This window comes from Dendropsophus ebraccatus, chromosome 2, assembly GCF_027789765.1.
Source record: "Dendropsophus ebraccatus isolate aDenEbr1 chromosome 2, aDenEbr1.pat, whole genome shotgun sequence".
NCBI lineage: Eukaryota > Metazoa > Chordata > Amphibia > Anura > Hylidae > Dendropsophus > Dendropsophus ebraccatus.
In genome coordinates, this window is record NC_091455.1 from 163,649,736 (window position 1) to 163,786,216 (window position 136,481).

The 136,481-nt window shown below is 43.1% G+C and overlaps 2 protein-coding genes across 3 annotated transcripts; one reads left to right on the top strand and one right to left on the bottom strand.

Moving 5' to 3' along the window:
• The first annotated feature begins 13,096 nt into the window (after window positions 1–13,096).
• On the top strand, window positions 13,097–14,400 carry LOC138784194 (uncharacterized). The gene is made up of 2 exons (XM_069959704.1): window positions 13,097–13,372; window positions 13,513–14,400. Exons 1-2 carry the CDS (start codon window positions 13,097–13,099, stop codon window positions 14,398–14,400), a joined length of 1,164 nt encoding a protein of 387 aa, XP_069815805.1.
• An 822-nt stretch (window positions 14,401–15,222) lies between these two features.
• On the bottom strand, window positions 15,223–72,462 carry LOC138784739 (uncharacterized). Of its 2 annotated transcripts, none has more exons than XM_069960409.1 (5): window positions 72,399–72,462; window positions 16,836–17,127; window positions 16,594–16,747; window positions 15,878–16,085; window positions 15,223–15,798 (listed from the first exon to the last, which is right to left on the bottom strand). In XM_069960409.1, the coding sequence occupies exons 2-5, from the start codon at window positions 17,005–17,007 to the stop codon at window positions 15,376–15,378; spliced, it is 957 nt and encodes a 318-aa protein (XP_069816510.1). In that variant the 5' UTR covers window positions 17,008–17,127; window positions 72,399–72,462; the 3' UTR covers window positions 15,223–15,375. The 2 variants fall into 2 exon arrangements, with proteins under 2 accessions (XP_069816510.1, XP_069816511.1); XM_069960410.1 differs by having other exon boundaries at window positions 15,691–15,798; window positions 15,873–16,085.
• Window positions 72,463–136,481: the final 64,019 nt, after the last annotated feature.

Consider the following 136,481-nt stretch of genomic DNA (forward strand, 5'->3'; position numbering starts at 1 on the left):
TTCCTGCATAAAATGGTGATGTCATGACCCGACTCCCAGAGCTGTGCGGGCTGTGGCTGCTGGAGAGGATGATGGCAAAAGGGATTCTCAGTGTCCCTCCAGTGCCCTGTTTTCCTCAGTGTCCCCCTGCCATCATCCTCTTCGGCAGCCACAGCCCGCACAGCTCTGGGAGTCGGGTCGTGACATCACCATTTTATCCAGGAAGAGAAGCCTTGATGCAGTAGTAAGTGCAGAGAAAAACACACTTTAAAAGCATATCCCATAATAAGTGTATATTGGGGATTTGTATAACTTTTGGGGGGCAATATAATGCTTTAATAAAAATTTTTACCGGACTACCGGAATTTTTAATGCACAGCTCATAGCGTAAGGCCCCCTGCCCCTCCCATCCCACCACCTTTGAAACCCAAACACAACAGTGGTGAATTTTAATTTTACAAAGATTCTAAAAATTACTAACGTTCTGCTGGGAATCCTTGGTGCCAGGAATCATGTGGGTGCTGCTTTGACCCATCGTACCATAACTGCAGGCCAAGCACACCCCTTCATGGATATGATATTTCTTAATGATAGTGCCTGCCTATACTTCAGACTTTTTTCAGAAATGGTGTGAGGAGCATGACAAAAAACTAAAGACTGAACTTTAGGCACAAATTTTAGTCTGATCAAACACTGTTCAGATGTTCCTAAAAACAAGTTCAATCCAAAGTCCCAGCTCACAAATTAGGGGAGAAAAAGAATCTACTGCTACTGTCATGGTGTCAGTTATCACATGGCTTCTTCATAGGCATGGAGGAGTCCATGCTTTAGATTAAATTAAATTTAAAAATTTTTTACTTAAAGGGTACCTGTTGTTACAAAAGACTTTCATAAAACGCCATGGTTTTGTTCGATAAACCTATTGATATCGCCTATGGCTGTATCCATATTTTTCAGACAGCCTTAGGGATGCATCCAACTTCTGCAGCCACCGGTAATCAAATGCAGCCGCTCGGGTTCGGATGGATCTGAGCATGCTTGAGTTGCGCTCGTCTCTTGTACTAACTCAAACACATGCCACTAAACCAAAATAATTGTCAAATAATGTGTGTTGTGCTGTATACAACTATTAGTGCGGTCCCAATGCGTTGAAATAGGTTTTTGAAAAGTTGCGACAAATCTAAATGTGGCTAGCAAAAAAGTGTAAAGACATTTACAATATATCCTTTGGAATATGCAAGGTAATATATTGTATACAATATAGAAGCAGAAGGCTAGGCATCTTGAGTAGAAGACACATCCAGAAGAGGTTAAGCCCCTAGCCTAAGGGTTTAGTCCGCGAATAAGTCTAGTACATACAATGATTTTTTTTTTAAATGTATCTTAGATTATATATCAACTATCATCCTTGGAAAATAAGTGGCAATTAAAGGACATGACCCTGAGCAAGTTCACACTTAATATTTTATTTCCTTGTATTTGAAACTTGACAAGATACAGAACACATTCCTGTTCAATGCTACTAGTTCAATTAGCAACCTTTAGGCCATAGATAAGTATGTATGTACCCCTGGTATTCTGTCAGCAATCCTTATTCTTTTACCAGCAACAAAATCCTGTGAATAAAACCAATTTTGTCCCAGTAGCAGAAAGACCTGCTTTCTACTGCTCAGAAAATCAGTCCTATAGGCAAGAAAAATTCATCTATATCACGGTTGCTCAAATGGTAAATGTGATGTGACTGCCAGAATACAAGTTGCTATGTAAAAAAGGACGGGGTAGCTCATTTGACAGAGTTGTTCACACTTATTCTACACAGCTGGAAGACATTAGCTTAATTTCCAAAGAGTAGAAGATTTTCTAGAGTACTGAATTAAGAGAGGAAAAATAAAATGAAAATGCTACAAACTAGAGTAAGTGGGATAAACTGTGTACCAATAATTAGCAATATATGAAATATTGAAGAAAATGTGCTATCAACCTTGTGCCAAGACAGATTTCTGTATGCTGTTTACAACTCATTGGAATCTGTTAGTGTTATATATGCCAATATAAACAGATATAAATATAAAATGATGTATTAAAAAAGTACCAGTTAAGTCATTTCTGATTGACTTATATCAATATACATATGCCTATGTACATAAATACAACTCCTTATGTATGTAGTTATTTATATTGCAATATTGCACTTAAATTTAACTACTTAACGGCTGATGATGGGTATATGAAGCATATTTTATACAGAATATTAAGTGTGTCAAAAATCTGGGTCTGTAATTGAAAAAATGCAAGTCCTACGGCCTTTAAACACAAAGAGAAAAAAGCAGAAGTGCAAAAATGAAATTGGCTCGATCCTTAAAGGGTTAGGGGCTATAGTCAAAGTTTATCAAGCTAGTCTAAGTGCTTTTGACTGTATATGTTAAATTACTATAGGGGCACTCCAGCCAAATGTAAAAATCCTAGGCAAGGGATGGTGGTACCATAATAAAGGTTATACTAACCTGTCCCCGTGCTTCCACAGCACAGCGCCACTGCTCACAAACCACCATCGGTCTCCTGTAGCTCCTGCTCCTGTGACATCATAACCCGGCTCAGAAATGCCTGCTTAGCCAATCAGTAACTGAAGCGGGTCACCTCTGCAGTTACTGATTGGTTGAACAGGTACTTCCTGCTGGATCATAATGACACAGTAATCAACAAGAGACTGGAGATTAGAAGCTAAGAGGGAGCTGGTGGTGCTGCAGCTGAGGTAGCACAGGGATGGGTAAGTATAAGTTCTTTATTATGTCCCCAACTCCCCCTGCCCGTCCTGGATTTTTACATTTGGTAGTGTAGCATTTTTATAGTTTTCACATGCTTGAAAACTGTTTCATCCAGCTCCTCTCTGATGTCATAAGAGGCAGGAGGGTAGGAGGATATGTACAAGAGGTACTAGAACCCTGGCTTGTAGGGCAGGTAACTATCAATAGACACACATCGCAATATGTCACCCGTGTGTGTTCAGTTTGTATCTACCATACAGGGCAGTTTCTAGATCATTTTGGCAACAGGGCGAATCTTGATAAAAGCGCCCCCCCCCCCTGCAACCTCACTCAATTCAGCTCAGGAGGAGGAAGGGGGGCCTTATCAGGATTCGGGTTATTAGGAAGAAGCAGTATGTGTATTATGGCATAGATCGGTGTTGCACCCCTAAGAGATAATGTTCAACCGAATACAAAATCATCATACAGGGACTCACAGGTGACGTTCTCTTGTTCTCTTTGATCTGCGGCACCACTTTCCTTTTCCTCTCCAACCAGACCACCATGACGGTTTCTTGCAGCTACAATTCGTCTCTTCAGAACCTGCGAGACAAACATCTCAGGCTCCGCACTTATCCAGCAACTTCCTTCCCTTTTCCCTCCTATAGGCTCCTAAACTATAGTAATTCTGCTGCTTGGTGCAGTAAAGTCTGCAAGGTGTGACCTCCATCACACTGACATACAGGATACTGGGAGAGCTGGATGACCTCCATCACACTGACATACAGGATACTGAGAGAGCTGGATGACCTCCATCACACTGACATACAGGATACTGGGAGAGCTGGATGACCCCCATCACACTGACATACAGGATACTGGGAGAGCTGGATGACCTCCATCACACTGACATACAGGATACTGGGAGAGCTGGATGACCTCCATCACACTGACATACAGGATACTGGGAAAGCTGTGTGACCTCCATCACACTGACATACAGGATGCTGGGAAAGATGTGTGACCTCCATTACAATGACATACAGGATGCTGGGAAAGCTGTGTGACCTCCATTACACTGACATACAGGATACTGGGAAAGCTGTGTGACCTCCATTACAATGACATACAGGATGCTGGGAGAGCTGTGTGACCTCCATTACAATGACATACAGGATGCTGGGAGAGCTGTGTGACCTTCATTACACTGACATACAGGATGCTGGGAAAGATGTGTGACCTCCATTACAATGACATACAGGATGCTGGGAAAGCTGTGTGACCTCCATTACACTGACATACAGGATACTGGGAAAGCTGTGTGACCTCCATCACACTGACATACAGGATGCTGGGAGAGCTGTGTGACCTCCATTACACTGACATACAGGATACTGGGAAAGCTGGGTGACCTCCATCACACTGACATACAGGATACTGGGAAAGCTGGGTGACCTCCATCACACTGACATACAGGATGCTGGGAAAGCTGGGTGACCTCGATTTTACTGACATACAGGATGCTGGGAAAGCTGTGTGACCTCCATTACACTGCCATACAGGATACTGGGAAAGCTGGGTGACCTCCATTACACTGACATACAGGATGCTGGGAAAGCTGTGTGACCTTCTTTACAGACTGACATACAGGATGCTGGGAAAGCTGGGTGACCTCGATTATACTGACATACAGGATGCTGGGAAAGCTGTGTGACCTCCATTACACTGCCATACAGGATACTGGGAAAGCTGGGTGACCTCCATTACACTGACATACAGGATGCTGGGAAAGCTGTGTGACCTTCATTACACACTGACATACAGGATGCTGGGAAAGCTGTGTGACCTCCATTTTACTGACATACAGGATGCTGGAAAAGCTGGGTGACCACCCCCTGTAATCCCCCCTGTGCTGTCCCCATTGTAATAATCCTCCCTGTGCTGCCCCCCCCATAATAATAATAATCCCCTCTGCTCCCCCTGCATTGCCAAACACACACACACACAAAAAAAAAAACATTATACTCACCTTATTCTGGCATAGAGGTCCCTCTCTCCTCTTCTCCTCCAGCCTACGAGGAGCAGGCCGCTGCCGCCCCTGCACACATCTCTCCAGCAAACGCAGTGAAATGACGTCATTGCGCTGCTGGAGGGAGAAGATGTCTGCAGGTGCAGAGTGCTCGGCTGGGCCGGAGCGGTCCGGGGGCGGAGCTACGGGCGGTCCGGAGGCGGAGGTCCAGGCGGTCCGGGGCAGAGCTAAGGCCGGTCCGGGGGCGGAGCTACGGCCGGTCCGGAGGCGGAGGTCCAGGCGGTCCGTGGGCGGAGCTACGGGCGGTCCGGGGCAGAGGGCAGTCTTGCCAGGTGATGGGGCCAGCGAGCTAGCAGGCGGGCGGGCGGCCGGCCGGGGGGGCGTGCGCAGCTAAGTGGAGTCTGGGGGGTGCCACCAGCGCCCCGTAGCTGTCGGCGCCCCGTGAGGTCGCCCGGCCCGCCCGCCTCTAGAAACTGCCCTGCTACCATATTGATGTTTTAAAATCCCTGAAGTTTCATAATTTCCAGTTAATATATTAATATATTTTTCTTAATAGATATATAGCACAGCTATGGGCACAAAGTCTGACCCCATGTACAGCAATATACATATGCAAGCCTTGAACCTTGCTCCATCAATCTGTGATTCATGCCTTCTACCTTGGTTCAGTGATTTGGAGACTTCAGTCTACAGTATGTTCCATTTGTTCCTTAAGACTTTTCCAGGAGTTGGGACCAGGGGGTTTGTCTGTGAGAAGGTCTGCAAACTCAAGTGGGGGTTAAGGGTGCACAATACTTTAGCTCTAAGATAAATCTGTTGGACACATATCAAAAATACTAGAAAGAAAACTATATAACCAGTGTGGATTTCTTAACTGGATTGTCCTCATCAGAAATCCTTGTAATCAACTGAGCCTAACTCTTAAAATTTCATAGTTACCAGCTCTTCTCAACTATAGGCAGCCAAGTCTACAGGATAAAGAACTAGAAAACTTCTGTATGCATATTAACCCAAGAAAGTTAAATCTATATCTAAACACAGAGACGTAATTGGTTGACCATAATCACAAAGGAGGTCAATGTCAACCACAAAAGTCTTTAGAAACAGCTTTTTCCCATTTGGAACTATTTTAAGGCAGGAAATGACGTTACTAGAACAAGAACTTATTTTGCAGCAGCGTTCTAACTGAATAATGCATTAAGATCTCAAGTCAGAACCCTGTCTATGTTATAAGTGTGCCTTAAAGGGATGCTTACATATGAAATAAGTATTTTAATAAAATGCTAAAATAAGATAATTGTGCTCATTAAGCATTAGACAAATCATTTACTTATAGAGTGTATGATTGATTTCATACAAAGTTAACATTACAGCAGTCACATAAAGCAAGTCTGTGTCTATGGTTTCATAATTTATTTTTCTCAGAAGCAAGTTCATTCACTTTCTTCAGCCTTTAATTCTTCTGTCGATATGGGGGTGAAAAAAGCTCAGACATAATGATTACTTTTAAACCAAGTAAAGTTGATATTTTGCAAAACAATATAAATGACTATTGAGGCTTTAACCCGTTCAGGACTGGTCAAAAATTGTCTTTGAGGACCAGGGCCCATTTTTCAAATCTGACCTACCTCACTTTATGTAGATATAGCTCTGGGATACTTTATCTTATCAAGGTAATTCTGATATTTTTTTCGTGACCTTTACATTTTTTCACAACATATTGTACTTTATGTTCATGATATGCTTACACTTTTCTTGTGACAACTGAGGTCTCCAGTTGTCATAATTACCATCTCAACTCTGCAATCGCTTTGTGGAGTCCAGATGGTGAACAGGGGGATATTTTGCACTAACCGCAGCATCTATAGGGTTAAATATTGGGATCGGAACACAATTCTGGTCAGGACAGTTGCGGCAGTTGCCTGACTATGATTGACAGCTTCTGTGATCTTTTTGACCACAGATGTAGCTGTGCTCCCATTTGTGGTTAATGAAAAATGGCAAAAATTTAAAAACTTAGTATCATAGTGCCAACAGTATAATAGCACTAGATCACCAGAACCACCACCAACAGAAAAATTCTACTGAAAGGGGTACTTTGGCATTAAAAAGTATGACACCATGGAAAAATGGGGAAAAAAATAAAATACTTACCAACCCCTGGTGCCCCACAGGTCCTGTTGTATCTTCTGTTAAACCCCTTTTTGTTCTCTTCCAAAACAAGAACTTGGAGCAGGACCAGCCAGCTTTTCTGTTCATTCTTGTGCTGTAAGAAAACGTAATGGAAATGGACAAACATAGAGACCATATGCTGTAAAACATTGAAACTAGATTCTCGAGATCTGTACAAGTAACAAAAGGTAGTATGTAAACTACCAACACCCAAAAATTAATAATTCTATGAAGGGAAAAACAGGCAATTACAGCACAACTCATCCATAAAAATATGGATATTAAATTGCAAAATTATTAAACATATGTACAGGACCTTATCCATTTGGCTCCAGAAAGTGCCAGAGATTTGTAATTTATTTCTATAAAAAAATCTCAAGTCGTCCAGTACTTATCAGCTGCTGTGTGTCTTTCAGGAAGTGGTATTATTTCTAGTCTGGAGAATAGGAGAGGTTTTCTATGGGAATTTGCCACTGCTCTGGACAGTTCCTAACACGGACAGAGGTGACAGCAGAGAACACTGTGTCAGACTAAAAAGAATACACCACTTCCTGCAGAACATACAGCAGCTGATAGGTACTGGAAGACTTGAGATTTTAAATAGAAGTAAGTTACAAATATCGGGCACTTGCTGGGATCAGTTGATTTGAAAGAATTTTTAGTGAACTGCCTTTTCAATCTTTAGGCTATGTTTATACTGTGTATGAGTCCGGCCGCATTTCGTACGCCGCCTTACATGTGCGGCTGAAACTACGGGCGTGGGAAAAATAGACATGCGGCCGGATGCGTACGAACCAACAACATACGCCCGTAGTATAGTTATGCTTCCCTAGCTTGTTTCGAAGCGATCTGAGGCAGGTCATTTACTTGGAATTCTTTGCCCAGCCCAATAAACCACACAGAACCTTTTGGATCGAAAAATCACGTTTAATTTGGCTGAAATAAGTACTTCGTATGGGACCGCATGGGAATCCATGGCCGTGAGTTTCAACATTTCCGTCCTCAAACAATGGTCGTGTTCATTTGTCACGGCGCCGCATACGATCTGGCCGTAATCTCATACGTAGTGTGCACTGTGCGGGCGTATATCGTATACTTTCAAGCGAACGCATCAGCCTCAAAATTACGTGCGTATATTCGCGGTTCGCACTACGGCCGGAATCATGCGCAGTGTGAACATAGCCTTAAAATGTAAGGATACATGGTCAAAGGGGACAGGGGGACATTCATTAACATATATATGTGTAACAGATATTATTGGTTTGGGGAGGAGCATCTTGGCATTGTTCATTTTCTGACTATGGGAATTTATAAAAATGTCTCTGTCAGGGATCACACAAACCTGTTAATGTCAAGAATGGTGTTAAATTAAATTGCACTGTAGGGGTTAAAGAAAGTCTTTTCAATAGTACCTGTAATTGTGAAGTGGAAGGATTTTTTCTGACAAATTGACGACTTTTATTCTTTCTACCCCTTCCTTGTGGGGTATGGGGAACCTCCTCCTCAGAATGTTCATCTTCAGTGTTAACAAAACTTACATGGCCTGACAAAACAATGATTTTTTCTCTTTAGTATACTGAAGGTGAAAATTCTAATATACCCTCCTTTGATGAATCAGATGACAGTAACATATCCTTGGATCCCCTGCGTCCACTGATGATGAGGGCAGCAAAACAAAAATGATGATGAGGGCAGCAAAACAAAAATGTTTGCAAATCGTCCACGATAAAAATAAAACCCCCTCAAATAATACCATCTCTTTGCACCATCCCATTACCCCACAAGGAAGAGGACAGAACAATAACAGTCATCACTTTGTCAGTAACTATTCTTTTCACGTCAATGATGTAACGGGTGTAAAAAAAAATCACACGTATTTGTGCAACACTTGTGGTAACACTGAAAAGTCACATGTTTGAGCAAAATAAGGTAAGCTCAACATTTTTTACTTTACAGTAGAAGGCTATGTTTCCACAACTTCCAAAAAAGGAAAAAGGCGTCCGCTTTTTGTGTTTAAAAAGACGACCGTTATTGCATCATTTTAATTGGCTTGACTAAAATGCATTGAAGTCTATGGAATAACGGATGTCTTTTCCACACAATGTATTGAATGACAGATGTCTTTTGAGGCGGACGCTTTCAATACAATGTGTGAAAAAGTCGTCCGTTATTCCATAGACTTGAAGCCAATTAAAATTATGCAATAACGGATGTCTTTTTAATCACAAAAAGCAGACGCTTTTTTGTTTTTTTGGACGTTGTGTGAACATAGCCGAAAACTGAAGCTTTGAGAAAATCCCCACACAGTCCTTTTTGGTTAAAATAAAAAAGAAATAAAGTTTGTAACCATGTTAGCCGTCTGAAAACATTGCTAACATTTTGCTTTCGATGAGAAAAACTAAATAACAATCTTGTAGATATGATACCTTTAATTGCTGACAAAGCTAAAAGTTATGTGTTTACACTGTTTGCCCTATGGTAAAACTGATACGTTATACATGTTCCTCAAGTTGGTACGATTACAACAATATGTAACTTGTATATTTTTATTTTATTTGATGGCTTTTACACACAGTTTTTCTTTTGTCACTGTTCTTTCTCCGTTTTTACTATTAAATTCAATGGGCTTTTGAATTAAGCCACACCCAAAGGCCAATTAGTAACCCCAAACTTGAATAATGTGCCTACAGCCGTCATTGCAAGAGAAGGCCAAGCTGCTAAATGACGTCCGTTATTTTAAAATGAAAATGACGGACGTTATTTTAAACAGAGCTAAAAAAACATTGTGTAAACATAGCCTTATAACCTTTCTTTATTCTTTGGTCTATGGGGCTGTGGGAGGTGTCATTTTTTGCACCATGATCTGTACTTTCTATCGGTATCTTATTTGTGTTTTTGGTCACTTTTTATTACTATCTTTTTATTACAATTTTTTTCAGCATTTAATGTAACCAAAAATGCACAATTTTGAACTTTGGGATTTTTTTGTGCTTACGACGTTTACCGTGCAAGATCAGGAATGTGATAATTTAATAGTTCGGGCGATTATGCACACAGCAATACCAAATATGTTTATTTGTTTAATTATTTTTATTTATAAAAGTGGAAAAAGGGGGTGATTCAGACTTTTATTAGGGTAGGGGATTTTTTATTATTGAAAAAAACCCACAATTTTTATATATTTTTTAACAGTATAACTACATTGCTCTATGCGATCTCTATTGAGATCTATGCAGTATAGATATACTTGTTGCAGCCAGAAACAATAGATCACCGAGCCAGGATCAGCCTCATTACGGTGCAGACCCCCAGGCGGTTCAGATGTGGGGACCACCAGGTATGCGTTACAGCAGCCATTTAAATGCAGCTGTCAGTTTTAACAGCTACATTAAAATGGCTAATTAGCGGGCAGGAGATTGGACCATGCCCGCTAATTGCTGTGGTCTCGGACTGCAGATAGCAGCCAGGATCGCTGCGGTTCAAAGCAGGGTCACCGCGTGGCCCCCCTCTGAACTTTTACATCCTGGGTCATCTAGGGGGTTAAAAACCTATCCAAAATTTCTAGATGCTATAGAGTATTTCACTCCAGCTATGGCATGAGTAGTGCCCATGCAGAAAAAACAGTATTACAGTTGATTGCCGATTTTTAAAAAATTCCTATGGGTTTGATCACACCTGTCAGCTTTTTCAGCTCTGGTGTTTTTTGGCTCTGTGCCAATTTTTCCAAAATGCAGCATGGTGGGGATTTGCAGTTTTTGGCTTTGTTCACACAACGCCAAAAATATTAAAAAGGCGGCCGATTTTCATATTTGAAATAATGTCCGTTTTTGCCGAAATTTAACTGACTGCAATGGCAATGCACTGAAGTCAAAGGGAAGACGGACGTCCAATGCGCACAGCGTATTGAATAACGGACGTTTTTGCCGCGGGCGTCAAAATAATGAACATGATCATTATTTTCGGTTGTTTTTTGCAAACAGCAGACGTTTTTATTTGTAGTTCACACACAGTTTTCCTTTTGTCAGCGTTCTGTCTCCGTTTTTACTATTAAATTCAATGGACTTTTTAATTAAGCTGCATCCAAAGGGCAATTAGTAACCAAACTAGTATAATGTACAAACACCCGTCAGTGCACTAAGGGGAGGTCAGGCTGCTAAATAACGTCTATTTTAAATGGAGATTAAAAAACGTTGTGTGAACATAGCCTACCAATGGAATTTCCTTCATCTCAAAAACACTTAAAGAGAACCAATCATGGGCAAAAGTTTAAAAAATGTTATTCCCTAATTAGATGTAAATCATCCGGTACTGCAGTGGCCGGGATGATCTTCAGTAAGCCATATCACAGAACGGCCGGTGTTATACATAGAGGGAATATGGCCTAATAATAAAAAGTTATATTACTAATATACCGCTATTACATAAATGTAAAAAAAAAAGTTTTTTTTCCAGAGTACCACTTTAATTGAGTGAGATTATTGGTTTCATAGGGAAAATCATCCCAAAACTGGACCATTAATTTGTTACTTTTGTCGAGTTGATATAGTTTTTCATGAACTGTACAATTTGCTATATGTATATATTCAAAATGTGTACTAGTCTTTTAGAAACCATTTTGTTCTAAAGTCTAACTGGCTAGTTAGTAGCAAGCGTGGTACAAGCACAAGTATAGATTGATCGATATGGACTGTAAGCTCAGAGCCACAAGTTAAGGGTTTCATATTTACACATAAAAATCCATAAAAGGTTCAGTGATTAAAAACATTTTCATTACATGTTTAATATTGGTCTTAGTTATTAACCATGAAATCAAAGTAAGTTCTGTAACACATAGAGTGACAAAGACAAAGTAATCTTTCCAAATCAATATGGCTGACATTGTGTAGGTCTATATTTCCTATCGACTAAAGCCTAGAGAATATTGACCTGGCTTTGAACCTTGTGCTCTGATAGCTATATGTATCATTTACTGTGAGCACTAATTGGTTTATAGACTAAAGCAGAGAGCCGTGAAACACTTGGTAATGCTCAGTCACAGAAGGATAAGCCACAAAGAGGAATTAACAGTGACAGAAAATACGCTGAGACAAGAAGGAAGTAGCGTATGTCCCACGGGGGCTCCAGTGTCACCAATGGCCAAGACTACAATATTCTCAGAGTAGCTCTGTGAAAATTAGAAGGGCTTTATGGAAGAACATTGAAAATGTTTTAAACAAACATGCAAGTGATTGAGCAGCGCCACTTTAGATAAATGAATCATTTACGGAAATCCGTTAGGTTCAATTAATTTTTCCAATAAAGGTGAGCTATGAAAGTGTAAAGCAAAACCCGAGCATCTTGAACCTGAAACCTTTGTTATATCTGTCACATTGTGATTTTTTTTTTTGATCGTTATAATTATAAAATGTATTCTGTTAGCGCTTAGTAATATTACAAATTCTTAGTAATACAATAAGAATTAAAAAAAACAAAAAAACACCACATTAAAAATGCAAAAATGTTTAAATATAAGATAGAAATACAGGCATAATGACAGTAACTTTATTTATTTATTAGTTTTTTCATTCTAATTCAAAATTACAGCTGTAATTTCGAGATAAAAGTACGGTCTATTTTTTTAATGTAATAATCCTCTTAATTTAAATCAATGGGAAATTGGTCAGGGGTGCACACACTATATAGAATAATGGCCAAAATTGATTATGACTGTTCAAATAATGAGCATGTTTATTATGTACCAACTGTTTTAGAAAAATTCTGCCTTTTTTCATTTGTTCACAAATTTACCGTTAAAAGGGTATTCCACTCAAACATAATGTTTCATATGTTGCTGCCCAAGGTGAGACTAAGGCCTTATGCACACGTTCAGTATTTTTTTCTGGTCCTGAAACAACCCTTGAGAAATTGCGGATTGGACATCCGTATTCCATCCGTATTCCATCCGTATTCCATCCATATTTCCGTAAATCCGTTTTTGCTGCTGACTGCTTTATACAAGTGATTAAAGTTGAGTAGGTTAAAAAAAAAGGTTGCCAAACCCCTAAAATAAGTCACATGATCGCTTGTCAGCCATTTTACTTTGCCATTTCTGGTTTGCTTTGCTGTGAGACAGTTCTGTTATTTACCTCTGCTTGTCTAGCTTTGGTTTTTGACTTTACTTATCACCGTGAAGATGACCGATCAAGTAGCTGATGAAGCACTCCTGACCTGGCTTGTTTCCCGGTGCTTTGGAGAGCAGGACACGCTTAAAGAAGAGCCGAGGAGAAAGCGTCGGAGATACTGGGTACACCCCATTGTCTCTGCGCGCCCGGAAAGGGGACAGTTTTATCAGCTGTACACCGACCTGCGAAGGTATCCTGACAAGTTCCAGAACTATTGCCGGATGACCATTGCGACCTTTGATCGCCTCCTTGCTGACCTGCGTCCAGGACTGCTATACCGGGATACAGTAATGCGAGAGGCAATTTCACCAGAAGAAAGGCTCCTTGTGACCCTCAGGTGCGTTATTTTAATGTTGTGTATTAAAATCCTACTATAGTTTCTTGAAAATTTTTAAATACTAATAATCTTTACTGTCTTTTATTGCAGATTTCTTGCCACTCATTTGCATGCCTGCATTATGAGTTTGCGTTGGGGATTTCCACAATATCCTCTATTGTTGGATTGACCTGCTCAGCCATCTTGGAGCGTCTGAGGGCCCAAGTAATGCCACCCCCCCAGCCTGAAGATTGGACCCGCATCACTGGGGGCTTTGAAGCAACAGCGCAGTTTCCAAACTGCATCGGTGCCCTGGATGGAAAGCATATTCGTGTGCAGAAGCCATCTAATTCAGGGTCCCTGTATTTCAATTACAAACATTATTTCTCGGTGGTCCTGTTGGCATTAGCTGACAGTGACTATCGGTTTGTGGTTGTGGATATAGGGGCCTATGGAAGCGCAGCGGATACTGGTGTTTTTAGGGCTTCCAGAATTGGAGAGATGCTGAAGACCAACCACCTGGGAATCCCGGAATCAAGGCCTCTACCTGGATCATCTGGACCTCCAGCTCCATTTGTGATTGTGGCTGATGAAGGGTTTGGCTTACAGACCCACCTCTTGCGTCCTTTTCCAAGGCGAGGCTTGGATGACCGGAGGCGCATTTTCAATTATCGTCTCACTCGTGCGAGGCGGTATGTGGAGTGCGCCTTTGGAATTCTGAGCTCCAAGTGGCGGGTAATGCAGTCTGCCCTTCAGTTAACTCCTGACAAGGTTAAGAAGGTGATACAGGCTTGTGTTATCCTTCACAACTACGTCAGGATTCATGATGCCACAGTCATCCCGGAGGAACAAATGTCAGCCATGCAGTCTGCCGCCATCCCGTTGGAAGGGAACCTGCAAGGAAGGCCTGGATCGTCAGGATTGGCTGTCCGGGACTTTTACGCAGACTACTTTCTATCACCAGCAGGAGCAGTACCATGGCAGAGGGATATCTGTTAAGAGACTTTGATTCTGGACTGGTGCTTCAAGTTCTATTAGTTAGTTTAGTTTTGGTTCCTGTGTTAGTTAGTTAGGGACTCGCAGTAGATGAGGCCCCTTGACGTGGGCTGCGAGCTTGCGATATTTGTGTCCACATTTTCCAAATAAGTAATGTAGGCACAATTATCAACTAAGACCTCATCATCTGAGGACATATGTCAAAGTCCACGGGCCACCCTGAACTTTTTTGGAAAAGGAAAGGCTGATGTAGCACTATTGAGCCATTCAAATAACAAATGTTGTATGTGGTGTGAAATAAACGGACATACCATGATCGCAAACTATTTTTTTTTAATACTCCAGTAGAAACTCACAGATTTTTTTTACATCACAAATGCTTACATCAAACACAAACTCCAAACTTTGTGAAAGCTATGTTAAATAAAAACGTCCAAAAAATACTGAGAAAATGGAGGGGTAGATGCCTGCTCCACCTGTCGTGTTGACATTTTCACCAGCATGACTAATCCAGGCCAGTTGGTGGGGTATCCCACTCGTGGGTGCAATATATAAAGGTGTACTATGGCTTTTGTAGATTCACTACAAAATAAACTTTTCTAAAACTTTGTAATGTGTGTTATATTAGTGATTGGCCCCTTCCCCGGTTCCCCTCACCCCTACAGCAGACCCGAAAGTGTCATGCACTATACTCACGAGAATCTTGTCAAACCCCTGGACAACATCTGTTAATAATGAAGATGGTGGCCGGGGGTTTGCACGAATCTGGTGAGTGAAGTGCCTCACACTGTCTGGTCTGGCGTAGGGGGGGGGGGAACTTTCACTTACATAACACACACTTTAAAGTTCAAATGTGTTGAGTGAAAAAATTATAAACAACACACTACCCCTTTAAGACACCAGTTGAACAAACTCACAGATTCAACACCAATTATTAACTGAAAATCCAAACTTTAAAAAACTAATGTGAACTAACATTTACACTTCAAACAGATCCTGAGAATAGGGAGTGGAAGACGCCTGCTCTGCCGGTTGTGGTGTATTTTGAGGGCTTTGGCATGCCCAATCCTGGCTGTTAGGAGGGGTATACCACTCATGGGAGTGTTGGGAATGTGGGCGAGGCGGGTATCGCTGTATGGGAGGGTGGTGATTGGGGGAAGGAGTGTATAAGGTTTGGGTAGGGGTGGCGATGGTTGGGGTGCCCCCATACTTAAACATATCTGCAATTTTGGAGAGTTTGTCTGGGTCAAAATGTTTGCTAAAAGTCTCAACCACAGCCAACAGAGTCCCATAGCATCTCTGGCGTTTCTCTTCAGGTACACTGTCCAGTGCAACTGCCAGGCTGTTGCAGAACAGCTGGTTTGGCTTCTGCTCTCCACGTTTCTTCAGTATTTCAAGGACCTAAAAAAAGAAAAATATGAAGTCTCTATGTACATGTCTCTATGACCTGTTGACAGTGCTTAGAAGAGCCTTACCTCACCTCACTGTCAATTTGTGATTTGGTTGACACCACATTACGGTTTTCTCTCCTACGACATGGGTAAACTTGCACTGATTCAGCCGGAGATGTGTCCAAGTTTTCAGCAGCCTCCATGGATTCCTCCTCCCTTGAATCCGGAACTTCTTTCTCCTGATTTCCTTGGGAGCTACCAGAAGCCTCATCTTCTGCTACCAGATTATCAGATGTTCTACAAAGATGTAATAAAAACTTTATAATAAAAAATGGACATTCTAGCCATGCTGTGGGTTGTAGTTTCAGAGGAGGGGCAGTATAGGTATGGTGGGGGTTGTAGTTTCACAGGAGGGGCAGTTTAGGTATGGTGGGGGTTGTAGTTTCACAGGAGGGGCAGTTTAGGTATGGTGGGGGTTGTAGTTTCACAGGAGGGGCAGTTTAGGTATGGTGGGGGTTGTAGTTTGACAGGGGGGCAGTTTAGGTATGGTGGGGGTTGTAGTTTCACAGGAGGGGCAGTTTAGGTATGGTGGGGGTTGTAGTTTCACAGGAGGGGCAGTGTAGGAATGGTGGGGGTTGTAGTTTCAGAGGAGGGGCAGTCTAGGTATGGTGGTGGTTGTAATTTCACAGGAGGGGCAGTGTAGGTATGGTGGTGGTTGTAATTTCACAGGAGGGGCAGTATGGTGGGGGTTGTAGTTTCACAGGAGGGGCATAATAGGCATTATTAATGGTAAAAAAAAACTTACGGGCCAACGTCCAGGACTTGTTTCAGGAACATTAATTGTTCTGTGTACACATATGTTCTCTTGGGCATACGTCCATCTCCACTGCGGCTTCTCATCTGCATCTCCCTCTTGAACTGATCCCTGCATGTCTGCCACCTTGATTTCAGTCTTTCCACTGTTAAACACAGTACACTTATGAAATACCAATAAAATTGTGCACTACATGACTTAAAAAACAAAACATACATACATACTGTACATACCCAATTCCTGTTTCTCTTTCTTGGACCCTGATGCCCATTGCTGGCCATAAATTTCATGGGCAATCTCAGACCATCCCTTGTCCCTTCTTGTTCGGTTCACATAAAATGCATCTCTTTTGTTCCACAAGTAGGGGCGTTCTTCTATGAGGTGAATGAGCTTCCCCACATCCATTTTTTATCTTCTCTTTCACTTTCTCTGTCTGTTTCTGGGTCCCACCACATGTGCTGCTGCTTTCACTTTCAATTCCCACCGGCATGTGATTCTGCACTTCCTTCTTCCGGTCAGTGGATGCTTAGGAGACAGAACCATGTGACCCATGAGTCATCCGTATTTTTTCACGGGAATACGGAAATACAGATGCCAAACATGTTGCAATCCGTAAACAATCCGTACGCAATTGATTTCAATGAGAGGATCCGTAAAAAAATCAGGGTCCGCACTAGGACATGTCCTTTTTTTTTTTACGGATTGATTTTTATCCATTTCTGCTACTGATCGTGTGAATGGCCCAATAGACTTCAATGTGCACTAACTCGGATACGGAAATATGGATCCGTAAATTACGGAACGTGTGAATAAGGCCTAAGGCTATGTTCACACAACGTCTTTTCAGCTCCGTTTAAAATGACGTCCGTCATTTTGAGCCTAAAATGATGGACGCCACTTCGCTGCCTGGCCTCCCCGGCTGCTGGTACATTATTCTAGTTTGCGTTTACTAATTGCCCTTTGGGTGTGTTTTTACTTGAAAAGTCCATTGACGGACGGTGAAAAAAGAAAAATTGCATCTAAACACCAAAAATATAACGTTCGCTGTTTGCAATAGATGTTCAAAAATAATTGACATGATCATTATTTTGACATCCTCACAGAAAACGTTCGTTTTCTACATTGTGTCCATTGGACGTCCGTCATTCCATTGACTTCTATGCATTACATTGAAGTAGAGATGAGCGAATCGGGTTAAGGTTCGAGTCGATCCGAACCCGAACGTTCGGTATTTGATTAGCTGGGGCTGCGGAACTAGGATAAAGCTCTAAAGTTGTCTGGAAAACATGGATACAGCCAATGACTATATCCATGTTTTCCACATAGCCTTAGGGCTTTATCCAACTTTAGCAGCCACCGCTAATCAAATGCCGAAAGTTCGGGTTTGGATCGACTCGAGCATGCTCGAGGTTCGCTCATCTCTACATTGAAGTCAATTAAATCATGGCAAAACTGATGTCTTTTTAAATAGAAAAGCAGGAAGCCTTTTCCCTTTTTTTGACGTTGTGTGTACAAAGCCTACCAATTTATTCCATACTTATTATCTATTTAGTCTCCTTCCCCCAGTTCTGAGCTACTGCTTTCTGCTGAAGACACAAAAAACTGGGTAAGTCTTTCTCCTCTTCTTCCCTATCTGCAACTTTGTAGCAACTTTGTAATGCTGATAAAGCCGGACAGAGACTTGTTTACATCAGCTGTCTCGGAAGAGAGTGTGGAGGAGAAGGAGATGTAGATAAAGGCTTACACACAGCAGCTCAGAACTGGAGGAAGCAAACTGAATGGATAATAACTAATATGGAATGACTTATTAGTCTCACCATGGGCAGCAACATATGAAAATTTATGTTTGAGTGGAATACCCTTATCACACAAAATTTAGTCGTATTTAGCTTTTATTTTACTGTGTGTGAACCCAGCCTAAATTACATAATTAGATTTCAAAACAAAAATCAGCAATAGATCACTAAGGCCTAGTTTACATATATATGTTGCATCCGTTTCCGTTTTTTTTGTAAAAAAAATGACCACAACTGATGTCACAACTGATGCCAAAAAGGTCATCAGGTTTTCTATCCGTTTAAAAAAAAAAAAAAAATATATATATATATATATATATATATATGAGTTTCTATCAGTTCTATCAGTTGCCATACGTTTATTATCAGTTGTCATCAGTTTTTTTCCTATACGGCATTACAGGGGGCCATCGATGTAGGGGGGCAGCAGCACACCAGAGCCCTCTACCTTGGGCAGCAGGACTTGGGGATATCCCCTATAGCAGGGGTAGGGAACCTTGGCTCTCCAGCTGTTGAAAAACTACAACTCCCATGATGCCTGGATATCCCAGACATGATGAGAGTTGTAGTTTTACAACAGCTGGAGAGGCAAGGTTCCCTCCCACTGTCCTATAGTGCTGCACCTGTACAGAGGAGTTGGGGGGCTGCCCACCTGCAAGGGGGCACACTGTTACAGAGCCAGAGTCACAGGGGGGGCAGGGACAGGGACAGGGACCTTTCTATGGAGGGAGCCGGAGGATGCATAATGCATACGTCTGTACACAACATGCCTCCGGCGCTTTAGTGGATGCCGGATGCCGGATAGCTTAGCAGGCCGTACGTCAGAACTCTGCATGTAGCATTCTGACGTACGGTCAGTCCGGCGGCATCAGTTGTAGAACGGATCATCCGAACTGTCCCTTTGAAAACGGGAAAATGGGATCAGTTCAGAGATGCGTTTCCCTTCGGTGCTTCTCTCCTGCACCGGAGGGAAACGCCGTCAGATCGCCGGATATGTGCAAACTAGGCCTAATAGATCAATAGATCAGTTTTATATTCCACCCTTTTTTAGTATTTGTTTTTAAGGAATTTAAAGTAATTTGTCGACACAGATATGCTATATCTATCACCCTAATGGGAGAAAATGGTGGGATCTTGCAAGGGGAGATAGCCTCTGCAAGAGATGGATGGAGACTGGAGGGAGTTACTGTATAAGGGTATTCTAGGTGGGGAACAGGGAGGAGAGGGGTAGTGGGAACATAATAATGAAGTCATACTTACCTGTCCACCACCACCACCACACCACCACTAATTGTCCCCCTTCGGTCTCCTAGATAATTTGTTTTCACAACACCACAGGAACTATCCATTCAGCAAGTGACTGCAGACGTGTCCCACCTAAGTCACTGGCTGAGCTGGCATTTTTGAGCAGGGGCGTGACATCATAGGACTAGGAAATAAAGGATGCCAGTAGGTGGCTGTGAGCAGTGGAGCTGCACAGTGGGCACTGAGACAGGCAAGTATCACTTCATTGTTTTATCAGTCGTGATATACCTTTATTTTAAAAATTGTCCAGCTATTTGCCATCAATATCAATAAAACAACCCATTTAATAAAATTTATATAGCTATAAGAAGATGTTATTACCCCTGAAGTACAGTAGTGCTGACGTTTCATTTATCAACTGCTTCAAGTACAACAGAAAATATGTCCCAACTGCATAATGTAGACATGCTAATAACACTTCAATTAACCTCAGCAAATTTCCACTTTATATAAATAAAACAACAGATGGATTAGTTATTACAAGCAATTGTGAACAATAGTACAATGTATGAAAAGACCAACATTACAAGCATCTGCTGCTGGAATAGGAAATCTGTCTACAGGACAGGCCTGTTTAAGTAACAGCATCTATTCGCTGTTATAAAGGAAATAGATCAGTAAGTTGCTTGGATCACTTAAAGTAAAGGTAACAATTTACCCTCTGAAGACCTATTGCTCTTGTGTTGGTACATGCTATTGTTCACTTTTGTGTTTTTGTTTTTTGCATTTTAAAATTTGTAACTCTTTCACAGAATCATATGAGGCTTATTTTTGCAAAAGTAAATTTACTTTTATTTTACCATAAAATGCATGGTGAGAGGGGGGGAAAAATCTTTGTGAGGTAAAGTTAAAAAAAAAAAAGTGTACTTGTATAACAAGACACAGCACCGTCACAGCAATGTAATCATCCCATATGGTATGCTCTCTACGGAGCTAGTCTTTGCAGGTAGATAAAACAAATGTATACTTTGTGGGGTGCTTAGCTATAGTATACAGTCTCTCAATTGGCAATATAATAAAAACAAAATTAGCGGCACTGTAGCAGTTCCATCGTTTCTTTATTGAAAAAATAGCAAAACATAAATTGCAGGTGAGACGCCAGTCTTAGCCGTGCGGTGTTTGGTAATTTTGGAGGCTTTCATTTTTAAACAAAGCATTTTAGGCTTAAACTGACACATTATCTTCTGGGTTTTCACGGTTACAACTACAGTATATCCAGTTTATATAGGTTTTATTTTACATTCCAACCTAAAAAAAGCTAAAAACTTTTTCAAAAATAAATAGGCATAAAATGCCAGATTCAGATCCTTTTTCCCTTTTAGTTTTGGAGCTATATGAGGGCTCATTCTTTACACTGGTACCACCTTGGTCTGGATTGGACTTTTCTTTTCTTTTTTTTCCCCTCGATTTTGGAATTTGAAATTTATTTTTCGTCCATGCCATTCACCGTATGCTATCCATAATTTATATCCTAATAGGGCAATTATCTATCTAGCTTGTTAAGGTATGAGTTGGGATTGGCTGTTATGGGAAATACTGAAATTTGTCTTCAGACAGATTGACAAATCTGGTCCATTATGTTAAATGTCCTTTTTGGAGGGAATAAGAAGGTATCTTTTGGTGTGAGCAGAACAGGGTAGGGACCTGTCATATGACCATTCCTTTTAGATCTAATAATGATGATGGTTTTGCTGTTGATGGCAGAGATGCAGCTCAGTGCACAAATAAGCATATTTCTGTATACTGCAGGTGTATAAAAGGTATATGCAGGGGCGGGCTGGGCCGGGGGGCAGGGGGGCACATGCCCCCCGGGCCGGTCTTCCCCCAGTTGTCAGGGCCGCATGGCTGCTGACAGCTGGCTGGAGTCCTCAGTGCCTCCCCTGCTTACAGCCCCGGCCCTCTTCTGTCATATTTACCTGTGGCTGTGGTGGATCCGGACTGTGATGGAAGCGGCCGCCGAAGCCCCGCCCCCATGCCGGTAAGCCCCGCCCCCTGTATGGCCACTATGCTTTCTATAAGCCTAAGAGGCTTATGGTAAAAAGCAAACTGCTGTAGGCAGTACCTTCCTCCGGCCACCAGAGGCCGCTCTCTCCTCCCAGCTGGTTCTCCTGTGTCTGGGCTAGAAGAGCCTGAAGACAGAGAAGATGGTGTCTGCAGCAAGCAAGGTACCTACACAGCAGGCCATAGGGCAGGGGGAGGGAACCAAGGCCCTCCAGCTGCTGCAAAACTACAACTCCCATCATAGCTGGAGAGCCATAGGCTGTCCATGGATGATGGGAGTTGTAGTTTTGCAACAGCTGAAGAGCCAAGGTTCCCCCTCCCTGACATAGAGGATACATATATACAGGAGACATACACAGGAGGATACATATATACAGGAGACCTACACAGGAGGATACATATATACAGGAGACCTACACAGGAGGATACATATATACAGGAGACCTACACAGGAGGATACATATATACAGGAGACCTACACAGGAGGATACATATATACAGGAGGAGACATACAGAGGGGTACATAGAGGATACATATATACAGGAGAAGACATATATACAGGGGTACATAGAGGATACATATATACAGGAGACCTACACAGGAGGATACATATATACAGGAGGAGACATACAAAGGGGTACATAGAGCATACATATATACAGGAGGAGGCAAATATACAGGGGTACATAGAGGATACATAAATACAAGAGGAGACATACTGAGGAGTATATAGAGGATACATATATACAGGAGGAGACATACAGAGGATACATATATACAGGAGGAGGCATATATACAGGGGTACATAGAGGATACATATATACAAGAGGAGACATACTGAGGAGTATATAGAGGATACATATATACAGGAGGAGACATACAGAGGGGTACATAGAGGATACATATATACAGGAGGAGACATATATACAGGGGTACATAGAGGATACATATATACAAGAGGAGACATACTGAGGAGTATATAGAGGATACATATATACAGGAGGAGACATACAGAGGGGTACATAGAGGATACATATATACAGGAGGAGACATATATACAGGGGTACATAGAGGATACATATATACAGGAGGATACATATATACAGGAGGAGACATACAAAGGGGTACATAGAGCATACATATATACAGGAGGAAGCATATATACAGGGGTACATAGAGGATACATATATACAGGAGGAGGCATATATACAGGGGTACATAGAGGATACATATATACAAGAGGAAACATACTGAGGAGTATATAGAGGATACATATATACAGGAGGAGACATACAGAGGGGTACATAGAGGATACATATATACAGGAGGAGACATATATACAGGGGTACATAGAGGATACATATATACAGGAGGAGACATATACAGGGGTACATAGAGAAAAAGAAATGGTGTGGAGACAGCATCCATCCAGTGAAAAAATATTTTTACTTTATTTTAAGCCATTGCATATAAAAAGATTAACGACGATTCGGCTCTAACACTTGAGAAAGGCTCAGGAGTGTTAGAGCCGAAACGTCGGTAATCTTTTTATATGCAATGGCTTAAAATAAAGTAAAAATATTTTTTCACTGGATGGATGCTGTCTCCACACCATTTCTTTTTCGCTATTGAGTATCAGGTGTGGGCCCACCTGACGGAGACTGTGCATCCCTGGGAGGTTCCGCTGTTCCAACCTTGGACTTTACCAGGGGTACATAGAGGATACATACATACAGGAGGAGACATATATACAGGAGGAGACATACAGAGGATACATATATACAGGAGGAGACATATATACAGTGGTACATAGAGGATACATACATACAGGAGGAGACTTATATACAGGAGGAGACATACAGAGGATACATATATACAGGAGGAGACATATATACAGGAGGAGACATACAGAGGATACATATATACAGGAGGAGACATATATACAGGGGTGCATAGAGGATACATACATACAGAGGAGTTAGGGCTGGGCGATTAATCAAATTAATTTGCCCAGAAGGTTAGAATCAATTTCGATTAAAACCGTAAATTCAATTTTCACAAAAAATCATTGCAGGTGGAGCAGCGTAGAGTGACGGGTTGGCGGCCGGGCAAGAGGTGCAGGTCAAGCAGGCGGCGCGGAGGTGAGGTGCATGGCGGGCGGCGGTGCGTGGAGTGTCGGGCCGGAGGTGAGGTGCAGGGCGGTCGGCAGTCCGCCTAACAGAGCCGCGACTGACCTACCCCAGCTATACATATCATGTCCTGCTCCCCTCCCGGCCACACGTGCAGGTCCCCGGTCTCTGGAGGAGGCTGCAGGGACTGTAGTGGTGATAACGTTGCTTCGGGTCCTGGAGCTGAACAGCGGGATCTGCATCCCCCGATCCCGCTGTACAGCTCCAGTAATGGCAGTGACGCTATCACCTCTACAGTCCCTGTGGCCTGCTTCAGAGACCGGGGACCTGCACGTGTGGCCGGGAGGGGAACCTGTGTGCCGGGGTGAGAGGAGGAGGGATATGTGCACTCCTGCCCCAATCACCCCCAGCTGCCCAATCCCTCTAGAGTCACCCCCAGTCTGCCTCAGTCCCCCTCTGTCACCCCCAGCTGCCCCAGTCCCCCTAAGAGTCACCCCCAGTCCCCCTCAGTCATCCACAGTCTGCCCAGTCCCCCTCAGTCACCCCAGTCTGCCCCAGTCCCTCTCAGTCATCCACAGTCTGCCCAGTCCCCCCTCAGTCGCCCAAGTCTGCCCCAGTCCCCCTTCAGTCACCCCCAGTCTGCCCTAGTCCTCATTCAGTCAACTCCAACTGCCCCAGTCCCGCTCAAGTCAACCCCAGTTTGCCCCAGTCCCCCTCAGTCACCCCCAGCTGCCCTACTCACCCCCCAGTTTGCCCCGTACACCCCCAGCTCTCCCAGTCATCCCCAGCTGCCCCAGTTTCCCCCAGTATGCCCCTGTCACCTCTCATCTATACCTTCATTCCTACTACACCCCTCATCTTTACCTGTACTACTACAGCCCACATCTATACCTGTACTACTAATCCCCCTCATCAGTATTACTAATACCCCCCATATCTATACCTGTACTACCTCACCCCTCCTCTTTACCTGTACTACTACACCCATTATCCACTATACCTCCACTACTACACTCTACCTAGATGGAGGCACCATGTGTCCCGCTACCCCCCCCCCCTCGCTTATCCCGGAAATGCCCCTGCCTGCATGTGTCCCTGCTACATAGAGAATACATATATACAGGAGGGCATAGAGGATACATATATACAGGAGTACATAGTGGATACATATATACAGCAGTAAATAGAGGATACATGTATACAGCAGTACATAGAGGATACATATATACAGGGGGAGGCATATATACAGCAGTACATAGAGGATACATATATACAGGGGGAGGCATATATACAGTAGTACATAGAGGATACATATATATATATATACAAGAGTACATAGAGTATACATATATATACAGGAGTACATAGAGGAGGCATATATACAGGAGGACATAGAGGATACATATATACAGCAGTACATAGAGGAGACGTATATACAGAAGTATATAGATGATACATATATACAAGAGGAGACCTACACAGGAGTACATAGAGGAGACATATATACAGAAGTACATCGAGTGATATAAACTATTGTAAAAATACAGTAACCCCAGCTTTCCTAGCATCTTGCGTAGTAGTCAGTATAATGAGGGTCAGGCAGCTTTCCCAGCATCTTGTATTTGTAGTCAGTATAATGGAGGTCACCCAGCTTTCCCACCATCTTATCCTCAGTATAATGGAGGTCACCCAGCTTTCCCACCATCTTATCCTCAGTATAATGGAGGTCACCCAGCTTTCCCACCATCTTATACTCAGTATAATGGAGGTCACCCAGCTTTCCCACCATCTTATCCTCAGTATAATGGAGGTCACCCAGCTTTCCCACCATCTTATACTCAGTATGATGGAGGTCACCCAGCTTTCCCACCATCTTATACTCAGTATGATGGAGGTCACCCAGCTTTCCCACCATCTTATACTCCGTATGATGGAGGTCACCCAGCCTTCCAGCATCTTGTACACAGTTTTATGGGGGTCACCAGCTTTTCCACCATCTTATACTTAGTATGATGGAGGTCACCCAGCTTTCCAGCATCTTGTACACAGTATTATGGGGGTCACCAGCTTTTCCACCATCTTATACTCAGTAGGATGGAGGTCACCCAGCTTTCCCAGCATCTTATACAAAATATGATGGAGGTCACACAGCTTTCCCAGTATCTTGTAGTCAGTATGATGGAGGTTACCCAGCTTTCCCACCATCTTATACTCAGTATGACGGGGGTCACCCAGCTTTCCCACCATCCTATACTCAGTATAATGGAGGTCACCCAGCTTTCACAGCATCTTATACTTAGTATCATGGAGGTCACCCAGCTTTCCCAGCATCTTATAATCAGTATGATGGAGGTCACACAGCTTTCCCACCATCTTATACTCAGTATGATAGAGGTCACCCAGCTTTCCCACCATCCTAAACTCAGTATAATGGAGGTCACCCAGCTTTCACAGCATCTTATACTCAGTATCATGGAGGTCACCCAGCTTTCCCAGCATCTTATACTCAGTATGATGGAGGTCACCCAGCTTTCCAGCATCTTGTACTCAGTATGATAGAGGTCACCCAGCTTTCCTAGCATCTGTCTATGGGACCGTTCTGTGTCATCACTGAGCCGCCCCATAGACTTATACAGGAAAGTGAGTTCTGACCCTTTCACAGGGCACAGTAGGATATTTGGTCACAAATGACTGGAAGGACCGAAGATGTTATAGGTAAGAGGTAAGAGGCCAGAGTGGTCCTTTAAGGATGGGCCGCCAGCCTGCTACTCATGGGCCAGTGCTGTGTACTTGCCCCCCGGGCTAAAATTTGCCAGCCAGCCCCTGGGTATATGTGTATGTCATATATGAGTGTATAACATGTGCGTGTGTGTGTGTGCGTGTGTGTGTGCGTGTGTGTGTGTGATATGTGCGATGCAATGGTCTATACTAAAGACCAGAATTACATTTTCCTCTTCATTTTGGTTAAAATAATTATGTAGCTTTATAAATCGATTGTTGTAATCAACTATGAACCTTGTCTCCTATGCCCTTTAGGTCCCCTAAACTAAAGTGACAGATCATAATTGAGACCATTGCAACCCTCTATAGGTACATCACTGGTAGCAAAGCTGAAATATGCAATGCATTGCAACAATATCTATGGTAAGCATAGGGCCCTTTACACAGGCCGATGGGAGCTTACTCCGTCATAGGGAGATAGCTGACCCTTTTACTAAAGCCTATTGGGAATTCCTAGGAACGCTCATTTGCCCCATAATAAGCAGTATAAAGGGGCTTTACTCTACTTTTATTTCTAGTATCTAAATAGCGCCTTGCTCTGTCCCTCATTTTATATATCTTTCTGTACATTAATAAGAGATGAGCTCATCAGGGCAGATGTAAATAATGTACAATGTAGCATATAGCTTCATTGTGCTAACTGAATCATCTACATTCTCAGAACGGATCAAATATATTCATTAAATATCCCTTTTTATATTAAAAGATGCTAGGTGAACGAAACCTGAATATGAATTTCATGCATATGGCTGTTAGGATGTTCTGTGCCCATCTGATGCCGACGTATTTATGAATTGGAGACTAAAAGCCCTTTTATGTCAACTTTCCTTGCTAGCACTTATTGCAACATCCTCATTAGATTTTTCTCCTTTCTTTTTATCAGGTTCCGACCATGTCTCTTTTGTTCATTCTTAAAAGCAATGGCTTTAAAGATATCTAGCTACCAGTTCCAACTTTTTTTTTTGTAATTAGCCCAGTTTCAGGAACAGAAAAGTAGAATGCCAGAAAGAAATACAAAAAAGGGCGAAAAAAAACATTCAACAAAAGAAAAGATGTTCTCTATTCCCACCATATGCTGTTTCGATTATGTACAGCCTCTTTCATTGGGTGCTCATCAGCTTTGTTTCCATTTGACTTACAAGACAGCTGTATGCATGTGAAGCTGGCAGAGAAGTGTGAATAACAAAACATACAAAATACAGTATAGTCACAACAACATCACATAAGATATTTTTGACCAGAATCGAATAAGTAGCCAAATATACTGTATATACTGTGGGAATAATAAAAGTTCTTCAAATTAAAATAACTATATGAATAATTATTCCATTGTTTATAAATCTGCATTGATGTATAGATTTATTTTAAAAGATACCAAGATACATTATTAAAAAATATTTTTTGGCATCATATATATTTTGTTTTCTTCTGGAAATACTTATATGTATCTGTTAGGAATGTGACTTTGCGCTCCTCGGTCTGTGCCAGGCGGCCGAGGAAGCGCTGAATTTTTGTCTGTGTTTGCATATGAATTGTGTCTGAACTGTGTTTGTTTTACTTCAGCCACACCTGCCTTGCCTGTGAGACTTCTGGCAGTGCAGGGGTTACTGCACTGCTAGGTCTGTTCAGCTGAGCTTGGTGCTGGAATCAGGGCTGCTCCAATCAGCTGCTGGACCTAAGCTCTTACCCTGGATAAAAAGCAGTCAGATCCTCAGTTCCCCGCTGGCTATTAGTTGTCACTAGTCCCAGCTCCCCTACTCCTTTCCCAGCAATCCCTGTCCTAATCCCCTTGCTATTGCTCTGCCCGTGTTCTGACCTCTTGCTTGACATTTGACTATCCGCTCTCCTTCTGATTTTGTACTGTGTTGTCTGTTTGGTTTTGACCCTGCTAGTTGACTATCCTCCATTGTGTTTTGTTTGTCTGTCTACGTTTTGTGTATTCACCTACGCAGTGTAGTGACCGACTCCGTGGTTGTCCGCGACCGTTTAGGGTCGACTGAGGCAAGTAGGCAGGTGACAGTGGGTGGGTTCAGATCTAGGGTCACTGTCTCTTGTCTTGTCTACGCCTGCCAGTCCTGACAGTATCGCTTTGAAAGATTTAAAAAGCTGTCTGTTAAATATAGTAACATAGTTAATAAGGTTGAAAAAGACAAGAGTCCATCAGGTTCAACCTAGAAAAACCCTACTTTGTAGATCCAGAGGAAGGCATGTCACCCAGTCAATAAAAAAAAAACACTGGGCTCACCAGGAGTCAAATGCTGAGTGTTCAGGGTTTCGGAAACCCGAACTTACTGTAGTTTCGCTTATCTCTACTAGTAAATAGTAATAGAGATTAGTAGTCTAAGGTGTCTAAGTAGTCTAAGGGGAAGGTTAGACAATCTTAACTTATGAGTACTGCTAGATTCCCTTAAAAAGGAGAACTCTTGCAAAATGTAAAAATCCAGGGTGGGCAGGGGGTGGTAGGAACAAAATAAAGAAGCAATTCTTACCTGTCCAGATGCCCCTGCAGCACAGCGTCACCAGCTCACTGACAGCTGCCAGTCTGCCAGTTCCTGTATCTTCACAGCTGGGCAGGAACTAGCTGCTCAGCCAGTCAGTGACCGCAGAGGTGTCCCACCTCACTTTCTGATTGGTTGAGCAGGAATTTCTGAGCCAGGTTGTGACATTACAGAACCGGATGCTACAGGACACTGCTGGGTGACCATAAGGGGGGGAGCGGGGACAGGTAAGTATAACTTCTTAGTTATGTTTCCAATCTCCCCTGCCCACATTGAATTTTTACATTTTACTTGAGTACCCATTTAGGTAGCAGAATAAGCAGTTTAGCTGTTAGTGACTAGGAGATATAGTTTTGTGAGGAGGATGGGGAACCTGCAGTTGTGAAAGATGTCTATATAAGCATGAAATAGGTATAAGAACTTTGGCTGTTGAACCAATAGTTTTTAGACAGATGAGTTCTGGAGTGGTTAGACATAAAAGAGCTAGTTGTGGGGTGATAGCAATGGCCGGGTCACACATCTTATGGATAGTCTTTACAATCAATTCCCAAAACGATTTAAGCTCTGGACAGGACCAAAAAATGTGTGCTAGAGTGCCTTTGTTCGTACCACAACTCCAGCAGGTATCAGTAGCGGATAGACCCCATCTGTACAGTTTGTGGGGAGTCTTATATCACCGTATCAGGATTTTATATGAATTCTCTTTTGTGATTATTGAAGTGGGGAACCCATGTCAGTGGAAGAGTATTTTTTTTTCACATCTTCAGGGGTTAAGGAGATATTTAGCTAATCTTTTCAGGTGAGGATGAAACTAGGTTTAGTTGTGGGGTTCAAAGTTAAAGGGGTTATCCAGCACTACAAAAACATGGCCACTTTTCCCCCTACTGTTGTCTCCAGTTCAGGTGCGGTTTGCAATTAAGCTCCATTTACTTCAATGGAACAGAGTTTCAAAACCCCACCCAAACTGGAGACAACAGTAGGGGGAAAGTAGCCATGTTTTTGTAGCATTGGATAACCCATTTAGAGTGTGAGACATTACTGAGTGTACTCTGTGACCTTTGAAAAGGACATTTAGAGGGAGCTTCTATTGTCTTTTATTGATGCTGTCTACTGGTGTCACATGTTGCTGCAATGCGGCACAGATCACTTTACAGCAACCTCCTCTTATCACCACCAACGATACAGGAATTCTTTCTATTAAATCTTTCTAATAGTCTCCATTTGATCACTCAATACTTGGTCCACAGACCAAAATATTTAACCCCTTTATGACCGAGGTTATTGGTGTTAGGATGTCCTGGTCAAATCAATGCAATGTTCTTTCCCGCCTTCCAAGAGCCATGGTGCTTTTATTTTTCAACCTACAGGGCTGGTTGGGGTGTAATTTTTTGCACCGTGATCTCTAGTTTCTATTAGTGTCTTATTGGTGTAATAGAAAATTTTGGATTGCTCTTTATTAAATTTTCCTGATATATCATTTTAAAAAATCATCAATCCCAGTGTTTCCCCCCCCCCCCCCCCCATTTACGTCGTTCACCATGTGGGAACAATAATGTTATATTTTAATAGAGCAGACAATTCCTCATGCTACAGTATGTAATATGTTTATTTATTTTTTTTCATATTTTTATTTTTATATTAGTAATTATAAAGGAGGTATCTTAAACTTTTATTGGGGGGTTATAAGGGTTTAATTAATAATTACAGTTTTTTTACACTTAGATTTTACTGTAAAACATGCAATCATTGGATTGAATATACTAATGAATGCTATGCCATAGCATAGATCAGTTTTATCGGCGATCTGTGCATAGAGCCTTACCCCACCCCCCCTTAGTACAAGCGATTAGTCAGTGACAGGTGCTTAACCTGCCACTGACTTCCTTAAACACTGTGATCAATATAGATCGCAGCATTTAAGGGGTTAATAAGGGGTCATTATCTCCGCCCCAGACACACTCGTTTGTGGGACTGCTCACACTGTCACAGTCCCGCATGCATCAAAAGCCCCTCACTGTCAGGAAAGTATATATACACTCCTGCTGCACGGGGAAACAGCAACAGGAAAGTATATATACTTATTGTGGATGTGAAGGGGTTAAATGTACAAGTGGATCTTTAATAGACAGGACAAAACAGGTGAAGAATGGCCCAGGGTAGAAATTAGCAATGCAGCCCATATGGGATTTCTGCTGTTAAAGGACAACTCTCACGAAAAAATTTTTTGGCTTATTTAACACACATTACAAAGTTATATAACTTTGTAATGTGGTTAAATACCCGGTCTGGCCCCCTTCCCCCACTTTCCGACCCCCGACCCCCCCCCCCCGGAAGTTAACCCCTAGGCGACCTAAGAAATAGTTACATAGTTACATAGTTAATACGGTTGAAAAAAGACACATGTCCATCAAGTTCAACCAAGGAGGGGATGGATACAGGGAAGGGGGAGGGGTGATAGGTTCTATACATATGCATTTATATTATTTTGGTCTAAGAACTTGTCTAGGCCGGTTTTGAAGCCCTCTACTGTTTTTGCTGTGACCAGATCCTGTGGTAGACTGTTCCACAGATTCACAGTTCTCATGGTAAAGAAGGCTTGTCGGTACGTCCTGGAAGTCTGTCCCCAGACGACCCTGGACGTACCGGTACGTCCTGAGCTATGAAGCGCGCTCCGGAGCGGAGCGCGCTTCATAGCAGGTGGGGGCCGGCTGCAATCAGCAGGCGGGACCTCACCAGTAATAACACGCTGCAGCGATCGTGCTGCCGCGTGTGATTAACCCCTTAAACGGCCGCGGCGTTTAAGTGTGAGTGACAGGGGGAGTCCCCTGTCACTTACCGATCGGGACCCCCGCAGTGTGACTGCGGGGGTCCCGATCGGTAAAACGCACCGCCGGAGGTCTCTCACCTTCCTCCGTGTGGTCCGATCGGCGATCTGCTGCACTAAGCCTGCACAGGCAGGCTCAATGAGCAGATCACCGATAACACTGATCAATGATCAATCATCAGTGTCTAAAATAAAAGTATTGTATGTAGAAGTCCCCCAAAGAGACTTAAAATGTATATATAAAAAAAAAAGTTAAAAACACCAACACACAACCCCAAAACCCCTCCCCCAATAAAAGTTTAAATCACCCCCCATTTCCCATTATACAAATAAAACATATAAAAATAAATAAATATATAATATACCGTAGCGTGCGTAATTGTCCGATTTATTAACCTATAACAAGCATAACTTCGAACGGCGAACAGCGTACACGAGAAGAGGGAAAAAAGTGCGCGGATTACCGATTTTATGTTACATTATATATAAAAAAAAAAATTATAAAAATTGATCAAAACGTCCAATCTTCACAAATATGGTATTATTAAAAACTAGAGATCATGGCGGAAAAATTGACACCCCATACAGCCCCGTAGGTGAAAAAATAAAACCGTTATAAGCATCAAAATAGGCCCATTTTATTAATATTTAATTGCCAAAAAAAAAGGATTTCATTAAAAAAAATATATAAAACATTAGAAAATCTGTGTAAACCTGCATATGGTTGTGTTCGTACTGACCTATAGGATAATGGTATCATGTCGCTTTTACCATATAGTGCATTACGTAGACACAGGAACCCCCCAAAAGTTACCATATTGCATTCTTTTTTGCGATTTCACCAATTTATATCTTCATAAACAATATATTTGGAATTCCATCATACATGTTATGGTAAAATGAAAGACGCCATTACTCAGTACAACTATTCCTGTAACAAATAAGCCATTACATGGCCTTGTAGATAGAAAACTGAAAGTGCTGGAGCTCTTAGAAGGAGAGGAGGGAAAAACGAAAGCGCAAAGATCAAAATTTGCGCGGTCCACTGGGTCATTTTGGGCCTGGTCCTCAAAGGGTTAAAGAATGTATACATTACCTATTACAGTCGTCACGGTCCTCTTCTCCCGGGCAGCATCTGGTGACGACAACGTCAGAGCCGAGGGGCGGTCCGGGTCTTCTTCCTCCTCGGCGTCTTCATTGAAAGTGAATGGGAGAGAAAAGGCTGCTGGTGCACATGCGCACCAGCAGCCTTTTCATTGGCTGGAGCGCATCACATGGCTTCCAGCTTGCTCAGCCCTGATTGGCTGAGCTTGCTGGAAGCCATGTGATGCGCTCCAGACAATGAAAAGGCTACCGGTGCACAAGCGCACTGGCAGCCTTTTCTCTCCCATGGACCCGGAAGTAAGAGACATCGCTGGACGGCGGACGCAGGTGACGGTGAGGCGGACGGCGGGCAAATGGAGTGGCGATCGTCACGGGAGGGATGGTGAGTATGGTGTCTGTGTGTGTCTGTGGTTTTTTTTTTTTTGGGGGGGGGGGGGTCCCGCGGGAGTTGTCCTTTAAGGCCAAGTCCACTTTTATTGATCTGAAGGGCAGGTAGAGAACAACAGTGTGACAAAAAATCTAATTATAAGTATTAAAGATGTAAGATTATATATGGGATTAGTGTTGCACTATTGTGTTTTGTGTGTCATGTGCCAGCAGTATTGTTTCCAAAATTGTGTCCAAATTGCATAATAAATATGTAATGCTCACTTTTAACTGTTTGGTTCCTTAGTCAATATTTGAGTGATACTGAATTGATTGTATTCTGCTAGCACACTATCTTATAATGCACATGTCTATTTAAAAAAAAACCTTCAAGGCTAAAATATCTTCTGTGTCCGTATCCAGCGTTATGTCATAGTGTTTAGGCTGAAGTGCAGGGGAAAATTGTGAAAAAAGAGAAAGCAACTTTTATTTCCTAACTGCTGCTCATGAATAATATCTTATATATTCAGTGATTGGAAGCAAAGCTCCCTTGACGGAAAGACCCTTTAATATTGTTTTGAATTAAAAGCATTATTTTCACAGAGGAAGTTTTCACAGATGTGTTAAGAAAATATGTGAGAAACAGTTTGCCCAACCATGTGCTGATAAACAGTATGTGCTGCATCCCAAAAGAGAACCCCTCTCCATGAGATTCTTCTGTTCCAGAGAAATGTCTGTATTTTGTTGACATGGATAAATGGTATTACTTTCATTGCTACTATTTAGTGAAGTAGCAGGAACCGCATTGTTCTGATTCTGAGTATGGACAAAAGATGTAGATTATATTTTATGTGATATGAACAGGGAGGATATCAATAATAATGTATAGGACCTTTAAACATAATAAAAGGATCATTTAACCCCTTAATCTTCCACTTTAAGAACTTTTAAGTTACATATTTATTTTGTTGTTACATTTCCTAAAGGGTGTATATAATATATATATATATATATATATATATATATATATATATTTTTTTTATATATATATATATATATATATATATATATATATATATATATATATTTATATATACATACACTACCGTTCAAAAGTTTGGGGTCACATTGAAATGTCCTTATTTTTGAAGGAAAAGCACTGTACTTTTCAATGAAGATAACTTTAAACTAGTCCTAACTTTAAACAAATACACTCTATACATTGCTAATGTGGTAAGTGGTGCAATATCTACATAGGTGTATAGAGGCCAATTTCCAGCAACTATCACTACAGTGTTCTAATGGTACAATGTGTTTGCTCATTGGCTCAGAAGGCTAATTGATGATTAGAAAACCCTTGTGCAATCATGTTCACACATCTGAAAACAGTCTAGCTCGTTACAGAAGCTACAAAACTGACCTTCCTTTGAGCAGATTGTGTTTTTGGAGCATCACATTTGTGGGGTCAATCTCTCTCAAAATGGCCAGAAAAAGAGAACTTTCATCTGAAACTTGACAGTCTATTCTTGTTCTTAGAAATGAAGGCTATTCCATGCGAGAAATTGCTAAGAAATTGAAGATTTCCTACAACGGTGTGTACTACTCCCTTCAGAGGACAGCACAAACAGGCTCTAACCAGAGTAGAAAAAGAAGTGGGAGGCCGTGTTGCACAACTAAGCAAGAAGATAGGCACATTAGAGTCTCTAGTTTGAGAAACAGACGCCTCACAGGTCCCCAACTGGCATCTTCATTAAATAGTACCCGCAAAACACCAGTGTCAACATCTACAGTGAAGAGGCAGCTGCAGGATTTTGGCCTTCAGGGCAGAGTGGCAAAGAAAAAGCCATATCTGAGACTGGCTAATAAAAGAAAAAGATTAAGATGGGCAAAAGAACACGGACATTGGACAGAGGAAGACTGGAAAAAAGTGTTGTGGACGGATGAATCCAAGTTTGAGGTGTTTGGATCACAAAGAAGAACGTTTGTGAGATGCAGAACAAATGAAAAGATGCTGGAAGAATGCCTGACGCCATCTGTTAAGCATGGTGGAGGAAATGTGATGGTCTGGGGTTGCTTTGGTGCTGGTAAGGTGGGAGATTTGTACAGGGTAAAAGGGATTCTGAATAAGGAAGGCTATCACTCAATTTTGCAACGCCATGCCATACCCAGTGGAAAGCGCTTGATTGGAGCCAGTTTCATCCTACAACAGGACAATGACCCTAAACACACCTCCAAATTGTGCAAGAACTATTTACAGCAGAAGCAGGCAGCTGGTATTCTATCGGTAATGGAGTGGCCAGCGCAGTCACCAGATCTGAACCTCATTGAGCTGTTGTGGGAGCAGCTTGACCGTATGGTACGCCAGAAGTGCCCATCCAACCAATCCAACTTGTGGGAGCTGCTTCTAGAAGCGTGGGGTGCAATTTCTCCAGCTTACCTCAACAGGTTAATAGCTAGAATGCCAAAGGTGTGCAATGCTGTAATTGCTGCAAAAGGTGGATTCTTTGACGAAAGCAAAGTTTAATGTAAAAACAATGTTATTTCAAATACAAATCATTATTTTTAACCTTGTCAATGTCTTGACTCTATTTTCTATTCATTTCACAACGTATGGTGGTGAATAAGTGTGACTTTTCATGGAAAGCACAAAATTGTTTGGGTGACCCCAAACTTTTGAACGATAGTGTATATAAATATATATATATATATATATATATATATATATATATATATATACATATTTATATAAAGTCAATATCAGGGCTGTACTGCTTAAAGGGGTTTAACCTCTTAACGAAATCGGGCGTAAATGTACGCCCCGCACACTGGTACTTAAGCGCAAACGGATGTACATTTACACCCGATGTTTCCCCGATCACTGTGTGTTCACACACAGCGATCAGGGAAGATGGCCTGCTATAATGTATAGCAGGCCATCTCTGCTCGTCAGCACGGGGGGGTGGTCGATCGCTGACGATCGCTGCTATAGGCTGATCAATACAGATCAGCCGATAGCAGCTAAATTCAGCACAAATCGCCATTAGTGTGCTCCGGAAAAATGGCGCCGGTGCCACCCCCATGATCGCCGGTACTGGCCGGCCCATCACGGCGATCAAAGTGTTAAAAAACAGTGTCCCCATGTTCTGCACCCCTCAGCTAGGTAGCTGAGGGGTGCAGAACAGGTGTGTGTGTGGTGTAGGTGCACCATATTCACCTGATCCCGGCGTCCGGAGCGAAGATCGGGTCCCTCTGCGCCCGTCGGCTGACTTCCGGGTTCCGACGGCTCTTCGGGCTTCGGCGGGCTTTGGATATCTTTGGCAGTTTTGCTCTACTGCCCCCTAGCGGCTGATTAGTGAATATTATTCACTGATCAGTTGCTTTGGGTTAAAAAGACTGCTTTCTTGGCGTAGGTATATTTTTTCTTACTGTCAAAAAAACGTAAAAAACACTACATTACACCACACTACATGAAATAAAGTTTTACACTACACTACATTACACATTGACATACCCCATATATGAATCCCCATATAACGATGGTCCCCAGGGTGTTTTTGGCGGCGGAGGCATACGCTATTATTGCCTTCGACACTGAAACAGCCAGTGAGGATGAATGGGGTGATCCTTTTTCCTCCATTCATCCTCATCATACAGTGACGTGTCTGGGGGTAGCGTAGTGTGCTTGAAATTCTACAAACTCTGTGAGAGTTCCTCAGGATACACTTACAGATTAAGGGTACGTGCACACTGCGGTTTAGCGAAGGATAACCCTTTGAGCACATGCCAGCGGACTGATGCAGGCGCGCGTCTCCGCCCGTGTCATAAACTCCATCCTACGCACGGGCGGATTACGCCATCTGTCCAAAGAATGAACATGTTCATTCTTTGAACAGAGGGCAGAATCCGCCCTTGCATAGAATGGAGTGTGACACGAGCGGAGACGCGCGCCTGCATCAGTCCACTGGCAGGTGCCAGTTGCGGAAAGCACAAAGGGTTATCCTTCGCCATTCCGCAGTGTGCACGTACCCTTACAGTGTATGAAGGAAGGGACACCCTAATCCAGCCCCCAGATGCGCCCCCATCCTCCAGGTTAGTGGGAAGATCATTTGGGAACTAATCTTCCCACTGCTGGATAAAGGTTACCACCTGTACGGGGATAACTTTTATACCAGCACCCCCTCTTCAGGTCCCTCGCTGCCTGAGCTACTGTAGCTTGCGATCCGAAAATATGAGAAGCAGTAACAGAGCCCTAATATTTAGCAGCCATGGAGCGGACCCAGCACTTCTGGATATAAAGGACCCCATATCGCAACAGGGCAACATTCTCCAGGTGACATCCCCCACAAACGGGAGACCCCAGAAGTGCAGAGAGTAGCGTAACAGGGGCCTCTGCATACTGGATCGCTTCAAGGCGTACCACACGTCATTGGAGTTCTAAATTTTCTAAATTCTGTCCCTTATTCCTATTTCAGGGGTCACAATGATCCAGGGATTATTTTGATTGCCATTATGGAATCGGGAAGGAATTCTTTTCCCTGTGATGAGGCTACTGTCGTCTGCCTAACGAGGGTTTTTTGCCTTCCTCTGGATCAACACAGGTTGAATTTGATGGACACCTGTCATTTTCAACCTTATAGACTAATAATTGGCCTAATACCCCCAAATAAATAAAAATTGTCCCTTTTCCCCAGCTAAATAGGTATGGCTGCCATTCCCATTAGAGACTTGCCATGATGCAATTACAAAGCCTCTGTGCTGCCAGGACAGTAGAAACCCCCCACAAGTGACCCAATTCTGTAAACTACACCCCATAAGGAATCTAACAAGGTGTGCAGCGGGGATATGGCCCCCTGGTCACGCGCACATTTGTGCCGTGAAAATGGGGGAAAAAATGGTATTTTTTTATTTTCACGGCACATGTTCTACATATGTGCCCGTCACCAGTGGGGTCCATATGCTCACTGCACACCTTGTTAGATTCCTTATGGGGTGTGGTTTCCAGAATGGGGTCACTTGTGGAGGGTTTTTACTGTCCTGGTAGCACAGGAGCTTTGTAATTACGACATGGCCTCCATCCTCCATTCCAGCCTCTGAATGGCGCTCTGTCCCTTTGGTGGCTTTCCCTGTGCCCATATGGCACATTATGTCCACATGTGGGGTATTTTCGTACTCAGGGGAAATTACCCTACATGTTTTGCGCTCATTTTATTTTTTAAACCTCTTGTGGAAATGGAAAAAAATCAAGGCTAGACCAACATTTAGTGTAAAAAATGTTTAATTTTTACACTAAATCATTAATCTTGTCTTGATTTTTTCATTTTCACAGGGGTTAAAAGATAACAAAAAACACAAAATGTGTAGAGCAATTTCTCCTGAGTACAGACATACCCCACATGTGGACATAGAGGGTGCAGAGTAAGCCTCCAAAGGGAAGGAGCGCCATTTGGTTTTTGGAGGATGGATTTGGCTGTGTTGCCAAGACAGTTGAAACCCCTCACAAGTGACCCCATTATGGAAACTACACCCCTCATGGAATGTAACAAGGGGTGCAGTGAGCATATGGACCCCACTGGTGATGGGCACAAATGTGGAACAATGTGGGGTGAAAATGAAATATTAAATTTTTTACACTGTAATGTTGAAAATTTTTCATTTTCACAAGGGGTTAAAAGAAAAAAAACACACAAAATGTGTAGAGCAATTTCCTCGAGTCCGTTAATACCACACATATGGACATAAAGCACCATGTGGGCGCAGGGCAAGCCTCCGAAGGGAAGGAGCGCCATTTGGATTTTGGAGGCTGGATTTGGCTAGAATGGATGATGAACAGCATGCTGCATTTACAGAGCCCTCGTGCTGCCAAGCCAGTAAAAAAAAAAAACACAATTGACCCCATTCTGGAAACTACACCCCTCAAGGAACCTAGCAAGGGGTGCAATGAGGATATGGACTCCTTGATGACGGGCACATTTGTGCTGTGAAAGTAAAAAATGAAAATTTTTCACATCACATTGTTCCACATTTGTGCCTGTCACCAGTGGAATCCATATGCTTACTGCACCCCTTGTTAGATTCCTTGAGGGGTGTAGTTTTACAATGGGGGTCACTTGTGGGGGGTTGTACTGTGTCTTGGCAGCACAAGGGCTCTGTAAATGCGACATGGCCCGTGAAATCCATTCCAGTGAAATTCAGCTTCCAAAGGACAATTGGCGCTCCTCCCCTTTGGAGGCTCGTCCTGCGCCCGCTTTGCTTTTTATGTCCACATGTGGGGTATTTCCGTACTCTGGAGAAACTGCGCTACACGTTTGGTGTTTTTTTTCTTTTATCCCCTTGTAAAAATTTAAAATAAAGGCTAGAACAACGTTTTAGTGTAAAAAATTGAATTTTTCCTTTTTTTACGCCACATTGTTCTGAAAATCTGTGAAGCACCTGTGGGGTCCAGATGCTCACCACACCCCTTGTTACATTCCTTGAGGGGTTTAGTTTTCTAAATGATGTCCCTTTAGGGGTGTTTTTTAGGTTTTTGCACCCCAGAGCCTCTGCCAACCTGAAGTGGTACAGTCAAAAATGACCAAATATAACGGAGGCATTGAAATTCACTAGGCGCTCCTTTGTGTCTGAGGCTAGTGGTTGCATTAAATAGCACAAGAGGGCCACATATGGGGTATTTCTATAAACTGCAGAAATGGGGCAATCAATATTGGGGTGCATTTTTCTGGTAATAGGTTGATAATTATGAAAAATATTGGATTACAATAAAATCTCTGCACAGAAAATTTTAATTTTCAAATTTCTTACACACTTAGCTTTTATTTCTGTGACTCCCCTAAAGGGTTAAAAAACTTTCTGATTGTGCTTTTGCAGAGTTTGGGGGGTGCAGTTTCCCAAAACGCGGTGCTTTCTGGGGCTTTCTAACATACAGTCCCTCAAATACACTTTCAACCTGAACTGGTCCCTAAAAAAATTTAATTTTGAAATTTTACTAAAAATTTGGAAAATTGCTGCTAATGTTTTCTATTGTCTAAAAAAAATGAAATATAGTTTAATAAAAGTTGTCAACATAAAGTAGACATGTTGCTAATGCTATTTAAGGCTATGTTCACACTACGTAAATCTACGGCCGTAGTTCTCGCCGCAGAACTACAGCCGTAGATTTGCGGGGTGGAACATAGCATTATTTGCTATGGGATCCCGGCCGGAGCGTACACACATCGTATACGCTCTGGCCGGTTTCCATACGGCGCCGCAAACAACTGACAGGTCCATTATTTGCGGACGGAATTCAATGAATTCCGCCTGCAGAAGGACCTGTCAGTTCACACAGTGAAGCGGGCGGCTCCGGCCGCTTGCTTCACTCTGTGCGATGGGAAGCTCTGATGCGGGCGTGCGCTGATGCACCCGCATCAGAGCTCCACGAAGGAAAGATCATCCGGCCGGTACTTAAGTACCGGCCGTGATGATCCAGGCTGAGACCGGCCATTCCGTGACCCTGCCGCAGTCACGGAACGGCCGGTCTCATACGTAGTGTAAACATAGCCTTATATATAATTTATGTGGCATAACCATTTTCTGTATAGGCAGAAAAGTTTTAAAGTTGGAAAAATGCATTTTTTCACAATTTTTCATGTTATTTTTTTTTTTTTTTCATAAAGATTCGTGATAAGTATCGACTCCAATTTACCAGAAATGTAAAGTAAAATATGTCATGAGGAAACAGTCTCAGAATCAGCCGGATAGGTAAAAGCACTCCCAAGTTATTAATGAATAAAGTGACTCAGGTCATATTCATAAAATTTGTCTCTGTCCTTAAGGCCATTTCAGGCTCTGTCCTTAAGCAGAATTGGGAGAATAGAAGCTGGTCGGGAAAGATAACAGCCGAACAGTTATTGAAGGTGTATGGCTACCTTTAGCAGCAAATCAAATGACCAGTCGATGACAAATGGAAATAGCTGCAGTGTATTATTATTAGTGGCAGGTTTGCCATAAAAAATGCTGGGCAAGGGCATGATTTGGGGGGAATAAACATATCACAAAGTGTGATTTGCTTTTTAGATGTAGAAATTATTATTTGTCAAGACTGTAACCAAGTTTCTGCTTAGTCATTTTATATATGATAATTACCCCTTAGATCCACCTTTAAAGCGAATCTGTTCCCACAATCTGCCCCTCCTAACCGCTTGTACCGTCAGATAGCTGCTTTTAATCCAAAATCTGTCATGGGGTCCGTTTGGCAGGTGATGCAGTTATTGTCTTTAAAAAAAACTTTTAAACTTGCAGCACTGTGTCAAATTGGAATGGTCTAGAGTACCTTCCTTCCTTCCAGCCCTTCCCATCATTAGGAATGCCCCCGGGCAGGAATTTTTCCTATTCATCACCTGTCTGAACACTGCACAGATGCCTTAATGACCCAGCACATGTGTAGTGTTCACACAGGTGATGAATAGGAGAAATTGTTCCAGAGGCATTCCTAATGATGAAGAGGGTGGGGAGGAGGGACGGAAGGGTGTCGCAATCCTAGGGCATGGGTACTCTAGGCCACACCTATTTGACACAGGGCAAGTTTAAAAGTTGTATTTTAGGACAATAACTGCATCAACTGCCAAACGGACCCCAGGACAGATTAAAAGCAGCTATCTGACGGTACAACGATACAACTGGTTTTGGGGGGGGGGGTCATATTGTGGGTACAGAGTGGCCTTAAACTCCATATACTCTGCCTGTTGCTTTTGCACATGTCAACATGTATGAGTTTAAAAAGCACCATAGTGACCAAATCCAGTACACCAAGACCAATTTTACCAATAATACCAGTATATAAGGAACAAATACACAGTTAAGTCACATTGTCAGATTGCCACAAGTAAGTTGCTGGCAAATCCAGTATACCAACACCAGTGTTGCCAATGATACCAGTTTACAAAAATAAAAGTATACAATTACCCCATGACCGCTACCAATAGCACCACATTAGGACTAATACCTTCATACTGTTACTGCTCTGCAGAGCTTATAAATAATGATAATACACTTGCACAATTGTTCATTTTTCTTTCTTTATTTCCATCTGCCCAGGACCATGGTTCTTTGCAGAATCTGCCAGAAAAACACCTTATAGTCCTTGGTCAAGCACATATAGTAGTAGGCCCTTCTGTGTCACCATATAGTATTAGGCTCCTCTGTGCCCCACATAAGAGTTAGGTTCCATCTTTGTCCAATATAGTTGTTAGGCCCCTCTGTGCACCCATTAAGTAGTTAGGCCCCCTTTTGCCCATATACAGTAGTAAGGTACCCTTTGTGTCCCCAAATATCATAATTAGGTCTAAATATATTAGGTTTTTGTGTTCTCAAGTAGAATATCCAGAACAAGATCCTTTATATAGGTTAAAGAAATTGCTTGGACAGAATTTGCCTGTTTAGGGATACAGCTCTACAAGAGACATGAGTGCATGCTGAGACACTACCTCAGCTGAGTGACCAAAGTAACGGAGGCAGCAATGTGAAATAAGCATTGTGCCTCCCTTTTGAAGAGCCTCAGGAGAAGGCTGCTCCACTATGCACATTTCCCTGGTACACCAGTATTGTTTATTATATGTAAGTGAGAACCCATGTATTTCATATTACTTATAACATTGTCCATATCTCCCAGATTCTTTCCTTAAGAAGTTTATTAGTGGACTTTAAAGGAGTTTTCTGAGCTAAAAAGATTGATGCCCTAGCCTGAGGAAAGGCAATCAGTTGCTGATCGGCAGGGTGCTAATACCTGGCACCCCATGCGGATCAGCCATCCTAGAAATGTTGTACTGTACTGCACAGTGAATGGGCGGGAAGTTGTGTGCCATTTATTGTGTAGTGGTGGAGTTGGTTATTGAAGTTCAGCTCCCATTGCAGTAATTGGAAGCTGAACTACAGTAACCGATCACCACCACTACACAATGAACAGCGCATGAATTCTGATGCTGTTCTCTGTGTTGTGTTATGTTGTGTGGACACCCAGCACCCCAAACTTCTCAGTGGATGTGCTGGATGTCCACACAACATAACTTTTATTAACATATTTTCATAAAATGTCAAACGACACCATTAAAGTTTTTCTGCCTGAGTACCAGATCAAGGAGGAGTCACGACATCATGACGTAGGACGCTAACTCTGCTCCTCTCCCTACCTCGCCATGGAGGAATGGATCCTGTGAATAGGACCGTACTGCAGCTGTTCGGCTGCCTGGACGCTGGAGCCGGGAGGAATGAGAGGCCGGTGGAGACTCGGTGCGGTTGGTCCGCGGGAGGATGCTGGTGCAGGCTGCCTTGTAGAGATTTCGGGCCATGTTGGGGACTGTGTCGGATCCCGGGGAGCTGCAGGCGCTCTATGGCCACCTCTGTGGGGATCCTGACTCAGGATGATGGCAGTACATGGAGGGCTGTGACGCTGCGGTCAGGCGCCACCATACAAAAGGACCCCGGAAACACGTGACTCTGCTGCTGCCGAGCGGAGAGTCTGGTGGAGGATGCTGCTATGTGAGTGCCCAGGGGGAATCTGTGGAGCCGGGGACTAAAAGAGGATTCGGCAAGCCGGTATCTTATATGGGGCTGGATGGGAGCGGTGGGGGAGGGTTGAGGTGCCTCCGGTGCTCGTGGCCTGCGGCGGGCGGGACATTGCGGCCGTTGGTGGGGATGCTCCCGCGGCCCTCTCACCCCCCCCCGCCCCGCTCCCTGGCTCCCGCTGGTCGGGGGCGGTGGTGCGGGGGGCTGGGAGTGCTGGGGGGGCACCTGCTGAGGGGGCGGCCGTCTGTTAGCTGGTTGCTGGCTGTGTGACCGGGAGGGCCCCTCCCGCCCCCTGTGCTTGCCGCTCCCCACTTCTATGGCTTGGTCGGGATTCCTTGTGGTGTTATGCCGGATTCATGGAGGTTGGGTAAGAGAGGAGGGATGAGAGAAGGAGGATGAACTGTAGCCCCTTGATGTGTTTTGCAGAAATGACTGGATTGTTGGGAACACAGACTCGGCCCTAATCTGGTAGCAAATGAGCGGACTCACTGAGCTATATCTGTTCTGGACTAAGGTATAATTCCTTGCTGAACTAGGTGCTGAGACTGTCGTATTTGGAACTGTTATAATTTAACCTCTAGCCTGCCTGTTGTTCTATCTGCAGTTGTATGCTTTAAAGAAAGTGGGATTTTGTGACTTTTGTCAGCTTTAAATACTTTGGAAACTAGCTCAAACAATGGGAAATATCCGATGAAGTAATTCCAGCGATTTAAGGAACTAGCGCATCTAATCCTTCTCAGCCTAGAGGTATCTGGAACGAATGCATACCTTGTTGATACATGGATTTTCTTTTTAGGTGTCTTTCGTCCTCTATTAATGTATCTTGGACGGGTCTGATGCCAGATTTTCTCTCCCCCTCTCTCTCCCTAGCTGCCAAAACTTGTTGCAGCGTCTGTGTTGCAATGCCTCCCAAGGTTGAGCAGAGGAAATCAGGAGGCGCTACCTCCCCACGTGAAACGACAAAAACGGCTAAAATAGATAGATATATGAAATCTCCAATAAAAGCGCCTAAGACACGCACCACGCGGCTACCATCACCACAGGGATCTCTGGCCATGGCTGCTGGAGGGTCCCGTTATGCAATTTTGCAAGAAACCCCAGACGAAGAGGGATCAGAAATCACCTTTGACCCGAGTGTACTGCGGACAATCTTAGATGAGGTTAAGAACTGTGGGAAAGCCCTGGTGGACTTGACATCCAACATTGGGACACTTACAACAGACGTCTCTTTTATAAGGGACGATTTAAATAAAATAAGAGATAAAGTGGGGGGACCTTGAGAAAGTTGTACCTAAAATGGAAAGAGAGGTGGGATCCATTAGAGGTAAAAAGGAGAAATTGGAAAAAAAGCTGGAAGCTACGCAAAACAGGTTGACTGACTTAGAAGATAGGTCGAGAAGGTCTAATGTTAGGATAATTGGCCTCCCGGAGGGGTCAGAGGGTAAGGAACCGGTCGACTTTTGTTATAAGTGGATATTAGAAATGTTTGGTAAAGAGTCGCTATCTCAGTTCTTTGGCCTGGAAAGGGCTCATAGGGTCCCTTTTAGACCTCCACCACCGGGGTCCGCCCCAAGGACAATGCTTATCAAGGTTATCTGTTCAGGAGACCGAGATATGATTTTGAAGTTAGCTAGACAGAAAAACCCTATTACATATAATGAGGCTAAAATAGTGCTTTTTCCCGATTTCTCTAAACAAACGCAGCTAAAACGGCTCTCATTCAGAGAAATAAAAAGAAAGCTCCAGCAGGCTAATATATCGTTTTCCCTCATCTTCCCGGCCAAGTTGAGAGTAGTTCATAATGAAAGAGTCCTTTTTTTTTTTTATAATTCCTCAAGACGCTCTTGACTGGCTGGAAAGAGAGGGAATTTGAGTCCTATGAGATACTATTTATATTGTTTTTTCTGTGTGTATTTCCTTATGGTGGGGGGAGGGGGGAAGAGAGTAAAGGTTATGTGGCTAACAGGAAGAGATCAGGGTGTTGGTCAGTTGGAGGGGGTTTGGGTGGGGGGGGACTGGCAGGGGGAGGGAGGACGGCAGCAGTTGTTTTTTTTTTGTGTGAATTATGGAGGCTGGACTTAAGTTGTTTTTCTGGGACGTGAGGGGAATGGGTGAGGCCGCTAAGAGGTGCGCTATATTTGACCTAGTCTCCAGGCATCTTCCCGCAATTGTTTCTTTTGTTGAAACGCATTGCGTAGAAAATACGTCATTACAAATCAAAAGAAGGTGGGCTAATATAGACTTTCACTCCTTTTCATCTGGCTACTCGGCAGAAGTATCAGTCTATATCCACAATAAAATTCTGTTCGCTTTAATAGGGAAAAAAATTGATAAATATGGACATTATATTTTTTTACACTGTAAGATCTACGGTTTTGAGGTGGTTTTGGCGTCCCTCTATATTCCTCCCCCATTGTCCTCGGGGATTTTAATAGAATTTCTGTGCTTCCTAAAAGTAAGGGAAGCGCTTCCAGTGTGGCTGTGTGGGGACCTGAACTGCGTGTTGAACAGTTATATAGATAGAAGAGGAAAATTACAAAAGGAGGATCTATCCCCTACTCCCCTTGCTAGATGGGTTAATGAACTGGGCTGGAGAGATGTCTGGCAGTGTTTATACAGAGACAAAAGCGCCTTTTCGTGTTTTAGTCCTTCACGGAATGCCGCTTCTAGGATAGATCTGGCACTGTGTAATCACTTGGCAATGAAATGGACGTCTAAAATGTCTTATGAGCCCAGGACAATTTCAGATCACTCTCCTATGATTTTGTATATTAAAGGTCCATGGTGTAGTGCTAAACGGATGAGGGGGTTTCGTTTCAATGCACACTGGTTTAACATCATTGACAGGAAAGATTTGATTCGCAAGGAACTCAAGCAATTTTGGGTGGAAAATAGGGGGTCAACCAAAATACAATATGTTTGGGATGCATTAAAAGCTTTTCTAAGAAGCCTGTTGGTAAGAGAAATAAAACATAAGAAAAAAGAGTTTTTTGTACAGGAAAAATCACTCCAGGAAGCAGCTAAGAACGCAGAAAGGATTTTCGCTGGGACACCTACCCCAGATAATGGACAGAAAATGAAGGATTGTCAGGCTTGCCTCGTAGATTTTATGTATCAAAAAGCACAGCAGAAGATTTTTTCCAGGGCCAAAGGTTCTTTGTGGAAGGAGGTAGACCAGGGAAAATGCTTGCGTCAATTGTCAAAGCCCAGGAGGAGAAACATTATATCTCTGACCTCTATAATGAAGAAGGGATATTAGTGGAGGAACCGGCAGATATTAGAGGAAGGGCTTTAGAATACTTTTCTAAATTATATCAGAAGGAAGGGGGAGATCAGGATTTTGACTCCTTTTTTGAAAATGTCTCTCTGCCATGGTTGAATGTCCTCCAGAGAGCGTCCCTGAGCGGACCTCTTACCGTGGCAAAGTTGAAGGGTTCATTGTTTAGTTTTGGGGGTGGATCCCTTTCGAAATCTATAAAGAATTCACTGATACCTTAATGCCCATGCTTCTAGAGATATATAATGAATCCTGCCAGGATGGAGTACTCTCTAGGTCAATGCGAGAAGCCACTATCACCCTAATTGGCAAAAAGAATAAAGATCTCAGGAAGATCGATTCCTTTCGCCCCATATCTTTATTAAATACAGATGGGAAGATTATTACCAAAGCCATGGCCCTTAGACTAGCCTAGGTGGCCCCAAAATTAATAGGAGAGGAGCAGACCAGTTTTATCCCAGGACTGTTGATTTATGATAATTTGGCTAGACTGTTCACTAACTTACAGCTGGGCGAGGGGGGGCCCCGCTCCCCCCCTTCCCTTTGCTTTCTATAGAGAACCATTGGCGGCTAGACTGAGACAAGCAAGGGAAATTATTGGGTTTGGCTTAAAAGGGGAAGATGAAAAATGTTTACTATATGCCGATGATGTGTTGCTTTTTGTTAGGGGCCGGGAGTCCTCCGTCCTGGATTTAATTAATGTAGTGAATAATTATGGGCATTATTCTGGTCTCCGCGTGAACTGGGAGAAGTCGGCTTTGCTCCCACAGAATTGGGCATCCCAGATAGACAAACTCCCAGTCAGAATCATTTCGGAAAATGAATCCTTAGAGTACTTGGGTATCCAGGTAGCATTGGAGGTGAAGAAATATAGAGAACTTAATTTAGATCCATTACTTAACAGACTAAAAGTGAAGGTTGGAACCTGGGTTAAGATGCCAATATCTATGGCCGATAGGATCGGGATTATTAAGATGATTGTTCTTCCCCAGGTCCTATACCTTCTCAATAATGCTCCAATATGGATACCGGACAGTTGGTTCAGGAGATTGATAGTTCTACTTAACTCACTGATCTGGGGGAGGAAGAGGGCAAGGGTGAAATATTCTACTTGGACCCAGATGCTCTACTTTATTGCAATTGGAGCTCAAGGTCTGGCGACGTGGAGAACGTCCCCAGTTATTAATTTTATAGCGATGTCAGTAGTAGGACAGTATGAAGATATATTTGAGGCCCTAGAAGGTGGGTTTTGTACAGAAACAGGTCCAAAGTCGTACGTTGAACTGTATTGTAAAATCTGGAAGTCACTTAAGAAGATATGTAGGGTAAAGGGTAGTTTAGGGGTGACACCTTTATGGGGAAATAAAAATTTAGGAGAATTTCTGAAAATATCAGATACACGTTTTTGGATTAATAGAGGTGTTAGGAAAGTTGCACAGATCACACAAGGAGGGGAATTACTAACATTTGAAGATTGTAAGAGGGAGTTTGGGTTGGTTGGTAGACTCACATAAATTATGGTATTTGCAGATAAGGGAAGCATATAGGACTACTAGAAATGGTGAAGTATGGTCAATTTATAACCACAAAGTTTTTTGTTATTTAATGAACCAAAGTTCGGGTAAAAAGATAATGGCAAGTATCTATAAAAAGTTACTCAGAGAAAGAGATAATGTACACTTGAAACAAATTAAGGTGAAATGGGAAGCACAGATTGGTTCAATGGATGAGGTCACATGGGCTAATGTACTAAATAATATTAACACGTTGACTTTGAATGTGATGCATAAAATCATCCAGATGAAGATTCTATATCAGCTTTATTTCTCCCCACTCAGGCTTTGCCTGATTGGAAGTAGAGAAGGATCAAAATGCCCAAAATGTGAAGCAGATGGGGCAGATTTTTTCCATTTGGTGTGGATGTGTGTTAAAGTACAAAAATTCTGGAATTGAGTGTGAAAAACTATATTGAGGGGACATTGTCCATAGCTACGGGTGAAAGAGCTTATAATATACTACTGGGGGGCCTCTCGGAGGATGGGGGAAAGATTTCATTAATGAACAAACTTTTCTTTATTGGGAAAGTACTTATTTCACGTAGATGGTATAGTGATGTGGCTCCGGCTTTCAGTGAGTGGAAGGCCTTAGTGGATAAGGTTAAGTTCTATGAAAAAGGGCTCACCCAAAGCAATGCGCAGATATTCTAAAATTTGGTCATTTTGGAAATAATTGCCATTGGTGTTTTTTTCCCCCCCCCTCTCTCCTGCTGCCGCCGCATGGGGGTGGGTGAGTGGGAAATATGGAGGGGTTTATGCATGTTAATTAATTGATTTGTTGCTAGTGTGGTATGTTATAGGACTGTGAACTATAATTATGAAGGTTTACCCCTATTTCAATGTATATATGTACTAAATTAAATAAAAATAATTTTAAATTAAAAATATATGGCGCCTTTTTTTCCCCATGTTACTAATTATATTTAACCCTTAGGCGACCCTGGACGTACCCTTACGTCCAGGGCCGCCTTCCCGCGTTCAGAGCGGGGCCGCGCGGCGGCCGCGCTCTGAACCGCCGCGATCCCGGGTGCCTCATGTAGCCCGGGATCACGGCTATTAGCGGGCACGGTCCGATCGCCGTGCCCGCTAATCAGGTAATCGGAGGCAGCTGTCAAAGATGACAGCTGCCTCCGATTACCGGCTGCACATGATCGGTGGTGGTATAGTGGGGAGATCGCTCCTCCGGGACGTTGTCCCGGAGGAGCGATCTCCGATACTGAAGCCGGCCGGGGACCGCTCCAAGATGGCGCCGTCCCCGGCTCGGCACTCGTTTGTTTCCGGCTGCAGCAGCCGAAAGCAAACGAGTGCCGATCTCATGGATCTCTGCAGCATATCTATGCTGCAGAGATCTCAATGAGAGATCACAGTGTATATACTAGAAGTCCCCCAAGGGGGCTTCTAGTATATGTGTAAAAAAAAAAAAAAAAAAGTGTTGTTAATAGTAAAAAGCCCCCTCCCCTAATAAAAGTCAGAATCACCCCCCTTTTCCCAGGTTTTAAATAAAAGTAAACAAATAAATAAATAAACAAACATGTTTGCTATCGCCGCGTGCGTAATCGCCCAAACTATTAATTAATCACATTCCTGATCTCGTACGGTAAACGGCGTAAACGCAAAAAAATTCCAAAGTGCAAAATTGCGCATTTTTGGTCGCATCAAATCCAGAAAAATTGTAATAAAAAGCGATCAAAAAGTTGTATATGCGCAATCAAGGTACCGATAGAAAGAACACATCATGGCGCAAAAAATGACACCTGACACAGCCCCATAGACCAAAGGATAAAAGCGCTATAAGCCTGGGAATGGAGCGATTTTAAGTGACGTATATTTGTTAACAATGGTTTGAATTTTTTACAGGCCATCCGATACAAGAAAAGTTATACATGTTATATATCGTTTTAATTGTAACAACTTGAGGAACATATATAACAAGTCAGTTTTACCCCAAGGCGAATGGTGTAAAAAAACACATACCCCCCCCCCAAATAAAAGAAATTTTTTAATTTCAATTTCACCACACCTTGAATTTTTTTCTGGTTTTGCAGTGTACTTTATGCAAACATTCAGCCTGTTATTGCAAAGTACAATTAGTGACGCAAAAATTAAGGGCTCATGTGGGTTTCTAGGTGGAAAAATGCAAGTGCTATGGCCTTTTAAACACAAGGAGGAAAAAACGAAAATGCAAAAATTGAAATTGGCCGGGTCCTCTAAGGGTTAAAAACAATCCTGAAATCTAGCAGTTTGATGGGTGACTAAGCAGATAACAGAGGTGCACATAATAGCAATAGCTGTTGCACACAATTCAGCACCCCCCTCCCTGTAATTGGACCCTTATGAGGGTCAATGAGCATGCCTAGAAGCATTTCTGATTTGATCATGTCTAAAGAGTGTTAAAAATCAGGCAAGATGGCTGAGAAAATAAAAACAGATTAGAAAAAAACCTATGTTTTACTTGGCTCTGATTAGTTAAAATTATATATATATATATATATATATATATATTTGTGCGTGTGTGTGATACATTCCCTTAAAAATAGAACAAAAAGTAAAAGAAGCACACGTCTACTTTCCTAATCTGAAGAACAATTTTAGTTGAATTATTTAAATCTTTAAAATATTCTAAATCTTAGCTGGTTTTAGTGAGGGGTGAGTGGGTGTGCAGGCGACTTCCTCTTTATCTGGTGTCAATTCATTGCCTGCTTTTTGGCAGCTTAATAGACATTGGCAAATACCTGCAAATGCAAAGGTACCCTTACTTACACAATATAGAAGAACTTTCCTTTGAAACCACAAACCATTGTTATTTAACCACATCTGATGAAATAAACAATATTCTCATAAGAACAAACTCCATCATAGCCAATGAAACAACTACTTTTATTTCACACAGATACACCCCCACCTGTGTTTCAAAGTCACCACAAACCTCAAAAATGCTTGCCCTTAACCTAGTTGGCCTAGTTCAGTGGGCCAATAAAAAGAACAAGTCACAAAAGATCAGTGAGTTGCTACAACTGTCAAGATGTGCTTTATACTATTTAGGAGAATTACTCTGACATTGTGTCACTTATCTCTTCACTTGTCTGACACATAAACCTTTGTATTCTGTAAGTTTGCGTGACCACATACAATACTACTCTTCAGAATTCACATTTTGAACCCCTTGGTAAACCTTCTGCCACCTTCAGGCTATTTTTCATTTTTGTATTTTAGTTTTTTCCTCCATGCCTACTAAGAGGGAACAAGGCCAGATAGGCAATTAAGTTATATAACTTTGTAATTTGTGTTAATTACGGAAAACCCATAAACCGCTAGAGGTGTCCTTAATGTCAAAGTGAAGACCATCTTTACAAAGTAATTTACTTTTTTTGTAATTACATTCATGGAATGCATTTTTTATTACTGACAGGAGGACATTAAAGGGATAAAACTTCTTGGAAGTGGCAGTGGCTGCTGTCAGTGAGGGACCTGGAGACACCGTAGGAGGACAGCACTGTATTAAAAATGTATTTAAAGCAAAAGTACCATCAGATACACTCGCTTTAACATGACCCACTGATAGATCAGCGCTAACGCAGGGAAGCTGGTGCCGCGGTCAATTTTTTCATCTGCGGCCCGGTTCCCGTGTATGGCGCCATTCTATCCTCGGGTATCGGGCCAGGGCTGAAGCATTGGAGGCAGGCTGGGCTGCCCCCAGTGGGAGGAATCCCCCGCCCCTTTATGACGTGGCTCCTTTGATTCTAATCCTCCCTCTGGCCCGGTACCCGTGGATAGAACGGCGCTCTACACGGAAAATGGCCTCGGTTCAAAAAATGGACCGCGGCACTGGCTGAATGGTACATTCGCTTTAAGTGCTGGAGTACCCCTTTAGGCTGGGTTCACACAGCTTAAGACACCAGCCATTCTGGTGGGTCACAGAACGGTTGGTATCAGTAAGGATCAGTACTGCAGTACTGGCCAGATGAAATTTATTTCTGTTGAATTGGGATGCGGGCACATCCATGTGCGCCCGCATCCAAATTCACCATAACACAAAATGGAAAGTGCTGCCGGAGCCATTGTGTGAACTGACAGTTCATGTCAGGTTTTTTTAGAGATGAGCGAACTTTTCAAAAGTTCGGTCCGACCGGACTTTTAGATTTTTTCGGAAAGTTTGGTCCAATTTCGGATTTCTTAGGATTTCATAGTTTAACCCCTTAAGGACCGGGCCTGAAATGGCCTTAAGGACCGGAGCAAATTTTATGAATATGACCTGTGTCACTTTATTCATTAATAACTTCGGGATGCTTTTACCTATCCGGACGATTCTGAGATTGTTTTCTCGTGACATATTGTACTTCACATTTCTAGTAAATTGGAGTCGATACTAATAACAAATCTTTATGAAAAAAAACAAAATAGCGTGAAAAATTGTGAAAAAATGCATTTTTCCAACTTGAAAACTTTTCTGCTTATACAGAAAATGGTTATACCACATAAATTATATATTAAATAGCATTAGCAACATGTCTACTTTATTTTGGCGGCATTTATTAAACTATCTTTCATTTTTTTTAGACAATAGAAAGCATAAAACATTAGCAGCAAATTTCCAAATTTTCAGTAAAATTTCAAAATCAGATATTTTTAGGGACCTGTTCAGGTTCAGGCTAGGTTCAGACGCTGTAACTGTGCGGCTGTATTTTTTATGCGGCTGTAAATGTGCGGGTGAAACTGCGGCCGTGGGAAAAAATAGACATGCGGCTCAAAACATACGGTCATTTACTTGGAAATCTGGTTCAACTAAAAATAACAAATAAAATCTTAAGAAAGTGATGCAAACACCTCTGGATGCATCTGGGAAAGCAGGGAACACAGTTTACATGAATCGCTATTACCGGGGTTTGCGATCCTCTGCACTATAGCCGATGCCTCTCATGGTTAATATATTGATCTAATAAAACACATTTTCTTTGTAATAAAGTCCCTTTCATTGTTCAATAATTAAATGTAAACGATTTCATCATTTTGCAATTAAATATACTGTTAAAATAAATATATATATAAATAAATGTATATTTATATATATATTTATTTTTTGACAGTATATTTAATTGCACAATGATGGATTCGTTAGAATTAAATTATTGAACAAAGAAACTGTATTTATTTCAACGAAAATGTGTTTTATTAATTAAATATTAATTAGTACAGAAAGCTCCATAAGCCGTTAATTCATATTCCCGGCAATAGAGCTTTCTGTACTAATCATCACTTTACTTTAATTAAAACATCAAATGTTTCTTCTAATTATGTTATGAAAATAGCATTATTAGAAGAAACATTTAGAATTATATGTGCGCTCAGCTGATTGGCTGTTCGGCTGAGCGCACATATAATGAGCCGGTCGGCAGTACAGTCACTTCATTGTGCTGCGGACCGGCGAAGAGGACACATCGGGGTGAGTATGGAGCTCTCCCCCCCCCCTCCCCAGCACTGCACCCCTCCCAGCAAGGAAGGGGGGGTCACTTAACCCCTTCCTTGCTGGGATGGGTGCAGTCTGGCATCAGTCTGGCCCCCAAGGGGTTAAGGGGGATGCAATACATCCTCCCTTAACCCTTTGGGGGCCAGACTGTAAGCAGCGATCTGTAAAGATGCTGCATACTGTAAGGAGCACAACACCGCTCACAATGATGGGTGTTGTGCTCCTGTTTGTGTTTTTTTTGTGTGTTTCTCCCTTTTTGTTTTTCAGATATCGGTATCCTGGTGATTACGTCGGATTCCATGGACTACGTCGATGACCAGCGGTTGTTGTTTTAATTTTTTTAATAAAATGGTCAATGAGGGGTGTGGGGGTGTTTTTATTTGAATAAAAAAAAATTTAAACTTGTGTCTTGTCTTTATTTCTTTACTTTATAGACTTAGTAGTGGAAGACGTGTAATAGACGGAATCCATTACTAAGTTGGGGCCTAGTGTTAGCCGGTATAAAATGGCTAACACTAACCCCCCATTATTACCCCAGTACCCAATGCCACCAGGGGTACTGGGAAGAGCCGGGTGCCAGTGGTCCCAGAGCGTCAAAATTGGCGCTCCTGGACTGGGCGGCAGCAGGCTGTTAAGATTTAGGCTGGGGAGGGCCTAAACCAATGGCTCTTCCCACCCTGATGTTACCAGGCTGCTGTCGTTTGGTTTTTAACCCGGCTGGTTATAAAAATAGGGGGGACCCTATGCGTTTTTTTTTTTTAATTATTTGCTGGGAGGGGTGCAGTGCTGGGGAGGGGGTGGGGAGAGCTCTATACTCACCCCGATGTGTCCTCTTCGCTGGTCCGCAGCACAATGAAGTGACTGTACTGCCGACCGGCTCATTATATGTGCGCTCAGCCGAACAGCCAATCAGCTGAGCGCATATATAATTCTAAATGTTTCTTCTAATAATGCTATTGTCATAACATAATTAGAAGAAACATTTGATGTTTTAATTAAAGTTAAGTGATGATTAGTACAGAATGCTCTATTGCCGGGAATATGAATTAACGGCTTATGGAGCTTCCTGTACTAATTAATATTTAATTAATAAAACACATTTTCGTGGAAATAAATTCAGTTTCGGTGTTCAATAATTTAATTCTAACGAATCCATCATTGTGCAATTAAATATACTGTAAAAAAATAAATATATAGATAAATATACATTTATTTATATATCTATTTATTTTAACAGTATATTTAATTGCAAAATGATGGATTCGTTAGAAATAAATTATTGAACAACGAAAGTGTCTTTATTACAAAGAAAATGTGTTTTAGTAATTTAATATATTAACTATTAGAGGCATCGGCATTCGGCATCATTGCCGGCTATTTTTTAAGTACTCCGTACGGACCGCCTGTCAATCCTCGGCCGCATGTCCAGCCGCAAACAATGGTCTTGTTCATTTTTTACGGGTCCGTTTACGATCGGGCCGTAGATTCAGACATAGTGTGCACTGTGCAGCCGCATATCCTATACTTCCAAGCATACACACGAACCACCAAAAATACCGCCGCACAATTACAGCCGCAAATACAGCCGCACAGTTACAGCGTCTGAACCTAGCCTCAAAGTGTATTTGAGGGGACTGTGTGTTAGAAATCCCCACAAAGCACACCATTTCAGAAACTGCACCCCCCAAACTCTGCAAAAGCACATCCAGAAAGTTTTTTAACCCTTTAGGGGAGTCACAAAAATAAAAGCTAAGTGTGTAAGAAATTTGAAAATTTTAATTTTCTGTGCAGAGATTTTATTGTAATCCAATATTTTTCATAATTATGAACTTATTATTAGAGAAATGCACCCCAATATTTATTGCCCCGTTTCTGCAGTTTATATAAATTCCCCATATGTGGCCCTATTGCGCTATTTGACGCAACCACAAGCCTCAGATATAAGGGAGCGCCTAGTGAATTTCAATGGCTCCGTTATATTTGGTCATTTCTGACTGTACCACTTCAGGTTGGCAGAGGCTTTGGGGTGCCAAAACCTAAAAAACACCCCTAAAGGGACACCATTTAGAAAACTACACCCCTCAAGGAATGTAACAAGGGGTGCAGTGAGCATTTGGACCCCACAGGTGCTTCACAGATTTTCCGAACAATGTGGCGTGAAAAAAGACAAGTATTTTTTACACTAAAACGTTGTTCTAGCCTTCAATTTTTCATTTTCACAAAGGGATAAAAGGAAAAAAAACCCAGAAAACATGTAGCGCAGTTTCTCCCGAGTACATAAATACCCCACATGTGGACATAAAGTGCCAAGTGGGCGCAGGATGTGCCTCCAAAGGGAAGGAGCGCCAATTGGCTTTTGGAAGCTGGATTTCACTGGAATGGATTTCAAGGGCCACGTCGCATTTACAGAGCGCTCGTGCTGCCAAAACACTGGAACCCTTCCACAAGGGACCACATTCTGGAAACTACACCCCTCAAGGAATCTAACAAGGGGTGCAATAAGAATATGGACCCCACTGGTGACGGGCACAAATGTGGAACAATGTGACGTGAAATTGAAAATTTTCATTTTTTCGCTTTCACGGCACAAATGTGCCCATCATCAAGGGGTTCATATCCTCATTGCACCCCTTGTTAGGTTCCTTGTGGGGTGTAGTTTCCAGAATGGGGTCACTTGTGGGGGGTTTCCAGTGTTTTGGCAGCACCAGGGCTCTGTAAATGCGACATGACGTTCATCATCCATTCTAGCCAAATCCAACCTCCAAAATCCAAATGGCGCTCCTTCTCTTTGGAGGCCTGCCCTGCGCCCACATGGCGTCCACTGGGTCCACTCCATGGCTGCTAAATATTGGGGCTGGTATTACGGCTTCTGATATTTTCGGATCGTCCTGCAAGCTAAAGTAGCTCAGGCAGCGAGGGACCGAAAGAGGGGGTGCTGGTATAAAAGTTATCCCCGTACAGGTGGTAACCTTTATCCAGCAGTGGGAAGATCAGGTCCCGAATGATCTCCCCACTAACTCCGAGGATGGGGGGGGGCATCTGGGGGCTGGATTCGAGTGTCCCTTCCTTCATACATTCTAAGGGTACGTGCACACTGCGGAATGGCGAAAGATAACCCTTTGTGCATTCCGCAGCTGGCACCCACCGGCGGACTGATGCGGGCGCGCGTCTCCATCCATGTCATAGACTCCATTCTATGCAAGGGCGGATTGCGCTCTCCGTCCAACGTATTCATTCTTTGGACGGACGATGGAATCCTCCCGTGCATAACATGGAGTCTATGACACGGGTGGAGACACGTGCCTGCATCAGTCCGCCGGCGGGTGCCAGCTGCGGAATGCACAAAGGGTTATCTTTCGCCATTCCGCAGTGTGCACGTACCCTATATCTGTAAGTGTACTCTGGGGTACTCTCACAGAGTTAGTAGAATTTCACGCCATACCGTCATCTCTTATTGGGACGGTACTGGCGGAAAAGTCGTGTCTGGGAGGCAGCGTACGCTACGCTACCTTCAGATACGTCATTGGAGGATGAGGATGAGGATGAATGGAGGAACGAAGGATCCCCCCCCATTCATCCTCACTGGCTGTTTCGGTGTCGGAGGCAATAATAGCGTATGCGTCCGATACCGAAAACACACCAGGGGCCACTTTTATATAGGGATTGGTATATGGGGTATGTAGTGGTGTAGTGTCAAACTTTATTCAATGTAGTGTAGTGTGGTGTAATGTAGTGTTTTTTACGTGTTTTTTACAGTAAGTATAAAAAAAAAAAAAAACCTACGACAAAAATGGTGTTGCTGATAAGTGCCGCACTTATGTGCGGCACTTATCAGCAGACCGTGGCAGTAGGATATAGGAAAAAAACACCCTACGCCAAAAAGGAGGAGTTGCTGATTAGCAGCGCACTTTCTTGCGATGCTGATCAACACTCAGCGGCGATAGGGTGCGGAAAATAGGAAAAAAAAATTTGGAAAAAAATAACAAAAAAAACCCCCTTTATTACATACTGAACATCCCTATAGTGGCTGATACGTGTATTACACTTATCAGCCGCTAGGGGGCAGCAGAGCGCAAGATCCAAAAAAAGACGACGCTGGAGCCGAAAATAGCCGAAAAATGCCGAACAGGACGTCACGGCGCCGAAGACCCGACCAGAAGACGAGGACGCCGCGAACCCGGAAGACGCCGATCAGGACCCGGGGACAGGTGAGTAATGTACAAATACCTGCTCTGGACCCCTCAGTTACCTAGCTGAGGGGTCCGGAGCAGGTATTTATAACTTTTGGGGACTTTGATCGCTGTGAACAGCCGGCCGGTATCGGCTGGCCCTTCACGGCGATCGGGCTGGTGGCACTGTGACCACCATTACTTTTTACAGTAATGGTGGTCGGTGCCGTCCTCGGACAGCACCAACCGCCATTTTTTTCCGGGTCATCGGGTCACCGATAGCCCGGAAAGGTTCCGATCGCCGCTATTGGCTGATCTGAACTGATAAGCCAATAGCGGCGATGGTCGCCATGGGGGGGTTAACAACCCCCCATGCCGACAGGGAGAGATGGCCTGCAGTGTATTTCTGCAGGCCGACTCTCCCGATCGCATACGGCCGGTCCACGGCGCCCTCTTAAGGGACCCGCGTACCGGTACGTCATGGGTCCTTAAGAGGTTAAAGTATCTTTATGATACTGGTGTAGTGTATTTGGTTGAATTTAGGGCTCTACATGTCAGTAACATCATTATCTTTTCGATATCTCAAAGTCAATTTTTTTTCTAGACTTCAATATTCACCATTACACGGTCTATGCAGGAAACTCACCATTACAGGGTCTATGCAGGAAATTCACCATTACAAATGCAGTGAAGGAGCAGCAGTAGTCATTGGAGGCCAGTGGAGGTCCAGCAATAGTCATTTGAGGCCAGTACAGGAGCAGCAGTAGCCAACATGGAGGCCAGGCAGGAGCAGCAGTAGCCAACATGGAGGGCAGGCAGGATCAGCAGTAGCCAACATGGAGGCCAGGCAGGAGCTACAGTAGTCAACATGGAGGGCGGGCAGGATTAGCAGTAGCCAACATGGAGACCAGGCAGGAGCAGCAGTAGCCAACATGGAGGGCAGGCAGGAGCAGCAGTAGCCAACATGGAGGCCAGGCAGGAGCAACAGTAGTCAACATGGAGGGCAGGCAGGATCAGCAGTAGCCAACATGGAGGCCAGGCAGGAGCAGCAGTAGCCAACATGGAGGCCAGGCAGGAGCAACAGTAGTCAACATGGAGGCCAGGCAGGAGCAGCAGTAGCCAACATGGAGGCCAGGCAGGAGCAACAGTAGTCAACATGCACTTTTTTAAGATACAATGCTATACACCTGAACCAGGTATTTTAGTCTCTCAGGATAAGACGGATGTGATATACACACTTTCAATCAGAAGGGTCCAAGTATAGAAATTGGGTATATAGCACTCTTTTTAAGATACAATGCTATACACCTGAACCAGGTATTTTAGTCTCTCAGGATAAGAGGGATGTGATATATGCACTTTCAATCAGAAGGGTCCAAGTATGGAAATTGGGTATATATATATATATATATATATATATATATATATATATATATATATAGCACTTTTTAAAGATACAATGCTATACACCTGAACCAGGTATGTATAGAAATTGGGTATATATATATGTGTGTGTGTGTATATGTATATATATATATATAGAGAGAGAGAGAGAGAGAGAGAGAGAGAGCACTTTTTTTTTTAAGATACAATGCTATACACCTGAACCAGGTATTTTTGTCTCTCAGGATAAGACAGATGGGATATACACACTATCAGAAGTATAGGACTTGTACATCTGTACTGCACGTTTTTGTTCTGTGCACCCTTTTCCAATCCAATGCCTATTCTATCTATCTATCTTTTGCCCTCTCTATATTTCTCTCTCAATCACTAGATGTTTCTCCTCTCCGCTTTCCTAATCTTTCCTTTCCTTTCCCACAATATCTTCTCAGTAGTCTGTAGTACACAACAGCAGCTTGCTTCCTCTCTCTCTCTCCCTCTACACACTGCGTGGTGCGGTCATGTGACGGCTCCTTTTAAAGCAATACCGACGCCACACAGGGGGTGGGCTAGTACAAGATCCCTGCTGATTGGATATGTTCCGGGCATCATGGGAAATTGCTTTTCCCGCCCGGAAAACTTCCTGCTTTCTAGAATGGCGGCTGCCATTTCAGAAAGCAAGAAAAAAAAAAAATCGGAGCAGATTTCCAAAAATCCGAATCCGGTCGGACTCAGATTTTTGGGAAAATCCGAACCAGATTCCATACTGGGCGAACCGGTTCGCTCATCCCACAGGAGTGTATACTATGGGGGAGATTTATCAAAGTGAAACTGGCTCAGTTGCCCCTAGCAACTAATCAGATTCCACCTTTCATTTTCCAAAGAGTCTGTGAGGAAAGAAAAGTGGAATCTGATTGGTTGCTAGGGGCAACTGAGCCAGTTTCACTTTACACCATGTTTGATAAATCTCCCCTTATGTGTATACACTCCGGCCAGAATTCCATTGATATGCATATTTTGAATTAATCACGGCTGTTGTTGCAAATCGCAACAAGGGCTGTGATCAATTCACAATATATATACGTTGTGTGAACGTGGCCTTAAAATACAAAATACTTCGCATATTTTGAGCTGGACACTGGTATAATTTAAAAAAAAAAAAAAAAATCTGCATACATTTGTTAGTTTAAGACTCTCTAAGCTATTTCACATTCACTCAATTTTTAGGGTGTGACCAGAGCTGAGCTATTTGCCAGCAAAGCAAACACAGTTATTGTCTTTCTCTTAACTGCTGACCAACCACAGAACAGCACTTACTTCTTTTTAATGAAGTGTTTATTTATAATTTTTCAATTTACATAGAAATAACAGAAATATGGAGATCATTAACTTGAGACAGCATAAAAGTAAAAACAGAACGTGTAACAGTTTGATTGCTGCCTAGGTCAGAACAGTGATCAGCGAATAGCATATAAAGTCAGCATATAAACAAAGAAACGAGAAACATTACCTTCAATAGGACAGTGCCAGGACTCGGGGCAACAGTACCATACAATATCAGTAGTGGGGTACAAAATAGAGGTAACGGGGTCTCTTAATCTAAACAGAAATAACAAGCACGTGTTGTGTCAAAAAGTCACAGAACCATGTATAGAAAACTATAACATAAGAAAAAAGAAGACAACAGAAAGACTAGACAAGACAAAGACAGAGGGGTGTCAGACAAGGGGAAGGATAGGGGAGGTGGAAGGTTGTTTAGAAGCACGAAACATCTCATAATAATTGTCCCATAGGGACCATATTTTGTTAAATTTCTCAACTCCTTGTTAGAGGCAGACAAGTCTTCATTTCGCCTAATCTCTTGCACTCGGTTGACCAGCTCTAGTGCGGAAGGGATCAGTGACTGCTTCCAATACTTAGCAAGTAGGCATTTGGCCGCTGTCAATATGTATAAGAGAAGGCGGGTGTCAGGTCTCCGCAAGGTTCTGGGAGGCACATTCAAAATGTAGGTAAGTGGGTCAAGGGGAATATTTACGTGGAGAACTGCATGTAATAAACCCTGTATCCCTAACCAATAGGGCCGCAAGACAGTGCAATCCCAGTAGATGTGCGGTAGGCTACCTTCCCACTCCTGGCAGCGCCAACATAGTGATGGAGTGGCCGGGTACAACTTGTGCAAGAGGACCGGGGTGTGGTACCAATAAAATAGTATTTTGTATTGGTTTTCTCTGTAGGATACGCAGGTGGATGATTTAGCCGCTTGGGACCGGATTACCTGCTACAGGCCCGGGGTAAGGGATCTGTTTAAGTATCGTTCCCATCTATCCATATAAGAGTGTCGGACCGGAGCACCACCCTGGGGGGCATTAATGAGTGAATAGATTGACGAGATAAGGCCTTCGGTGGAGGAGGAACCCTTCCACAGAAGCTCCAACGCAGTGGGCTTTGGGAACGGCCTGTTGGCAGTCAACTCTGAAGCAAAATAGGACACCATCTCGTGGTATGGCGCAGCCGCCAGTGGTAGGCTAAACCTTTCACTAAGTGTCCGGAAAGGCAGAACTTGTCTCTTAAGGGGGCACACAATGTCCGCAAACTGGAACAACTTTGCAGTCTGCCACGGCAGAATAGTTGCTCGGTCTTAGCTGTCTCCAAGTAAGTTAGTATATAAGAATGGGGTAAGAAGGGATGGCTGGGATTTGAGGGAGAAACTCTGATCGCTTTTCAGCCATACTTCTCTAGTGTGACGCATAGTCCTAGGAGCCAGTCAGTGGTACTAGAACAAGATGGGGACCAAATCAGTTCACTAGGGTGTATAGGGGCCAGCCATAGCTTCTCAATTTCTGTCCACTTGTTATATGCCAACAAGGATGTCCACGAGACAACTCTCCGCAAGTGCACAGCAAGGTAGTAGTGATGGACGAACAGCACTTACTTCTATCTGCTATGATATGACATAATGTTGGTGAACCCTACTGAACAGACTGGCACTGTGCTGGAGACTTTCCATCCTCCTCTCTTAAATCGATATTACGCATCCTGATGTTCCGGGAACAGCAAGCACCGAACTGTCAGCTTAGTGTTCACTTCCCACTCATTTCCTTTTCGCCGTCTGTGCTAGTACACACACAGACAGCAAGCAGGGAGCAGTGGGAGGGGCCGCTGCAACAATCTTAAGGGTAGCTTCACACATACCGGATCCGCAGCGTATTTCACACTGCAAGTTTGCAACGAAATCCACTGTGGATCCTGGTGGTGTGAAGTGAATGGGTCACATACACGCAGTGGAATTTTCATTCCGCTGCCAGTATGTGACCCGGCCCCTTTAACCCCCCGCATGCGGCCGCTCGCAGCCCTCGGCCCGGAGCATACATTACCTGCTCGGCATTGTGGCTGTGTGAGGCTTCCGGCTCCCCTTGCTCCCCATCAGCCAATCAGTGCACGGCAGCCTCACACACATCCGCGGTGCCGAGCAGGTAAAGTATGCTTCGGGCCGGAATCTGAGGGCGGCAGGGGGTTAAAGCAGCCGGGTCACATACTGGCAGTGGAATGAGAACTCACAGCGTGAAATCCTCAGCGGATGCGGTATGTGTGAAGCTAACCTTAGATTGTTCAGGCAGCCCATAATAGTCAGATTGATACACTCCACTCCAGATCATTGGTAAAAGTCGGGCGCAGGTCACACTAGGTATCAAATATAAAAACTATTTATTAAAACATACAAGGCATTTCGAAACCGGACTGGTTTCTTTATCAAGTGGTTTCCTTTTCACACTTGATAAAGAAACCAGTCCGGTTTTGAAGCGCATTGTGTGTTTTAATAAAAAGCTTTTATATTTGATACCTGGTGTGACCTGCACCCGATTTTTACCTATGATCTGGAGTGGAGTGGAGTGTAATAGTTTGTTCCCAGTGATAACTTCATAAAAGAGGCTGTGGTCCAATCACTCATTATATATGCACTGTGGAGAGATGTGCCTTATCTTTGCACAACCATCAAAGGTAAGCGTTCCCATCACACTTTGTGTACCCACCATGCTTTCTGAGGAGTCTGCACCATTGGAGCGCTGTCTTTCTTTTTGTTTCCTACATTATAGTTAGAGATGCCCTGCTGACGCAGATCCTATAACATGGATACGCATCTACATGCTGCCATAAGCAGAGCAGTAAATACACCACAGATGATGGATTCTCCCAATCTATTTATATCTCGCTATTAAAAACAAAAAATCATCCCAGCCTTAAAAAAGGCAGCACACCAAGAGCAATGCAAAAGTTATATGCACCCTAAATGCACTAGTATTTGGTCCACTGAACAGTAACAAATATGGCACTACAACATAATATATTGAAATAGCATACAAAACAAAGTAGGTGTTATACATACTTATTTTTCGTAAGTAGCACCTAAATATAAAAGTACTGACAAGCTAACACCATCTTACATCCAATATACTGCACTATTTAGGAATAACAATTTGACATTATATAAACAAAAGCTAAGGTGACTAAAAGGTAATTATGTAAAGAGAAAAAAAAAATTGCCATACATCCATATGCTATACGCTCATCAGCTATGTTCCCAAACGTTTCTCTTTGCCCATTTTATGGATGCCTTTTTAGACAGCCATCATTTTGGAGCCAAATTACAGTGAATTATTCAAACAACGATTTGATGCCATTAGCATTATTAGAAGAAACATTTTGAATCATATGTGCGCTCAGCTGATCAGCTGATCGGCTCAGCGCACATATAATTAGCGGGTCCGCAGCACAGTGACTTCATTGTGCTGCGGACCAGCGAAGAGGACACATGGGGGTGAGTATACAGCTCTCCCCACCCCCTCCCCAGCACTGCACCCATCCCAGCAAGGAAGGGGGGGGGGGGTCACTTAACCCCTTCCTTGCTGGGATGGGTGCAGTCTGACATCAGTCTGGCCCCCAAGGGGTTAAGGGGGATGCAATGCATCCTCCCTTAACCCCTTGGGGGCCAGACTGTAAGCAGCGATCTGTAAAGATGCTGCATACTGTAAGGAGCACAACACCGCTCACAATGATGGGTGTTGTGCTCCTGTTTGTGTGTTTTTTTGTGTGTTTCTCCCTTTTTGTTTTTCAGATATTGGTATCCTGTGGATTACGTCGGATTCAGTGGACTACGTCGATGACCAGTGGTTTTTTGGATTTTTTTTTTTGTAAATAAAATGGTCAATGAGGGGTGTGGGGGTGTTTTTATTTGAATTTAAAAAAATGTTCACGTGTGTCTTGTCTTTATTTCTTTACTTTATAGACTTAGTAGTGGAAGACGTCTAATAGACTGAATCCATTACTAGGTCGGGGCCTAGTGTTAGCCGGTATAAAATGGCTAACACTAACCCCCCATTATTACCCCAGTACCCAATGCCACCAGGGGTACTCGGAAGAGCTGGGTGTCAATGGTCCCGGAGCGTCAAAATTGGCGCTCCTGGACTAGGGCGGCAGCAGGCTGGTAAGATTTAGGCTGGGGAGGGCCTAAACCAATGGCTTTTCCCACCCTGGTGTTACCAGGCTGCTGTCGCTTGGTTTTTAACCCGGCTGGTTATGAAAATAGGGGGAACCCTTTTTTTAAAAAATAAATAAATAAAAACGCGTAGGGTTCCCCCTATTTTCACAACCAGCCGGGTTAAAAAACAAAATCTGAAAAACAAAAAGGGAGAAACACACAAAAAAAACACAAACAGGAGCACAACACCCATTATTGTGAGCGGTGTTGTGCACCTTACAGTATGCAGCATCTTTACAGTCTGGCCCCCAAGGGGTTAAGGGAGGATGCGTTGCATCCCCCTTAAACCCTTGGGGGCCAGACCGATGTCAGACTACACCCATACCAGCAAGGAAGGGGTTAAGTGACCCCCCTTCCTTGCTGGGATGGGTGCAGTGCTGGGGAGGGGGTGGGGAGAGCTGTATACTCACCCCCATGTGTCCTCTTCGCTGGTCCGCAGCACAATGAAGTCACTGTGCTGCGGACCCGCTAATTATATGTGTGCTGAGCCAATCAGCTGATCAGCTGAGCGCACATATGATTCAAAATGTTTTTCTATTGTGATAACATAATTAGAAGAAACATTTGATGTTTTAATTAAAGTAAAGTATTGATTATTACAGTTTGCTCTATTGCCGGGTATATGAATTAACGGCTTAATAGAGCTTCCTGTAATAATTAATATTTAATTAATAAAACACATTTTCGTTGTAATAAAATTAATTTCGTTGTTCAATAATTAAATTTAAACGAATCCATACTTGTGCAATTAAATATACTGTAAAAAAATAAATATATATATAAATATACATTTATTTATATATATATTTATTTTAACAGTATTTTTAATTGCACAATGATGGAATCGTTTTAATTAAATTATTGAACAACAAAAGTGACTTTATTACAACGAAAATATGTTTTATTAATTAAATATATTAACCATTAGAGGAGTCGGCATTACTGCATAGGATCGCTAACCCCGTAATGCCGATTCCTCTAATACTGTTTCCCTGCTTTCCCAGATGCATTCCAGAGGTGTTTGCATCACTTTTTAAAGATGTATTTGATTTTATTTGTTATTGTTATTTTAACCAGATTCGTTACAAACTTTCTCAAAGTTCGGTTCGGACGAGGACCCCTAAATAATGATGACGAGGAATTAATTACTGGTTTTCAAGAAAAAGCACAGTTACTGAATAGATTCTTCAGCTCTATATATACAAAAGAGCAAGATGGATCTGAGGTGGGTGGGGACAGTGCTGAGGTAGGCAGAGCCAGTGCTGCTAACACGTGTAATGTACTAAGCTGGCTTACTATAGATATGGTCCAAAATAAATTAAAATAAACTGAATGTAAGCCAAGCTCCAGGACCTGATGGATTCTTAGGGATCTCAGTTCGGTTATTTCTTTACCTTTGTACAAAATATTCAGTGATTTTTTGGTGACTGGTATTGTGCTGAGTGACTGGCGTGAGGCAAATGTAGTGCCAATCTTCAAAAAGGGCTCTAGGTCTTCCCTAGGTAACTATAGACCGGTAAGCTTAACATCCATTGTGGGGAAACTATTTGAAGGACTTATAAGGGTCTCCTTGGTCAAATTTGATGTCATGTGTCTATTTCAACCGTACTAACTATGTAACTATAAATTTTTTAGGTAGTTAAACATAAGAAACTATATAAATTCTATATTACCATAATCATTCTGATTTGAAAGATAAATATAATGCCAGTTTGCCTTCAAGTAGAAACCCCTTAAAATATTCCAGGCTCATTTTTTTGTTCAATTTCACCCCACAAATAATTTTTTGAGTTTTGGATCATATTCTATTGTCAAATATGACTCTATTGATATAAAATGTAAATGTAATAGATATTAACTGGCAAGTAAAAGAAAAAAAAAATTGTAATTGTAATATAAGCGTATATGCTTATTTCTTTGTAGAAATACTGTATCAAGCTTACGGCCACCAGGGCGGTCTTTTTTTTTATAAGCGTGCTCAACTTCAGTTACTACTGTGTTTCTCTTAAAATTGAAGGACTGTCTTATTTTCAGGGAAACAGTACAAAGTACCTATACATAGCCATATGTCTTAGATGTATTTATTTCCTATTGTTTATGTAGTGCCAGCATGTTGGGAATACTGCACAGGACCATTCACATCAGCCTTGTACCCAATGGGAACTAAATTCCCCATCTACCTTTATTATATTTGTGGGTGCAGGAGAAAACTGAACAATTGAAAGAAGCCCATGCAGACTCTGGGCAATATACAAAACCATGTGGTCCCTGATCGAATGGAACCTGAGACCCCAGTGCTTCCCCTAATTAGAATATCTCTAAGAAGTCATACATCTGTAACAGAAGAATGAGAATACAAGGCTAAATGGCACTGCTTTAACTTGCAAGGTGTCAAATATTTATTGAAGCCTTCCCTTTGTGTAGGGGCCTATACATTTGCCTTTTTGAATGTTTCAAATGTGTTTTTATATTGATTAAACCTAATTTTCAAGGTAAGCGACCCTTATATTGAACTTTGACTCAGTGAAAGATGGTGTTGTATTATCTTTTTTATTATTTTTCAGGTGGAAGTCTTAAGATCGCTTAGGCCTCTCACACTTTATTGTTAAAAGTGGAAGCTACTCTTCACACATTCCTCTGCATTGTGCATCAGTCAGTGTGACATCTATCATAATCATTTTCTTAATTAATCAGGCATCTGATATGCAGTCAACATGAAGGGAACCCAGTACTCAACAACACAGAGACAACAGAGGGCTGCTACATGTACCCAGCAAATTTTACAAAGTGTAGCAGACAATTGTTTTGGTACTGTGCAGATTAGTTCTTCATTGCATACTAACAACGTGCTAATTGCTTCTTTTGACCAACGGCCCATTTTAGGAGGCTTATGCACAAATGTGCTTTATACTCTAGATTACAAAACTAACGCTGCATTATTTTACACTGCAGCTTGCAAATTCTTGTAGGGCAGTATGTATTAGCATTAATTAGAAATGCAAAAGCAAAATAAAGACTAAACTGGAATGCAAGTGACATATAGGGAACAGACTGTGTTAATTATCTAAATTACAGATATTTCATTGAGTATACAAATAGTCTAAAATGGAAATTGATGCATGAGATGTATTTTTAAATGTACAGGCTAGGAAATAGGGTAAAATCTGATAGTCTATAGTCTTCTTTTTAACTCTGTGAAATAGGTTGGCGCTATAAACGTAATTTTCTAGAACCCCTTAAGGTAGATATATAACATACCAAAAGCAAGGAAAAAAATGGAAAAGCAACACACTACTATTTTAAGCTGTATTATCAGCATATGGGTACTGCCTGGTGCCCCAGTGCGGTACAAAATAAAATCTTGTGATGCTAAATATTCCACTGCATATAAGCCATTGAGGAACAATGGAGGCATCCACCGAGTGATGTACTACAAAGATAAAGGTTTTATAACAATGGCTGCTTTTTGTGAATGTTCTTTAAAAAAATTGTCCTGCTGTCTATTATAGAAGAAGAAAGGGGAGGGGAGACCATCAGGGTTCTTTTGAGACTTGTTAGGGGGTGTTATTATTTTAATATTCTCCCTTTAATTGCATGTGCTGGATGTCATGCTGTTCACATATGTCTTACATATAGGATGTACATTTTGTAATTCAATGCCTTTGTTAGGTAAGATCTAAAATGACTCCCTTCTCCCCCACCTTCCCCCCTAACACACATATCTTTTACATCACTCGCATTTGTTAAGACCATTTTCTGCAGTCTCTAGGCCCTATTCCATGGGCCGACGAGAGGAGCAAACAAGCACTGTCAGCGCTCATTTGCTCCTCGTTTCTTGCTCACTGCCGCTGCTATTCCACGCAGCAACAGCGAGCTGGTGAGTCGGGGGGGGGGTGGTGCGGGAAGCTGTGGGGGGGGGGCAGCCTGGGTGATTGCTAGATTGTCTGGTTATCCTCTTTAAGGAACAGGTACATAGGAAGTTAAAAACCCTCACTATTCCCATGGCCTATCTGGCAGATTCCATAAAAAGAGGAAGATAAAAGGAGGGTGCAATGTCCTGAATGTTTTAACCCATACTTTGAACTTAACATCCTGAGGCCAAGAAAGAGTAGGTAATAAAATCTATGATGAAGTATTCTTCTGCTTTCTCTATAGGTGACTGGGCTTTGTGCCTAGGATTGGGAATGGAGCACCCTATATGATTGACTGATTAAACAATTGAAAAAGCCTATACAAGAGAAATTTTAAACCCTTAGGGCCGATTGGGAATGGGAGAGCGCGCGCCTGTCCGCTCCCTCTCCTCATTCTTTGAGTGGAGAGCGACGGCAGAGGACGAGCGTGTGTTCTCCCATTCACTCAAAGCAGCACACTGAGCACGGCGGAATTGCGCCGTGTTTGCTTAGTGTGAACCGGCCCTTACTCCAGAAGATTTAGAAGAAGCCATGTAACATTCATAGGTCCTTTTAGATTTTTTGAAACATCAAAGGTTCCAACAGACTGTAAGCCTTTTCCACTGTAGTCGCTTGGAAGAAAAATGGGCATATAAATGTGTACTGATTAATGCACTTTAATTAGGCTGGGTTCACACTATGTATATTTCAGGCAGTATTTGGTCCTCATGTCAGGTCCTCATAGCAACCAAAACCAGGAGTGGATTGAAAACACAGAAAGGATCTGTTCACACAATGTTGAAATTGAGTGGATGGCCGCCATATAACAGTAAATAACGGCCATTATTTCAATACCACAGCCGTTGTTTTAAAATAACAGCAAATATTTGCCATTAAATGATGGCCATCCACTCAATTACAACATTATGTGAACAGAGCCTTTCTGTGTTTTCAATCCACTCCTGGTTTTGGTTGCTATACAGCCTCACAAATACAGCCTCAAATATACATAGTGTGAACCCAGTCTTAGGGTGCGTTCACACCTACAGGATCTGCAGCAGATCTGCAGCAGATTTGATGCTGTGTTCAGTTATTTAAATGAAATCTGCTGCAGAAAATCAGCTGCAGATCCTGTAGGTGTGAACGCACCATTAATTGGTAAATGGTCCCCAAAATACACTGATGGCCTACAGGTTAGCTGGCAGGGATGATTCTAGCCTTTCGCTGCCTGAGGAGAAATTGCCCCCACCCCCATTAATTGATTAGTAATCAAATATACCAGCAGTCACTACGTATATATATATATATATATATATATATATATATATATAGATATATATATATACTGAGCACTGGCTGCCCGAAGATGACATTATTGTCCCAAGATGGCGGACGGGGGTCGACACGAATAAGGTGAGTATAGAGCATTACACTTCCGGGTCTAGCATGGGTGGGTGGGAACACTGGAAAGGGGGCCATTCACTAACAAAACATACATTACAAAGTTGTATAACTTTGTAATGTGTGTTATTTAGTGAATGATTGTTTAGCGCCGCAAAACCCCTTTAAATGAACTTGGAAGATGACCCAAGGACATTTAGAAAAGTGATAAAATGATTACTGAAAATATATAGTACAAAGCACAATCTAGACCCACAAATAATTCATAAACTACTCAGTGCATGCGGTATGTTACAGATTAGCCAAAGGATTGCAGATTTCAGATGTATGACAAAAATGAGTGCAACAAAATCTACGAGGACAGAAAACTAAAGTACCATATTTTCCAGTTTTCCAGTTAAAATATAAAGTTTGGGATATACTCACTGTATAAGACTATCCCTCTTCCAACGCACACCAAATAAAATTTAATAAAAAACATCAGACAGCAGCGAGATCTGAGAGGCAGAGAAGGAGGTACAGTAATACCAGTAGGATACAAGGAAGGGGGGGGGGGGGGGGGGGGGGGGGGGGGGGGGGGGGGGGGAAGGGGTAGAAATAGTCAGTATTAAGGGCACCAATTACAACTCTATTATTTTCAGAGTCTCCTGGCGCATTGGTTCTGTACACATTCTGATGGAATACTTGGGTCCCCTGCTCTTAAGATGGCAGGGAGGCCCCATGGTTGGACTTCCCATGATCATATCCTGCAGGTAGGTGTAAAGTATTGTTTAACCTCTCCTAGTTTGAGGATTACGTATTAGCTCTCAGAAAAGAAAGCACGCATTTTGGCAGCACATTTGTGCCATTGCCTCCTTGATAACCCCATAATGATGATAATCCTTTATCATAACCCCTCCACACTAACAATTAATTCTTAACTTAAAACTCTAAACTCCAAAACTTTATGTCAGTAGCAAGCGCCGGCTGGCATGCTGGCTCCTGACAATAAGAGCTTGGGGCACACTGACAGCATTCCTAGACACTCATGCCGTGACTGGGCCTCACTGCCCCCCAGCTGGGCGTCCCAGCTGAAATTAATGTGGTGATGGCTGACTGGCAGGTGCAGCTGCCAGTCAGCCAGGGATTATGTAGGGAGGCTGGAGTCCCTGCCCCAATCAGTCCTAGGGCTGTGACTTCAGCTCCCTTAAAAGTTCTGCCCACCCCCCCTCCCCCCATAGCCTGCTGTAGAGCCTCATTTGTGTGCCCCTAAGCTAGCTGTCCTCATTTTGGTTTGATTTCCCTGTGTACTGATTCCTGGCTTTGACTCCCTGACTATTTTCCTATGTTCTGATCTTGTTCTGCGACAACTGTTAGTGACCAACTCTGCTCGTGGACCCTGCCTTATTGTGTTCGTATTGTCTTGTCTCTATCTTTATGTTGCACCTTATCCAGAGTAGAATCCAGTCTTCAGGTTGGAGCCGGCCTGTTAAGGAGCCAACAACTCCAAAAGGCAGGGACAGTTTGGCGGGTTCAAGTGACAGTTCTTCTCTCTGTCTTGTGTCTCTGAGTCCCATCCTGACACTTTATTGTGAAAAACAGGATTCAAGTTCTTATTTGAATGATGTTTTATTACCACTTATTGACTGCCCATATGTGTTTTTACAGCAGTCAATACCGATCTTTAGAATAGACCCACTATGAATGTGAGATCATAAGAGCTTGGCTACCAGTAACTAACTGCTCCTAGTAAAAATCCTGACTACGGTATGTAACATATCTGGTAGTGTCACTTACCTCATCAGCTGTTTGGTGAGTTCAATGGCTGCAATGCAATAAATGACTAAGAATGGGGTTCCATGACAGCCGAGAGCCTTCCTAAAATAATATAAGAGGGTTGCTGGTGAGATTCCCCTAGTTTAAGGTAAAAAAGTTTAATGCAATATTTACCCCATCCACCTGCCCCCCCCCAAAAAAAAAATTGTTCCTCTTATAAAGTTAATATTTTAAATAAAACAAAGGAAAAAAAAATTATATATATATATATATATATATATATTTGGTATTGCCGCATCAATAACTATAAAACTATAAAACATTTATCCCACAATGTAAACACCACAAAAAAAAAGTTCCCACCCATGTGTACCATGCTGGATTTATTGAGAGACGCAGATTTCTCTTGAATATGGGGTGAATATATATATATATATATATATATATATGATAAATATATGGCTACTGTGTGGAGCTCTTGCCTGGTGTAGATATTCACCATGATTTAATCCTGATTGTAGGCATAAATCATGGTAAATCAGGCCTATAAAAGGGACATCTTGCCGCATGCACCTATGCCCGCAGGCAAACGTTTTTCCCTAACTACACCAGACAGTTTTTGGTCAATCCACTTTTTGATGATAAGGTTAATATTGAGATTAACTTTGAGATTAAGATTAACTTTTCAAAGTGCAGACTAGAAAACAAAAAGTGCAACAGCAACCTACAGGTTCATACTTCCCTCGGTGTACACATTATAAAAACCTGCTCTATAGATATAGTAGGATCATGTCTCTGATGACACCTTAACATGGTGACATGGTACACTCTGTTTGATCAAATAGTTTGCTAAGATTTTTTATCTATAGAGCAGTAACCAATAAAGACAATTTAACTTGTGGAATATATGGCCATAACCTGTTTAACTCTTCTCATATAACTATAAATATCAAAAATATGTAAATATATGAATATTAATTAAAACCAGCCCATTGCAAAAATTGTCCACCCTGACAGGGGTGACATCCCTAAACATGCCGGCTTTAGCTGAGCATCCACAAGCACCTGCAAACCCAAATTGAAAACATCAAGCTCGATGTCCAAAAGATGGACACCATCAGCCCAATAAAGGCCTACCAAAAAGCCTTTGAGATCTCTATGGCGGTAAAACAAACCACAGATGGAACCGAGGAACCTAGCTAACCCTCTATTTAGCTTACACCTGATGTGCTCAAGATAGGAAAAGCCGTGATAAGACCAAATTAATCTGGGAGTCACCTCTGAGAAGACCAGGATGCAATGAGGGAACAAACTTTGTTAAACATTAAAAGTTAGCTTAATATTATGAAATAACAGATTAGTTTGTCTCCTCCCAATGTCATTGCCTCCTGCGGGTAATACAATGACATTCGCAGGAGGCCACACACCACTCTTTTCCTCAACCAGCCCCAACAATTGATTCCAACGTAACCCATGCACTCCACCCCTAACTCAGGAGACAATCCCAGAGAGCCCTCCTATAGGCCCAGTAAATATAAGAGTGCCAGAATACCTAGAAAACAATAGGGGAGCGACCTAAAGAAAACAAAATTATAAACATAAGTGGGGACGAATATCCAACTTAAACCTGGTAGTTTTCCATCTACACAATCTCATAATGTTAGTGGGTGAAAGACCAGACATATAGGCCTCTGTAGCTGCCCCAACCCGAAAGAAATGAGCGCTGAAAGCACTACCATTAATATCCAGCTTCCACAAGCAACACTAAAAGATGGCGGAGAATTGGTATCTGGACAATGATGTACCATCCGCATGAATCAAAAAAGAATCCGAAATGTAAGGCCGCACACTCAAATAATCCTAAACAGGGCATGCTATAGAAACCGCCACCCGATTCAACGCAACAACAAAGCCTTTACCCACACAATCTGTCTTAGAACGCCACACCCAGAAGCTTAATGATGCAGGGGTAGAAGAAACATCAGAAAGAAACAAGGGAGACTGGGACCAGGTATTTACAGCCACCAATTCACCTAAGCCGAAAGCACCAAAAAAGGCTAAAATGTAAGCTGAGCCTCATACGCTGAAAAACAGAGGTCACCACAAACGTATAGCAATGCGAGCAATGGATTAAAGGTAACAGGCCACCTCTTATCCCGAACGACAGGGGTTTTCCAAAAACCCTTCAACAACTGTCAGATCTGAAACCTAGTGGACATTGGGAAATAACCAAACCAACGATAGAAAAAAGAGATACCAGAAACTAACTGGCTTCTCACTGAACAACACAGCTAAAAAAGATACAAAGATAAACAAATCAGAGCAAAAGGCGTGTACCGTACTGCGAGCGCAGAAAGACTCCCAATGCCGCCCCGCCGTGGTATAAAATGACCACAAGGAACTGGACAAAAAATTCTGCATAATCCTACATATCAGTCCCAAATGAGGTCCCACAAATGACATGGGCAAAGCTGACCTTCGGCATCCGCATCTGGAACAAGGCTTCGAAAGCACTAAAACTGCAATCGAGACAAAGAGCCGTCAATTTCCTTAACCCCTTCACGTCAGCAATCTGTATATATACGTTCCTATTGCACATGCCCCGTGCAGTAGGAATGGATATATACGTTCCTGCTCTGACGGGGCTTTATGATGAGAGCGGGATACCTGCAGAGATAGCGATCCCGCTCTCATCTGAGTGAAGCACCGGAGATAATGAGAATCAACTGCGATCCCGCAGCTGACCCCAATTAACCCCTTAGTGACAGCCGAAACGGCGGTCAATAATGGGCCGGTGCCACCGCTGTATTTCATCTCCCCCCACCGTTGATTCACGGTGGGGGGAGATGAAATACAGCGGTGGCACCGGAGATGAAATAAGTCAAATCAGACCCCAGATCAGCCCCCCTAGTGCCCCGGTAACTAACCACCCCCTCCCCGCGGCGGCCATCAGATCCAAGATGGCCGCCTCAATGACTGTGAACAGGCTAATGTCTGTTCACAGTGATATTAAAGTAAAATGAAAGAAACACCCATGCTCTCCGCCACCGGAGGTAGCGGAGAGCATGGGGCAGTGATCGGGGACCCCCCTGTGGGGTCCCGGTACAAGCGATCAGCGGTATATACTATATACCGCTGATCGCTTGTGCCACGTGCTCCCGGCACTTTTTATCCCCTGTCACCATGAATGATTAGTGACAGGGGATAAAAAGTGATGTGCACCCACCCCTCAAGGCGTCCCCCACCCCCCCAGTCACCCCCGTCCCCCAGTCACCCTCCCCTACCCCATATACTCACCTGATCCTGGAGCTCCTTCCTCCTCGACGTCAAGGCTGCTTCTGAAGTGCGCATGCACTCCAGAAGCAGCCAACTCTGAAAATTTAAAGTGACAGAGACCAATTTGGTCTCTGTCACTGAACTATGATTACTGTGATAAAAAATATCACAGTAATCATAGTAATACAGTGAAAATAAATGTGTAAAAGTGAAAAAAGTGAAAAACATATAAAAAAATAAAACACACACTTTTTATTATAGTAATAATTGCAGTTTACTCCCAAATTACCCCTAACCCCTCCAGATTACCTGTAACCACCGCAGGTTGCCCGTAACCACCCCAGGTTGTCCGTAACAACCGCACGTTGCCCGTAACCACCGCAGGTTGCCTGTAACCACCCCAGGTTGTCCGTAATCACGTCAGATTGCACGTAACCCCCCAGATTACACGTAACCACCGCACGTTGCCCATAACCACCGCACGTTGCCAGTGACCCCCTCCAGATTGTCCGTAATCACCCCAGATTGCCTGTAACCACCCCAAATTACATGTACCCACCCCAGATTACCTATAAGCACTTCAGTCTATCCATAACAATTCTAGATTGTCTGTAACCACTCCAGGTTGCCCGTAACCACCGCAGGTTGTGCATAATCACCCCAGGTTGCCCGTAATCATGCCAGATTACATTCAACCCCCCAGATTGCACGCAACCACCGCAGGTTGCCGCTGACCACCGCACGTTGCCTCTGACCACCGCACGTCGCCTCTGACCACCGCACCTTGCCACAGACCACCACACGTTGCCATTGACCACCGAACCTTGCCACTGACCACCGCATGTTGCCACTGACCACCGCACCTTGCCTCTGACCACCGCACCTTGCCTCTGACCATCGCGCCTTGCCTCTGACTACCGCACCTTGCCTCTGACCACTGCACCTTGCCTCTAACCACCCCAAATTTCCAATGACTTCCTCCAAATTGCCCGTAACCACGCCAGATTACAGGTACCCACCTCAGATTACCTATAAGCACTTCAGTTTATCTGTAACCACCCCAGATTGTCTGTAACCACCCCAGATTGTCTGTAACCACCCCAGATTGTCCATAACCATCCCAGATTGTCCGTAACCACCCCAGATTGTCTGTAACCACCCCAGATTGTCTGTAACCACCCCACGTTGCCCGTAACCACAGCAGGTTGCCTGTAACCACCCTAGATTGTCTGTAACCACAGCAGGTTTTCCGCATCTACCCCACGTTGCCCGTAACCACCCCAGGTTGCCTCTAACCACCCCAGGTTGCCTCTAACCACCCCAGGTTGCCGTAACCACAGCAGGTTGCCCGTGATGACCCCATGTTGACCGTATCCACACCAGATTACCCGTAACCACCCCAGATTGCCTGTAACCACCTCCAGATTAACTGGAACCACCTCAGAGTGCCCGTAACCACCTCCAGATTACCCGGAACCACCCCAGACTGTCCGTAACCACCTCCAGATTACCTGTAATCTCATTTTTTTTTTTTTTTTTAGTAACTGCGCTATTCTAATAACTATTACTAGCTGCGTTTTTGCTCCAGCAAATTGGCACTCCTTCCCTTCTGAGCCCTGCTGTGTGCCCATACAGTGGTTTATGCCCACATATGGGGTACCGTTGTACTCAGGAGAACCTGCCTTTCGGATGTTGGGGAACATTTTTTCTCCTGTTCCTTGTGAAATTTAGAAATTTCAAACTAAACCAACATATTATTGGAAAAATTTAAGTTTTTCATTTTTACTGGCCAATTTTGAATACTTTCCTCTAATACCTGTGGGGCCAAAATGCTCATCCTACCCCAAGATGAATTCTTTGAGGGGTGAACTTTCCAAAATGGGGTGACTTTTGGGGGGGTTCTATTCTGTAGACATTACAGGGGCGCTGCAAACGCACCTGGCGCTCAGAAACTTCTTCAGAAAAATCTGCACGGAAAAAGCTAATTGGCGCTCCCTTCCTTCTGAGCCCTGCTGTGTGCCCATACAGTGGATTATACTCACATATGGGGTACCGTTTTACTCAGGAGCACCTGCTTTACAGATTTTGTGGTGAATTTTCTCTCCTGTTCCTTGTGAAATTGAGAAATTTCCAACTAAACGAACATATTATTGGAAAAATTAGAGTTTTTCATTTTTATTGTCTAATTTTGAATACTTTCCTCTAACACCTGTGGGGTCAAAATGCTCATCCTTCCTCAAGATGAATTCTTTGAGGGGTGCACTTTCCAAAATGGGGTGACTTATGGGGTTTTTTCTCTCTGCTGACACTACAGGGGCACTGCAAACGCACCTGGTGCTCAGAAACTTCTTCAGCAAAATCTGCAATGGAAAAGCTAATTGGCGCTCCCTTCCTTCTGAGCCCTGCTGTGTGCCCATACAGTGGTGTACGCCCACATATGGGGTACCGTAGTACTCAAGAAAACCTGCGTTACAAATTTTGTGGTGCTTTTTCTCTCACGTTCCTTTTGAAAATGAGAAACTTTAATCTAAACGTATATATTATTGGAAAATGTAAATTTTTCATTTTTTTACGACCTAATGGTGAATACTTTCCTCCAGCCCCTGTAGGGTTAAAATGCTCATTATACCCCTAGATTAATTCTTTAAGGTGTGTAGTTTCCAAAATGGGGTCACTTATGGGGGTTTCCAGTATACAAACCTCCTAAATCAAATTAAAAAAAGAACTGGTCCCTAAAAAAAAATCAGTATTGGAAACTTTCACGAAAATGTGGTAATTTGCTGATAAATTTCTAAGCACCGTAACACCCTAAAAAAGTAAAATATGTTTATGAAATGAAGCCAGAATAAAGAGGACATATCGGTAATGTGACTTAGTAACTAATTTATGTGATACCACTTTCTTTTTTTAGGAGCAGAGAATTTCAAAGTTCATAAAATGCTAATTTTTTCAATTTTTCATGATATTTTGATGATTTTCACAAAAAACACACAAAGTAGTGACCAAATTTTGCCACTAATATATAGTGTCATATGTGATGAAAAAACATTCTCAGAATCGCTAGCATACATTAAAGCATCACTGAGCTATAAGCGCATAAAGTGAGACAGGTCAGATTTTGAAAAATGAGCCTGGTCTTTTAGGTGCAAATAGGCTTGGTCTTGAAGGGGTTCACAACACCCCTTCAAGTTGGAAGCAAAGGAAAACTAAATGCCTTAAAGGCTTCACAACCAAGTCAGATCTAGAGGAAAGGCAATTCAAAGCCTATTTCAAAAACAAGGACCCTGTACAGTCCGAGACCAGAACATGCTTTCTCATGTACATCCTCCAATGTGGTCTACATGATAAAGTGTACACGATGCCCCACAGGGATTTACATTGGGGAAACAAAACAGAAACTACAAACTAGAATGAACTTACATAGACATACAATAAAAAGAAGTCTCAACACCCCTGTAGCCCAACATTTCTCAGGACTGGACCATAGAATAACAGATTTAAGGGTTATGGTCCTCAAAGGTCACTTCCAGAGTGACAGAGAGAGGAAAGTGTGGGAATTCAAATTGATAAAAACATTCCAATCATTAACACATGGATTAAACCTGGCACCTGGATTTATGACCCACTACATGGACACACTCCACAGATAAGACTGAACTGACCAACAATCTTGGACTTCCAAATAACCTTTAATTTACAAGTCCTTTTTATTGCCCTGGCTTATCTATGTGATGTATATACCCCCTCACCCCCCCCCCCCCCTTTCACAGATGTCTCTCCCTTCTGGCTTGTAACATCCCTAAAATGTTGTGCTGTTTCTGTAAGTCATTCATTTGTGAACTTGTCTGACGAAGGGATCTTGTGAATCCCGAAAGCTAACAGCTCTAACAATTTTTTGTTGGCCAATAAAGGTATCACTCCTAAAATACTTTGATTTCAAGTATTTACCACGATATGGGAAAGGTGAGTAACTACTATGCATAATTATTATTTTACTGTCATACTATGTACTTTGTATGAAATTAAGACACCTGTATCTTGATACCTTGTATTCCACAGCTCATCATTGTTATTGAAAGCACATGTCAAAGTTCTTCTTGATGTTTTCATATTTGCTCCCCGCTGCACCACTTTGCCCTCAGGATTTTGCTGTTTAGAAGCTAAAATCTTCTCAGGGGAGCTCACATGTTATGTGCTTCTCGAGTGTTTCCAGAGACGTTTTCTGATTTTAACACCATAAAGTGCCTTTTTCTGTCATGCACTTTGGGAATGATGCATGATGGCAGGAGATACAAGAGTGAGATGCGGTGGGAAAATCTTTTTTAAACATATTTCTTTTTTCAAATCAGATTGAACAGTGAATGCACTTATTCAACAAATGCAATATATTGTACGTCTTTAACCTATTCATTGATGGTTAAAATTACTCAGATTTGCTGCAAAAAAAGCCATATACAGTTGCAAGAAAACATAAGAGAACCTTTAGAAAGCAACTGGATTTTTGCACTGATTACTAAAAAAAACTTGGACCAATTGTTTTCCAAGAAGTATTATAAATGCAATCTAACTAAACCCATAACCTAGTTTATTTAGATTTTTTAGCACTTTCAGTAAAATCTTTAATTTAAAAGGGAAATTATTAGCAGGTTAGATATTCAAACCAGCTGACATGGGCACATAGGGCATGGTAAACTCCGCCGCCAGCAGCCCCCGGAGCATACATTACCTACACGGCAGCACTAATTGGCTGATGGGGAGTGAGGGGAGCCGGAAGCCTCACAGGTAATGTGTGCTCTTGGCCGGGGGCTGCGGGATGAGGGGGGTTAAAGGGGCCGGATAGCATACTGGCCTCTCTTCAAAATACTAGAACGACTGGAGAGAAGCATATGGCCGAGTATTGTTTTTTCCTGCTCAGTATGTGCAAGAGGATACGGTCCCATACATTTTCTATAGAAGTCCACTTTGTTCACCTAGACACCTGCACACCTCTGCTGGTGATATCTAACAATCGGTGGGGTGTCTCTGCACTGAGACCACCACTAATCAAGTTTTGGCATGTCTCCAGTGGCATCTCCAGTGTTATCGGGGCCGAAAAGGTTGTCACTTTGACCAGTTACATAAATAAACTCTGAAGGTTGATTGTTTATACCTGACCACTAAAATTCAGCTCCAATGTTCAGCAGTATACACTGCAAAAGCACTGACAAGGGCAGAGGTGTCACACAGGATAGCAGTCAGAAATGTAAAGTTATTAAATAGAACAGGCTGCACTGACAGGAGCAGTTTAGGACTCTGGGTGTGTTAACACCTCCCTCTCAATTTGGTATCTGCCTATGCTGTTCCCTGACAAGCGTAAAAAATTAATTACTTTTAAGGTTACAAACCCACTTGCCGGATCTGCAGCGAGTCTCCTTGCTTTTTGCAGGGAGACTCGCTGCAGATCCCGGCCCTATACTTTCAATAGCAGAGAAACTCGCAGCAGGGATGTACATCCCTGCTGCGATTTTGTCTGCAGCCCGCCCCATTAACCCCCCGGCCGCCGGACATTATACATTACCCGGTCCCCGTTCCTGCTTGCTTCGGGGCTCCCGGTGTCTTCACGGGGCAGCGCACTGATTGGCCGGGCGGAACGTCCCGGGAGCCGCTGAAGCAAGCAGGAGCCGGGATCAGGTAATGTATATCCTGCCCGCCCCCCTGCAGCCCCGATCGCCCCCGGCCGCACGATCGCCCCCAGCCCCGCAGCCCCCGGCCGCACGATCGCCCCCAGCCCCGCAGCCCCCGGCCGCACTATCGCCCCCAGCCCCCGGCCGCACGATCGCCTGCAGCCCCGCAGCCCCCGGCCGCATGATCGCCCGCAGCCCCCAGCCCCGCAGCCCCCGGCTGCACGATCGCCCGCTGGGGGCGATCGTGCGGTCGGGGGCTGCAGGGCTGCAGGTGATCGTGCGGCCGGGGGCTGCGGGGCGAGCGTGCGGCCGGGGGCTGGGGGCGATCGTGCGGCCGGGGGCTGCGGGGCTGGGGGCGATCGTGCGGCCGGGGGCTGGGGGCGATCGGGGCTGCAGGGGGGCGGGCAGGATATACATTACCTGATCCCGGCTCCTGCTTGCTTCAGCGGCTCCCGGCACGTTCCGCCCGGCCAATCAGTGCGCTGCCCCGCCGCAGCGCACTGATTGGCCGGGCGGGCCGTGAAGACACCGGGAGCCCCGAAGCAAGCAGGAACGGGGACCGGGTAATGTATAATGTCCGGCGGCCGGGGGGTTAATGGGGCGGGCCGCAGAAAAAATTGCAGCAGGGATATACATCCCTGCTGCGAGTTTCTCTGCTATTGAAAGTATAGGGCCGGGATCTGCAGCGAGTCTCCCTGCAAAAACGCAGCAAGGAGACTCGCTGCAGATCCGGCAAGTGGGTTTGTAACCTAAGGGTAGCTTCACACACAACGGATCCACAGTAGATTTAACGCTGCGAATTTACAGCAAAAATCGGCTGCGGATCCATTGCAATGTATTGTCTGTGAGAAGACATACTCGCAGCAGGATTGACATCCCGCTGCGAGTGTGTAAATTAACCCTTCGCCGGCCACAGTATAAATAACAGTGTCAGAGGCACCCATCCTCCCACCCGCACGGACCACTGAAAGGAGATCTCAAGGCTGAATCAAGCTTCCCTTCCCCAGTGCTGTGAGCTGCTGGGCACAGCTCTCTCCTCCTAGCTAGCAGCTCTGGACGATGCACACACCGCTCCGGCTTGCTTCGGGGGTCCCGGCTGAACGTCCTGTTCAGCCAAAAAGTGTGCTGCCCTGCTGTAGCCACTGATTGGCTGATCGGGACGTGCAGAGGCGGGGAGCACCAAACCCCAAGCCAGAGCGGTGTGTGCATCGTCCAAAGCCGCTAGCTAGGAGAAGAAAGCCGTGCCCGGCAGCAGCAGGACAGCAGCGGATTGCCTGCAAATTCGCAGAGTGAAATCCTCTGCGTTTCTGTAATGTGTGAAGCTACCCTAAGTCTTTTCTATAGATTGGTTTTACTGATTATAGCTATGTCCAGGGTGAGATTATCACTACAGCTCCTAAATCTCCGGATCCGATTCGGATATTCCAAAAAATCCAAGTCCGATCGGATTTGGATTTGTGGAAATCCGCTCTGATTTTTTTTCCCCCTTGCTTTCTAAAATGGCAGCCGCCATTCTAGAAAGCAGGAAGTGTTTCGGGTGGGAAAAGCGCTTTCCCATGATGCCCGGAACACATCCAATCAGTAGGGATCTTGCACTAGCCCACCCCCTGTGTGACATCAGTTAGATTTAAAAGGAGCGGTCACATGACCGCACCACGCAGGGTGTAGAGAGAGAGAGAGAGAGAGAGAGAGAGGAAGCAAGCTGCTGTTGTGTACTACAGACTACTGAAGAGATATTGTGGCAAAGGAAAGGAAAGATTAGGAAAGCGGAGAGGAGAAACATCTAATGATTGAGAAAGAAATAGAGAGAGGGAGAGAGATAGATTAGGCATAGGACAGCAAAGGGGGCACGGAACCAAAACGTGCTGTACAGATATACAAGTCCTATACTTCTGATAGTGTGTATATCACGCCCGTCTTATCCTGAGAGAAAAAAATACCTGGTGCAGGTGTAAGCATTATATCTTTAAAAAGTGCTATATATATATATATATATATATATATATATACACACACACAATTTCTATACTTGGACCCTTCTGATTGATAGTGTGTATATCAAACCCGTCTTATCCTGAGAGACAAAAATAGTAGCAATCAGAATTTGAATATAAAGTCATGGCACAGCGGCAGCAGGAAACCTCACAAAGTGTTTTAGGCAGAGGGCAGGGCAGAGAGTCTGGCTCAAGGGGCAGAAGAGGAAGTAGTGCAGGAAGAGGGTCCAGTGGCAGGCCTGAGCTTCCTTTGTCACACCAGGGTCGTGTCCACATGTCTAATTCCACAGTCCTGGAGTGGCTGGCTCAGACTTCGACGTCCACAAGGATGAGTAGTGAGACAGCCAGCCAGGTATCTGTGGGTACCTCGGGCATGACCCTGACTTCACCCATGTCCTCCATCTGTCATTCTCAGCAACATCCCGCTAACTTTTGACCCGCCGCCTGAAAGGCAACTGTTGGCGTCTACGAGCAGCCAACTGCACTTTGATGACGATGAGCACGTGGGGGAAGAGAGAGGGGACAATCAAGTGCAGGGCATAGCTGTGTCGGAGGCGATATCAGAGCAGGCCAATGTTAGGCCTGGCAGGAGAGCAGTAGGCAGTAGATGAGAGAGGGCTGGGCAGGAGCCTGATGAGGATGATAGCATCATTCTGGAACAGGATGATGCCACATCAGATATTACATGGGATCCATGGCAGGATTTGGCTTATTCGACAGATTCGTCAACCGGGAATCCGTCCGCCAGCAGGCCTGCCACAAATAAAAAGCAGACAGGAAGCAGTAGTCAACTAACAAGTTGGAAGCGTAGCCGGGACAAGCAGGGACCACTGGGGAACCCTCCTCCACTGCAGGTCCTAGTATCGTCAGCGCCTGCCCATCCTCGTACTAGACTCTACACCTCGCCTGTGTGGCAGTTTTTTTTAAAAGTGCCTGGAGGATAGCTATGAGGTCATCTGTCCCCTGTGCGACAGGCGCATTAAAAGAGGCAAGAGTTGCCATCCTGGCATCAGCGCCATGGCTGCCCATTTGAAGCGCCACCACCTTTCTGCCTGGGAGAAATGGGGTGATAGTGAGTCACAGCAGGCCCAGGCAGAGCTGCGGTCCATAGCAGCAGGAAGCAGCAGTAGTCAGACCTCCTCTGTGGAAGGGAGTGTGGCTTCACTCCCTTCTTCGGCTGGTGGCCCCTGTGTTGCTAGCAGTAGGCAGCCTGGCATCATGGAGTCCCTATACGGGAGGCATACATATGCACCCAGCAATCCCGCAGCAGTCAAGCTGAACGCCCACCTGGCCAAGTTGCTGGTGCTCCAGGCTCTGCCGTTTAAAGTTGTTGACTCGGCACTTTTCCGTGAACTGATGTTGTGTGCGGAGCCACGGGGGAAGTTGCCGAGTCGACACTACTTTTCCAACACAGCTATCCCGGCCATGTACAGCTATGTTCGGGAAAAGGTTGCTGACTCGCTGAGCCATTCAGTGAGCAGACATGTACATTTAACCACAGACATCTGGAGCTGTAATTACGGGAAAGGGCAGTGTATGTGCATTACTGCTCAGTGGGTAAATGTAATAGGGCCGGCGGACCCCCAGCAACTTGGCCAGGGAAGGGCGATGACACCACCCCGTTGTTACAGCAGGGTTCCTGTGTCGCTGTCCTCCTCCACTTCCTCCAGTAGGTCCAAAACCTCCTCAACCGCCAGTGTTCCTCTCTTGTACCACTTGGGTGTAGTAGAGAGGTGTCACGCTGTGCTGCATCTAGCCTGCCTGGGTGAAAGGAGACACACAGGGGAAGAGCTGCACTGCCTGCTCGAGACAGAAATCCTCTTGTGGATGACTCCACGCCATCTTAAAGTTGGGAAGGGGGTGAGTGACAAGAGGAAGGCCTTGACTGATTTCCTCTTGATGCAGAAGGACACGGCGACTCCCCTGTGTAACCTGGAGCTCGGGCAGTGACAGCTCATGCGTGACACCTGCCGCTTGCTACGACCCTTTGAGGAAGCCACCTTTCTGGTCAGTGGTCAAGACACAGGACTGAGCGCCATCATACCCATGCTTCATGTACTGAAGCTGATGCGACTCAGTGACGAGGGGGGAACAGGTCTTGCCCAGGGGCGGAACTACCGCCGTAGCAGCCGTAGCGGCTGCTACGGGGCCCCTAACATCAGGGGGCCCGTGGCCTTGGCCCCCCGAAGATGACCGCTTGCAACACCTGGCGGCCGAGCGGGCCTCCCGGGTGTTCAGTGTTCTGACTGACAGCGCGAGAAGCCATAGGCTTCCTGCCCTGTCAATCATTCTTGTGACCGCAAGCAAGCATTCTGCTTGCGATCACAAGAGTGTCCCACCCAATGAGCAGCTCTTTGGTGAAGTCCTGGCAGCGTCATCGCTGAGCACTCAGTGTGCGCCGCCGCGGCTGGGACTTCCGGTACTAAGAACACAAACCGGAAGTCCCAGCCGCCGCGGCGCACACTGAGCGCTCAGCGATGACGCTGCCGGGACTTCACCAGAGGGCTGCTCATCGGGCGGAGGCAGAGAGAAGAGGAGACCGGCGACCGACGGGGGAGCGTGGGGTTAGGTGAGTTATGTGTTTGTTTTTTTAATCAGAGGGGCAACACTGCGGGCTATGTGGGGAAGGGGATGCACAATACTGGGGGCTATGTGGGGGCTGGGGATGCACAATACTGGGGGCTATGTGGGGAAGGGGATGCACAATACTGGGGGCTATGTGAGGAAGGGGATGCACAATACTGGGGGCTATGTGGGGAAGGGGATGCACAACACTGCGGGCTATGTGGGGAAGGGGATGCACAATACTGGGGGCTATGTGGGGGCTGGGGATGCACAATACTGGGGGCTATGTGGGGAAGGGGATGCACAATACTGGGGGCTATGTGGGGAAGGGGATGCACAATACTGGGGGCTATGTGGGGAAGGGGATGCACAATACTGGGGGCTATGTGGGGAAGGGGATGCACAATACTTGGGGCTATGTGGGGAAGGGGATGCACAATACTGGGGGCTATGTGGGGAAGGGGATGCACAATACTGGGGGCTATGTGGGGAAGGGGATGCACAATACTGGGGGCTAAGGATAGACAACACTGGGGGCTAAGGATGGACAACACTGGGGGCTACATGGGGGATGCACAATACTGGGGGCTATATGGGGGATGCACAATACTGGGGGCTATATGGGGGATGCACAATACTGGGGGCTATATGGGGGGATGCACAATACTGGGGGCTATATGGGGGATGCACAATACTGGGGGCTATATGGGGGATTGGAATGCACAACACTGGGGGCTACCTATATGGGGGATGGACAACACTGGGGGCTACCTATATGCGGGACGGGGATGGACAACACTGGGGGCTACCTATATGCGGTACGGGGATGGACAACACTGGGGGCTACTTTTATGGGGAATGTGGGCCATCTAAAAGGGGAACTACACAGAGGGGCCATTTATGAAGGGGACTAGGGGGCATCTATAAGGGGAACTACACTGGGGGGGTTGACACAGAGGGGTCATCTAAGAGGACTACACAGAGGGGACCATATACTGTAGGGCAGGGATAGGGAACCTTGGCTCTCCAGCTATTGCAAAACTACAGCTTTATTTTTGACTGTCCATACATGATGGGAGTTGTAGTTTTGCAGAAGCTGGAGAGCAGAGATTCCCTACCTCTGATATAGGTGATGCACAGAGGGTGTCATCTACTATAAATGGATTACACAGAGGGGGATCTCTACTATAGTAGATGCACATGGGGCCATCTATATGGAGGACTGAACAAGGGGCAATCTATAAGCTGTCTACACAGAGCCTAATTTGTCTGTCTGGCAGATTCTGTGGATTCGTGGCTCGGAGTTCTTATAATGGCCCAGGACAGATGGAGAAGAAAATGAAAAGGAAACAACTCTGAGAGAAGGCGTCCCCTGTGAGTCACTTAATATAACTGCAGTGTAATTTATATGGTGTATAGAACCTGTGTAGAGCTGGGTGTGTTGATGGCATAGTGGTTGGTCGAGGAGGGGGGGGCCCCAATCAAAAGTTTGCTGTGGGGCCCAGCCATTTCTAGTTACGCCCCTGGTCTTGCCACTGTTGCAGCCTGGGTCACTGGAGGAAGGCTTGGCGGAAGAGGAGGGAGAGGAAGTTGAGGAGGATGAGGGGGATGGAGGCAGTACTCCTTCCTACTCCCTGGTGGAAATGGCTAAGCGCATGTTGATATGCTTTTGGGCTGACCCACGCTTGCAAAGGATTCATCAACGAGACGAGTTCTGACTGGCCACACTACTGGACCACGGTATCGCAACAAGCTGTGTGAATTCATTCAACCTTCCCAACGGGAGGAAAAAATTAATTATTATAGAGAGGAGCTGGGTGCACAGTTAGTGGCAGCCTTTGGAACACAGCGCTCTCATTCACGCCATTCCCAACAGAGCCACACCAGCAGTGCTGCCTCCTCCACATCCTCCTCTAACAGCTTGGGTGGCATGAGCAGCGGCACCAGTCTGAGCCTGATGTCTATGATGCACGCTTTCATGCAGCCACAGGCCGGGGTAACAGGAGCACCCGCACAGCAGCAGGACATGGCGGCACAACTCAAACAGCAAGTCCAGGTGTTTTTGGGCTCTAACCTGCCACCTAACGTCCCTGAACCCCTGGACTACTGGGTGGGAAAATTAGATGTCTTGCCACAACTCGCTGAATTTGCTTTGGACATACTCTCCTGTCCGACCAGCAGTGTGTCATCCGAGCGAGTTTTCAGCGCAGCAGGTCATATTGTCAGTCCCAGGAGAACCAGATTGTCCTGTGATTGTGTGGAACGTCTGACTTTCATCAAAATGAACGCCACATGGATAGATAAGGACTTTTTGACACCTGCTCCTGATACCACAGAGTAGGATTTGGTCCTGTTGTCAGCAAGATGTACGACCTTTTCCGCATCTATTATGGCCTATATGTGAACTAGACCTTACTGGTTATTCCACCATTCTTGCTGCCCTGCTACCTCTCGCCTGTCCATGGACCTCATTATTCTGCTGCTCATGTCACCCCATTACAACTCCTGCCCTGGCCTCCATCTTGGCTACTGCTGGGTCTTCACTGGCCCCTATATTGGCTACTGCTGTGCCTTCACTGGCCTCATAATTGGCTACTGCTGGGCCTTAACTGGCATCCATGTTGACTACTGCTGTGCCTGCCCTTGCCTCCTTGTTGACTACTGCTGGGCCTTAACTGGCATCTGGGTTGACTACTGCTGGGCCTGCCCTTGCCTCCATGTTGACTACTGCTTGGCCTTAACTGGCATCTAGGTTGACTACTGCTGTGCCTGCCCTTGCCTCCATGTTGGCTACTGCTGGGCCTTAACTGGCATCTAGGTTGACTACTCGTGTTCCTGCCCTTGCCTCCTTGTTGGCTACTGCTGGGCCTTAACTGGCATCTAGGTTGACTACTGGTGTGCCTGCCCTTGCCTCTTTGTTGGCAACTGCTGGACCTTAACTGGCATCCATGTTGACTACTGATGCTCCTGCCTGGCTTTCCTGTTGGCTACTCCTGCTCCTGCTTGGCCTTCATGATGGCTACTGCTGCTTTTGCCTGGCCTCCATGTTGGCTACTCCTGCTCCTGCCTGGCCTTCATGTTGGCTACTCCTGTTTCTGCCTGGCCTCCATGTTTGCTACTGCTGATCCTGCCTGCCCTCCATATTGACTACTCTTGCTCCTGCCTGGCCTCCATGTTGGCTACTGCTGCTCCTGCCTGGCCTCCATGTTGACTACTATTGCTCCTGCCTGTCCTTTATGATGGCGACTGCTGCTCCTGCCTGGCCTCCATGTTGGCTACTGTTAATCCTGCCTGGCCTCCATGTTGGCTACTGCTGATCCTGCCTGGCCTCCATGTTGACTACTGTTGCTCCTGCCTGGCCTCCATGTTGGCTACTGCTGATCCGGCATGCCCTCCATGTTGACTATCGTTGATCATGCCTGGCCTTCATGTTGGCTACTACTGATCCTGCCTGGCCTCTATGTTGTCTACTGCTGATCCTGCCTGCCCTTGATGTTGACTACTGTTGCTCCTGCCTTGTCTCCATGTATGCTATTGCTGCTCCTGCCTTTCCTCCATGTTGGCTACTGTTGCTCCTGCCTGTCCTCCATGTTGGCTACTGCTGCTCCTGCCTGGCCTCCATGTTGGCTACTGCCGCTCCTGTACTGGCCTCAAATGACTATTGCTGGACCTCCACTGGCCTCCAATGACTACTGCTGCTCCTTCACTGCATTTGTGACCTTTTTCCTGCATAGACCCTGTAATGGTGAATTTCCTGCATAGACCCTGTAATGGTGAATTTTCTGCATAGACCCTGTAATGGTGAATATTGAAGTCTAAAAAAAAAATGACTTTGAAATATTGAAAAGATAATGATGTTACTGACATATAGAGCCCTAAATTCAACCAAATACACTACCCCCGTGTAATATAGATGCTTTAAACTCTGAAATCCGAAGAAATCCGAAATTCTGTCCAACCAAACTTCCCGAAAAAATCCAAAAAACCGGTCGGACCGAACTTTTGAAAAGTTCGCTCGTCTTTACTCTGCAAGTCTCTAAAACATGTCAGCTAAGAGACCAAAAAATAAAAGGATAAGGATCAGGTAGGGATCAGAAATAAGCAACTTTAAAATATATATATATATTTTTAAGATTTTAAGTTTTTTAAAACCACTTAAATAAAATAAAAGCTATATCTATCGTTCTTATTGTAATGACTTGAGGAAAATAGATAACATGACAGTTTTACCACAGGGCAAGCAACATAAACATGAAATCTGAAATAAATTTCACCGCATAAATAATTTTTTCTGGTTTTGCTGAATATTGAATGGAAAAGTTAAGTCTGTCACTTGCAAAGTACAATTGGTGTCGCAAAAAATAAGAGCTCATATAGATCTATAGGTGAATATATCTTATATTTAAGGAGATACATGACCCCTTAGCAGAGCTTCTTATCAACCGTATTTAGATCTTATTTCTCTTCCTCTTATCAGGTGCTAAAATAAACATCTTGTTTCAGACATGTGACCTGTCTTAGGTCTCATCCACACAACCGTGGGCAATACTGTAATGCGGGTGATTGCGGGTGGCCCACTGATGAGACGCTCACAATCATGGACCGTGCACTACTGAAGAGGATTATAGTCTATAGAGCCTGTGTAAGTGCAGGCTCTATCTTTTTGGAGACCGGCCAACCGTCTACATACGGCTCAATTTTCAAGATAGATGTGTGGATAAACCCATTAAAATCATTGGATCCTTTTTCTGTCCATGAATCAGGATTTTGATTTATGAAAAGGAAAAAATAAATGTTTGGATGAGGCTGCATTCACATCAAACTGTACGACTTCATTGCTGGAATATATTGCAAGCCTCTCAAAATGGTATGCTGACCACAGTGTACTGGTTGCAAGCCCATTGAGTTCAGTCTGCTGAACTTAGTCAACTAGGAACTATGTTCAATCCATATACTGCACCTATAAATACAAGTCAGAACATCTTCACAATGTCAATTGTAGAAAACACATTAAGGTACCATATAGCAGCTGATTTCACGCTGCAAGTTCTGCAACAAAATCCGCTGTGATACTCTGGACTGTCAGCCACGGCTTACTTAACTCAGCAGCTGCCGGGCTATTAAGTGAAAACATTATCTGTTTACACTCCAGCTAGCTTCTCCGGCTCCCGGGTCACTGCCCTCCCGCTCAGCCAATCAGCGGCTGCGGCAGAAAAGCACACTGATTGGTTGAGTGGAACATCAGTGACCCAAGAAGCGAGCTGGAGCATGGACAGGTAATGTATTTGCTTGTTAGCCTGGCGGATGCTGAGAAGGCCGCAGCTACATTCTCAATGGAATGAAAATCCGCTGTGAGAATGTAGAGCCCATAGGCCGTAACAACACACAGTTTTACAGCAGACTTTGCTGCAGAACTCACAGCATGAAATCCGCTGCAATACAGTGCGCGTGAAGGCACCCTAAGGCTATAATCACACTACGTATATTTCCGGCTGTAGTTTTTACGCGGTCGGAAATGTGCGGCTGAAACTACGGCCGTGGGAAAAAATAGACATGCGGCTGAAAACATACGGTCATTTACTTGGAAATCTGGTTCAACTAAAAATAACAAGCAAAATCTTAAGAAAGTGATGCAAACACCTCTGGATGCATCTGGGAAAGCAGGGAAACAGTTTACAGGAATCGCTAGTACCGGGGTTAGCGATCCTCTGCAGTAATGCGGATGCCTCTCATGGTTAATATATTTAATTAATAAAACACATTTTCGTTGTAATAAAATCCCTTTCGTTGTTCAATAATTAAATTTAAACAAATCCATCATTGTGCAATTAAATATACTGTTAAAATAAATATATATATATAAATAAATGTATATTTCTATATATATTTATTTTTTGACAGTATATTTAATTGCACAATAATGGATTCGTTTAAATTAAATTATTGAACAACAAAACTGATTTTATTACAACGAAAATGTGTTTTATTAATTAAATATTAATTAGTACAGGAAGCTCCATTAAGCCGTTAATTCATATTCCCGGTAAATAGAGCATTCTGTACTAATCAATACTTGACTTTAATTAAAACATCAAATGTTTCTTCTAATTATGTTGTCACAATAGCATTATTAGAAGAAACATTTTGAATTATATGTGTGCTCAGCTGATTGGCTGATCGGCTCAGCGCACATATAATGAGCCGGTACGCAGCACAGTGACTTCATTGTGCTGCGGACCAGCAAAGAGGACACATCGGGACATCGGATGGTGAGTATAAAGCTCTCCCCACTCCCTCCCTAGCACTGCACCCATCCCAGTAAGGAAGGGGGGGTCACTTAACCCCTTCCTTGCTGGGATGGGTGCAGTCTGACATCAGTCTGGCCCCCAAGGGGTTAAGGGGGATGCAATACATCCTCCCTTAACCCCTTGGGGGCCAGACTGTAAGCAGCGATCTGTAAAGATGCTGCATACTGTAAGGTGCACAACACCGCTCACAATGATGGGTGTTGTGCTCCTGTTTGTGTGTTTTTTGTGTGTTTCTCCCTTTTTGTTTTTCAGATATCGGTATCCTGTGGATTACGTCGGATTCGATGGACTACGATGATGACCAGCGGTTGTTTTTTTTTTTTTTTTTTCATTAAAGGGTCAATGAAGGGTGTGGGGGTGTTTTTATTTGAATAAAAAAAAAATTTCCACTTGTGTCTTGTCTTTATTTCTTTACTTTATAGACTTAGTAGTGGAAGCCGTCTAATAGACGGAATCCATTACTAAGTCGGGGCCTAGTGTTAGCCGGTATAAAATGGCTAACACTAACCCCCCCATTACTACCCCAGTACCCAATGCCACCAGGGGTACTTGGAAGAGCCGGGTGTCAGTGGTCCCGGAGCGTCAAAATTGGCGCTCCCGGACTGGGGTGGCAGCAGGCTGGTAAGATTTAGGCTGTGGAGGGCCTAAACCAATGGCTCTTCCCACCCTGGTGTTACCAGGCTGCTGTCGCTTAGTTTTTAACCCGGCTGGCTATAAAAATAGGGGGGACCCTATGCTTTTTTTTTTTTTTACCCTGATGTTACCAGGCTGCTGTTGCTTGGTTTTTAACCTGGCTGGTTATAAAAATAGGGGGGACCCTATGCGCTTTTTTAAAATAAATAAATAATTTAAAAAAAACGCATAGGGTCCCCCCTATTTTTATAACCAGCCGGGTTAAAAACCAAGCAACAGCAGACTGGTAACATCAGGGTGGGAAGAGCCATTGGTTTAGGCCCTCCCCAGCCTAAATATTACCAGCCTGCTGCCGCCCCAGTCCCAGTCTAGGCCCCGACTTAGTAATGGATTCCGTCTATTAGACGGCTTCCACTACTAAGTCTATAAAGTAAAGAAATAAAGACAAGAAACAAGTGAAAATTTTTTTTTTATTGAAATAAAAACACCCCCACACCCCTCATTGATCATTTTATAAAAAAAAAAAAAAAAACCAAACAACCGCTGGTCATCGTCGTAGTCCATCGAAACCGACGTAATCCACAGGATACCGATATCTGAAAAACAAAAAGGGAGAAACACACAAAAAACACAAACAGGAGCACAACACCCATCATTGTGAGCGGTGTTGTGCACTTTACAGTATGCAGCATCTTTACAGATCGCTGCTTACAGTCTGGCCCCCAAGGGGTTAAGGGAGGATGTATTGCATCCCCCTTAACCCCTTGGGGGCCAGACTGATGTCAGACTGCACCCATCCCAGCAAGAAAGGGGTTACCCCCCTTCCTTACTGGGATGGGTGCAGTGCTGGGGAGAGGGTGGGGAGAGCTTTATACTCACCATCCGATGTCCCGATGTGTCCTCTTCGCTGGTCCACAGTACAATGAAGTCACTGTGCTGCTGATCGGCTCTTTATATGTGCGCTCAGCCGATCAGCCAATCAGCTGAGCGCACATATAATTCAAAATGTTTCTTCTAATGTTGCTATTGTGATAACATAATTAGAAGAAACATTTGATGTTTTAATAAAAGTCAAGTATTGATTAGTACAGAATGCTCTATTTACCGGGAATATGAATTAACGGCTTAATGCAGCTTCCTGTACTAATTAATATTTAATTATTAAAATACATTTTTGTTGTAATAAAATCAGTTTCGTTGTTCAATAATTTAATTTAAACGAATCCATCATTGTGCAATTAAATATACTGTCAAAAAATAAATATATATAGAAATATACATTTATTTATATATATATTTATTTTAACAGTATATTTAATTGCACAATGATGGATTCGTTAGAATTAAATTATTGAACAACAAAAGGGACTTTATTACAAAGAAAATGTGTTTTATTAATTTAATATATTAACTATTAGAGGCATCGGCATTCAGCATTATTGACGGCTATTTTTTAAGTGCTTCATACGGACCGCCTGTCAAGCCACGGCCGTGAATTTGCACAGTTTCGGCTGCAAACAATGGTCTTGTTCATATTTTACGGGTCCGTTTACAATTGAGTTTACTGTCCACCAATACCCTCAGGTCCTTTTCGGAAGTAGTTTTACCCAGTGTTTTATTATTAAGCACATAACTGTATTTATTATTTCTATGGCCCAAGTGCATAACCTTACATTTATCCACATTAAACTTCATTTGCCATTTCACCACCCAAGCCTCTAGCTTCTCCAAATCCCTCTGTAATATGATATTATCATCCTATGTGCTGATTACTTTACCCAGTTTAGTATCATCTGCAAAAATGGAGATTCTACTCTGTAGCCCCTCAACAAGATCATTAATAAAAATATTAAAATATACGAATATTCGCGGCTCGCACTACGGCCGTACACATACTTAGTGTGAACATAGCCTTAACATGTAACCTACCGTATATCATAAAGAGACAAAGTGAGCCGTATTTTTGTTTTACGAATAAACTAAAAAATAGACATCAGCTATTAGACTGAACCCTCGAGTCATCTTCAAACATTGCACAGTTAGTTGTAATATAATAAATTACAACAAATAGATTAAATATTGGTAAAATCCCTTCTTAAAAAAGAACACCCTACATTGGTATTTTTTTACATAGACAGTTGCTGAAAATGTTCTGTATGTCACTATTGTGTGAACAAGTTAAAGTGAAGCTGTAATTGCCAGCGAAGGGGATGAAATATGCATTTAGTCTTTTGCTGTTCAAGTTATTTTGAATTTGTATTTAAAAACATTGAATTCTTAAAAATACATGGGTTTTTCCCATGTATATTGCCTTATGGTGACCACAATATTGATCAACATATCCCCCTTCAACAACCTTGCTCTCAATGCCAGTCACCTTATGTGTACCTCCAGTACGAGAAAATGAGATGCCAGGAAATCTATTAACACATTTGGTAAAGTGTAAAAGGTGGACACTGGAGGCCATTTTGGTGTTAAGCCTGAAAATTGTAGCACTGGGTCTAGAGAGGCTGTGCAAGGTTATGTGGGTAAGTGGGAATCCAAATTTTTAAACGTAAAAATTCATTTTTGTTTCTATATTGTAAATTGTATTGTCAGATTCATCAAAATCATTGTCAGGAAAGGACAGGAAGGCACACAGACAGGTGAGCCCTGAAGCTGGCACCCGCCCACTGGTCCTACCTATTTGCCTCAGATGCCCTAGATTGCAAACGGACAACTGGACGGCAGTTCCTGTACTATCTAAGGTGCAACACGAAACAAAACAAGACAGACACACACAATAAGAAAGAGGTCAGAATTCCGAGTCAATAACAGTCGAGCGGCGAGGTACAAACACAAGTCCAAAGGGGAGTCAGTAATACAAGCAGAAGGTCAGGTAACGAGAATAGCAAGGTCAGGAAAGATTGCGAGGTCAAGAAAACACTAGGGGTACTAGGCTCTATCGCAGGCAAGGACTGAGACACAGGGGAAGGAACTTATACAGCCTGGAGTCTCAGCCCCCTGAACACAATTGGAGCCGAGACTCCAGGCTAACACAGAGAGATGAATTGACTGGAGCAATCAGCTGTCAGTCACCTATCCCTAACGCCGCTCAGCTGGGGGGAATGAGCCCAGCCGTGGCTAGCAGTGTGGGCGTACCCAGCAGGCTGACTGCCAGGGACGCCGCCGACGCGCCCCTAGCAACCAGCCCTGCACTAAGGACGCCGTCGGCGTCTCCTGAGCGTGGCCACGCGCTCCGGCAGAGCCAGGAGCCGAGCGCGTGGCCCAGACCCTGACAATCATAGCCTAAAATATGAATAACTGATGGAATTAAGGATATGTACATTGCACACCACTTCTCAGACCTCTTACCCTCCTACCTGCCCCCACTTTTGTTTCTTTTTTTCCCTAATAAAAAATATTTAATAATAGTAATAGTTGACTGTTGGTCTTCATGATGAACTTCACTGGGATTTTATTTTAATAAGAACATAGGTAGTCAGGTAAGCATCATACTTGATAAGGTACTCAACAGGGACATGGATTTTGACCTGTTAAAACTGGTGATTTTAATAACTTAAAGGGGTATTCCAGGTTATTTTGATATTAATTCTACTGATTTCTCTTGTAATATAATTAATATATCTCATTGGTTTCTATAATAAATTTTGTCTCTTTCTCTCTATTTTTATGTAAGTCACGTGTTTCTGTGACGTCACCGAACCGGAAGTGTGGGGACTTCCCCGACTCGGCCGGCCTCTTGGTGTTTATGTAGTTAGAAAGCTAGCAGAGCTTTACAAACGGCCTCCCTGCACACGGGAGGTCACATGACACCCTGTTCCCGGGCGGCCTGTCAGTGTGAAGGAGGTCGCATCCACCTCCTGTATAATCACTAAAACCCTCCACCCCCTGCCAGTATAATCATCCCGATGTCTCCCCCGGCCCCCTCCATCCTGTGTATACAGTCCTTTTCAAAGATCTCTCACCCCATCCCCCGGTCTCGGCACCTCTTGCACTCAGCTGACAGACTCTCTCTCTCTCGCTGTGTGTGAAGCAGGAGAGATTTCTTTCCTGCTCCGTACACAGTTCCTGGCAGCTGAGTTTTATCGGGGCAATTGACAGGCACTGTGTACGGAGCAGGAAAGAAATCTCTCCTGCTTCACACACAGCGAGAGAGAGAGAGAGCCTGTCAGCTGAGTGCAAGAGGTGCCGAGACCGGGGGATGGGGTGAGAGATCTTTGAAAAGGACTGTATACACAGGATGGAGGGGGCCGGGGGAGACATCGGGATGATTATACTGGCAGGGGGTGGAGGGTTTTAGTGATTATACAGGAGGTGGATGCGACCTCCTTCACACTGACAGGCCGCCCGGGAACAGGGTGTCATGTGACCTCCCGTGTGCAGGGAGGCCGTTTGTAAAGCTCTGCTAGCTTTCTAACTACATAAACACCAAGAGGCCGGCCGAGTCGGGGAAGTCCCCACACTTCCGGTTCGGTGACGTCACAGAAACACGTGACTTACATAAAAATAGAGAGAAAGAGACAAAATTTATTATAGAAACCAATGAGATATATTAATTATATTACAAGAGAAATCAGTAGAATTAATATCAAAATAACCTGGAATACCCCTTTAAGTTGGGGTCCTTATGCGTCAGTATACCTTTTATTGGGATTAAGCTGTGACATATTTATGTCTTGGTATTTTTATACTGAATTGTTGAAATGCTAAACAAGACACCCTACAACTATCACAACAGTGAAGGTCTGTTGCACCCTCATTCCATTGAATATCCACTTAGTAATAATAATAATTATATAATAATAATAATAATTATAATAATTATTGGAAAATTCATTGCAATGTGGTCTATAAAACAAAGCTTGGGTCTCAAAGCAAATCTGTATCGCTGGACATGCCCCCCCCCCCCCCAAATTGCCAGTACCCATCTGCCACCTTCCTCAATCCATGCCTGGTCCCAGTGTCTCTCTGTATTTCTCTTGGGGCCGGTACAGACTATTGACTTTTAGATATGGTCTTTGTACTTCTGTAAATTCGATTTAATGCATTTTAATCTGTTTCCAAATAAAACCTGATATATTTGTTTAACTTTGTCACTTGTTCTCATTTCCATATCTCTGGAGCCTCCTACATGATAACACATGAAATGTTGCATTCTTAATGGTTTAATCTCCTTTCAGTGGCTCATTTTAACACTTCTTTTTATAGGAACAAACCCAACCATAGGATAAAATTTTGTTTTGGCTTTAAACATTAAATACAACTAATAATGAGAATGCTTTTATCTAAAATACTGTTTTAAAAAATGGAAAACAAGGGAGAAAAAGTTAAATCCTGCATCTGTCACATATGCTGTAATGTTTGATGGTGCTCTAGGTGTGCCGAATGTCTGTGGAGGGAATCCAAGAAAACAGCAGACCTTCTACATTGTATGTTTGTGCTCAAAAGCCTACTTTTCTGCTCTTCACTCTGCTAAGCAATCCTACTTTACCACTCTTTTCTTCATCCCATAACTTAAAATGCCTCTTACAAGAAAGTGGCCATGTTTTTGTAGTGCTGGATAACCCCTTTAACTTCTAGCAATATAAAAATGAATCGCTCCATAGTGTAGAAATCAGGCAGAAGGGCATCTGGAAAAAGAGAAAATGTAGATTCTTACCTGATGGTGTTGTGCAAATACAAGGCACAACACTCGACCACAGCAGGCATATGAACCACAGCCACTCCCAGGCAACCACAATGGGATAGTAACAGCAACAGAATCCTCCACTTCAAAACTGGGTCCAATAGGCACAGGTCCAGGTAAAAAAGCAAGGCAAAATAAAGTACTAAAAATGTATTTTAAAATGACACAACGCGTTTCGGGATCGCACCGATCCCTTTCTCAAGTGTCTGACATCAAAGCTTTGTAACAAACAAACTTATATAACAAATTCTAAACATACCAGTCCTCATAGCAAAATCTGATAATATATGTCAATTTATTGTAAAAAAATGTAATTAAAAATAATCTTAAGGCAACAAACCCACTTGGCGGGTCTGCAGCGAGTCCCCTTGCTGTGTATTTGCAGCGAGACTCGCTGCAGATCCCGGCCCTATACTTTTAATGGCAGTCAAACACGCAGTAGGGATGTACATCCCTGCTGCGAGTTTGTCTGCAGCCCACCCCATTAACCCCCCGGCCGCCAGAGCTGATACTTCACCTGATCCCGGCTCCGGCGGTTCCCGATGTCTTCAGCAAGCCGGAGCGGGGACCAGGTGAAGTATATGCTCCAGCCAGCCGCCCGCAGCCCTGACCGCCTGATCGCCCCCCCCCCTGCAGCACTGATCGCACGCCCCCCCCCCCAGTCGCCCCCCCCCCGCAGCACCGATCGCTCGCACGCCCCCCTGCAGCCCTGGCCGCCCGATCGCCCCCCCCACCCATGGGGGCTGCAGGGGGGCGATCGGTGCTGCCGCGGGGCGATCGAGCGGCCGGGGCGATTGGGGGGCGATTGGGGGGGGCGTGCAAGCGATCGGTGCTGTGGGGGGGGCGTGCGATCGGTGCTGTGGGGGGGGGCGATTCGGGCGGCCGGGGCTGCGGGCGGCTGGCTGGAGCATATACTTCACCTGGTCCCCGCTCCGGCTTGCTGAAGACATCGGGAACCGCCGGAGCCGGGATCAGGTGAAGTATCAGCTCCAGCGGCCGGGGGGTTAATGGGGTGGGCTGCAGACAAACTCGCAGCAGGGATGTACATCCCTGCTGCGTGTTTGTCTGCCATTAAAAGTATAGGGCCAGGATCTACAGTGAGTCTCGATGCAAATACGCAGCAAGGGGACTCGCTGCAGACCCGCCAAGTGGGTTTGAAGCTTAAACCTGAGGTGTCTTTCTGTCCATTTATAGACACATTAAAAGCATAGACACATTAAAAGCATAGACCATACAAATGCAAAAGCCCCGGGGCCCTTATAGTGCAATAGATCAACACAGAGGGTTGGGGAATGCTCGAGGTGCACTCATCTCTAGTTCCAAAGTAAATGATCTCCTTATGTGGAGCGTATGGTTATTAGACCAGTATGACAGATACTGCTGATCCCCGATGTTCTGTCTGCGATGTATTGCAAGCACTGGATCTCTCTGGCTCTATCACTGTTTGTTGTCATAGGAGATTATTTATACACATTCACATAGTTTGGTGCATGTGCACTGCTCACCCATACAGGATCTGCGTCTTCGCCGGGGTCACCGGCGTCCCGGTCTACTCGCGATGAATACAGTGACGTCACCAGTCCTGTTCCTGGTCTGTGTTAAAGCATGGTCCGCTGCCGGTAGTGCAGTAGGCAAAGTCACTGTTGAGCCAGCTCCTCCCAGACTTGGAGAGATGGGTAATAGATCCAGGGGTATGCTCAGGTGACTGTTGAGGGGTGTAGGCAAATGTTGGGTGGTTGCCATACCAACATGTGTGCTATATAAGTATGTTTGTTACAATGCTTTGATTTCAGACACTTGAGAAAGGGAAGTGGTGCGATCCTGAAACGCGTTGTGTTGTTTAACAATTTTTTTATTTTAATTGAGTCTTTTTTTTTTTTTTTTACCTAGACCTGGACCCAGTTGTGGAATGGAGGATTCTGTTGCTGTTACTAAGCCTTCCTTCTGGCAGCTTTCCCTCAACTTTCAAACACTCCATTTTAACTTTCTCTAGACCCATCCTGTACAGCCAACTATAGACCTGTCTCTAATCTCCCTTTTATCTCTGAATTCTTGGAATGTCTGGTCTACACCCGCCTAACCCACTATCTCTCTGAAAACTGCTTTCTTGACCCCCTTCAGACTGGATTCTGTACTTTCCATTTTAAAGGAAACTGCTCCATCTCATTCTCTCTTCCCCTTACAGTTGGGGATCCTCAGCCATCAGTCCTGGATCCCCTCCTTTTCTCACTTTACACTTTGTCCAATGGACAAATCATCAGCAAGTTTGGTTTTTAGTACCATCTCTATGCTGTTGATACCCAGCTGTATACCTCCTCTCATGATATCCCGAACGCACTCCTACAAAACCTCAGTGACTGTCTGTCTGCTGTCTCTAACATTATTTCCTCGCTACTCCTAAAATCAATCTTGCTAAAATTGAACTTTGTTTATTTCCTCCCTCTGCTAACCACCCTCCACCTGACAGTTCCATATCTGTCTGTGGTGCAACCATAACCCCTACACAACAAGCCCGCTGCCTTGCGGTTATATTAGACTCTGATCTCTCCTTCACTCCTCATATTCAATCTCTTTCATGTTCCTGTAATCTGCATCTAAAAAACATCTCTAAAATCCGTCCCTTCCTAACTGTCAGTCAGCTAAAACTCAAATTGTTGCTCTGATTCCTTTCTGTCTACACTATTGCAATTCCTTACTAATCGGACCCTCCCTTCTCCAGTCCATTATTAATGCGGCAGACAGGCTCATCTCCCTGTCACCGCTATACCGATGCCCCCCCCCCCCGTGCCAGTCACTACACTAGCTCGCTATTTAGCACAGAAAACAATACAAACTCCTCCTGTTTACCAACAAAGCTCTCTACAGTGCTGTACCTCTTTATATCTCCTCCCTCATCTCTATCTTCCACCCTACCCATCCTTTACGCTCATTTTGCTAATGACCTACACCTATCATCCGCCCTAATCCACACCTCTCATTGCGTCTTTAGGACTTCTCTCGATCTGTCTCGATCTGCACCAGTTCTATGGAATGCATTACCTAAGAATATCAGACTCACCTCCAATACCCAAAGCCTCAAACCTGCCCCCAAAACAGGCTTTTCAGGTTCCCTCATCTGGTTAACACCCCCATCAAGCACCTGTACAGGCAGACCTTGGTTGGTAACTGTTTCACCCACCTCTACCTGCACTTTTATAAAGATAGTTGGACCATAGTAACAGCAAAGCACCTTTGCCCCTCTGTCTTTCATCTCGATCCACTCCTTACAGTCTGTAAGCTCTTGCGGGCAGGACCCTCACTCATCATATATGGTTTTAATAAATACATATGTATCTCTACTGTGTCTGATTTTTGTCTATGTATGCACCCACAAAATTGCTGCGGAATCTGTTGGTGGTATATAAATTATTATTATTATTATTATTATTATTATTATTATTAATATTATTATTATTATTATTACTAATATTATTATTATTATTATTATTATTATTATTATTATTATTATGTTATTTATCTAATAGTGAATTCATGTATAAAGTTGTAAATATGTTTTTCATGGTCTGGAAATTTAGAGCCATACTGTTTTATGGCAAAATGAGCTATTCAAAGCTCCAATAGCCTGCCTAGGTGGACATGTCATGGTTTTCCATATATTTATCTGTATCTTGTGACCCTTGATGAGTAGATGTATGCAGTTTTTTAAATTAATAAACACAGGCTGTATGATGAAAGAAAAAGACTATACCTACCTCACTCCTCTGTAGCTTCCTTTATACTGGTGTCTAGTCTCCATTGTGCTCCACTTTCTACTAGTGAGGTTGGCACATGACATTGCAGAACAGCCCATAACTGACTGAGGTAAGACATTGCTGTGGTCAGTGACTGGTTGAGAGGCAGTGTCCCCAGTACCAGGAAGCGGAAGGAGAGAACCGGTGCCAGAATAATAGAGGCTATGGGGCAGCAAGGGTGGCAAAAAAAAAATTACAGAGCAATGCTTATTATTTATAATTCTGTATTTTGCCAACTAGCTTAAGGCTGGGTTCACACTACGTATATTTCAGTCAGTATTGTGGTCCTCATATTGCAACCAAAACCAGGAGTGGATTAAAAACACAGAAAGGATCTGTTCACACAATGTTGAAATTGAGTGGATGGCCGCCATATGACAGTAAATAACTGCCATTATTTCAATATAACAGCCTTTGTTTTAAAATAGCAGCAAATATTTGCCATTAAATGGCGGCCATCCACTCAATTTCAACATTGTGTGAACAGAGCTTTTCTGTGTTTTTAATCCACTCCTGGTTTTGGTTGCAATATGAGGACCACAATACTGACTGAAATATACCTAGTGTGAACCCAGCCTTATATTGCCTTATCTCATGGCTTTAAAGGGGTACTCCGGCGCTGATTAAAAAAAAAAAAAAATCAATCAAACATCGTTTTTACATTTACCATCCCTCTGGAATCTGTCTCCGTTTGAATTTCCCACTGTTTGCAGGTCCCTGAAGCTCCAGTTGGTGACTTGATTTTTTCTTTACTTCCTGGTTTGGGCTTTCCCATCATAAACTTTGTCTCCTGTGATGTCTAACTGACTCTGTAAAACTGTTAGATGGCTTACATCTTGTTCAGCCAATAAGAGCTGAGCAACCTGAGTCATCTGAAAAAGGGAGGCTGGCCTAACAGGGCTTAGACCCGCCTCCCTCTTGTTGAAGTCATTGTCACAAAATGACTTTCTGGGGTCAACAGTCATTAGGTAAGAATGAGTTTACTTCACTTCCTGGTGGGGGATTGAGGGGGGAAAAAAATAGGAAAGGGGGGCAGATAGGTGATTGAAGCATATTACAAAGTTATATAACTTTGTAATGTGTTTCAATTACTGGGAAAAAGCTTTTCGCTAGAGTACCCCTTTAACCCTTGCCTCTGCAGACTTTGTACCCGCAATCCCCCCCACCCCCAAATCACTTGTACCTTCGGATAGCTGCTTTTAATCCAAGATCTGTCCTGGGGTCCGTTCGGCAGGTGATGCAGATATTGTCCAAAAAAACAACTTTTAAACTTGCAGCCCCGTGCCCAAAGGCCGGGGCTTAACCCATAGCTGCACCAGGACGTTACTGAACGTCCTCGTGCCACTATGGGAGTTCAGAGGGGGGTCGCGCGGCGACACAGGAGCCAGAAGCTCCAACACAGGAGCCAGAAGCAACAAACTCTGCAAGCTAAGTACTTCTATATTGTATTGTGAGCGAGTTTTGGAGCGTGCGAGTTTTTGATCTGAAGTGTGTTTTTGTCTAAAGTGTGGGACTTTAATATTCTGGGAAGGAGTGTATAACATACCTGTTACTGAGTGCTATCTGTCCTTACTGGGTTTATAGATAACAAATCCCTGTACACATATAGTATATAGCAAGGTACTATAGATTAGTTATCTGTATTTATTTTCCTAGAGGTTATATACATTGTATCTGGTTTACTTGGGACACATTACTATAGCCTGTATATACACAAGCTTGCTGGAGGTTACACAGGTGGAAGGGGAGGGGACTGATTGCTAATTAAGAGTTGATAAATTACATCTGTGTGAAGCCTGCCAGTCTCTCCAACACAGGAGCCAGAAGCAACAAACTCTGCAAGCTAAGTACTTCTATATTGTATTGTGAGCGAGTTTTGGAGCGTGCGAGTTTTTGATCTGAAGTGTGTTTTTGTCTAAAGTGTGGGACTTTAATATTCTGGGACTTTAGATTCGGGGAGTTTTAGAGGAAAACAAATTGTTTATTTGCTTTTGAACACATTGTTTGCTTTTGTTGCTTGTTTGTTTTTTCTTTCTTTATACATAATATCCCCATATAAATGAGCGCCATGTTTGACAATGCGGCCCAATGTACATCTTGTGCGATGTATGCAATCCTTGATCAACCGATCGAGGGTGCATACCATTGTGGGAGATGTGTGCATGTTGCTGGTTTGGAAGCCCAGATCCTGGATCTAAATGAGCAGCTGCAACGATTGAGATGCATTGGCAAACTGGAAAGGGGTCTGCTTCTGACTGAGCAAGCACTCCAAGGGGTAGATGGGGGAGAGAGTGATAGCATGGAGGTACAGGAGGAAGAGGCAGCTAGTTGGGTCACAGTTAGAAAAAGGGGTAGAGGGAAGAGTGTGAGGGAGGCCAGTCCTGATCTGGCACACCCCAACAAGTTTGCCAAATTGGCGGATGAGGGGGATGTTGATTCAGGGGTGGCATTGCTGCAGCAGGACACTGCCTCTGAAAGCCAGGGGGGTGTCTGCTCCAGTAAGGTGGGAAACAGGAGTTCAGGGCAGGCCAGGCAGGTACTGGTAGTGGGGGACTCAATTATTAGGGGGACAGACAGGGCAATCTGTCACAAAGACCGGGATCGTCGAACAGTGTGTTGCCTTCCTGGCGCTCGAGTTCGTCACATCGCGGATCGGGCTGACAGATTACTGGGAGGGGCTGGCGATGACCCAGCAGTCATGGTGCACATTGGCACCAATGATAAAGTTAGAGGTAGGTGGCGGGTCCTTAAAAATGATTTCAGGGACTTAGGCAGGAAGCTTAAAACTAGGACCTCCAAGGTGATATTTTCCGAAATATTACCTGTACCACGAGCCACACCTGAGAGACAGCGGGAGATTAGGGAGGTAAATAAGTGGCTCAAGAGCTGGTGTAGGGTAGAGGGGTTTGGGTTCATGGAGAACTGGGCCGACTTCTCGGTCGGTTACAGGCTCTACGGTAGGGACGGGCTGCATCTCAATGGGGAGGGTGCAGCCGTGCTGGGGGAGAAGATGGCTAAGAGGTTGGAGGAGTGTTTAAACTAGGGACCGGGGGGGAGGGCAACTACAATATAGTAAGTAAAGACAGAGTAGATGGAGAGCTGGGCCTAGATTATGGAACTGGGGGTGGAGCGGCGGGAGGGGTTAGAATAGTCACTAGTGATAAAAGGAAAGGGAATATGGACAAATATATTAAATGTATGTATACTAATGCTCGAAGCCTCACTAATAAAGCTGAGGAATTAGAACTCATAATGGTTGAAGAGAAATATGATATAGTGGGGATAAGCGAGACATGGCTGGATGAGACCTATGACTGGGCCGTTAATATCCAGGGTTATAGTCTATTCAGAAATAACCGTAAAAATAAGAAAGGGGGAGGGGTCTGTCTATATGTTAAATCATGCCTTAAGCCTATTCTGCGGGAGGATATATGTGATGATAATGTGGAGTCTCTTTGGGTAGAAATAAGGGGAGGGACGAAGAATAATAAAATTCTTATAGGAGTGATTTATAAACCGCCAAGTATAGTGGAAGAATCAGAAAATCTTCTTATAAGACAAATAGATGCGGCAGCGAAGCAGGGGGAAGTCATTATTATGGGGGACTTTAACTACCCAAATATCAACTGGAAAGCAGAAACCTGCAGCTCCAGGAAGGGAAGCGTGTTTTTGGAAATAGTAAAAGATAATTACCTTTCCCAACTAGTAGAGGAACCAACAAGAGGGGGGGCCCTTCTGGACCTGATCTTAACCAATAGGCCAGACAGAATATCAAAAATAGAGGTGGGGGGTCACCTAGGTAATAGTGACCATAACATAGTAAGTTTTCAATTATCCTTCAATAAAATGATTAGCAAAGGGGCTACAAAAACATTAAATTTCAGGAAGGCTAATTTCCAAAAACTAAGAGAGGACCTTGGGAACATAGACTGGGACAATGCCTTCAGAAATAAAAGTACACAAGAGAAATGGGACATATTTAAGAGCATCCTGGGTAAATCGTGTGAACGACACATACCATATGGGAATAAACGTAGTAGAAATAAGAGAAATCCAATGTGGTTAACTACAGCTGTAAGGGGTGCAATAAATGATAAGAAACAAGCATTCAGACAACTAAAACAAGAAGGTAGTGGGGAAGCATTGAGCAACTATAGACAGAAGAATAGAATGTGTAAAACGCAAATAAAAGAAGCAAAAATAGCAACAGAAAGAAGGATAGCCAAAGAAAGTAAAACAAATCCCAAAATGTTCTTCACCTATATAAATAACAAAAGACTTAAAACCGAAAATGTTGGTCCCCTCAAAAATAATCTGGGTGTAATGGTGGAGGGGGAAGAGGAAAAGGCCAATCTACTAAATACATTCTTCTCTACTGTATTCACAGAGGAGAATCCCATAACAGACGATATGACTAGGGATAATGTTAATCCTCCCATAAATCTCACCTGCCTAACACAACAAGAAGTGGGGAAACGCCTTAAAAATATTAAAATCCATAAGTCACCGGGCCCAGAAGGTATCCATCCTAGAGTTTTGCAAGAATTAAATACTGTGTTAGACAGACCGTTATTCCTATTATTTAAAGATTCTATTACGACAGGGATTCTTCCACAGGACTGGCGCATAGCTAATGTGGTACCAATATTCAAGAAGGGGTCAAGGAGCGATCCTGGAAACTACAGGCCCGTAAGTCTAACATCTATAGTAGGTAAAGTATTTGAGGGGATTGTAAGAGATGCTATACTGGAGTATCTTAATGAAAATAATCTTATGACTCAGCACCAGCATGGATTTATGAGGGATCGGTCCTGTCAGACTAATCTGATCGGCTTCTATGAAGAGGTAAGTTATAGACTGGACCTGGGGGAGGCTGTGGATGTTGTGTATCTGGACTTTTCAAAGGCATTTGATACTGTGCCGCATGAAAGGTTGGTCTACAAAATGAGGATGCTGGGACTCGGGGAAAACGTATGCAAATGGGTAAGTAACTGGTTGTGTGATAGAAAACAGAGGGTGGTCATTGATGGAACATATTCAGATTGGGTTTTAGTTACTAGTGGGGTACCACAGGGGTCAGTGTTGGGTCCACTTCTTTTTAATATTTTTATTAATGATCTTGTAGAGGGGCTACAGAGCAGAATCTCCATTTTTGCAGATGATACTAAACTGGGTAAAGTAATCAGTACAGAGGAGGATAATATCATATTACAGAGGGATTTGGAGAAGCTAGAGGCTTGGGCGGAGAAATGGCAAATGAAGTTTAATGTGGATAAATGTAAGGTTATGCATTTGGGCCATAGAAATAATAAGTACAGTTATGTGCTAAATAATAAAACACTGGGTAAAACTACTTCCGAAAAGGACCTGGGGGTATTGGTGGACAGTAAACTCAACTTTAGTGATCAGTGCCAGGCAGCAGCTGCCAAGGCTAATAAAATAATGGGATGCATCAAAAGAGGTATAGATGCTAAAGATGAGAACATAGTTTTGCCTCTTTATAAATCACTGGTCAGACCACACTTGGAATACTGTGTACAGTTTTGGGCACCGGTATATAAGAAGGACACAGCTGACCTAGAGCGGGTGCAGAGGAGGGCAACAAAGGTCATTAAGGGAATGGGTGGGTTACAGTACCAGGACAGGTTATCACGCTTGGGGTTATTTACGCTAGAAAAAAGACGTCTTAGGGGCGATCTGATCACAATGTACAAATATATGAATGGACAGTACAGAGATTTTTGTAGTGGTCTTTTTACTCCTAGGTCTGTAACAATGACAAGGGGGCATCCTCTACGTCTAGAGGAAAGAAGATTTCATCATCAGCATCGACGCGGGTTCTTTACTGTACGAGCGGTAAGACTGTGGAACTCTCTGCCACATGATGTTGTCATGGCTGATTCAGTAAATAAGTTCAAGGGAGGCCTGGATGCTTTTCTTGAACAATATAATATTACAAGTTATGGGCATTAGATTTCTGGTGATACGTTGATCCGGGGATTGTTCTGGTTGCCATTGCAGTCGGGGGAGGGGGGAGGGGGGGGGGGAGTTTCTCCCTGTGGTGGGGCGTTTGTCTTCTGCCTCATAGGGGTTTTTCGCCTTCCTGGATCAACACAGTAGGATTTTCCTAGGTTGAACCTGATGGACTCTTGTCTTCTTTCAACCTTATTTACTATGTTACTATGTATGTTACTATGATCCCCTTTCCCCATTTTATAAATAAAAATAAATAAATAAATTAATAAACAAACATGTTTGGTATCGCCGCGTGCGTAATCGCCCGAACTATTAATTAATCACATTCCTGATCTCACACGGTAAACGGCGTCAGCGCAAAAAAAATCCCAAAGTGCAAAATTGCGCATTTTTGGTCGCATCAAATCCAGAATAATTGTAATAAAAAGCAATCAAAAAGTCACATATGCGCAATCAAGGTACCGATAGAAAGATCACATCATGGCGCAAAAAATTACACCTCACACAGACCCATAGACCAAAGGATAAAAGCGCTATAAGCCTGGGAATGGAGCGATTTTAAGGAACATATATTTTCTTTAAAAGGTTTTAATTTTTTACAAGCCATCAAATCAAATAAAAGTTATACATGTTACATATCGTTGTAATCGTAACAACTTAAGGAACATATATAACGAGTCAGTTTTACCCCAGGGCGAACGGAGTAAAAACAACCCCCCCCCCAAATAAAAAAAAAACATTTTTTTTTTCAATTTCACCACACATATAATTTTTTTCTGGTTTCCCGGCACATTTTAGGCAAAAATTACATCTGCCATAGCAAAGTACAATTAGTTGCGCAAAAAATAAGGGCTCATTTGGGTCTCTAGGTGGAAAAATGCAGGCGCTATGGCCTTATATACACGAGGAGGGAAAAACGAAAACGCAAAAATGAAAACTGGCTGTGTCCCCTAAGGGTTAAAGTATCTGTGCCCTAACTTTGCACCACCCCTCCGTCCCTTCTCCCCACCCTCTTCATCATTAGGAATGCCACTGTAACATTTTCTCCTGTCTGAACATTGCACAGGTGCCTTAACGATCCAGCCCATGTTTAGTATTCACACAGCTAATGAATAGGAGACAATCTTCCTGGAGCATTCCTAATGATGAGGAAGGCGGGGACGAGGGACAGAGAGGTTGTGCCAGCCTAATGCATACACAATCTAAGCCTCGACCGTTGGGCACGGGGCTGCCAGTTTAAAAGTTATTTTTTAGGACAATAACTTCATCACCTGCCAAACGGACTCCAGGACAGATCTTGGATAAAAAGCAGCTATCTGAAGGTACAAGCGGTCTTGGGGGTCAGATTGTGGATACAGAATCGCTTTAATGCCCTGGACCTATTTTTCAAATCTGACCTGTCTCTTTTTATGTAGTGATAACTCTGCGATGCTTTTAATGATCATGGTTATTCTGAGATTTTTTTTCCCTGACATATTTCTCTTTATGTTAGTGGTATACTTTGGTTGAAACATTCAGTAGTTTCTTTTTGTAAAACACATTTGCCCAAAAACTTAAAAAAATATACATTTTTTTATATTCAAAATTCTCTTGTTCCAAGAAAAATAGTCATGCCACATGAACTAATTATTACTGCAGCATCTACAGCATGTCTGCTTTATGATGACGTCATTTGGTGAACGTCATTTTAGTTGTTAGGATCCCAGAGGGTTTTGAAATTTTGCAGCGATTTTTCATGTATGTTAGTTACCCCCATAAATCTCTCCACTGTAGCATTTCATAAGTTTATTAACCCTTCAGGTGTTTCATAGAAATTTAGGCAGGTTGGAGGAGAAATTTAAAATTTTTATTTTTTTGGCAGATATTCCATTTTAATCTATTTTTTTTTTGCTGTAATACAGCAAATACTAACTGAGAAATGGAACTAAATATTTATTCCACTTATTCCAATGTTTCTAAAAATACCGCATATGTGGCCGCAGTGCGACTCAACCACAGGCCTCAGACATGACAGAGACCTAGTGAATTTTGGGGCCTTTTTTTATTTCATTTTTTTAGCCATTATACCATGTCACAGAGGCCTTGCGGTGCCAAAATATATAAGTTGATGTTTCCATCTGTACCATTCTGAGGGAGATGTGACACCCTGATCATTTTTATTAAATTTTTTATCAGTTTGTACAAATAAAAACCACAATTTAGCAGTTTTATTTTTTTAATAATTTTTTTTGTACGCCGTTTAGTATACATCACGTATGACATGTTATTGTTATTCGCCACATTGGTACGATTACAGTGATATCCTTTTTTTTTAATTGCTTTTGTTATAGTTTATGGCATTTATACTATAAATACTGTTTGTGTCTTGCATATTGTAAGAGCAGTAATATTTTTATTTTTTCGACATATTTTTTTAGGCGGGATTAACAAAAAATGTCATTTTGGTTAGTTTTTTTTGTTTGTTTTTTACGACATTAATTGGGCAGGATAATTAATGTAACAGGTTAATAGACGGGGTCATTACGGATGCGGCAATACCAAATATGCGTATTTTATTCATAGGGTATAATTTATAAAGTGGGGGGATGTGTACATTTCTTTATTCATTTTTATTTAACCCCTTAAGGACAGAGCCTTAAATGGCCTTAAGGACAGAGACAAATTTTATGAATATGACCTGTGTCACTTTAGTCACTAATAACTTCGGGATGCTTTTACCTATCCGGCTGATTCTGAGATAGTTTTCTCGTGACATATGGTACTTTACATTTCTGGTAAATTGGAGTCAATACTTATAACGAATCTTTATGAAAAAAAACAAAATAATGTGAAAAAATGCATTTTTCCAACTTTGGAACTTAAATTATATATCAAATAGCATTAGCAACATGTCTACTTTATGTTGGCGGCATTTATTAAACTATCTTTCTTTTTTTAAGACAATAGGAAGCTTAAAACATTAGCAGCTATTTTCCAAATTTTCAGTAAAATTTCAAAATCAGATATTATTAGGGACCTGTTCAGGTTTAGGCTATGTTCACACTACGTATGAGACCGTCCGTTCCGTGACTCCGGCCGGGTCATGGAACGGCCGGTCTCAGCCCAGATAATCACGGCTGGTACTTAAGTACCGGCCGGATGATCTTTCCTCCGTGGAGCTCTGATGCAGGCGCATCAGCGTGCGCCCGCATTAGAGCTTCCCATAGCACAGAGTGAAGCAAGCGTCCGGAGCCGCTCGCTTCACTGTGTGAACTGACAGGTCCTTCTGTGGCCGGAATTTATTGAATTCCGTCCGCAAATAATGGACCTTTCAGTTGTTTGCGGCGCCGTATGGGAACCGGCGGGAGCGTATACGATGTGTGTACGCTCCGGCCAGGATCCCATAGCAAATAATGCTATGTTCCACCCCGCAAATCAACGGCTGTAGTTCTGCGGCGAGAACTATGGCCATAGATTTAGGTAGTGTGAACATAGCCTAAAAGTGTATTTGAGGGGACTGTATGTTAGAAAGCCCCAAAAAGCACCCCATTTCAGAAACTACACCCCCCAAACTCTGCAAAAGCACATCCAGAAAGTTTATCAACCATTTAGTGGAGTCACCGAAATAAAAGCTAAGTGTGTAAGAAATTTAAAAATTAGAATTTTCTGTGCAGAGATTTTATTGTAATCCAATATTATAAAACTATTACCAGAGAAATTCACCCCAATACTGATTGCCCCGATTCTGCAGTTTATAGAAATACCCCATTTGTGGCCCTATTGCGCTATTTGACGCAACCACAAGCCTCAGATATAAAGGAGCAACTAGTGAATTTCAAAGCCTCCGTTTTATTTGGTCATTTCTGACTGTACCACCTAAGGTTGGCAGAGGCTCTGGGGTGCCAAAACCTAAAAAACACCCCTAAAGGGACACCATTTAGAAAACAACACCCCTCAAGGAATGTAACAAGGGGTGCGGTGAGCATCTGGACCCCACAGGTGCTTCACAGATTTTCAGAACAATGTGGTGTAAAAAAGGAAAAATTCTATTTTTTTACACTAAAATGTTGTTCTAACCTTCACTTTTCCTTTTAACAAGGGAATAGAAGAAAAATAAATCCACCAAACGTGTTGCACAGTTTCTCCCGAGTACCGAAATACCCCACATGTGGACATAAAGTGCCAAACGGGCGCAGGACGAGCCTCCAAAGGGAGGGAGTGCCAATTGGCTTTTGGAAGCTGGATTTCACTGGAATGGATTTCAAGGGCCATGCCGCATTTACAGAGACCTCATGCTGCCAAAACACTGGAAACCCCCCACAAGTGACCCCATTCTGGAAACTACATCCCTCAAGGAATATAACAAGGGGTTCAGTGAGCATATGGACCCCACTGGTGACGGGCACAAATGTGGAACAATGTGCCGTGAAAGGGAAAATTTTCAAATGTGCCCGTCATCAAGGGGTCCATATCCTCATTGCACCCCTTGTTAGATTCCCTGAGGGGTGTAGTTTCCAGAATGGGGTCACTTGTGGGGGGTTTCCACTGTCTTGGCAGCACGACGGCTCTGTAAATGGGACATGGTGTTCATCATCCATTCTGGCCAAATCCAGCCTCCAAAATCCAAATGGCGCTCCTTCCCTTTGGAGGCTTGCCCTGCGCCCACAAGAAGCTTTATGTCCACAAAAGGGGTATTTACGGACTTGGGGGAAATTGCTCTACACATATTGTGTGTTTTTTCTCTTTTAAACCCTTGTGAAAATGAACAATTTAAGGCTAAACCAACATTATAGTGTAAAAAATGTAATATTTAATTTTCACGCCACATTGTTCCACATTTCTGCCCGTCACCAGTGGAGTCCTTATGTTCATTACACCCCTTGTTACATTCCCTGAGGGGTGTAGTTTCTATAATGGGGTCCCTTGTGGGGGGGTTCAACTGTCTTGGCAACACAGAGGCCTTTTAAATGCAACATGGCCCTCAAAATCCATTCCAGCCAAATCCAGCCTCCAAAAGCCAAATGGCGCTCCTTTCCTTTGGAGGCTTACCCTGCACCCGCATGGTGCTTTATGTCCACATGTGGGGTATTTTCGTACTCAGCGGAAATTGCTCTACACATTTTGTGTTTATCTTTTTTTATTTTTAACCCCTTGTGAAAATTTAAAAAATCAAGACAAGATCAATGATTTAGTGTAAAGATTAAACATTTTTTACACTAAATGTTGGTCTAGCCTTGATTTTTTCCATTTTCACAAGGGGTTAAAAAAGAAAATGAATGCAAAACGTGTAGGGTAATTTCCCCTGAGTACGAAAATACCCCACATGTGGACATAATGTGCCATATGGGCACAGGGCAAGCCACCAAAGGGACAGAGCCCGATTTAGAGGCTGGAGGATGGAGGCCATGTCGCAATTACAAAGCTCCTGTGCTGCCAGGACAGTAGAAATCCCCCACAAGTGACCCCATTCTGGAAACTACACCCGATGAGGAATCTAACAAGGGGTGCAGTGAGCATATGGACCCCACTGGTGAAGGTATATATGCTCACTGCTCATTTTTTTCATTTTCACGGCACCAATGTGTCCGTCACCAGGGGGCCATATCCCCGCTGCCCCCTTGTTAGATTCCTTATGGGGTGTAGTTTCCAGACTGGGGTCACTTGTGGGGGGTTTCTACTGTCCTGGCCGCACAGAGACTTTGTAATTGCATCATGGCATCATCTAATGGGAATGGCGGCCATACCTATTTAGCTGGGGAAAAGGGACAATTTTAATTTATTCAGGGGTATTGGGCCAATTATTAGTTTATAAGGTTGAAAAGGACAGAAGTCCATCAAATTCAACCTGTGTTGATCCAGAGGAAGGCAAAAAACCCTCGTGAGGCAGACGAACAGTAGCCTCATAACTGGGAAAAAATACCTTCCCGACTCCATAATGGAAATCAGAATAATCCCTGGATCAACGTGACCCCTGAAATAGGAATAAGGGACAGAATTTAGATAATGTAGAACTCCAATGACGTGTGGTACGCCTTGAAGCGATCCACTATGCAGAAGCCGGGGTGATCAGGACAGGTGTCACACTGGAAAATGGTGTCCTTTCTGATCCCCCTCTTACGGCACACTCTGCACTTCTTCTGGGGTCTCCTGTTTTCCAGTGTGGGGGACGTCACCTGGAAAATGTTGTCCTGTTGCGATATGGGGTCCCTCATATCAGGAAGCGCTGGGTCTGCTCCATGGCTGCTAAATATTAGGGCTATATTACTGCTTCTGATATTTTCAGATCGTGCCGCAAGCTACAGTAGCTCGGGCAGCAAGGGACCAGAAGAGGGGGGTGCTGGTATAAAAGTTATCCCCGTACAGGTGGTAACCTTTATCCAGCAGTGGGAAGATCAGTTCCTGAACGATCTTCCCACTAACTCTGGGGATGGGGGGGGGGGACATCTGGGGGCTGGATTCAGGTGTCCCTTCCTTCATACACTATGAGGCTGGTTTCACACTACGTATATTTCAGTCAGTATTGTGGTCCTCATATTGCAACCAAAACCAGGAGTGGATTAAAAACACAGAAAGGCTCTGTTCACACAATGTTGAAATTGAGTGAATGGCTGCCATTTAATGGCAAATATTTGCTGTTATTTTAAAACAACGGCTGTTGTATTGAAATAATGGCCGTTATTTACTGTTATATGGCAGCCATCCACTCAATTTCACCATTGTGTGGACAGAGCCTTTCTGTGTTTTTAATCCACTCCTGGTTTTGGTTGCAATATGAGGACCACAATACTGACTGAAATATACGTAGTGTGAACCCAGCCTGAGGGTACGTGCACACTGCAGAATGGCGAAGGATAACCCTTTGTGCATTCCGCAGCTGGCACCCGCCGGCGGACTGATGCAGGCGCGCGTCTCCGCTCATGTGACACTCCATTCTATGTACAGGTGGATTCCGCCCTCTGTCCAAAGAATGAACGTGTTCATTCTTTGGACGGACGACGGACTCCGCCTGTGCATAGAATGGAGTCTATGACACGGGTGGAGACGCACGCCCGCATCAGTCCGCCGGCAGGTGCCAGCTGTGGAATGCACAAAGCGTTATCCTTCACCATTCCGCAGTGTGCACGTACCCTAAATCTGTAAGTGTACCCTAAGGTACTCTCACAGACTTTGTAGAATTTCACGCCATACCGTGATATCTTATTAGGATGGTACTGGCGGAAAAAGTGTCTGGGGGGCAGCGTACGCTACGCTACCCCCAGACACGTCACTGGATGATGAGGATGAGGATGAATGGAGGAAAGAAGGATTCCCCCCATTCATCCTCACTGGCTGTTTCGGTGTCGCAGGCAATAATAGCGTATGCGTCCACCACCGAAAACACCCTGGGGGCCATCTTTATACGGGGACTAGTATATGGGGTATGTAAATGTGTAATGTAGTGTAGTGTAAAACTTTACTTTGTGTAGTGTGGTGTAATGTAGTGTTTTTTTTACGTTTTTTTTTTTTTTTTACAGTAAGAAAAAATATACCTACACCAAGAAAGGAGCTGTTGATAAATGCCGCACTTATCTCATATCAAATCCGAAAAAAATTGTAATAAAAAGCAATCAAAAAGTTGCATCACTAAAAAGTACAGGTCATGACACAAAAAATGATACCTCAAACAGCCACATAGACCAAAAAATAAAAGAATTATAAGGATGGGAATAGAGCAATTTTAACCCATTGCTGCACCAGGATGTTACTGAACGTCCTCGTGCCGCTATGGGAGTTCAGAGGGGGGTCGCACGGCGACCCCCCTCTGAACTGCCGCGATCCCGGCTGCCGCATGTAGCCCGGGATCGCGGCTATTAGCGGGCACGGTCCGATCGCCGTGCCCGCTAATTAAGTACTTAGAAGCAGTAATGGCGCTGATCCCGACTCGGCATTCTATTGCTTTCGGACGCAGCAGCCAAAAGCAATAGAACACCGATCTCATGAATTTATGCAGTATAACTATACTGCATGGATCTCTATGAGAGATCAGAGTGCATATACTAGAAGTCCCCCAGGGGGGCTTCTAGTATATGTGTAAAGTAAAAGAAAAATTTATTTTTAATAACACAAAATCCCCTCCCCTAATAAAAGTCTGAATCACCCCCCTTTCCCCATTTTATAAATAAAAATAAATAAATAAACAAACAAACATTTTTGCTATCGCCGCGTGCGTGATCGCCCGAACTATTAATTAATCACATTCCTGATCTCACACGGTAAAAGGCGTAAGCGCCAAAAAATCCCAAAGTGCCAAGTTGCGCATTTTTGGTCACATCAAATCCAGAATAATTGTAATAAAAAGCGATCAAAAAGTTGTATATGCACAATCAAGGTACCGATAGAAAGATCACATCATGGCGCAAAAAATTACACCTGACACAGCCCCATAGACCAAAGGATAAAAGCGCTATAAGCCTGGGAATGGAGCGATTTTAAGGAACATATATTTTCTTTAAAAGGTTTTAATTTTTTACAAGCCATCAAATCAAATAAAAGTTATACATGTTATATATCGTTGTAATCGTAACAACTTAAGTAACATATATAATAAGTCAGTTTTACCCTAGGGCGAACGGAGTAAAAACAAAACCCCCCCAAATAAGAAAAAAAAAATGTTTTTTAATTTCACCACACATATAATTTTTTTCTGGTTTCCTGGCACATTTAAGGCAAAAATTACATCTGCCATAGCAAAGTACAATTAGTTGTGCAAAAAATAAGGGCTCATTTGGGTCTCTAGGTGAAAAAATGCAGGCGCTATGGCCTTATATACACGAGGAGGGAAAAACGAAAGCGCAAAAATGAAAACTGGCTGTGTCCCCTAAGAGTTAAACACATTTTGTTTTGTTTTTTTGTTTTTGCTTTCTTTTAAGTTGCTGTTGCCAGTCGCTGTAATCGTACTTGAGGAACATAGATAACATGTCAGTTTTACCATAGGACAAACGGCCTAGCAACCTGTCCCAATATGTGGATGTTTTATTACAGATGTGCTGCCAATTTTTCCTTTTCTTCTGTTGAATGTGGGGGATGTGGCTACCTCCTGTTGGCTTGCACTCCACCCATGTCCCAAGGCTGCTATAAAAAGAGATCATTTGGCTCCTATATGCCCAGTTGTAGGCTTATTCAGCCCAGGAGAGGCCATTGCTAGTGTGAAAATGCTAGAATAGGGACCATGTTTCTAGGACGCCTTAACGTGGCGACATGGCACACTCTGTTTGATCAAATAGTTTGCTAAGATCCTCACTTTTTAATATCTACAGAGCAGGTGTTTGCCTTGTGTACGCTGGGAGGAGTATATACAGTAAGCCCTTGCACTTGTTGGTTGCTGTTGAACCTTCTGTTTTTTTTTTTATCTGTACTTAAACCACTAGCAGCGTGCAACCTGCAGTGTGAACAGAGTCATAGATGTGCTGCAAATTTTTTCCTTTTTTTCTGTTGAATGTGGGGGATGTGGCTATCTCCTGTTGGCTTGCACTCCACCCATGTCCCAAGGGTGCTATAAAAAGAGATTATTTGGCTCCTATCTGCCCAGTTGTAGGCTTTTTCAGCCCAGGAGAGGCCATTGCTAGTGTGAAAATGCTAGAGTAGGGACCATGTCTCGAGGACACCTTAAGGTGGCGACATGGTACACTCTGCACCTTCTGTTTTTTTGTCTGTACTTAAGCCACTAGCAGCGTGCAACCTGCAGTGTGAACAGAGTCATAGATGTGCTGCCAATTTTTCCTTCTTTTTTTTTTTTATTACAAAAGCATGTTATCATTTTAAATTTGTATGTGAAGGATTCTGTAAATTTGATTAAAACTCTGAAAGATGTATGCTGACAGCCTACCTACCTATGGGTCACTATGGATATAGCTGCCTTATATAATAATGTTCCACATGAAAGAGGGATTAATAATATTGCTAAAAGACTATCTATGGATACCACCATGCAAAAAAAAAACAACAAAAAGAGTTTATTAACCCCTTAAGGACAGAGCCTGAAATGGCCTTAATGACAGAGACAAATTTTATGAAAATGACCTGTGTCACTTTAGTCATTTATAACTTCGGGATGCTTTTACCTATCCGGCTGATTCTGAGACTGTTTTCTCGTGACATATTGTACTTTACATTTCTGGTAAATTGGAGTCGATATTTATAACGAATATTTTTGAAAAAAAACCAAATAACGTGAAAAATTGTGAAAAAATGCATTTTTCCAACTTTGAAACTTTTTTGCTTATACAGAAAGTGGTTATACCACATAAATTATATATTAAATAGCATTAGCAACATATCTACTTTATGTTGGCGGCATTTATTAAACGATCTTTAATTTTTTTTTTAGACAATAGAAAGCTTAAAACATAAGCATAAAAATTTCCAAATTTTCAGTAAAATTTCAAAATCAGATATTTTTAGGGACCTGTTCAGGTTTAGGCTATGTTCACACTATGTATCTGTGCGGCTGTATTTTTTATGCGGCTGGAAATGTGCGGCTGAAACTACGGCCGTGGGAAAAAATAGACATGTGGCTGAAAACATACGGTCATTTACTTGGAAATCTGGTTCAACTAAAAATAACAAATAAAATCTTTAGAAAGTGATGCAAACACCTCTGGATGCATCTGGGAAAGCAGGGAAACAGTTTACATGAATCGCTATTACCGGGGTTTGCGATCCTCTGCAGTAATGCCGATGCCTCTCATGGTTAATATATTTAAATAGTAAAAAATTTTTTCGTTGTAATAAAGTCCCTTTCGTTGTTCAATAATTAAATTTAAAAGAATCCATCATTTTGCAATTAAATATACTGTTAAAATAAATATATATATAAATAAATGTATATTTATATATATATTTATTTTTTGACAGTATATTTAATTGCACAATAATGGATTCGTTTAAATTAAATAATTGAACAACTAAACAGATTTTATTACAACGAAAATGTGTTTTATTAATTAAATATTAATTAGTACAGGAAGCTCCATTAAGCCGTTAATTCATACTGCCGGCAATAGAGCATTCTGTACTAATCATCACTTTACTTTAATTAAAACATCAAATGTTTCTTCTAATTATGTTATCACAATAGCATTATTAGAAGAAACATTTAGAATTATATGTGCGCTCAGCTGATTGGCTGATCGGCTGAGCGCACATATAAAGAGCCGGTCCGCAGTACAGTGACTTCATTGTGCTGCGGACCAGCGAAGAGACAACATCGGGGTGAGTATACAGATCTCCCCACCCCCTCCCCTGCACTGCACCCCTCCCAGCAAGGAAGGGGGTAACTTAACCCCTTCCTTGCTGGGATGGGTGCAGTCTGACATCAGTCTGGCCCCCAAGAGGTTAAGGGGCATGCAATACATCCTCCCTTAACCCCTTGGGGGCCAGACTGTAAGCAGCGATCTGTAAAGATGCTGCATACTGTAAGGAGCACAACACCGCTCACAATGATGGGTGTTGTGCTCCTGTTTGTGTGTTTTTTGTGTGTTTCTCCCTTTTTGTTTTTCAGATATCGGTATCCTGGGGATTAAGTCGGATTCGGTGGACTACGTCGATGACCAGCGTTTGTTTGGTGTGTTTTTTTAATAAAATGGTCAATGAGGGGTGTGGGGGTGTTTTTATTTGAATAAAAAAAAAATTTCACTTGTGTGTTGTCTTTATTTCTTTACTTTATAGACTTAGTAGTGGAAGCCGTCTAATAGACGGAATCCATTACTAAGTCGGGGCCTAGTGTTAGCCGGTATAAAATGGCTAACACTAACCCCAGTACCCAATTCCACCAGGGGTACTGGGAAGAGCTGGGTGCCAGTGGTCCCGGAGCGTCAAAATTGGCGCTCCTGGACTGGACGGCAGCAGGCTGGTAAGATTTAGGCTGGGGAGAGCCTAAAACAATGGCTCTTCCCACCCTGGTGTTACCAGGCTGCTGTCGTTTGGTTTTTAACCCGGCTGGTTATAAAAATAGGGGGGACCCTATGCGTTTTTTTTTATTATTTATTTATTAAAAAAAAAAAAAGCATAGGGTCCCCCCTATTTTTATAACCAGCCAGGTTAAAAACTAAGCGACAGCAGCCTGGTAACACCAGGGTGGGAAGAGCCATTGTTTTAGGCCCTCCCCAGCCTAAATCTTACCAGCCTGCTGCCGTCCAGTCCAGGAGCGCCAATTTTGACGCTCCGGGACCACTGGCACCCTACTCTTCCCAGTACCCCTGGTGGCATTGGGTACTGGGGTAATAATGGGGGGTTAGTGTTAGCCATTTTATACCGGCTAACACTAGGCCCCGACTTAGTAATGGATTCTGTCTATTAGACGGCTTCCACTACTAAGTCTATAAAGTAAAGAAATAAAGACAACACACAAGTGATTTTTTTTTTAATTCAAATAGAAACACCCCCACACCCCTCATTGACCATTTTATAAAAAAAAAAAAAACACCAAACAAACGCTGGTCATCGACGTAGTCCACCGAATCCGACGTAATCCACAGGATACCGATATCTGAAAAACAAAAAGGGAGAAACACACAAAAAACACACAAACAGGTGCACAACACCCATCATTGTGAGCGGTGTTGTGCACCTTACAGTATGCAGCATCTTTACAGATCGCTGCTTACAGTCTGGCCCCCAAGGGGTTAAGGGAGGATGTATTGCATCCCCCTTAACCCCTTGGGGGCCAGACTGATGTCAGACTGCACCCATCCCAGCAAGGAAGGGGTTAACTGACCCCCTTTCCTTGCTGGGAGGGGTGCAGTGCAGGGGAGGGGGTGGGAAGATCTGTATACTCACCCCGATGTTGTCTCTTCGCTGGTCCGCAGCACAATAAAGTCACTGTGCTGCGGACCCGCTAATTATATGTGCGCTCAGCCGATCAGCCAATCAGCTCAGCGCACATATAATTCAAAATGTTTCTTCTAATAATGCTATTGTAATAACATAATTAGAAGAAACATTTGATGTTTTAATTAAAGTAAAGTGATGATTAGTACAGAATGCTCTATTACCGGGAATATGAATTAACGGCTTCATGGAGCTTCCTGTACTAATTAATATTTAATTAATAAAACACATTTTCGTTGTAATAAAATCAGTTTCGTTGTTCAATAATTTAATTTAAACGAATCCATCATTGTGCAATTAAATATACTGTCAAAAAATAAATATATATATAAATATACATTTATTTATATATATATATATATATATATATATTTATATATATATATATATATATATTTATTTTAACAGTATATTTAATTGCACAATGATGGATTCGTTAGAATTAAATTATTGAACAACGAAAGGGACTTTATTACAAAGAAAATGTGTTTTATTAATTTAATATATTAACTATTAGAGGCATCGGCATTCAGCATTATTGCCGGCTATTTTTGAAGTACTCCGTACGGACCGCCTGTCAATCCACAGCCATGAATTTGTACAGTTCCAGACGCAAACAATAGTCTTGTTCATTTTTTACGGGTCCGTTTACGATAAGGCCGTAGGTTCATACAAAGTGTGCACTGTGCAGCCGTATATCGTATACTTTCCAGCGTACGCATTAACCGGAAAAATCCGACCGATGATTTACCGCCCGCAATACAGCCGCACAGATACATAGTGTGAACCTAGCCTAAAAGTGTATTTGAGGGGCCTGTATGTTAGAAAGCCCCACAAAGCACCCGATTTCAGAAACTGCATCCCCCAAACTCTGCAAAAGCACATCCAGAAAGTGTTGTAACCCTTTAGGAGAGTCACAGAAATAAAAGCTAAGTGTGTAAGAATTTTGAAAATTTAAATTTTCTGTGCAGAGATTTTATTGTAATCCAATATTTTTCATATTTATAAACTTATTACCAGAGAAATTCACCCCAATATTGATTGCCCCGTTTCTGCAGTTTATAGAAATACCCCATATGTGGCCCTAATGCATTGTTTGACGGAACCACAAGCCTCAGATACAAAGGAGCGCCTAGTGAATTTCAATGGCTCCGTTATATTTGGTCATTTCTGACTGTACCACTTCAGGTTGGCAGAGGCTCTGGGGTGCCAAAACCTAAAAAACACCCCTAAAGGGACACCATTTAGAAAACTAGACCCCTCAAGGAATATAACAAGGGGTGCGGTGAGCATTTGGACCCCACAGGTGCTTCACAGATTTTCCTAACAATATGGCGTGAAAAAAGAAAAATGTATTTTTTACACTAAAACGTTCTAGCCTTCAATTTTTCATTTTCACAAAGGGATAAAAGGAAAAAAAAACACAAAACGTGTAGGGCAGTTTCTCCCGAGTACGGAAATACCCAACATGTGGACATAAAGCGCAATTTGGGTGCAGGGCAAGCCTCCAAAGAGAAGGAGCGTCAATTGGCTTTTGGAAGCTGGATTTCACTGGAATGGATTTCAAGAGCCATGTCGCATTTACAGAGCCCTCGTGCTGCCAAGACACTGGAAATCCCCCACATGTGACCCCATTCTGGAAACTACACCCCACAAGGAATCTAACAAGGGGTGCAGTGAGGATATGGACCCCACTGGTGACGGACACAAATGTAGAAAAATGTGACGTGAAAATGAAAATTTTAATTTTTTCACTTTCACGGTACATATGTGCCCGTCATCCAAGGGTACATATCCTCACTGCCCCCCTTGTTAGATTCCTTGATGGGTGTAGTTTTCAGAATGGGGTCACTTGTGGGGGGTTTCCAGTGTTTTGGCAGCACGAGGGCTCTGTAAATGCGACATGGCGTTCATCATCCATTCCAGCCAAATCCAACCTCCAAAATGAAAATGGCGCTCCTTCCCTTCGGAGGCTTGTCCCGCGCCCACATGGGGCTTTATGTCCACATGTGGGGTGTTTACGGACTCGGCTTTTTTTCTCTTTTAACCCCTTGTGAAAATAAAAATTTAAGGCTAGACCAACATTATAGTGTAAAAAATTTAATATTTCATTTTCACGCCACATTGTTCCACATTTGTACCCGTCACCAGTGGGGTCCATAAGCTCACTACACCCATCGTTACATTTCCTGAGGGGTGTAGTTTCCATAATGGGGTCACTTGTGGGGGGTTTTCACTGACTTGGCAGAACAGGGACTTTTTAAATGCAACATGGCCCTCGAAATCCATTCTACCGAAATCCAGCCCCAAGAAGCCAAATGGCGCTCCTTCCCTTTGGAGGCCCGTCTTGCGGGCGCTTAGTGCCTTAAGTCCACATGTGGGGTATTTCTGTACTCGGGGGAAATTTCTCTACGTGTTTGGTTTTGTTTCTTCTCTTTTAACCCCTTGTGAAAATGAAAAAACCAAGTCTAGTTAGTGTAAAAATTAAAAAATTTTTACACTACATGTTGGTCTATACTTGATTTTTTCCCTTTTCACAAGGGTTTAAAAGAGAAAAAAAGCTCAAAGCGTGTAGAGCAGTTTGTTTCGAGTACGGAAACACCCCACATGTGGACATAAAGCGCCATGCGGCCGCAAGACAGGCCTCCAAAGGGAAGGAGCGCCATTTGGCTTTTGAAGGCTGGATTTGGCTGGAATGGATTTCAAGGGCCATGTTTCATTTACAAAGACCCTATGCTGCCAAGACAGTAGTAAACCCCCACAAGTGACCCCATTCTGGAAACTACACTCCTCAAGGAATCTAACAAGGGGTGCAAAGAGCATATGGACCCCACTGGTGACGGGCACAAATGTGGAACAATGTGACGTGAAAGTGAAAAATTTAATTTTTTCACTTTCACAGCACAAATGTGCCCATCATCAAGGGGTCAATATCCTCACTGCACCCCTTGTTAGATTCATTGAGGGGTGTAGTTTCCAGAATGCGGTCACTTTTGGGGGGTTTTCTCTGTCTTGGCAACACAGGGCCTTTGTAAATGCGACATGGCATTCACCATCCATTCTAGCCAAATGGCGCTCCCTCCCTTTGGAGGCTTACCCTGCACCCGCATGACGCTTTATGTCCACATGTGGGGTATTTCCGTACTTGGGGGAAATTGCTTTACACATTTTGTGTTTATTTTATCTTTTAACCCTTTTTGAACATGAAAAAATAAAGACTAGATCAATGATTTAGTGTAAAAATTATAATTTTTTTTACACTAAATGTTGGTTCAGCCTTGATTTTTTTCATTTCCAAAAGGGGTTAAAAGAGAAAATAAATGCAAAACGTGTAGGGTAATTTCCCCTGAGTACGAAAATACCCCACATGTTGACATAATGTGCCATATGGGCACAGGGCAAGCCACCAAAGGGACAGAGCGCCATTTAGAGGCTGGAATGGAGGATGGAGGCCATGTTGCATTTACAAAGCTCCTGTGCTACCAGGACAGTAGAAACCCCCCACAAGTGACCCCATTCTGGAAACTACACTCCTCACGGAATCTAACAAGGGGTGCAGTGAGGATATGGACCCTACTGGTGACGGGCACATATGTAGAACATGTGCTGTGAAGATGAAAAATACTATTTTTTTCATTTTCACAGCACTAATGTGGCCGTCACTAGGGGTCCATATCCCAATGCCCCGCTTGTTAGATTCCTTACGGGGTGTAGTTTCCAGAATGGGGTCACTTGTGGGGGGTTTGTACTGTCCTGGCCGCACAGGGGCTTTCTAATTGCATCATGGCATCCTCTAATGGGAATGGGGGCCATGTCTATTTAGTTGGGGAAAAGGGACAATTTTAATTAATTTGGGGGTATTGGGCCAATTAGAAGTTTATAAGGTTGAAAAGGACAGGAGTCCATCAAATTCAACCTGTGTTGATCCAGAGGAAGGCAAAAAACCCTCATGAGGCAGAAAACAGTAGCCTCATCACAGGGGAAAAATTCCTTCCCGGCTCCATAATGGCAATCAGAATAATCCCTGGATCAACGTGACCCCTGAAATAAGAATAAGGGACAGAATATTGAAAATTTAGAACTCCAAGGACGTGTAGTACGCCTTGAAGCAATCCTTTATGCAGAGGCCGGGGTGATCAGGACAGGTGTCACACTGGTAAATGGTGTCCTTCCTGATCCCCCTTATGTGGCGCACTCTGCACTTCTTTTGGGATCTCCCCTTTTTTCCAGTGTGGGGGACTTCACCTGGAAAATGTTGTCCCTGTACGATATGGGGTCCTTCATATGCAGAAGCGCTGGGGCCCGCTCCGTGGCTTCCGAATATCAGGGCTTTGATTACTGCTTCCTGGAAATCAAGGAATTTCCCCGGGTGGCCGGCACATCGGTACAACACAAAAGCGTTGTACATCGCTGTTTGTACCAGATGTACGGCCACCTTTTTGTACCATGTTCTTGTTTTTCGCGTGGCGTTATATGGTTTAAGGACTTTATCTGAGAGATCAACTCCTCCCATATACTGATTGTAGTCTAGAATACAATCAGGTTTGTTCACCACGTTTGTGGTACCACGTACAGTGACAGGGGTGACGCTATTCCTGTGAATTGTGGTCAGAATAAGGACATCGCGCTTGTCCTTATATCTGACCAACAACATGTTTTCACAGGCATAGGCCTTGCACGCACCCCTTCTCATCGTTTCTCTAACAGGGTGACTTGGTAGGCCTCTTTGATATTTTCGGATCGTGCCGCAAGCTACAACAGCTTGGGCAGCGAGGGACCGAAACAAGGGGATGCTGGTATAAAAGTTATCAACATACAGGTGATAACCTTTATCAAGCAGTGGGAAGATCAGTTCCCAAAAGATCTTCCCACTAACTCCGAGGATGGGGGGGCATTATGGGGGCTGAATTTGGGTGTCCCTACCCTCATATACTCTAAGGCTGGGTTCACACACAGTATATTTGAGGCTGTATTTGTTCCTCATGTCAGGTGCTCATAGCAACCAAAACGAGGAGTGGATTGAAAACACAGAAAGGATCTGTTCACACAATGTTAAAATTGAGTGGATGGCCGCCATATAACGCTAAATAACGGCCAATAACAGCACATATTTGTTATTAAATGACGGCCATCCACTCAATTACAACATTATGTGAACAGATCCTTTCTGTGTTTTCAATCCACTCCTGGTTTTGGTTGCCATGAGGACCTGACATGAGGACCAAATACTGCTTGAAATATACAGTGTGTGAACCCAGCCTATAATCTGTAAGTGTACCATGAGGTACTCTCACAGAGTTTGTAGAATTTCCCGCCATACCGTGATCTCTTACTGGTAAGGTACTGGCGGAAATGGAGTCTTCCTTTGAAGCTCAGGAGGGACTCATCTACTGAGATGTATTTCTTTGAGATATACATCTCAGTAAATTTGGCTTAGAAGTGCTCTATGACCGGCCGTACTTTGTACAGTCGGTCATATGAGGGGTCATCTCGCGTAGGGCAACTTGCATTATCATTATAATGCAAGAATTTTAGGAGGGTTTTGAATCGTACCCGTCCCATGGCCATTCTGTAAAGTGGGGTATTATATATTATATCCCCACTCCAGTATTGCCGCATTGTGGGTTTTTTTACTAGGCCCATGGGCAGCAGGAGCCCCCAAAATGTTGTCATTTCGGCTGCATCCACAGGGGTCCACGCGAGCTTGAAAAAGTCTATTTCTCTGAGACCTGTGGGGTTAACCTGGATTCCCGCCGTTGCCATAAAGCCAGGAATCCAGGGCTGATGATTTTGGGGGTCTGGGGTCCAGATGGGGTCATCTGTCTGGGGGACGGGGGCGGTATGGGGTCACCTGTCTGGGGGACAGGGGGTAGGATGGGATGACGTGTTTGGGGGGCAGGGGGTGGGATGGAATGACAGGGGGCAGCCCGAGGCGTCCTCCTTGGACGCAGTGATGGATAATCATCATCACTGGATGATGATGATGAGGATGAATGGAGGAATAAAGGATCCCCCCATTCATCCTCACTGGCTGTTTCGGTGTCAGAGGCGATAAGTGCGTACGCCTCTTCCACCAAAAACCGTTTCTGTGACATTTTTATACAGGGATTGGGGTAGGGGGGTATGTAAATGTAATGTGGTGTAGTGGTGTAGTGTAAAACTATTAGATGTATTGTAATGTAATGTGTGGTAGTGTAGTGTTTTGTGTTTTACGTGTTTTTCACAGTAAGGGGGGGGAAACCTACGTCAAAAAAAGAGTTGCTGATAAATGCCGCACTTACGTGCGATGCTGATCAGCACTCAGCGGCAAAAGGGCTCAAAAAAAAAAAAACTATTTCTTCACCCCAAAGCCACTGATTAGTGTATGATATACACTAACCAGCCGCTAGGGGGCAGTACTACGTACCTGACGGAAATAGCCGAAGATACGAACGTACCCGAATACCCGAAGACCCGAACGAAGACGCAGAGAGAAGCGGACGCCACAGGATCGCTGATTCGCCGCTTCGGACACCGCGATCAGGTAAGTATGGTGCACTACACACCACACACACCTGCTCTGCACACCTCAGCTAACCGACTGAGGTGTGCAGATCAAAGTAAAAATAGCCAATAGCGGCGATCGGGGGGCTGGCACCGTGGCCACCCCCACTCTAAACACTAATGATGATTGGTGCTGTCTCGGACAGCACCAATCATCATTAAATTCCGGGTCCCCCGGTCACCGATGACCTGGGAACTGGAAAATCACTGTAGTTGGCTGATTTGAATAAATCAGCCAATTACAGTGATCGTCGGCACGGGGGGGTTAATCACCCCCCCCCCCCTGCCGACAAGCTATGGTGGTCTGCTGTTAGTAACAGCAGCCATCATCACCTGATGTTTACACGCAGCGGTCGGGTAAACATCGGGCGTAAATTTACGCCCTGGTGCGTTAAGTACCAGGCTGCGAGGGCGTAAATTTACGCCCGATGTCGTTAAGGGGTTAAGCATATCATTACATTCATTTTCATTTTAAATCTTAAAATGTTACATTTTACAGACACATGGGATAGCAATAGGGACACGTTTCGCATCCAGCTTTGCCAACTTGTATATGAGAGAATATGAGAATATTTTTATTGAATCCATCCATCATTGGTCCCCCTACATTATACAAACAGTATATTGACGATTTGGTTTTTAAGTGAAGTGGGAGTAAAGAAAAAGGTTATCGGGTATAAACATTATTGTTAATGCATGTTATAAGGCCCAAGGTCTAAGTCATCTGAAACAGAGAAAGAGAAAAGACTAAGGGAATAGAAAATGAACCACCCATAATTACTTAACTAGTAATGTGAAAAATAATTCTAAAAAAAGATTGGCATATTTGCTTAATGACCCCTTCTTGAAAGATAGGATACCAAACAAACTATTGCTCACTTACAGGAGAGCGAGAACTTAAAAAATTGTATTGCACCTAGTAGGTTGAGGGCTAAAATGCAATCACATACGGTAGTTACTGTTAAAACCCTTTTAATACAATGTGCCCTCCAATTAGGTGCTGTATAAAGCACTGTGTCATACTTAAAGCGAATCTGTACATGCCTTCCAAACCGTTCGTACTGTTCTAATCGGGCATGTGATCATTGGCTGATCCTGCTAGCTTCTATATAAGTGTATAGGCAGTTCCAACATGTTCCCAATGGCACCCCCGACAGTAGTGTAAACACAGCTCAAGAAATACAAATAAGGGAATTCCAATTTTATTTGCTGATATACATATTGTGGTAACTATTACCATACTGTCAAAGTGTTGCATTATCTATGACTGTATGCCAGTGAAATCAGAAACTTATATTCCAATAAAGCTAATGTCAAGAAAATCTTGCCTCACAAAATGAAATTATTACATGTTCATTAATTTGTGTAGTTTGTTAGCAACAGATACCATTACAGTATAGCCATATATAAATAATATATTAAAAAGTTACATGGAATGAAAGGTGTTAGTCACAGGTTTTCAAGTTGCTGTTCACAGCTTTAATTCTGTGATGAATCAGCTATTTCTTATTTCGTCTGTTATTCTATAGGCATTCCAATTATCCACATCTAACAATAATAGCAAAAATTATTCCCTATTAAGCTTAATTCTGCCTTTAATGTATAAAAATGTATCTGTAGCTAGAGTCCATAGTTGAATCTTGTAAAAGGCATTGAGACATATAAAATTAAAGGGTTGTCCAGTGAAAATCTTTTTCTTTTAAAACAATTGGTGTCAGAAAGTTATATAGATTTGTACTTTACTTCTATTAAAAAATCTCAAGTCTTCCCATACTTATTAGCAACTGTATGTCATACTGGAAATGTTGTTTTATTTTCTGACTGACACAGTGCTCTCTGATGACATCTCTGGCTGAGACAGGAACTCTCCAGAGAAGTAGACATTTTCTATAGGAGTCCCCATAGAAAACCTCTCCTGTATTGGACAGTTCCTGTCTCGGCCAGAGATGTCAGCAGAGAGCACTGTGTCAGTCAGAAAATAAAACAACATTTCCTGCTAACTGTTGTATAACAGAGTAAACCAAAGAAAAGAAAAAAGCTTGTGAGACTAACAAATAAAATTTTATTACGAAAAAAGAGATATTAACAAAAAATGAAAAAAAAAAATTCATAAAAAGCACGAATCAGGTCCAAATAAACCTAGGCACAGAAGAGGAAGAAAAAGTAGTATAAAAAGCAAGGTTCACATCCAAATACTAAAACACCCAAATAATCAGTGCAAATATTGCATACACCACAAATAGATACAATATTTCCTGAGTGTAAATCTTAAACCAGATACATACTGACTGTTGCACTTATAAATATTGTCCTGGCTACAGCAAGTGCTAAAAAACGGGAAATAAAGTGCAAAGTACAGAAAATAACCACAAAAAATGATTGTACTATCATCTATAACCAGGAAAAAAAAAGCAAGATAGGAAGGTGAATCCCAGCTAACCCGACGTACGTTTCTTGTATTGCTTTGTCTAGGGTAAAGTAATATAGCTGTATTAAAGCGAATGTACCACTAGTACATTGCTTTGTGTTTTTTTCACATGAATAGACAGGCGCCAGTGCCGCCATCCTTTTTTTAAATTTGCTTTTGTGTTTTTTATGTACATGAATAGACCGTCGCAGTGCGGGGATGCTGGTACTGGGGTCCTATTTTTGAACTGTGGCCCGGTTCCCCTGCAGACGCCAGTTTATTCCCAAGCACCAGCCCAGCATGAAGCACTTTGACGGTCTCCCCTGCCCTCTGTGATGCGGCTCCATTTTGGAGATCATCACACTGGAGGAAGGTGGGCTGGAGTTCATGCTGGGCTGGTGCTTGGGAATAAACTGGTGCAGTGTGGGGGAACCAGGCCGCAGTTCAAAAATAGGACCACGGTACCAGCATCCCCGCACTACTACGGTCTTCTCATGTGAAAAAAAACACAAAGCAATTTACTAGTGGTATTTTTTTTTATTGAGTTTTTGGAGTTCCCACGCTTGGAGCTGTCTACCTGCTTGGTTGGAGGGAGGCAAGTTTCCTGTTATTGTCTACAATGATCATAAGAATCTCTGTAGATAACTATTCAGCTGACAACGGGTCACTGTTAGAACTTGTAATAACCCTGCCCTCTTTAGCCTATATTGTTTCGGGTTTTCCAGATTAAACATATAATGGCTTAGATTACTACTTATAAAACAGTTCAATGCCCCTGGCCAATAATATTGAGGCTATGCAGATGTTTCTATAATCTGTGTTTAAAGCAAACATTATATATATATATAAAACAAATGGCATGCTGATAATACTTGAGATGCAAAGCAACACTGATATTCATGACAGCTTTGTCATACAGACTGGGATAGTCAGACTAATACTGACAGAGGCTAACATTGAGCCAGACTGACACACAGACTGACGTGGGCAGCAGCTAACACTGACAGAGGCTGGCAGACAGGACTGCACTAATACAACCTTTCCCGTCTATCAATCTCTGCAGTGTCGGCATCTGTTGTCTCTATGCTGGAACAAATACTACATATCCCATGTGCAGTCATGCCTGTAGCGTAACCTGAGTCTCACAATTGTGGTCTTCAGGAAGCCTAAAAAATTAAAAGCATAGACTCAAATGGACAGAGACAGGCTTACAGAAGCACAGTAACTTCATCTACAGGACAATAAAGAGATACAGTATACAATTGTAGTATGTACGTAGTTAGTATTTGCTTTGCATGTGATTGTGTGTAAACAGAGTAGAACATCAGAATCTAGGCCCAATAGCTTTGTAAAATAATTGACTATATAATCGCAGACATGTAGATGTACCGTACTTAGCACTTAACTCTCGGCATGGCGTAAAGTTAAAGAGGCTTTCCAAGATTAGAAAAACATAGCTCTTTTTTTCAAGAAATAGTGCTACTCTTGTCCTCAGTTTGTGTGTGGTATTGCAGTCCAATTCCAATAAAGTGAATCAAGCTGTGTTGTAATACCACACATAAAACCTAAGGACAGGTGGGGTGCTGTTTTTGGAAGAATGTAGATTTATGCACAAATGGGCCCTCTGCGCCAGAAAATGGCCAGCGTGCCAGGTAATACATTTCCCTTACAGTGTTGTTTGCACTGGGGTAGGACCCGTAGAAAGATGGTACACAGCATGAAAAATCAAGGTATCCAGGCTGCGTTAAGGATACTTGTATCTAGAGATGAGCAAAGTGAAGCCAGATGAGAGAAGTAAATCTGGCGAAGCCAGATTCACTGCGAATCACTCTGTCAATTTGCTTCATTCTGTAAATCAAATTCAGAGCCATTCATTACCAAATTCGCTAAAAATGGCGGCCAAGATGGCAAGGAGCTATCCATTATACCGTGAGCCCCATCCAATCACCTGCAAGCCCCTCTTTGATGTCAGCACCCAATTCTCTGGGTGCGCATTATACCAAGTCACTGGGTGCTGGCTTGGCATCACACCAAGTCACTGGGTGCTGGTATGGCATTATACCAATTCTCTGGGTATGCATTATACCAAGTCACTGGATGCTGATTCTATGCATTATACCAAGTCACTGGGTGCTGGTTTTGTGCATTATACCAAGTCACTGGGTGTGCATTATAGCAAGTCACTGGATGCTGGTTGGGCATTATACCAAGTAACTGGGTGTGAATTAAACCAAGTCACTGGGTGCAGACGTGGCATCATACCAGGTCACTGGTTGCTGACTGGGCATTATACCAAGTCACTGGGTGTGCATTATACCAAGTCACTGTGTGCTGGCTGGGCACAAGGTGCTGGAGGCACACGATGAGCTGCCTGAATACTTGCCCTTCATTTAAGGGACTAAAAGTCCAGAAAGGTGTGAGTTCTACTCAATCATGCTGCCAGGGCTTAGTGAATACACAGTGGACGTTCATAACAATGAACTAAATATTCAAATTAAACTTCTAATTAAATTGAAATTAAATTTAATTAAAAAAAATAAGCTCAAAATTAAACTGAAATAGAATTTAAAAATCGGAAGTACATAAAGTTTTTTTAGTCCTCTAAACCACAACAGTCCTATCTTACCAGTTGAAATGGTTACCTGTACAGGTCGTAATCATATACTAATCTGGCCAAGATTTGGACAGTAATAAATTAATTTAATATAATCATAAATAGCGCATGATATAAATATTCATCAACAAAAGATAAAAACATATATACGCATTCCTATAGTTATCAAAAATGAGGATTAATACATGGAACATTAAATAAATGCACATAAAGGTTCAATACACAGATAAATAAATAAATAAATAGAAATAAAAATAAAAAATAAACAATAGAAAAATGAGTCAAAAAAAAAAAAAAAAAAGTCTCTTTAAAATGAGCGGTACCGCTGGGTGCCGGCCAGTTGCGAAGTAATATTGCTTATACCTTTAATTGTAAGCTGCTAATTCCACTCTAGTTGCAGTTCAGTTTAGAGGGTGGTCTTGGACTTGTAGTCCTTCCAGGTACATATCAAGACTCGGACTGATAGTCCTTTTTAACGTGTTTTACAGACACCCTTTTTAGACTAATAGTCCTCCCGAGTCATCAAAGTATGGTCTGCTTTGTTAGATCAGTAATGATATTTTACGCAAACAGTGATATCAGACACAAACTTATGGCGTTTGTAGCGCCTCTCACCCGTCCCGAGGTGGCTGGTGGTATCGCTTCTTCCCTCATTCGGCCGTTGCGAGCTGATAGCAGAGAGGGAAGAAGCGATACCACCAGCCACCTCGGGACGGGTGAGAGGCGCTACAAACGCCATAAGTTTGTGTCTGATATCACTGTTTGCGTAAAATATCATTACTGATCTAACAAAGCAGACCATACTTTGATGACTCGGGAGGACTATTAGTCTAAAAAGGGTGTCTGTAAAACACGTTAAAAAGGACTATCAGTCCGAGTCTTGATATGTACCTGGAAGGACTACAAGTCCAAGACCACCCTCTAAACTGAACTGCAACTAGAGTGGAATTAGCAGCTTACAATTAAAGGTATAAGCAATATTACTTCGCAACCGGCCGGCACCCAGCGGTACCGCTCATTTTAAAGAGACTTTTTTTTTTTTTTTTTTTTTGACTCATTTTTCTATTGTTTATTTTTTTTTTTTTTCTATTTATTTATTTATTTATCTGTGTATTGAACCTTTATGTGCATTTATTTAATGTTCCATGTATTAATCCTCATTTTTGATAACTATAGGAATGCGTATATATGTTTTTATCTTTTGTTGATGAATATTTATATCATGCGCTATTTATGATTATATTAAATTAATTTATTACTGTCCAAATCTTGGCCAGATTAGTATATGATTACGACCTGTACAGGTAACCATTTCAACTGGTAAGATAGGACTGTTGTGGTTTAGAGGACTAAAAAAACTTTATGTACTTCCGATTTCCTCACTCGCTCCTTTCTAGATAAGGGCATTTTTTAGTTTAACCTCGACCTACACAGCGATAATTGTGAGCTGCACCAATATATTATACTAGAATTTAAAAATAAAAATCAAATTGGTCATTGAATTTAAAACTTAAAAAATATTCAAATAAATTGAAATTGAATTTAATAAAAAAAAAAACTTTAAATCGAATTGAAATAGAACTTAAAAATTAAAATTGAAATCAAATTTAATATTTAAACATGTTTTAAATTTATATTTAACCCATAGGGGACACATTTTTGGTGTTTATGACACGGCCAAATTTTTCAAATATGACATGTGCCACTTTTGTGCTTTTATCGATCCTTGTGATTCCAAGATTGATTTTTCATAACATGTTGCACTTTATGTTAGTGATACATTTGGGCCGATACCTTTAACTTTTTTTGTGAAAAACTTGCACTTCTCTCAATTTGAAAGTCTCTGCCAACAAGGAAGATAGTTATACCACATAAATTATTGATTAATTCATATCTATAACATGTCTACTTTATATTGGCAGCATTTGGTGAACATGCTTTTTTAGGATTTTGGAGGCTGTAATTGTTTAGTAGCAATTTTCAGGGACCAGTTTAGTTTTGAAGCATATTCTAGAGGCCTGCATACTAGAAACCCCCATAATTCACCCCATTTTGAACTCTTCACCCTCTGAAGTATTCAAATTGACATTTAAAACAGTTTTAACCATTTAGGTATTTCACAGGAATAACTGCAACGTAAGTGTGAAAAGTAAAAATTTAAATTTTTTTTGCAGACATTCCAATTCAATTCTACTTCTTTCATACTGCACAGCTATAAAAAGTAAAATGTAATTAAACATTCCTCTGAATCTGCAGTATTTACAAATATCCCATTTGTGGACAGAAAGTGTGCGGGAACACAACATGGCTCAGAAGAGAAGGAGCACCCTTTAAATTTTGGAGTGTGGATTTGGCTGGAATAAATGTAACCATGGTGCAGAGACAGTGAAAACACCCCAAAAGTGACTACGCCCCTTAAGAAATGTAACAAGGGGTACAGTGGGCATTTGGACCCTACAGGTTTTTCACAATTTTTTGCAAAAGTTGGCAGTGAAAATGAAAAATCACATTGTTCACACATATATTGGTGAAACCCCAAATTTTTCAAATTTCAATAACCTTGGAGGAGAAAAATCCCCCCAATTTCTCCTGAGCATAGAAATACCCTATTTGTGAACGTAAAGTATTGTACGGGCGCACAACAGGGGTCAGAAGAGAAGGAGAAGGAGAGAGAAGGGGGTTGGACACGGCAGTGGAGAACGGGGGGGGGCCACGGCAGCCGGGGAGGGGGGAATCGGGAAGACACAACAGCAGGGGCCAGGGATGGCGCGGCAGCAGCTTCCCCCAGAACTCGGCAGAGACCGGGAGCGGGGGTTTACTGCTTACTTCAATGGGATCAGTGGATCGTTACCGATCCACTGATGCCGGTGATTGCCTGTGCTGGACCCCTTCAGGAGGTCCAGCAGCAGCTACACTTAGTTTCGGCTCCCGGTCACTGTTTGTGTAAATAGTGAGCACTGGGAGCCGGTCAGTTATAGTACGTCCTGGTGCGGAAAGTAACCTCCTGCCAGGACGTACTATAACTGCCTAGTGTGGCTAAAACATGACTTAATCAACAGGTGTTAAGGGGGTACAGAAAGGGCTTACAACATGAGCCCCCTCTGTACTGTGCTGCTCCCAGTGCTATCAGCAGCCAGGAAAGTAGCCGACAAGAACTGAACATTTGTCATACTTACCGTCCGGGGCCTCAGCTATGGTCAGATGCTGTCCCTGGCTTGGTGATTGCTTCAGGCTCCTCAAGGGTGAATTTTTTTTCCATTTCAGAGGGGTTTCATCTTTACGCTGCTCAGTCTGTGATAAAACTGACATGTTATCTACTGTATGTTCCGTAAGTCAGTGCAATTACAACGATCGGCAATGTATATAACTTTTATTTTATTTTACTGCTTTTAAAAATTTAAAACCTTTAAAAAAAACTATGGAAATTTAGAGCTTTGCTCCTATTTTTCCGTGAATAATTGGATTTTTCAACCATTTTTTGTTTTATTTATAAACTAGTATTCAACAGGTCAATATTTTTTAGATGCAATTTTTTTAATCTGCCTGTTCTGAGTATACACCCAAAAGTTCACATAATCTGGGATTAGCACCCAATTTATAATTTTTTATATTTTTTTTTTTCAGTTTCTCAGTATATTTTATGGAAAAATAATTAACAATTGATTAACAAAATGAATAATTGGTGTCACAAGAAATAAGGGCTCCTATGTGGCTGTAGGTAAAAAAAAAAAATGCAAATGTATCTGCCAGCACATCTGCTGACCATAAATTCCTCTCTGAAGCCAGAAATTTGTGTATC

Excerpts from the sequence above, each read along its gene's own strand:
- LOC138784194 (XM_069959704.1), top strand. The coding sequence starts at position 13,097 with ATGACCGATCAAGTAGCTGATGAAGCACTCCTGACCTGGCTTGTTTCC. Across the intron at positions 13,373-13,512 it reads GACTGCTATACCGGGATACA|ATTTCTTGCCACTCATTTGC; the intron begins GTAATGCGAGAG and ends CTTTTATTGCAG.
- LOC138784739 (XM_069960409.1), bottom strand. The coding sequence starts at position 17,007 with ATGGATGTGGGGAAGCTCATTCACCTCATAGAAGAACGCCCCTACTTG. Across the intron at positions 16,748-16,835 it reads GAAAGAGAAACAGGAATTGG|TGGAAAGACTGAAATCAAGG; the intron begins GTATGTACAGTA and ends TGTGTTTAACAG. Across the intron at positions 16,086-16,593 it reads CAAGTCCTGGACGTTGGCCC|AACATCTGATAATCTGGTAG; the intron begins GTAAGTTTTTTT and ends ACATCTTTGTAG.